This window comes from Cydia splendana, chromosome 6 (genome assembly GCF_910591565.1).
Source record: "Cydia splendana chromosome 6, ilCydSple1.2, whole genome shotgun sequence".
Taxonomy (NCBI): Eukaryota; Metazoa; Arthropoda; class Insecta; order Lepidoptera; family Tortricidae; genus Cydia; species Cydia splendana.
Window position 1 is genome coordinate 5,987,589 of NC_085965.1, and position 132,793 is coordinate 6,120,381.

Consider the following 132,793-nt stretch of genomic DNA (forward strand, 5'->3'; position numbering starts at 1 on the left):
TCCCGCAGAAACACAGTTATGTTTGTCTTTGCCCAATATTGCGCTATTTGAATTTAGGTTTTGAATAACGTAAAATACTAAATTGCTAAATCAAACAAAAAGTTGAGTTCTAATCTATTTACTAATTAAGAACTAAAACTCGATGTTAAATAAACTTAAACTTTATGAATCTTATAATTTGATGACTGCCAATAAATGTTTATATTAAGCTTTACAAAGTATCGAGGCAAAGTTCAAAGTGAATGGAAAGTTTTAATAATTTCAAATAAGCTACAAAATTCATTGACAATTTTGAATGTGACTACTAGGCATCGGAGTTTTTGTCGCATGGTAAGACTAATAGCAAGCTATGGAGTCGACATTTGCCATAAATGTAAACTCTTATTCATACTCATACTCATTTATTTAATTTATCTTAAAATGCCTTTAGAGCGGTCAGTCGTGTATATTATCTTAGTCCAGTTAAAAAAAAAAATATTTTTCTATTACATTATGAATTCATAACTTCAACTATTTTAACATACAACTATACAAACTACATAGCTGCGAAAGACCTAATGTCATGTAGGTACTGACCGCTGATAAAATTGATTAGTATTTGTCATGTGTCAATCACTGGTGATTGCAAACGTAGTAGTTATTTATATCTGTAAGTGGTAAATACGTTGTGGAATATTCCAAAATTAATTATTATGCCTAACCCAGAAATAGCTGCAATTTTGGCATGGATAGAGCCATACAATGATTTACAATATGACTGAAAAATCTGCTATAGTGTGCTTGAGTTGTGAAGTACAATCTGATTAATGCCTGGTGATAAGTAATCAGGTTTTCGCTACTAATTTTTACAATAATCAAGCAAAAAGAAAATAACCTTCCGCAATTAAAAAAGTTATGAATTAATTATATCACTACTGTCATTGATTAGTTGTTTACTTGAAACATATTTTACGTTTCAACATGTGTCCGTCTATACTTTCATACTTATTTAAACGACAAATTGGAAAGATTAAGATAATTCGACTAAGTTAATATACACGACCGACCACTCTAAAGGTATTTTGAGATAAATTAAATAAATGAGTATGAGTATGAATATGAGTTTACATTTATGGTAAATGTCGACTCCATAGCTTGCTATTAGTCTTACCATGCGACAAAAAATCCGATACCGATGACTACTTTAAAAACGCAAATCGAAATATTTGATTTGTTCCCAAAGTTGACGAACGATAGGTACCTACTAACGTAGAAAACAGAATATTTTAATTTATGTACAACAGAAAAAACTTTCATGGTTTTGTGATTGCTAAAAGTTATGCATGTTATGTTTTCTTTTCTCAAGTAAGTGAATTATTGTTATTCTTTTGAGAAAAATAAAGATCTCAAACCGAAATCATATTTCGCGCGGTTTTTCCTAGCACAAGTTTCAAAACTCCGTGAATATTGAATATCTGTCATAATCACTAAAGTCATAAAATATTACAGTACCTAGTCATAAAAATTCGAACACCAACTTTATAACTAATGCTCCACATATAGCAAAGCCATCGTATTGCAAAATAGGAACAATTTGTCGTGAGACTATTTGGAACAGAGGGAAATTTATTTCGAATTTCCAATATCGATGTAATTTTATCATCGTATATTGAATTGATTTGATAAACATGTTTTGTCGATATATTGTAAACTATTTTTGGATACGCGTCGTATCGCTGTAATATTTGCCCTTTTAATATTAGTGAAAGCACCAGGGCAGAGATATCGACAAATGTAATAATGTTATATTTAATACCGTCACAGGGCGCAGAGATATGAAAAATATAACGATATTTATTTTAGACTAGCTTTGGCCCGCGACTTCGTCTGCGTGGAATTAGTGACAGCAGCTAAAGTAGGTATAGCGCCTGAATAATGCTAATAGCAATTATTCAATTCGCGCATTGCTTACTTCAATTATTCGGCAATTTATTAACTCTTTCAATTCCACCCCCCTTTGCACCCTTTTCAGGGATAATTTCCGACATGAGTGCTCGTCAAAGTTTACCTATTTTGAGCCGAGTTGTTGAGTTTGCCTGCAGACGCCCGCAATATGCCCAGTATGCCCCTTCGACACTTTTGTTTGGTTGTAAAGTTTATTCTAATTGAGTAGGCAGTTTTAAAATTATTACTTAGTTTGCGCAAAAATAAAGATGAAATAGGTATATGGGCTCGATTTGGTTCAAATTTATATTAAATACTTAAGTATTGTGAACGAATTTCTAGACATGAACAAACCCCCACAAGTTCTATGGTCGCTAGCGTGTGCATAATTTACCTACTTTCTAAGCATAAGTTAACGAATATATCAGATTGACACTGCTATGGCAGTCGTGGTAAGGCTACAGGGCAGAGTACTCTTTCTATGCGTGCTTCATTTTAGCCGTATGATCCGCGGGCGCGGCTGCCCCAGCGGATTCAAAATTCGAACAGATAAACCAGGGTTTCCCGGTTGAAGTATTAAACAGATGGCGCCAGCATAGCTTGCCCTGTCAATCCCTAGAATTGTGTCATATTTTTGTTTTTGTTTAATAGTATTTTATGCCCTGGATGCCAGCCCTATAAGCCAATTCTCATTAGATCAAGGGGCAAGCTATGATGGCGCCATCTATGCAAACCTTTGACAGTTGCCAACCCCATTGTAACTGACGATTTGTAGGTAGGTATGTGTTTGTCGTTAGACTTACATGAATAAATAATGCTTTGAGTTTGAGTTAAATTATGATAAATATTTATCGCAAATTCATAACGGCGGTTAAAGTCGCAACCCTCTTATCTCCCAGAACGCAGTTAGAGCGTTTTCACACTGTCCGATCTGATATCGGATGTCGGATGACCCGTGGAGAAAACAGCGGCTATAGAGTGCCTTCGTAAAGAAATTTTATTTCTGTATTGTCGCTTTATTTTGAACTATAGTTTTTAAAGAAATGGATAAAAAAATTAAAATTGTGCTTCTGTATGGTCGTATCCGATATCCGATATCGGATTGGACAATGTGAAAACGCTCTTAGTAGTGGGTAGAGACCTTTATGAGGTTTGGAACTTTAGGTAACTAGTATTATCGAATAAGTCGCTTATTCTTTATCTCCTTCAAACGGAGAACAGAATACAAGGTTATTTTGTAAAAAAAAATTACAAAAAACCCACATAGTTTCCTACTCAGATAAGATTTCGGCCTTGACTTTTTTTGGAAGGCACGGATTGGTAGTGGTCCAAGAGCATCTTTACAATTCTATTCGCAGTGTGGCTGTGGCGATTCTTCTGAAAACTAGCTATGCAATAATCTGTGGCAGCAGATATCTCACTCATAAACATAATTATTTCATCTTTATGATATTTTTCTTATATTTCAACCTTTTACCAAGTATATTTTTAAATGTTTCAGACAATAATCCATATACCTAAATCTGCCATCTGTTTCCGACGACTGGCCCTAAAATATTTATCCGTGTCCAGCGCGCTGGTGCCATTCGTACCTATCATGTTAGTCCGGTTGACACAATACATACGCTAACATTACCTATCAGCATACCTGGGATAACTCGGGGCAAGTTGTAGGGATTTGATATCGATAAAAAAGATGTCGATATAATTAAATTAATACATGTGCTCATTGAACATTCTCGATTACAATAAAAAGGTTCGATGTCATATCTAATATCCAGCCTCTTAAGATAATAAAAGTATGCAGATGTCATTTCAATCAAAATGACAATTTACTGTCAGTACCATTCATATCTTAGAGTAAGAACGTTTAGCAGTTTAAAGTGGATATTTTAATCTAGACGACAATCATTAATACCGACGAATATGGAAAAAATATTGATTATATATTATAAAATTATTTTAAAATATACATGTAAATACCTACACGTTTTAATTCGTTTATTTTTTATTTAAAAATGAGGAAAAAATAAGTTATATTTATTTATGTCGAATAACATTTAGATGTTGACAGTAACATCGATATATTTTTTTGTCGATAAAATATTTTGCTACGTCACTTTCGTATAGATGCCCCGAGTTATCCCAGGTATGCCTATCAGTAAACAAAACATGTTTATTTCCATAATGTCTGCACTAAGCGCGATATAAACCGGTTGACCGCTACTATCTAATTAGTTCGTCGTCAACATGCGTACGCTCAGTGTCGTCGTATTATTCGCACTCGCCGCCATGGCTGCCGCCGGCGCACCTACACTCTACGACCTCAACCAAGTGGATTCTTTGTTCGAGAACTTCATACAAGAACATAAACGGGAATACAAAGACGCGGCGGATAGAGAACTGCATTTTAATGCGTTTAAGCAGAATGTAGCGAAGATCAATGAACATAACAGCAAGGGATCTACTGCGAAGTACGCTATAAATAAGTTTGCGGACTATACTGAGGAGGAGAAACAGGCGATGAGGGGCTTCAAGAGAAACTAGTGGCTGTGTTTATTGTGATCGCGTATAATCTGTGTTTTTTTATATTAACTGCTTTTTATAATGATATTACACAATTAATCACTGTATTGTTTGTTTCGTGCTTACATTCATATTTCTGAAACATACAGTGTTTTTCAAACCTTAGCCATAATTTCCAGGGTTTTAGAGCAGGTCATTTTCAATAACTTTGGGACCAATTCCGAAATAGCACAAAAAAAGCTGTTTTAATGTGACAGCCAATTTTTTCTTGTAGGTACTTAAGTATATAATTCTTTCGTAGCTTTTTCTTAGTTTAAACTTTATACTGACCTCGCAGAGTAGGTACGGATGTTTTTGAAATAATTACATTGCAAAAACATCCAGTATTTAGTTCGTGTTTATCTAACCTCACCAGAAATACAGCCAAAAGTCTATTTATCTACTCTATTTATTAACAAAAATTTTAGTTACCTACCTACTCGTAAAATGTGTCGCTGTGTCAAGGGACTACTTACCATTTAACTCTTTTCGTCCCCCAAATTCACTTTCGTCTCTGTTCTGGGTTGGACGATGGTTAACAGGGATGCAACTTAATCTGATTTTATGTGTGTCAATCATGAAGACACCCATAAAAATAACTAGCCTCTCGCAAAACAAAATGTTACTTTTTATTTTCGACCCAAGCAAACTTTACCTACGGGGTAAATTGAAATGTGGGTTGGCGACAAGAATTGACAAGGTTGACGAGACGCGGAAACGTTCGAGGGATTTGTCGGTCCCTCGTAAAACGTTCTTTAGCGGAGGGAATTCTTAAGGGTTATATCTTTTTAGAAAATCCTCCTCATGGAATGATGACGTGGCATTCATGAGCGCGGGCGTACGAACGGTGAAAATTGTCTTGATGAGGTCTTCAGTCAGTTGGCAATGCCAATAGAAAAAGGCCCTTGTCTCGATGAAATGTTGAGTGATTACTGCGAAACCGTAATGTTGTTTGAAATAAATCAAAACTTAATCGACAACTAAATTAAATTCAATAAAATACTTTTAGCGTTTTTGTGACATATAATTTTTGTGAAGTAACAATATAATTAAAAAAGGATTTAACTGTGTTTAGGACTTTCTCTTCTAAATGATAAACCTATTGGCACATAATCCAAATTTTTCTATCTTTCCGTTTTTCAAAACTTCTACTACTACCTACCCATAATATCTAAACAGTGCATATAAGTTCATTGTTTTCTAGTTGCACAGAGAAAGCACAAATTAGCCAAAGACACGCAGTAATTAAAATACAAATTAGTAAGTAAATAGGACTGCCGCCGAGGACCTTATACAATTGTAAAGGATCATCATCAATACCTACCTATAGCTGCCAACAAACAATGAATACAGTAAACAAAAGAATGTCTTCTATTATCGCTGAGTTGTGTCATCCTTTACGCCACCGCACTGTCGATGTCCGCATGATTTCATTGAAATAATATGTGATATTATTATATTTTTAAATTTAAATCAAAGTATTTAACTCAAGTAGTAGATTTTAAGTAGGTAATTCATAAAACTTGTGATTTGTCTATTACATTAAAAAACGTATTCATGTATAGGTACTAATGACATGTACGCATTTCAAAATGAATGGTTATCACATGTCTTGAGTTTCTTAAAAATACGGGTCTTATCACTCGTTTTGTTAATAATAAAATTATGTACATACGAAGTTGAGAAGTACCTATTGTTTTCATATCAGCGAAAAGTGTAATGTGTGTACCTACTTGTATAGGCTGTGCTGATATTTTTTTTTATAATTCTAGATAGTTATTTAAACCAATTATATTCGTTTATTCACTTAGAACTCCATTGGACTTATTTTCTTGTGTTGCTTGCTCATTCTTTTTATGTTCCACTCCTTTTTTGTATAATACATATTTGGTCTTCAGTACGGACAAAAAGAATAGATAGTATAGAGGGGTCCTGTCATAGTAAATTTTGTAGTCACTGTAAATTTACTGCCATCTATCGACACACGACTAAAACTCAAAATGAAAACGTCTAAAACTATCGAAAAAATTTATACATATACAGGGTGAAATTTAAATCACTGGCCATATTCATTCCCGGCACTAGGTTACACTTAAGGAATCTATTAAGCGAAAAAAAAGAGTACATTTTTTTTTAATTTTCATTTTTCAATTTTTAAATATTTTCCACGAGTCGTGGTCACCCTATTACCACAAGTGTAAACAAACCTAATAGTAGGTTTTAACAACAACATCAGCAAAACCCTTATCTGACCTTCACTAAACCTTATAATCGTTGCAATAGGGTCCACCCAGTTAGTGTTGGCGATGGTAGGCAGGTTTATTAATTTCGAGGGTAGTCTAAACTAAACCATTCCGCGCTAGCGGTAAACATAACGGTAAGCATAAATGATTAGTCACTCGTCACTCGCCAACCTTAAAATAATAATCGCGCGCGTACTAAGGTTAAAAAAAATGTTTTCGAACCGGGAATATTACGAAGTGGTACGGTGTTATTTATTAAGTGGTGAGTGTTTACGTGGTGCACAAAGATTATACGAAATGGAATCCGTTCCACGCCTTCGCAGACAAGGATTGAATCCAAGAGTACCATCTCGTGGGACTTTCGTTAATTGCGTCGATTTTTAAACAAATGTACGTAAGTTGATTCAATTTTTTAAATACGCCTGAATGCAAAGATTCCTGACCTAGTTTTTACTCATTGTTTTTAAGCCACGGACGTTTTGTTAATAATCATTAGTCAGAAATAACATTTTAGATTAAAAATGGGTTGCCTTTCCATTTTGACGGTTCTAAGCCCGTTAAAGTATGAAAGGAAAAATTAGCAACTTATGTAGGTAATCTCGCTGCAATAGGGTTCATAATTGGTGACGCGATTGCAAACAGCGGGAGGGGCGGGATGTCAATGACCTTAACTGATAAGAGAGAAGCGGGTGTAGTGGGTAGTTGACGGTTCACCATAACGTACGAGGTTTTTAGGACAACTTGATGATGAGTTATTTCGAAAAAAATGTACTGAGCGGTATTAAAAGAAAAAACACGTGTTTAATATTTTTTCGAGTTCTTTCGGTTGTTTCAATTTGGCCAGTGAATTAAATTTCATCCTGTATATGGATAAATGATTTTATTATTTTTATATCATTTTGACCCATGTTCTTTCACTGATACCTATGTGTTAAAATTGTTAAATATAAAACGGTGTCGTCAACGCCATCTAGCCGACCATAGGCCAAAGGTGTGTGCGCCATCTATCCGAGAATGACTTTTTCTTGATGTCCGAGGCACGTTTTTTTCTTAGACTTTATTCATCTTATACGGAGTTACATATGTCTTCAGTACGGATATGATGGTCGTTCTTGTCTACATGACAGCGTGATAAAACGGTATCCGTCACTTTCAATCGCGCTCCGTTAAAAAGTGACGGATATTTTGTCAAGTGGATAAAGCCATCCATAGTAGGCCTGCATCTACGTAATTAAAAAATATCACAAACATTTAATTGCTAAGACAAGACAACTGGTGTTGCCAGTATGATTCGGTTTTAGTTGGTACAATTATATTGTTTTTTTTTTAATCTTGAAGAACTGTAGGTACAGTCAGCATCGAAGGTCACATCACACTAAGCGTCAAAACCTTAACAAAAATATATCGTATGTCTCTATATGTTGAACAGTTAAATTGTGAAAAATATTTTGAATGTTCTGTAGAGAGTGTAGAGGTATATCTATATGGATTTTTTTTTACATGGTGCTTAAAAATCATTGTCTCTTTCCCTTCCTTGAGTCGACGAAGCCCCGCTACAAGGGGTTCTTATTTCTGGACAATTTGCCCTTCCAGCATCTGAAGCAACCTAACGAACCTATCCTACCTATCTATTGGTTTTATGTGACCACTGTCAAAACATTACACAGGAACTTTGCGATCGGGAGCAGATTTTATGTTATTTTTCCTAATAATTTATTAAATGATGTCGTATACTAATGAAAAAACCGGCCAAGTGCGAGTCGGACTCGCGTTCCAAGGGTTCCGTATATTACATAATTTTTAACAATCAGTGCCGGATTAAGATATTTTGATGCCCTAAGCATTTCTAGGTGCCCGCTCTCCCTAGGGTCATCAAGATTACATTGATTTTTTGGTAAATTGAGAGAAGTTCATTGCCGCATTACAGCTGAGAATGGAAATCAGTCACATCATTTTATCACGAAAATTGACAGTGCCGCAGCAGTAATGTTGCAACAGAGTACCTAATGCTGTTGCAGTCGCCACCCGAATGTCACCTTTATCATAGCGTAGAAAGTAATAGAAACGCGAGCGAAGCGAGCGCGGAAATTTTTCGATATAAAAACGCAATATGATAGACAGTTGTACATTTTTACTTTTAGTATGGAAATCAGTCACATCATTTTATCACGGAAGTTGACAGTACTGCAGCAGTAACGTTGCAACAGAGTAATGTTGCTGCAGTCGCCACCCGAATGTCACCTTTATCATACCTTTTAAAGTAATTGAAAACGCGAGCGAAGCGAGCGCGAAAATTTTTCGATATAAAAACGCAATTTTAGTTTTAGTCCCAACCAGGCGCGAATCCAGGATTTCATACAGAGAAGGGATGGGACAGTTTTCTATCAGCCTAGCTTCGCATAGGGCTCGATATTTAAGGGTCTCAGCGAGGTTGTTTTCATGCATAAAATATGCAAGAAAGCAGAGAGCTTGGAATTGAATTGGCGAAGTGTGAGTAAAGGCAGTAGGCCCAGCTGCGAAAGAGGAAAGCTTGGATTTGGATCTACGCCCAAGTGTAATTAAGGCAGAAGATCAACTTTGCCGTAAGGCAGAAGGCCTCGCATAAGACCTAACGCCGAACCGCAAAAGAATGGGTTGAAATCGAATCTATGCATGTAATCACGACTCTTCTACTGCTACCGATTGTTTCCCAAAGAATTACGCGCCATTATTTTTGCAAATTAGCTTTTGGACAGCTAAAAAAATCGTGTGGTAAAAACGATGTGTCTGTCCCTAATTTTAAAATTTGTTCACCTTTTTCAACCTGGCATTTTGGTGCCCTCCCTCAACGTGGTGCCGTAAGCACGTGCTTGTTTTGCTTATTGGTTACAAAGTCTTTATTAATTCAACCATTAAAGTCGACGAGTACAAAAAACTTTAAGCTAGCTCTCAATTTAACTTTTTTTTTAAACATTATTTTTAATTTGACCTTACAATTACTCGTAAGTAGGTAAGACCGTTAAATATTTAAAAGGATTATCTTATCAGAAAATTATCACCAATTACTCTAAGAAAACTACTACTCTAAGTAATCCGGCACTGTTAACAATGTATTTTTTATGTGAAACGTGAGTGAAATCTCTTTAAAAAATCCGTAGGGGTCGGATTAAAAACTGTAATTAAGTCCGACTCGCGCTTGACTGTACATTTCTAATAGGTTTTCCTGTCATCTATAGGTATAGACCTATTATATGTATTTTTTTCAAAATTTTAGACCTAGTAGTTTCGGAGATAAGGGGGGGGGGAATGGTCATTTTTTGCCTATTTTCTTGAATAACTTCTAAACTGTTGATTCGAAAATTATAAAAAAAAATTATTTGAAATCCTTACAATAAGCTCTTTCATTTGATATGTAACATGATATAGTTTGAAAAAATTTTTTTTTTCATTTTTTCATTTACCCCCCAAAAGTGGCCCCCATGTTTAAAATTCATTTGTTTACGTTACATGTCCGTATTCGGGTCACAAACTTACATATGTGTACCAAATTTCAACTTGATTGGTCCAGTAGTTCCGGAGAAAATCGGCTGTGACAGACGGACAGACAGACAGACAGACAGACAGACAGACAGACAGACGCACGAGTGATCCTATAAGGGTTCCGTTTTTTCCTTTTGAGGTACGGAACCCTAAAAATGTATAAGTAGTGAGTATGTGACTACTTAAAACACAAATATTTAATAAAACCATTTGATTTATAATTTACCTAATAATTAAAAATAAAATTGTAAATAAATCATAGACCTACCTATATTGCCTTTTTAAATATTATAATTAAACCACGAAATAATTAATTCTTTATTACACACTTTGAAACTGCCGAAACAATTATGACGAAGTTAAATTCATTGAAAAGGTATTTTTAGTCCCAACTTGCGTCTTATTTCCAATACTGTATAATCAGAGGAGTTGTTTATCCCAAACGTGACGTTTTTCGACATTGCATTGAACTTATTTATAGCCTGCAGGTTCATCTTGAATGCGATGTAATGTATTTCTTTATCTGTGGCGTCCTTATAATGACGATTGTAATCCCTTATGAACTGCTCGAATAAAGGTCTCGTTTGGTTTAAATCGTAATGGCGGTTCGGGTCTGCTTGAGTTATGGCGGCTAGTGCCAATAACAATATAATATACTGAAATAAATGTCATATACTAAGAAAAAGTGACCAAGGCCTCCAGTGCCCCAGGCTGGAATCGAACCAGCGTCCTCTGCTATCGCGGCAGGTGCCTGAACCACTCGGCCACCGGGCCACAGCGACATTAGTCAAATTTTCCAAGTATATGCACTTCCTACTGAAGGCTTGTGGCGCCCCCTGGCGGTTCAGGCACCTGCCGCGATAGCAGAGGACGCTGGTTCGATTCCAGCCTGGGGCACTGGAGGCCTTGGTCACTTTTTCTTAGTATATGACATTTATTTCAGTTTATAATTTATATAGTAGTGTTTCTACTTGATAAAAACAAATTAAAATATTTTCTGAAAAATAATTTAATTTGTTCAAATACTTCATAGTATTGATTGGCAGCGCCATCTCTCTCGCTAGCTCGGTATCATCATGAGAATGATCCAGATAGAAGGTTCGAACCATACTGTTCTACCTTAGAGATGGCCAGGGGGCGCCACAAGCCTTCAGTAGGAAGTGCATATACTTGGAAAATTTGACTAATGTCGCTGTGGCCCGGTGGCCGAGTGGTTCAGGCACCTGCCGCGATAGCAGAGGACGCTGGTTCGATTCCAGCCTGGGGCACTGGAGGCCTTGGTCACTTTTTCTTAGTATATGACATTTATTTCAGTTTATAATTTATATAGTAGTGTTTCTACTTGATAAAAACAAATTAAAATATTTTCTGAAAAATAATTTAATTTGTTCAAATACTTCATAGTAACAATATAATACTTCGCATGTCCATGGTTTAGTTTTAACTGTGAGCAAAATATTAATGTACTTACAAAACATAAAATTGGTAATTTTACTGTTTATTTACTGATAAAAAATATTATGATTGCATTAGGCTAATGTAATACCACGGTAATTAAAAATCTAAATACCTTTCATTTTATATTTCTTATTTGTAGGGTTATATCCAAACTTATGCCCTATTACTTACAAGGTTTTCATTAATTTTTAAATGTATTTCTACCGGGCTTAAAAATGCTTAAGCATAGAGAAATTCAAAATACCATAATATTGGTATTTAGTATATAATGTGTAGAATAAATAATATCCATGTTAAACTTGCATTACTTACATTTTTTTTAATGTCTAAGCCATTTTTTCTTCCAGTGCTTTTAAGAACCGCAATGCAGAAATGAAATAAAAATATATTCTTTCATTCCTAGCTTTTTAGTGCCCTAATCTAGGTTGGTCTCGAAAAAGCTTTAGACCCTGGATAGAAATGGAATAGATTGGCATCATTGGCTCATTTTTTTTTTGTAGAAATTGACATGTTTTTGTCCCTGACTGTACTTGTTTTCAAAATCTGGAAGGTAAACTAGCACGGGATCAATATGTTGCCCAATTTAAAAATCATCCTGTATGGTTACCTACATGAAGTCTGAAATGGATGGAAAGAAACAATAAGGAAAAATGACAAATTATTTACTAAAAATAAACAACTTAATTAATACAGATATAAGAAAAATAACTAGGGTCATAGATGCGCTTGATTACTCAAGATCCCTAAAGTGGAAATGGGCAGGTCACTTAGCCAGATTAGAAGACCAAAGATAGACAAAGGCGGTCACAGAATGGAAAGGACCTCAAGGTACCAGACACCGTGGGAGACCACAGACGAGGTGGATAGACGATATTGTCTCAATATCTGGGCCTAATTGGACCCAAGATGCAAAAGTTAGGATATACTGGAAAGGATTGGAGGAGGCCTATACCCAAAAAGGGGCCCTACATTAGAAATTAAAAAAAAATTAAATGTAGTACTTATTATATATTTAAGGAATAAAAGGCTTAATAATTATAAAGAAAAACTTAATATGTACATTGTTCACATTCTTGTAGGTATTTAAATATTTCGCACGAATGGATTTATAATAAGAAAGATCAGTGGGATCACAGTTTGCTTTGTAAAATATGAAGACCCCTAACCAAACAATATTGCGGATTGGCTCGCAAATTATATACAAATATTAGCAATTGAGCAATTATGTAAAGTTAAATACATACAAAGTTATAAATTATTTATGCATTGATGCTGACGACTTAGATATTGTTACCTACTGATTTAGTTGTTTAGTTGACTGTAAATAGATTTACATATAAATATACACAAGAACCCCTAGTGATTTCATTAGATAGCGTGACAAGGGGTTCGCGTTTGCGTAATGTCTATTTTTGTATGGGATTTTGAACAGCGCGCCAAGCGTTTTGGAAACTCAAAATCTCATACAATATGTGTCTTAACTCATACGCGTACGTGACGTCACGCTGTCGAATGTACACTAACGACGAACTACCGACTAACTACGACTAACTACGACTAACGAGGGAACTGGGGGCCGATTTTTGAAATTCGACCGCTCGATTTCGTGTATTTCGTTAAATAATATCTCCAGTACTATGCATTTAAATTCTACTAATAGAATTGAAAACGAGTGGTCAATACCACTAGATTCCAAATTTCGATCGCTCGTATTTCAAAAATAAGCATTTCGCCGTTTTCCAACAATTTTCGAGTGACGAAATCGAGCGATCGATATTCAAAAATCGCCCCCCTGGACGAAAACACTAAGTTACGTTTTTTTTTTATTTTGATTGAAATAGTTTGGTATCGATATCGATAACAATCGTGAGTCGTTATTTAATTAATCACTAGCATTGATACATTGTTGCCCCTAAAAAACACTACTACTATAAGCTCTACAACTAGCTTACGAGAAAAAAATCAGTATCACTTTATCGTATTCGTATCAAATTATAAAGCTTTAATTTGATTGGTATCTAATTTAGCCTAATATTTCATGGACCTTTATAAAATATTTATAGGTACCTAATACCTATCTTATATTTATTAAATTCATCAAACTCAACACATACTTATGTAATAAACCTATTCATTAAAAAAAATCTTATGAATCATCAGGTCACAGATTGCATCACTGTCAATAAAATCACGTTCCCGAAATTTTTCACGTATAATACTATGGTAACTATATAACCTGTAATATTAATCACTGATCGGTGTAGATGCTTATAATTCACAACCAGAAATTAGACTTCAAAATCCTTAACTATTGGGTACGGTAAAAGTGACATTCGAGTTGACAGCAGCTGCGTTACTGTTGCGACGTTACCACTGCGACCTTGACGCAGGCGCTGTATTCTGTCTAGAGTCAGACCAAGAATAGTCTGCAGCGGATTTGATAGCCCTCGCAGTGCAAGTGTTATTTTAAACGTCAAACTTCTATGAAATTATGACGTATAAATGACACTTGCACTGCGTGGGCTATCAAATCCGCTGCAGACTTTTTATGGACCGACTCTATTTCCTTAGTAAAATGAGTGACTGATTGAACGTCATAATCGTGACGATAATGCGACGGTGAACTTCATACATTTTATCAAGGAAATTGACAGATACAGCGTCAATATCAACCGTGATATCAACGCCGTTGCAATAATGTTGCATCAGTAACGCAGCGGACATCCTAACGTTACCTTGCATTTTTCTAAAGATTCCTTAAATTAATAACATTCTGAGCATAATATTTCCTAACGCTAATGGTCACTGGTTGTACTTACATACTTACTCCGTTGGCTCAGCGACCCAAAATGAGACTTGGCCTCCGACACAAGGCAGCGCCACTTTTCTCGGTCCTGTGCGACCGCCATATGTTGACTAGAAGTTCGCGCAGATCCGCCTCCACCATGTCGCCCCAGCGATACCTGCCGGGCTAGCACATGATTGGCGCAACAGTATCTCGCGGCGAGATAGACTACCCGTCCCTCTTTTATTAACACACTTAGAAAAAGACGGGTAGTCTATCTCGCCGCGAGATACTGTCGCGCCAATCATGTGCTAGGCCTGCTGGGGAGTCCAATAGGGCGGCCCAGGTACGCTCTTTTCACGTTTCTGATCTTCATCCATTCTCTCAAGATGGCCCAACCAACGGAGTCTGTGAGCTTTAGACTCCCCCATGATGTTAGGTTCAGCCACTAGATCACTGGTTATAATTCAAAATTCATATAAGTATACGATAAAATTGTACAGGTCACAGCACAACACAATGTTATTTATGATCTAACTTGACATTTAGCTAGACGAAGCACTAAAGTTGAGTATCACTAACGCCCGAGTGGTCGCCTGATGAGCGAGCGTCTGCAACAAATTGTACACAATTCAATTATTTAATTGTATTTATTATATCATCAAAGAACTTTAATCTGCACGTGCAGTCAGCTGCAGAGAAAAGGTACCACCCCTGCATACAAACCTCTATGCAGGGGTGTTACCTTTGACCTGGACTATACTGAAAATGTGGGAAAAATAATAGTACGTTCTTAGGCGGAGCCTTTGCAATAAAACAGCTTAAAAGCATTTTTTTTACATATGAGTTAAACAGTAGGTTTCTTCATAATAATGGCAAATTTTTATTTTGTTCAAAATTTGGCTGCCTTGAAGAGCTCTTCATTCTGAGCGCAATATATACGAAATCACAACTTGTCCCGAAAAAATTACGAGTAGGCATGTAAAATTCCGTTGAGTATGAAAATACCATACGTTTTCGTAATTCAAAGGAAGATTTTGTAGAACATACGGTGAAATTGCGCTAATGTTGTACAGAATTACCCTGTCTATTCAGCAATTTATACCTATCGAATCTGACGAGAAAAAAATAGACAACAAAAAAATCGGCCCTTAAAACCCGATATGATGTTTTATATATTACAATAACATCATGTGAAAATGGACACACCGCAAAATATTGTAGGTAATTCCAACAAAGCAACGCGAATGTTTTAAAATTCCAATATTGTGAAGAGCAAAGGACGGACTGACGTTATTGTATTTAGAGTGGCGAATTTCAACATTCAATTTAAATAAAAATGAAACAGTGTTGATTTATTTATTGAACTGTAACAACTGAAGAATGCTTTTATATTAATTTGTTTGGCAATCTTTTTGTAGATTTCATTTAGATAGAAAGCTAAAGGTACCATTTGGATTCAGACCAGCTTTACTGCTTCAGTATTGCGGCGCGACATTGCTGCTGCAAATGGAAACTGACAATGTAAACTGAAAACTAGTTGGTAAGTACCAGACATGTTACGCAAATGTTCATGCAAAATTTTGCGAAATTTAAACATATCATTTTTTAAACGAGTGCTTAACTTCGATTGCATAGGAGCGGCTTTTTGGCAGCAAGTTCGTGTGACTCTTAAAGCGTAAGTAACCCGCTTAAATATAGGTAAGTCCATTACCTGCAAGAATCACTGGTACATAACTGCTGTGTATCACAGAACACGGCGTCATGTAGAACAGCCCTCAGAAGCAGCCGCTCGTCACACCACACTACGCGTCCGCTGCGTGACCACTCTGTCACTAAATTTTTATACATGCATCAATTACCTGCAAGAACTACTGGTAACTGCTGTGTATCACAGAACACGGCGTCACATAGAACAGCCCTTAGCTGTTCTCTCACGAGCAGCCGCGCGTCGCACCACACCATGCGTCCACTGCGTGACCACTCTGTCACTAAATGTTTATACATGTAAGTCAATTACCTGCAAGAACTACTGGTAACTGCTGTGTATCACAGAACACGGCGTCACATAGAACAGCCCTTAGCTGTTCTCTCACGAGCGGCCGCGCAGCGTACCACACCACGCGTCCACTGCGTGACCACTCTGTCACTAAATGTTTATACATGTAAGTTAATTACCTGCAAGAACTACTGGTAACTGCTGTGTATCATAGAACACGGCGTCAGGTAGAACAGCTCTTAGCTGATCTCTCACTAGAGGACGCGAGTCGCACCACACCACGAGTTCACTGCGTGACCACTTTGTCACAAAATTTTTATACATGTAAGTCAATTACCTGCAAGAACTACTGGTAACTGCTGTGTATCACAGAACACGGCGTCATATAGAACAGCCCTTAGCTGTTCTCTCACGAATGGCCGCGCAGCGTACCACACCACGAGTTCACTGCGTGACCACTTTGACACAAAATTTTTATACATGTAAGTCAATTACCTGCAAGAACTACTGGTAACTGCTGAGTATCACAGAACACGGCGTCAGGTAGAACAGCTCTTAGCTGATCTCTCACTAGAGGACGCGCGTCGCACCACACCACGAGTCCACTGCGTGACCACTCTGTCACTAACATCTTCATACTCTGGAAAATTATGAATTAAATAGGTTCCAATATACATACATATTTTTCACAAACTATCGTAATGATTTTGCACTGTTTGTTTTATTTTCAAACCCAACCGCGTTTAATAATTCACTAACTACTCAATAATTAAGCAGAAATAGTATATCAAAGTTAATTATGTTTGATGAACGAACTAAACACACTGAAGCTATAAGTAATTTAATTCAATTAACCTAATAATATACTACTTTCATCCGATCTTGCGTTCGTCTGACAGGCGCTGAAATTAATTCGTTTTTCTATGATATTTAATACGACATAATGTAACTTCTTAAAACTGAAATAAATGTCATATACTAAGAAAAAGTACACAGAGTGGGGCACTGGAGGCCTTGGTCACTTTTTCTTAGTATATGACATTTATTTCAGTTTATAATTTATATAGTAGTGTTTCTACTTGATAAAGACAAATTAAAATATTTTCTGAAAAAATAATTTAATTTGTTCAAATACTTCATAGTATTGATTGGCAGCGCCATCTCTCTCGCTAGCTCGGTATCATCATGAGAATGATCCAGATAGAAGGTTCGAACCATACTGTTCTACCTTAGAGATGGCTAGGGGGCGCCACAAGCCTTCAGTAGGAAGTGCATATACTTGGAAAATTTGACTAATGTCGCTGTGGCCCGGTGGCCGAGTGGTTCAGGCACCTGCCGCGATAGCAGAGGACGCTGGTTCGATTCCAGCCTGGGGCACTGGAGGCCTTGGTCACTTTTTCTTAGTATATGACATTTATTTCAGTTTATAATTTATATAGTAGTGTTTCTACTTGATAAAGACAAATTAAAATATTTTCTGAAAAAATAATTTAATTTGTTCAAATACTTCATAGTATTCTTAAAACTGTACTGAAAATGCACATCATTTCTCATAAATAAGGAACCAGTAGATATGTTTTTAATTACATCAATATATACATAATACACTACACATTGTAAACAATAATGTACGGAATACCAATCTAATAGGGCAGGTATTTTAACCGAGTTTGCGGTGTGTGCGTCAACATAGCAGCATCGGGATTTGACGTAGGGGTTTGCGTTGCGGTAAGTGCATTGCATGTTCAATTATAGCCTCTAATATTTATTTATTTCACAAGGGGGGCAAAGTTTTTGTTTGACTCCTCGTGCTAATTTTGATACCCGAGCAAGCGAAAGACACCTAAACTGGACCACGAGCGTAGCGAGTGCTTAGAAAAGTGGAATCTTGAACCTTACGAGGGTTTCAAGGAAAGAGGGTTAAGCAAATTTTGCTACCCTCATTTTTATTCACCTAACTGTATCTTAAACTTTAACTCTTAAATCTTAAATCTTAAACTTAAACTTAACTTCATCACTTTAAAGTTTAATAAATTAACTAATCTCCAAAAACATTTTTAACTATTTTAGGAAATCGAATAATACATAATATAAATAGTATCTAAAAGAAATCTCATAATATAGATGCAAACATTACAAACCTGTAAAAATGTATAGTCTAATCTATACAAACAGTCGCAATGTATCACAAGTACATTCGACGTCCGGCCAGCAATATCTCTTCCTGTCGCATTACTTGCACCGCCATTGCACTGGCTCCCAGCTCCGTTTGACAAAACACTGTCATTAGCTCCAGGTACGATAGTTAGTTGCTTTAATGTCGCTTTATTATCATTTTTCAGCGAAGAGAGCTTTAATCTCACTTTTTCCGCTCCAGCAAAATGGAGATTGCCCACTGGGTGTATAGAATAATGTGGTGGGAGATTTTCTTCCTGAAATATAAATAATGTAGTTCATAATATGTGCCGTTTTCAATCAAGAGGGTACTTATCGTCGGTTGTCAATAAGGTGCTATTTCTATGAAGCTTCAATTTAAAATAAACCTTATCTACAACCGATAATGTGGTTCCTTTTACCCACGTATGTTTATCGACACACTGATCTCTACACCGAGCATGAGGCGTGCTCAGGGGACGAGCAATGAGGCAACAAGGGATTATACCAATCTAGTCGACAAATCGAAAATGTTAATAAAATAAGTAGGAATATATGAGAATGTATGATCAATCTCGTGACACGAGATTAATTAGGTTTACAATAAAAGAAGACTGGAAAACATCGCTTATTAAAAAATTAAATTAAAAAATTGTCCTAGATTCCCATATGTTTAGGCAAAGTTGCAGTTGGCCCACATTTGAAAATAATACACGATTCAAGCCTCATCGCCTCTTTAAAGTCCTAAAAATTTTACATGAGAAAAATATACAAAAAGATGATGTTATAGGGTGCTCATTGTTGGTGTATACTATTTAAGTGTGTACTCTATAAAGTGTTAAAGATAATAAATTAATACCTCAATATATTTCACGTCGAGAGGTGGTCGGGAGTTGTAGTACAAGAGCAAAAGGACGTCGATGCCCACGCCGCAGATCAGACCGATCTCTATCCCGAGCGCAAGGCAGCACACAAATGTACCCAGCAATGGGATTATATCTAGTCCTGTTGACAAATGAAAGATGTAAGTTATCGATGATCACTCCACAGGTCAAACCGATCTCTATACCGAGCGCAAGGCAGCACACAAATGTACCCAGCAATGGGATTATATCTAGTCCTGTTGACAAATGAAAGATGTAAGTTATCGATGATCACTCCACAGGTCAAACCGATCTCTATCCCGAGCGCAAGGCAGCACACAAATGTACCCAGCAATGGGATTATATCTAGTCCTGTTGACAAATGAAAGATGTAAGTTATCGATGATCACTCCACAGGTCAAACCGATCTCTATACCGAGCGCAAGGCAGCACACAAATGTACCCAGCAATGGGATTATATCTAGTCCTGTTGACAAATGAAAGATGTAAGTTATCGATGATCACTCCACAGGTCAAACCGATCTCTATACCGAGCGCAAGGCAGCACACAAATGTACCCAGCAATGGGATTATATCTAGTCCTGTTGACAAATGAAAGATGTAAGTTATCGATGATCACTCCACAGGTCAAACCGATCTCTATACCGAGCGCAAGGCAGCACACAAATGTACCCAGCAATGGGATTATATCTAGTCCTGTTGACAAATGGAAGATGTAAGTTTCTGAGAACGACGAAACTTTGTCTTAATTTCTGTATAAGTAACCATAACTTGTTGATTTGTTCCTGAATATATACTATGGTGAGGGCCCAAATAAGAAGTCGAATGAATAATTTTGGGAAAAATTCTACTGTAAGTAGTTATCATCATCATCTTCCTCGCGTTATCCCAGTTTTTTTGCCACGGCTCACGGAGCCTGGGGTCCGCTTGGCAACTAATCCCAAGAAGTAGGACTAGTTTATAAGTAAGCGACTACCATCTGACCTTCGAACCTAAAGAGTAAACTAGGCGTTATTGGGATTAGTCCGGTTTCCTCACGATGTTTTCCTTCACCGAAAAGCGACTGGTAAATATCATTTTGTACAGAGTTCCAAAAAACTCATTGGTACAAGCCAGTGAGGTCTGTAAGTAGGTATACCTATTGTGTTTATATCGTAGTCAGATATTGTAATATGTACTACCACAGAATAAATAATAGTACTAGGTACAGAAGACTCACTCTCTAACAAAACGCGTCTGTTACGATCAGCACAGATATGGCCGCTAGGTGGCGACAGCGCCACGCGCGGCTTATGGATTTCCCCAAAATTGGGGTGGAACGGATGTACTTTTAGCTACCTGTAGCAAAGCGACGAAATCGCGGAGTGAGCCACGCCTGGTACTACTGATATTTATTAGAAACAGGGTTGAAACTCAGGTTTTGAGATTGACAGTGTTTTGTTTGCTTCGGGCTAATGTTTAGTTAGGACAGCCCTTGTTATCATCGACTTTCATCGCGGTAGTCCCAGGGTTGACCTCTTTATTTGGGATAAGAATAATATTTGCTTTTTGTTCCGTAAACAAAAAGATTTGTTTAAAATTCAATAAGTTGGATCAGTGTGGACAGTCTGTTGTTTTTGTAGAAAAGAATAAAGTGCTGGCCCAAGCTGCATCTATTAAATTAAATGCTATAAAATCAAAATGTAGTCCGTTTATATTTAAGGGCTGTAACTTTGAAAGCTACTAGGTACTAAGGACATTATCCCTTCCAGTGGCGCCAGCGAAAACGCGAAAAGTAGTCAAGTGGCGGGGCCCCGGTGGGTGGTCAGCGCAGATTAGGAAAATTTTACAAAATCGTCGAGTTAAGCTTTTCTATGTTTTAAAGAATATTAAAGCACATATTGTTAGAATCAGCGTTATATAGGCTATTTGAATATAGCAATTAAATTATTCTAATGTTTATACATTTGGCCAGACGTAATCAAACTCCGGAAGAATGACAGTTTTCCAGCTTCCTTGTTAAAAATGACTACCACCATAAAAGTAATTGATTATTGGAGGTAATTGCTATTTAATTATCAAAGGAAGACTTTTATCTTTAAGATTAAATCAATAAAAGGGACCTAAGATACAATTGTGTAGTGTACCTTAGATAATAAGTTAACTCTAAATTGTAGGGACAGGGTTAATAGTGTCAGACTGTATAAATTTTGTTTGAATAAATAAAAATAATTAAAATACCTCCTGGTATCTTTTATTAACATGTATAAATATGTAATACCTTAACTAAGTACAAATATTAATACATTGAGCCGATTTATATTTTGTTGTCGATTTTTTTTTAGATTTCAGATTTAGTCGGTCTTAAAATGTATGTCCTAAAAATCTTCCATTAAGTTGCGAAAAAGTCTGGTATTTTCGTAGGTAACTCAACGGAAAATTACATATTGGGTCAAGTTGTGATTTCGTATAATAATAATGATTTTTTTGCCGTTTTTTGTGTAGTGGTACGGAACCCTTCGTGTACGAGTCCGACTCGCACTTGGCCGGTTTTTTCCGTTATATTGAAATGATGGATGAAATTCGGTTTGAAGAGCTCCCCATTCTAGGCGGGATATATTATATCCCAAAAAATACAACATCATCAACCCGTTTAAATATTTATTTTATTCTGTTTTTAGTATTTTTTGTTAACATCATCTGTGAAAATTTCAACTGCCTAGCTATCACGGTTCATGAGATACGGCCGAACCCTAAAAATCCGGCCAAGTGCGAGTCGGACTCGCGTTCCAAGGGTTCCGTACATTATCCAAGTTTTAACATTGTTTTTTATTGACATCCAATTTTTTTTAGATTCCTCACGTCGTGGGCTATCAGAATATACCCCATGTACGTCAGCCGATTTTTCATAGTTTTCGAGTTATGATTTTTTAAAGTTTTAACTTTTGTTAAGAAATTCCGGGATGAAGCAATTAATTTATTTAAAAAAAAACTTGAAGTTTTTTGAATGTTTCTTTTTGTAACATAATCCTTGACAAACGGCGCAGTTGCTAAAAAAATCAGCAACTTCACTTGGCTGTTGTGAGTTGGAAAAAAAAGGAAACGACAAAATTTTACGTTCAAGCATGTCAAGCTTAGACTTTGCGCTTACCTAAATAAATAAAAATACAAGCATTTTCAAGGACTTATGGTTATTGTAGAAACTGCTAGACCCTAAGTTTTTAAAAAGGTAAAATAGTGATACTTAATAGTCTAATTTGACAGAGTCGCCGGTCAAAGGAACTGAGGTGGAAAGTTTCCAAATTAGTAATTCATTAAATAAAATCCTCTTGTTATTCCTAACGTTAATCAAACAGAAATTACCACGAGAAATTAATATTGTGCCATGTGATTGACCAAGCATCATTTTGCTTAACTTATTCATTATCTTAACTGGACCCGCGTCGCGACGGGTTGTTATCTACAAAGGGTTAATTTTTACCTGCTCCAATACCTACTGTTATTTTATGGGGTCACTTCCCCATCGCTATTTCGTGTTATCAGTGCAAATACCACCAACAATAATTACCTAGTAGGCATAAAAGCAAAGCAAAGCTTCACCCCGGAATTTCTTAACAAAAGTTAAAAAATTCATAACTCGAAAACTGCTAAATATCGGCTAACATCGTGACGAATCTAAAAAAAAATTTGTACGTCAAGGTTTGGACCACCTTGTATGTGAAACGCGATTGAATTGCCTTTAATAAACCCGTAGGGGTCGGATCAAAAACTAAGTAATTAGTCCGACTCACGCTTGACTGCATATTTCTAATAGGTTTTCCTGTCATCTATAGGTAAAGAAGTATTTTGTATATTTTTTTCAAAATTTTAGACCCAGTAGATTCGGAGATAAAGGGGGGGGAATGGTCATTTATTGGCTATTTTCTTAAATAATTTCTAAACTATTTATTTTAAAATTACAAAAAATATATATTTGCGCTTCTCAAAATGAGCTCTTTCATTTGATATGTAACACGATATAGTTTAAAAAACATTATTTTTTAATTTTCTCATTTACCCCCCAAAAGTGGCCTCCGTGTTTAAAATTCATTTGTTTACGTAAGATGTCCGTCTTTGGGTCACGAATTTACATGTGTGTACCAAATTTCAACTTAATTGGTCCAGTACTTTTGGAGAAAATGGGCTGTGACAGACGGACAGACAGACAGACAGACAGACGCACGAGTGGTCCTATAAGGGTTCCGTTTTTTCCTTTTGAGGTACGGAACCCTAAAAATTTATAAAACAATAAAAATCGGGCCTATTATGATCAATACTCACGGCTGGACCTCCACAGTTTCTTAATGATGTCGATGTCGACCATATGTAGCACGGCGCACACGATCACGGCGGACAGGGCTGCCCGAGGGATGAAGTAGAAGTACGGGGTTAGTAGTGCCAGAGTCAATAGCACTATTATTCCTGCAAAAAGAAAACAATTTATTTAGTTGTGTTGCGAACGCAACCTTTTATTTGTATAAACTCTTAATACATTCCTAATGCAGTAGCTAAACGCAGCTGTCGGGCTCGGCTAGTATTTGGAAGCTTTTTCTAAAGCACCAATAGGAGCGCTCCACATACTCTGTATCGCGGCCAATTAGAGGCACCCAAGTTTAAACCACCTTTTGTACTGATCACATATTGCAAATCACTCTCTCATCAGCCTCCATACAATAACCACACCACTTCTACATTTAACGGTTTAGTCAAGAATCCTTGTAAACCAGTACTTTGGAAAATCATATCAGCTCACTAAGAATTGAAGCTTTTTATTTGAGTCGTCGACATCCTGACCTACACGGCGGCTACAGTTGTGTCTAATATTTGGTAGCTACCAAAAATGCATTGATTGCTAAGATGTGTCTAAGTAAACTCTTGCCCATCGTTTAAGAGGCAAGGTGATGCCGCTATACAGCACCATATTTGTGACGTTTTCAACCAAAAGGTACCACTGTGTCGGTTGTCGATAAGGTTGACTTCACATAGAAGCTAGACCTTATGGTTGAGACTGGCATATTTTATGCCAACTTTTGAGAACCAGAGTGATCGCATTATGTACAAAGACGTACAACGATATCTATATTAGCCGGTATACTATTAATTAGGTAATCTTTAGTAAGTAGCTACTAAATTCTAAATGTAGGTTTAAGCTTAAGTTCACCAGCAATAATAACATATTAAAAACCTGTAGGTATTCGAGCGTCATATTAGTTTTTCCATCTTGTAATAAACGTATGCAGAACAAATAAATTCTTTGAATGTCTGAGCACTTTAAAACCACATGGGGCGCCGGGACGTAAAGTATGATGCGGTATTTATGATTTATGAAGTTCCGAGTTCACGTCGTCGCGACGAGTTCTACGCAAAACTATGAACTAAGTTTTGGCTTCTGTTTTTTAAACCGTTAGCATGTTTTATAAATAAATATTTGGGGACAATCTTACACTGATCGCCCTCGCCTCAAACTAAGCAAAGCTTGTACTTTAGGTACTAGGTGGCGATATACATACTTACATAGATAAATACATACCTACTTAAATAACTATTACAGAACTTATTAATGACGTATAAATTGGTTTATTAAATAAATTATTATGATTATTATGATTATGAACATCACTCACAGGAGCTCACTTTATTCGATTTAAGCCGGTGCAAAGTTAACTAAGACGGAATCCATTGTATTTGAAGACATTTTGGGCCGGTACAGATGAACTGCAACCTGACTTCAACTTGTATGGGAACTGCACACCAACGTTGCAGTTGGGGTGCAGTCGACGTGCAGTTCCCATACAAACTGCAGTCCATCTGTATCTGCCCTTTATTTCTATATTTTCGGCGTGTGTTTCATAAATATATATATGTATGTTAGTCTGTAAGGTATTTGTAATATGGGCCTTGTTGCCTGATTTAAATTTTAAATAAATAAATAAATTGTAAAACGGTATATTGGCGTGTTTACGATGCCTCGCGTACAATTTAAATACAACAATATCAAAAACTTTTATTCATCCAATTTATCATTGAAAATAAATTACGTACGAAATGATCAGAGAAATTCGCATCTGGATTCAGCAAATGTATTGTTAACATGTTTAACATTTACAAATTGGTGCAGCGAGAATCCAATACAAAGGTTATCTGTGCAGCAATTTATTCAACAGCATACGAATTTTGAACGAGCAAAATGCAACAGTTTGTGTGTTTAATGATGTTTATTAATTTAATGTATGTAAATATTAATGTACATGTAAACTTAACTCTGCGAGCTGTAGACCTCGTGCACCCCTATTTATTGGCCATTTTGAAAAAAATCCAAAAACTGAATCGACAAAAAACATCTATTTAATTGAACCTGCTCACACATACACGCATGGTGCGTGTAGTTAAGTACTTGTGGTTTTAATACACCTATAAATAAAACGGCACTCCGATTAAAATAACCATTCACGGGAAAGGAGTCAAAGAAATTGCCATGTCATGATGTCATGTTTACACCATTTTGATCGCCTGATCCGTGTAGTTACTTCTGGTTTTTACTCACCGGTAACGAATCCAGCGGCGGGGGTGCGTACGCCCGAAGCGTCGCTCACGGCACTTCGAGTGAAGGAACCGTTAACGGGGAAAGAGCGGAAGAAAGCACCCACCACATTGCAAACGCCGAGAGCTATGATCTCTTGTGTTGCGTCCAGCGTTTTGCCGTTTGCTGAAATTATTGGAATAAGATTAGTTTGTGAGTCAGACCAAGAAAAGTCTGCAGCGATTTGGATAGCCCACGTAGTGCAAGTGTTATTTATACGTCATAATTTCAAAGATGTTTGACGTTTAAAATAACACTTGCACTGAGTGGGCTATCAAAATTGCTGCAGACTTTTCTTGGTCTAACCCTATCTCAGCCATTAAAACTTAGACATGGGAGAATAGAGAAATTTAATATTTTCGGAAAGTGTTAAAAGTTCATTCTCAATTCAACATTTTACGTGATTCACGATACACATAATAAATAAATACCCTTATTTGCGTCATGCAGTTGGGTGAAAAGACTCCATCATATCATAAAATCTAGTTTATTTATATTCATATCTATTCCGCCCCACATTACCACCTACTTTAAGAGAAATTCTTTACTTAGATACATTTTAGGAAAATAAACATAAAAAACACCAGTAAGATATACATGGATATACTGATGAATAATTCCCTCTGTAGGTAATATTTTTACGACCATCAAGGTAAAATACTAGACAGCAAATTCAAAAGCTAAGTGCTCTGATCTGAGCCTGTGAGACTTGTTGGCAAAGTTAAATCTACTTATTCTTCATCTGTTTCGAAGCAAAATATGTATATAAATAGAGCTACATTGTACGAAAATTCACACGAAGTTGCAAAATGTAAGTAGGTAGATATTATATTTTTAAATCGTAGTAGAAATCTCTTATTTTTATAAATTTGACAGAGGTAAGCCTGAACTAATAAAATTGTGACCCAGGGGCCCATTTCTAAAAAGGTATTAGACTAATATTATTAGTCCACGAACTGTCAAATCGTATGGGTTGTCATGACAATACACTAGTAATATTAGTCTAATATCGTTCGAGAAATGGGCCCCAGTTATCGCCAAAGATAATATACAATATATTGTTGTACAAGAATAATGATTATTTTCATTTACAGACTTTTAACAGTTTTAACTGGATCCGGGGATTGTCACATGAGATACGAGCACTGCAAATATTTTTAGTAACATCCTTTTATTGTTTTTTATATCTTATTGCAATAGAGTTCACAAGTAACCAAATAACTGTGTTATCAAACGTAACATAAAACTACAGGTAAGTGAAGAATTACCTTAAGTTCAGGAACACACTAAAGGAAGCTCACCTTTTATTTAGAAACTAATAATATTAGAAACTTTTTATCTTAACTCAGTACTAGTCCATCGTTTTCCCCCAATAACCTAGTTCATTTTAGATTCCATCAACTATCAATAGTCCTTACACCCGCGGGTGCTGCCTCTGCGTGCGTCCCATAACACGGGCAAGGGCAGCATCCCCTCGGTGTCGGTTTCGGCTGCCCGCACGCCTCCCAAAGGTCCGGAATACCATTGTTCCGTGATGGGACATAGCAACTTACAAAATGCCTTAGCGATGGCAACATTAGAGATGATCCCCACTAGAGGGACGACCAGCAACCCAGAGCCGAGCTGCGCCAGCATGCCGCCCGCGGAGACGGTGACGTTCCCGACCGTCGTGTGGAACGGGGGCACTTGTGGTGTTGGCAGGCCCGGTGTTATTTTACCTGAAACATTTATATGTTTAAATATAGTTGCCGCAAAATTTAGTGGCAAGTCAGGTCTTAAATCTCTTTCGCACTTCCACGGCCTTATGGAGCGGGAATCGCAACATGATATATTTTGTAATAATATGTATCCTAGTTTTAAGGTATTTATCTATGGGCCAATAGTTGCCTGAAAATAAATGTTTTCATTCATTCTGGTGCTGCGGCAAGTATGAGCAAAGTGCCAACCTGAAAACTTGTTCAAGTAGTTAAACTAGCTAATTAGAAGTGCGAAAACTCGTATGCAAGTTTCGTTACATTGCGGTATATTTAGGCTGTTGGTGTTGAATTAATTGCAACTTAGTAGTCGGCAATGTAACTAAATTCGCCTGCTAGTTCTTACACTGTCTACTTGAGCCTCAAAACCGAGCACAACTTAAATAAAAATAACCATGCCCATATAAGTATACTAAACTCCTTTAACGTATTTATTGCCGTGACTATCCTAGTGTAAGACTGAATTAAAATCGGAGTGTTGAGTGTCAGATATCGACGGGCATTAATTATTTGGTCAATGCTACGTCTTACGTATTCCACACCGACGTTTCAGGCCGATGCAGTATAGTGTAGTAAATAAAGGTAGTGGACCCCGCAGTAATTCCTCAGCCAGAAAAAACTTTACAGTATGATAAAGTATCTATACATATACATATAATAAAGCTGAAGACGGTCGATAGTCTGTACATGGAAGATATTTGAAAAAAAGTTGGCTGGGGATACTTAGAATCGATAACAGAACACGTTCCAAAAGTTTTTAGAATTTTTGTCTGTTTGTCTGTTTATCTGTTTATCTGTTTGTCTGTTTATTTGAACGCGCATCACGTGAAAACGGCTGAACGGATTTTGATAAAAACTTTACTAATCTGTCGAGAAAATTCCCGGCCAGGTTATAGGCTATAAAAATTCAACCCCTAAAAGGGGGGGGTAGCCACAACACTCGATTGACTTAAGTTTGCCCCTGAATCTTATGGCGCTACTTAGGAAGGAGGGGCAAACTTATTTCAAATATGTGCTGCCACTATTGAGTACCCTGATAAACTAACAGATGGCGCTGAATTTAATACTTTGTGACATGAATAAGCCACCGAGGAAAGATTTTGCCAAATTAACTCTAAGTTTCAGAGGGGGTACGGATATCAACAAAAATAATTGAATAATTATGTAGATTTAATAAACTAATAATACAACAAAATTAAACGACAGTAAATTAATTGCCCCTCATTGCACAGTGCCATCTTTTGGGGAACTGAGTAAACATGAAGTAATCAAGAAAATTAAAAATGAGTTTACATAGTTACGTAGTGGTAAAATAAACACACATATCAACACGCGTATAATTGCATAATTATTTAAAATTATAAATTATCTCTATTATGAATTATACCTAATCGTAATTATATCGCACCCATATCAAATCCATATTCATACGTAGGTATCCCCTCATTTAAGCACTTAATAATGGCCACGAAGGTGGGTACTTTCAGAAAAAAAACATTAACCTCTGTCATTTGCAGTGCCGGATTAACCCTTTTAAGCAAAATAAGCACTTGCTTAGGGCACCACGTTTAGGGGGCACCAAAACCGTAGGCAAAAAAAACGCGCAGGCTGCAGCAGCATTGCAGTCGTCGTGGACCTACATGAAACTTTTATACGTGTACAAGTACCCATCTTATAACGAAGGGTCGTAGGGATCAAGTAAGAGAGTGAGGGTACGTAAGAACATCTCCAACGTAGGCTTTCGATTTGACCTTACGCGGAGGCCCTTAAAGTCATGGAAAAAAAACCTTGCTTTCGGGCTTGCGGCCAGCCGATTTATCCGACATAGGTTACCGATTTTATAGCGAATTTTGCTCTCTTGCACGCCAGATTTGTCGGCCAAGCCGAGTTGCTCCTTAGCCGCGATCCTGAGACCTAACTGTCAAAGTGTTATAAGGGGCCCCGTGAAAGCCGAAAACTAAAAGCATCCTATCAAGTAGCGCTTTCGAGTGAAGCCAAAGAGCCAGTAGAAGAGTCGTGATTACATGCATAGATTCGATTTCAAGCCACTCTTTTGCAGTTCGGCGTAAGGTCTTATGCGAGGTCTTCTGCCTTATGGAAAAGTTGATCTTCTGCCTTAATTACACTTGGGCGTGGATCCAAATCCAAGCTTTCCTCTTTCGCAGCTGGGCCTTCTGCCTTGCTCACACTTCGCCAATTCAATTAACTTGGTCAATTCCAAGCTCTGCTTTCTTGCATCTTTTCTGTATGAAAACAACCTCGCTGAGACTCTTAAATATCGAGCCCTATGCGAAGCTAGGCTCATAGAAAACTGTCCCATCCCTTCTCTGTATGAAATCCTGGATTCGCGCCTGGTTGGGACTAAAAGTAAAAATGTACAACTGTCTATCAAATTGCGTTTTTTATATCGAAAAATTTTCGCGCTCGCTTCGCTCGCGTTTACAATTACATTATGAGATATGATAAAGGTGACATTCGGCTGCAGCAGCATTACTCTGTTGTAACATTACTGCTGCAACACTGTCAATTTTCGTGATAAAATAATGTGACTGATTTCCATACTAAAAGAAAAAATGTACAACTGTCTATCAAATTGCGTTTTTATATCGAAAAATTTTTTTATTACTTTCTAAGATATGGCGACTGCAGGAGCATTACTCTGTTGCAACATTACTGCTGCAGCATTGTCAATTTTCGTGATAAAATTCTTCTTCTTCCTCGCGTTATCCCGGCATTTTGCCACGGCTCATGGGAGCCTGGGGTCCGCTTGACAACTAATCCCATGATTTGACATAGGCACAAGTTTTTACGAAAGCGACTGCCATCTGACCTTCCAACCCAGAGGGGAAACTAGGCCTTATTGGGATTAGTAGCCGGTTTCCTCACGATGTTTTCCTTCACCGAAAAGCAACTGGTAAATATCAAATGATAATTCGTACATAAATTCCGAAAAACTCATTGGTACGAGCCGGGGTTTGAACCCGCGACCTCCAGATTGAAAGTCGCACGCTCTTACCGCTAGGCCACCAGTGCAGTGCAGTCTTATAATTTTCGTGATAAAATTATGAGACTGACTTCCATACTAAACGTAAAAATGTACAACTGTCTATCAAATTGCGTTTTTATATCGAAAAATTTTCGCGCTCGCTTCGCTCGCGTTTTCAATAACTTTCTAAGATTTGGCGACTACAGCAGCATTACTCTGTTGTAACATTACTGCTGCAACACTGTCAATTTTCGTGATAAAATTATGAGACTGATTTCCATACTAAACGTAAAAATGTACAACTGTCTATCAAATTGCGTTTTTATATCGAAAAATGTTCGCGCTCGCTTCGCTCGCGTTTTCAATCACTTTCTAAGATATGGCGACTACAGCAGCATTACTCTGTTGCAATGTTACTGCTGCAGCACTGTCAATTTTCGTGATAAAATGATGTGACTGATTTCCATTCTCAGCTGTAATGCGGCAATGAACGTCACTCAACTTACCAAAAAAATTCAATGTAATCTCGATGACCCTAGGGAGAGGGGGCACCATGGTCTAGAAATGCTTAGGGCATCAAAATATCTTAATCCGGCACTGGTCGTTTGCGGAGTCAAACGATTTGGGACTCGCATTTTATACGCATTACCATGCCTTCCCGAAAAAAATCGAATCATTCGCGAAAGTCTCGCAACGCATTGGGTTACAAGGGGCACGTGGTCTTCCTCAGGAGTCTGTAGAAGACCACGGTGAGTGGGTGGCGCTCTAGCCAGGCAGGCCGCTTCGCTTTCGCTCGCGCGCGTATACCTTACTGTATCGTCCGATATACAACTACTTACTACTCTGTCGTTTAAATCACGTGTAAAATTTGAATAAGGGCGAAAAAAACTATTGATTTTTGAGTGTAGTTTTATTTAGTGGTACCTAATTGTAAAATATTTTATCTGGACTACAGGCCTCTAGCATATCCATCTGTCAACTTTACTTCAAGTTCCGCCTCCAGGGGAGAGGGAGAGAAATTAGGATTAGAAATTAGCCGCTTACTGACACAGACCGAATTCCACGCGGGCGGAGCCGCGGGCACAGCTAGTTAATAAATAAAAAGTATTGTATAAATTTCCAAAGAATAATAATAATAGGATTTAAGTAAATACCTGAAGTCTTAAATCGTTAATATCTTTTTACGGAAAAATGCTCCGTTTAAACTTTCTTCTCCGGACATATTCATGTAACGTATTGCAACAATATATGAAATATCAAAAAATTTATCCCCGCAGAAATACCAATATTAACAAAATATAATTTTTTGGCGTATCTTGGACCGGAAAATTGCTCGGTCTAATTTTTTCACTGGAATGCCATTTTATTGCCGATTTATACCTACAAATTGAAAATCTAAAAAAGTTACCATGTAACTATACTTTTTTTCAGAAATTGCCTTTATACTCCCTGTGGAAAATTTCTCTATCCGTTTTATTTATTGAATTAAGTTCACAGTTTTCTTTCCATTCAACTATAAAAACATCCAAAAAACGACGAGCGTATTAAAAACTAAAGATATCGGGAGCAGTGTATAGGGAGCAGGGTGTACAAGGGATGATATTTCTTTTGGATATTTTGGATTTAAGTATATACGTGACTACTTAGTATATATTTAAAAAGAAATCAGGCTGAGAAATTTTCCACTCTCAGTTTTTAATAGTTCTAAAATACTTACATAAACTTGGGTATGCATTTTTTTTTGGATTTTCTTACCCACTACGCCAAATTATATTCTAAGATCATATAAGAAGGAAAAAATGGCAGAGCAATTTTCCGATGAAAATGAGCGTCAAAAAAGGAATTATCATAAAAAAATATTCTCATGTTTCACAAAAGTTTTAGATTTTTTTATAGTATCACATACTGATACAAATAACTTATTTGGTAAAATAATTTTGGACGGAGGAATTACTCGGTTCAATATATAAACAGATTTGTATTTTTACGTATAAATACCTAACTTAGGAGTGTTTTTTTTTTTTTTGATATTTGTATGTTAGTTTCGGCTCATACTATACAATAACCAAGCAAAATTTCAACGACTGAGAAATTAATGCATTGGTCTCCATACAACAACTTTCTTCATTTACTACACTAGTAGTTTCGGAGCAGTAGACCAGCTGCAGTCGGAAATGGAATGTTACCTTTACTGTAATGATTGCGCCAAAATTCTGGTCTCTGATTACAATTAACAGCTGCTCCACTTTATTTATTCGTATACTTGATAGCTTTTGAATTATTCACGTTTATTAATAATTAATAACAGCCTAACTCCCGTCATTTTATACCCGATAATTTAATATAGGTAAATGTTGTGTTGATTAAAATGTTTTTTATCGAAAGAGAATATAAAAAGGTCAAAGCAAAAATAGGCAATGCAAAAAGCAGATTTTTCGCACACCTAAAATTCAATAACGAAACTCAATAACAGAACACTATTTCCATAAAACTGGTTACCATGCATTCAGATCGGAAAGCAGCAAACTACCATTTTACATATCGAAAAATGGAATTAAATTTAAAACTTCACAGATATTCATGAGATTGATGCCAATCTCTGGGACGTGGACGTCATCAGTGCTTGCGAGAACACATATTTTGTCGATTTGTTGTTAATAGTTATTTACGATATTACGATACAATTAACAATACAAGTGCGAAAAATAGGAACGAGTGGCAGATTCTAATACACGACCGAAGGGAGTATTTTAAATCGACACGAGTTGCAAATTACCTATTCACACGTGTATCGTACAACGTTTTACAGTACATACATAATATGGCCCTTTAAATTTTCGACGCGGTTACGTAATGTTTAGGTATTATACCACCGGTGTCGTAATGTAGCACCAGAGGTATTGTAAAAGAACTTATGTAATTCAAAATTAAAGGAATATGGTTATTAAGGTGGTATAAATTTTTAAGACGCTATAAATCAAGCCATTAATGGAATGCAGCGGCATAACGCAAACGCAAAGGATTAAGTACAAGATTTAAATTTACCGTTTTATAGATCGTGTCCGTAACACTTTTATGTGATAATTGTAATAAATAAATCTCACAGTAGGTATTATGAAATGCAATATTGGTATATAAGTAACCCGACGGGCGCGGGCGGTAAGACTGCCCAAAAATGACAATTTGTGCCTGATATTTTAAAAACCTAAACGAACAATTTGTTATGATATTTATAATTTTCTACTTTTAAAGGCCATTTGCCACTTCCGACCGCTAGCGGTAAAAATCGGTTAAAGGATGACTCACACCAGACCGGCCCGGGGCCGGGCCGGAGCTTCCGGCGCTTCGTTTTCTATGGAAAGCACCACGTGATCACCGATCATCCGTCATAGAAAATGACATGTCGGACGCCTCGACCCGGGCCCGGCCCGGTCTAGCGTGACTCACGCTCATTCACTCCTTAACCTTTTAACCGCCGTAGACTGATATATAAGACATACAAAATCGGGCTCATCTCGCCGCGGTCTGATAAATAAGACAAAACTTCGTGTAACTTCGTATACCGTCGGCGACACGAGCACGCTTGATGATAAATTCTATGGCGGTTAAAAGGTTTTAATAGAGTAGTTCTAGTCATTCTTGGAACTGCCTACCTGTCAATATCAACGGGTCTCCAACATCCAAATAAACAAAGAAGGCGACAGCGGCGGCGAGGATGACCACCACCGCGTTTCTCGACACCCCGGCGAACCACAAGCTCTTCTGTATGAAAACCACCCCTTTTTGACTTTTTTCACTGTCTTTTACACCGATGCGAATGTCCTTTAGGGCCTGAAAATCAGTACATTGTCTAATGAAAAGAAAAAAAAACGAGTCGGACTCGCCCACCGAGGGTTCCGTACTTTTTAGTATTTGTTGATAGCGGTAACAGAAATTCAATTCAATTCAATTCAATTATTTATTTCAAATCCAGAGATCCATAATATTGTTAGTAGGTACAACAAACACATACATCACCTGTGAAAATTTCAACTATCTATCACGGTTCATGAGATACAGCCTGGTGATAGACAGACGGATGAACAGACAGACAGACGGACAGTGGGGTCTTAGTAATACGGTCCCGATGTGAAAAGATAGAATTAATACGTCCCTACTAGTTTATATAGTAGTTTCCGCTCTCAAATATAAAATTAAGTTAAACTCCAAGAGGCCACACTAATGCAAACAAAGGATGGAACACTGAGAGCACGCTTTGTAAAATCCAACAATTACCCCGTCAAGTGGCGCTCTCGAGTGTAAACCGTGCTTATTTGCAGAAAGCAACATTTGCTAATCTCATACAGATGTAATGCATTAATTATTTTCCATCGTATTTTCACGGAAGCGTACGAAGGTGTCTTGCTATTTCAGTCAGTTTCGGTACAAAAAGTACTGAGGTTGTCTGAAGTAGCATGATAAATACAAATAGTCAGACTGTGACAGACTATCTCCTGCATAATGATATGGTGAAGTTTATTAGTAGCTCTCTGCTGCCTACCGCGATAATAAAAAATTGAGGCTCAACAGACTGAATGATTTGGGTTTGATAGGTAACCTACCTTCATACCTAACAGCACGATGCAGCACGCTAAACTGAGCAGTGTATCAGGTAACCTCGTGTCTCCTATATGACGGTACAGTTCCTTCCAAGTAGCTAGGAATGTCTCGGCGCTGAACTTGAGGCCTAATAAGCCCTTGACTTGCGATGAGGCGATGGTTACTGCGGCTGCGGATGTGAAGCCAGAGACGACTGGCAGCGAGACGAACTCTACGAGGAAACCTAGAAGGAGAAAATCTGAATCATGTCAACGTTTTATAAAGTGGGATAGATCGAAGTATGTAAATCATTGTTACGACAGATAGAATGAAACTATACTATAAGGTAAACGTACTGGTGCTCGACGCGGTCCCAGTACATGTCATCTTAAAACTTAAGTCATTGTCAATAGAGGTGACATCAAGGTGTCATCTATTGGGCATTAGTATGTCGAGCACTAGTACGTTTACCTTACTATACCTATAGTAACCATATGTACTTAACGGTATATGTAAGTAGATAAAAAGATCATTTAGGTAGTTTTTAAATGCATTCATTGTGTGTTATATTTCTAAACTACTCCAGTGAAAGCCTGCCAGAAGATTTAAAAAAAAAAATCTGGACTTGTTTCAGTTGAAGAACATTATTATTAAATATTAAGTAAATCAAACCTTTAGTTTGTGTTTAATCGAACGAGCGAGCGAAGCGAAGCGAAGTTCTAAGAACATTCGACTTGGATCACGCGGCTGGCTAGCGGCACGTCCCGGCATTTCGATGTTTTTAAGCTGAACTGTCAGAAGATAGTTTGATACTCAAGAACTTAAGTAAATTTGTTCTAATTTAAATGAAATTGGGTAAACGTGTAGTTGAGGGCATTATATTTTAGTGATTAAATTATGAGCAGGCTCGATTAAGGGATTATTGAGGTAGAAGAGCTTAGAAGGCCAAAAAGCTGTTTGGGAGAGGCCTAGCTATTCTGCCGGCCTAGCCAAGGTTACAATCGCTATCGCTTCGACAACGAAAAGCATTATGTCTCTCTATCACTCTTCCATATTAGTGTGACAGTGACAGTTGCGTTTCGATCGCTACGGAGCGTAAGCGACTGGCATCTTGGCTACGCGGTCTGGTCATTTTATTTGCAAAAAACATGGTCGAATTTAGTATCAAATGAAAGTGCTCGGTTTGCACTTTTATAATATCGTTTTTTGAAATAATTACCAAGATAAAAATAAAATAATATAAACATAATATAGGTATTTGACATTTGACAGGAAATATTTCGGCTTAGCATAGATAACTTGATGATGAATTAAATCCAGGGGAGGGACAGTCGTATATAAAGCACTTTATTCGGAAAATAGCGACATCTATATTACTTACCGCTAAACTTTTTTTTAAATATGGCTTCACTTAATTCGTCAGAACGTCTTAAAAGTCTACTATCTAAGGCATGGATCAAACAAAAAAACATCTGTTAGAACAGATTATTTATGGACATCGTTGCCATGGAGGCGATTGTTACAAAAAACAACTTTCTGAAATAAAACTCAAAATATTATAACACCCCATTTATTAAATATATTAATACGGGTCACTCACGGAAGTTTTGTTATTAAAACACCCCATTTATTGTCTGTACTACGACATAATTCAGACTTAGAGGATATAACTCTAAGAATTCAGATAAATAAAAATACTTTCAGTTTTACAATGTTAAAAGAAACAAAGTTTTCATACGCCATCACAGTTGCTGAGAACTTTATTACCAAAAAAATTGGAAAAATTAGGGCGGGTAGATTCACATCCTGCTGCGTGTAATTGTGTTTCGTGGTCAATTGTGTGTTATTCCAGCCGTGTATGATAGGTAATTTATTTACATCAACAGTCAAGTTAAAAGTATCTAATCTGTTTTCGTGTATTAATAAATATCCTGAAGCCTTTCTTCAAAGTCAAAGTTTTTTACGTTCGCAAAATACTTAGACGCTATTTATGCCTCTCCCCCCTGATATTGACGTTGATATTTCGGGTTAAGAATTACAGATGGCACTTCAAAATGGATGCATAGTTCCACGAGAGGGCTCTCTTTGTCCTATATATATTATTATACATACTCTTTGCATAAATCTATCAGTCAAGGACTCCACAGACCTTGCAATAAATCCAGGCGATTTTTGATCCATTGCAGCCTATATAATAGTGCGACATGAAATAATAGAAATTGAATAAAATGGAACTCAAAAATGTCCATACTAAATTGTTGCCATGTGTAAGCATTTTACGTCAAAAATGTGACAGTTACGTAGATAGTGGTGCTCTCATTTATTTTCTACTATTTTATGATGCACTATACGATACCTAAGTAGGTGCAACAAAGTCAGTCGCTCTATAATAATTTTTGATTAACTGCGAGTTCTCAGATCGGGGCGAACTACTAGTTTAATAAATGAATGCGAAGAACGAGTTATTTGAAAGAATTCAGATTCTAACTATTTTATTCTTTAATTATTAGGTACAATGTAAACAACGTCTTTCACAGAAAATGAGATTTCATTATTGAAGAAAGCAGCCAGAGCGGTGACCTTTACAATATGCAAATACATCGCTTGAAAAAGATTAACGGTAGTGACAGCTCGTAATATGGAGGCCATTTCATTGTGACGTCAAAATTATATTTAAATGATGTCATTCGCGCGTGCTTTTCGCTCGTAGATATATTCGCGCGAGTAATTACCTACTCTTAGGCCCACTTGCACCATACCACTAACCCGGGTCTAACCGGTTAAAGCTGGAGTTACCAACCCGAGCTGCAACGTGCAGGCGACCAGCTGGACGAGCCCCGACGTCAGACACAAGAGCACGGCGAAGTCCGGACTCGTGCCGTTCGTGTACGTGAACGTCAGCAGCGACAGCAGCGCCGTGGGCCCGATGTTTATCTGAGAGCACGTGCCCGTGATCCCGAACACGCACTCGCTTTTAGCGATGCGTATAATATTCTTATTTTACCAAGCTGTAATGTGCCAGCGACCAACTGGACGAGCCCCGACATCAGACACAAGAGCACGGCGATGTCCGGACTCGTGCCGTTCGTGTACGTGAACGTCAGTAGCGACAGCAGCGCCGTGGGCCCGATGCTTATCTGCGGACAGGTGCCCGTGATCCCGGATATGCACTCGCTTTTAGCAATACGTATAATCTTATTATCTTACCTAGCTGCAATATGCCGGCGACCAGCTGGACGAGCCCCGACGTCAGACACAAGAGCACGGCGAAGTCCGGACTCGTGCCGTTCGTGTACGTAAACGTCAGTAGCGACAGCAGCGCCGTGGGCCCGATGTTTATCTGAGGGCACGTGCCCGTGATCCCGTACACGAATCCGCCGATCAGTGATGCATATAAACCGTACTGGAATAGAAAAAAAACAGTTATAGCTGATTGAACAAGTTTGTCAGTAGAAAAAGGCAAATTTTCTATGCCACGATAACCCTTCGCGCCTAATTTTTTTAAATTAGCCGAACTTTTCTACTGACGGAAATGGCTTCACAGAGTATATTATTATCCACTATCGTCCATCGTAACATGGCATATAATGATTGCGATTTGTATCAGAATCTTATTGAAAGTCACATTTTGGATGCGTCAAAGTTAAATATTTACTTCACACCTTTTGGGAGTTACTGCAAATGCTAAGTATAAAGGGGCCCACTGATTACCAGTTCGCCGGACGATATCAGCTTTGTGACAGCTCCGAATAACTGACAGGCTGATATCGTCCGGCGAACTGGTAATCTGCCCTTAAGGGCTGAAATTAGCTTCAATGTAAATAAAGCTTCACGATTGCTTGATTTCGAACAAATATCATAAAGCAATCTGGCAATATTGACATCAATTCCATTATCCCTATTTCCATTTTCCTTATAAAAAAGTAACCCATAATATCATTTGCAGCGTTAGATATTTCAACATAATTTTTTTAACAGCTATTCTGATTTTACCTTTCATTTATTAACGTTCTTTTGACATTGCTATGCGGAAAAACAGGCGCACGATAAAATAAAATAGGTGGAAAGGGAAAATAAGACAATTAACGGGGTTCCTACCCTCGTGTCGTTTCGTGTTATTTTTGTAAAAATGATACCTATACTGAGGTGTTAACGTCAAAGATAAATGTAAGTACCTATTGTTGTTTCGCCTTACAAAATTAAATGGTCTAATGTTTATAAATCTTATATGAACGTCGCACGCACGTGACTACCAAGACAATGAGACAATCAAATTAAATGGGACATTGTTAGGCGCCACTTACACCATCCCACTAACCCGGGGTTAACCGGTTAATCCGTTAACCCAGTGGCAAATTGTACTGGTAAGCATGGTAACTCAAGATTTAACCGGTAAACCCCGGGTTAGTGGGGTGGTGTAAGTATTCACATCGAATGCGGATTCGCACGACGCTTTGGGGGTGTGAGCGAAAAGCGCCATAGACTTGGCATATTAAAGTAGACTTCGCATCGCCTCCAAAAAACGTACCGAGTGAGATAGAAGGATTAGGCAATCTGTTTCTTTATTTAGGGTGACTGTGACGCGTGACAATTAAATTAATATTGCCACAACTAATAAATAAATGCTACCATTTTCATAAACCGCCGGAACTTGACACTTCAACATGTGTTACAGCTCCATAATTTAGTTTCTTGTGTCGCTTTGTGTGGCAATAAAATAACAGGTAAACTTGTGAAACTCGGTATTAATCTTGTTAACCCTACAATGCATACAGTTCCATATATGGCACAACCGAAATATGTGTGAATTGTGTCAAGAATCAGGTAGGCAGCGACATCTGTTATACCTTGAAGGTTACTTTACAGTCAAAAGGCTACTATAATAGTTCGGCGTGTTGCCGCTAGGTAGCAGTAAATATCCAAGGTGTCGGACGATCGGTCAAATTTCGGGAGTTGGTGCAAAAATCAGTTTTGACAAGTTTCGAAGTGCGACAAAAAATTCATTTTAAAGTTAAACAATAAGAAAAAATATATATTGTGACTGTTAAACTGTATATTACTCAATGGTAAGTTTAATTTTATAGTTTTGCAATGTTTAGATAACGTCGAGCAATATTTTTCAAACGTTCCCGATATGGTACACCATGCATTGAGGTTCATATTGCTTACACAAAATAAGTAAGGAACGCTTGCACCTGTCAGAGTCTTTATGACGTTGGCATAAGTTTTAGTTTGGCGTAATCTGTAGGAACGGTTATTTATGGTTTTACGGCACACTCACGTTAAAATATGTATATATTTGAGAACTTCTGTCCAAGGCATAAGGCTCAAAATCGTTAACCTTTTTTAGAGCTCACAACAGCTGATTAATTAATAATTATGAATAGTTTTTAGATGATGCGAAAGTAAATCCTTACGGAATGCAGAGAATGAGCATTATTTATCATTTTTATCAATCCTTTGCAAGTAAAGATGATTGGAATCTGGATGATGGGATCTTCGAGTGCCGATAGTGAATTCATCTTTGAAATAATGCGGGCAACAATAAATCAGGCTTCTGAAGAATTTAGCGACTCAGAAAATAGTCGGTCATGTTCTGAGTTAGTTGAGCTGACGCCAGTTACATATGACTTATTTTTAACTATATCACAACTCCATACATCGTAATCACCTGTCAGAATTTCGGAGTTGGTATCAAGTTCAATAATAGGTCACCAATGTGTTCCATGATCACCTGCACGTCCTACACTCTAATTCTGTAAAGTCCACCTACAATACCAGAAGTTTTGGTAATGCTGATGCTGGTAATACATTACCAGTAGAGCTTCAAGCTGGCCTCATCAGGACTAAGTAAAAACACAAAAATCCCGTCAAAATAATTATGCAAGATCGCTAAATCCACAAAAGTCACTTAAAAGCAATCCACAACCATAAAAACTGTTAATAGCATTACAAAAAGAAATGGAACATGTAAAAACGAAAATGTGCCATATATGTATTTCTAAATGTATATACTCTATACCTTAATGCATAGTGTTCCACATATGGAACACAGATAAAAAGCCTTTTATTTTCCAAAATATGCGTTGTATATATTTTTTATTATTTTTCCCTAAAAGTAAACACATATATTTATCACATATAATTTTATTACCAAAAACAAAAAAGTCATGCATTGTAGGGTTAAAAAATGTTGTTGGTAAAAGAAGGGATTTCCTGCTTACAACGAGGACGCAAAGGTTAGCTCACAAAGAGCCATTCATTATGCACGTTTCGTGACAACCAATTAAATAACTGATGTATAAATAGGGGGCATATTCGAACTTTAAATATCCCAACATTCGCAACTTGATTTGTTAATTGATTTAGTTAAATTATGTTTTATCCCTTTCTTACAAATGCATAATTAAGTCTAAATGACAGATAAAGACCGTCGATTCATAGCTAATTCAGGCCAGTAACGCGTTTAGGAATAACGCCATTATCTGACATGACTAGTTTTACGTTACGAATACATTTGACGGGCCCGTGCCCCTCCCCCCCAAAATTGGGAAAATGTTTTGTACCGAAAATTACAGACAAGGCTCCGTTTGTTTATATCCTCTAAGATTGGAGTGACTCTCCAGATAATCATTTTAAATGCAGTGTTATTATGAGTCGATCGTAAATTAACCAAGTAAAGAATAACTACTATAGAAACTGTTATACGATATGTGTATTGTGTGTTTCTGGTTCCATTTCCTTGTTCATTAATAACAAGTTATATATTACCAATAACACTCTGTCACGATCGTGATTGCAATTTGGAAAACCGGTCAAATGCAAAAGTTAATTTAACTCGCGCATCGAATGGTCCGTATAAACTTTAAATTATCTCATGAACTGTAAATACGAAGTATTTTTGAACATTACACCTTATAAAACAAAGTCCCAAAGTCAAAGTAAGTATGTCTGTATGTTCGCGAACTCGCACTTGACCGGTTAAGTGCGAGATTAATATGGAGTTACATACGTAAATTGATTTGCTCACATTAGTTAAACTTTCTAGCAGTCCCGGTCACACTTACGGATAATGTATGCATTTTTAACACGTGAGTTAAGCAAAGCGAATTGTATTGTAATATTAAATTTTAATCAGCATGGTTTTAAGTATTTCTTCATTTTCTACACATTTATGTCACACTGTGAGAAGGTAGCGGGTACATAATTTCAGATAGGTGAAATAAAAAACTGTCAACCCGGACATATTTCATGCTAAAAGGGGAGGTTGCGTCAGGGGGAGGGGATGGGACGCTAGTGTGCGTAAAGCACCATACCCAAAGGTAGAGTCGTGAAATATAGGGGACCCCATACCTACATTCTACGACCCTTCTCTTTCCGCGCAGACCCTATCATACTACTTATGGTAACATTCCATTTCTAACCGCAGCTGCACTACCAGTACTGAACTTCATGGAAGGCAATACTGACTTCGGGTCTGCGCGGAAAGAGAAGGGTCGTAGAATGTAGGTATGGGGTCCCCTACATTTCACGACTCTACCTTTGGGTATGGTGCTTTACGCATACCCATAGTAAAATTAACAGTATTGCAGCTGCAGTTGGAAATGGAATGTCACTCTTACGTTCATTGAATGCTGGCTATAATTTGTTTTTTAATAAACAATTTGACCGAATCATAAGCACATTAAGGAAAATAATATTATGTTATGTTATGACATCCAATAAACTGAAAACTCCAATACAACATTCAAAGTTTATCACCTACTCGTATTGCAATGTTATATTTAAATTGAAATATTTTATGAATTATGATACACGTTCAAGATTCACACGACAACGTTTTTAAAACAATGTTTTGTCATCGAGATGGATATATTGGATGTCAACAAACCATTTACTTTCTCACAACTCTTTTTTTTTAATAGTAAATGATGTTTAGCAAAACTGTGTCAATCCACAATAATTTTTCAATAAAATGTCAACTATTTAGGCCTCATTAGCACGAGCGCTTTTACAACGCGCGTTGAAAAAGCGCTCGTTAGTATGAGCCCTAAGCTTAATTTTTTGAGTTGACATCTTATTGCAAAATGTGGGTTGACACATTATTGCTTATCAGCATCCAGTCTACCTGTGGTTCTAATCCAGCGAGCGACGCATAGGCTATAGACTGAGGTATAAGCGTCAGAGCCACAGTGATCCCAGCTATCAGGTCCCCGACGCCCGTCCCGAGGTCATAACTCTTCGACCATTGGAGTATTGGAAGAATGCCGCCGAGTATCCGCTTTGGGTTTGGTAGCTTCATATTGCCTGAAAAAAAAAACATTTATTTGAAATATTTTTAGTATTTGCAGTGATTGTGGTTGGAGGTGAAGAAAATGTAAATAGGGTGATTGTCCAGTCAGCACCAATAGAGTCTGTGCAGACAGAGAAGAGTCGTGGAATGTATGGGGCCCAATACATTCCATGGCTCTTCTCTTTTCGAACAGACTAGTAAATATAACTGTCTAATAGTCTTAAGGTGACATTCCAATTGCAACTACAGCTGCACTAACGCGACATTACTGCTGCGCCGGTAACATCGCCGCTGTAACTGTCAATTGCCTAGATAAAATGAATGACGGATTGAACGTCACTCATTAACATGATTAATTTTACTCCATAAGATTTAACGTAGAAATCGTGTCGTCGTGCACCTCTAGCGAATAAATAAAATAATTTTCCACTCACATACGCCAAAATATTTCCAAAACTACAAAAGGCGTGTTCAATTGTTGAACTTAAATAGGCTACTTAGTAGTTACTTAGGTACTTACTAAGTTAGTAGTTATTTATTAGTAAAATGTTTATCTGTAACTATTAAGTATTTTCTTTACTAGTACAGTTAAGTTGTTGTGGTGAATGAGATTGGTTAGGAGTTGTGTTCTGAGTAAAGTCGTTAAGTGCCTAACTAATATAGGATTTGCTACTAGGTTCTTTCAACTTAGTTTTTGTGTAGTTTCTTTGTGATTTTCGATCCGTAGCTACAGTACAGTCATCTGCAATGGTATGTTACACAACAAAGGCCGCAAAAATATCTGACACGATATTATTTGTAGAGCCTTAAGAGCGTGTGACATATTTTTGCGGCCTTCGGAGAGTAAAATATTATTGTAGGTGATTGTACAGTATACATTTTAAGACATAAAATTATAATTTTTTTAATAAAATAAACAAAAGGAAAAATATTTATCTACCTACTATTTTCTCGTACAGTTAACGTCAAAAATATGTTTACACTGTTGCACTGTTGTAACAAGGCGAAAAATGTTAAGAATCTTTGACGCCGAGTGTACCTATTTATGTATGTGTCGCCGAAGTAAGAAAACTGAAATAAGCATAATGTAAGTATATACCCAAAATTTAATTAAGGGCTGTAAAGCTTATTTTTTAATTGAGCCCTTATCCACATAAATGTATGCTTTTGTATTATAACCTGTGTGATAAACTAAGCCCGGGTTTTTAGGAGGCAAAAACGTACCAGTGCTATTCATTAAATCAAATATCGATTCGAGCAATTTCTTAAACATTATAACAAATGTGACTCATCCTTGATGTAAACATTATTAATTAAGAGCGCTTCTTTCAATATCTATTTGCAAGTCTCTTCGATTAATTATTTTTACAACTGTAAAAATCTGACATGGACTCAAATCATTCGGAATATAATTAAAATTAGACACATCGGGTAATAAATTTAGTTCAATCTATTGTAACAATTATTACATCAAAATTACATAAAGATCTCACGTTAGACCGGGCCGTGGCCGGGCCGAAGCTTCCGGAGCTTCATTTTCTATGGAAAGCACCACGTGATCACCGATCAGCCGTCATAGAAAATGACATGTCGGCTTCGGCCCGGGCACGACCCGGTCTAGCGTGAGTCATCCTTAATGGTACGTCTTCATTTTATCGACATCGAATTATATAACAGTAAGTTTTACTTGTCCTCGCACTTTTTATACGTCATACCAAATTGCATCCGTCAAACCGGGGTATGGTGATTACATCATGTCATGACATTTATGCACTTAAGCAATTACAGATTTAGTGTATAACTAGCTGACCCGGTGAACTTCGTTTCACCTAGGTACATGTATGCATTTGTTTTTTTTTTGCACGTTAAATACGGATTATACAATCATTGTATTACAGGCATTATATCAACAAATACGTATACGTACCTAAATTTTTCGGTTAGTATCTGTTGTATCGGTTCACTATTATATGACTTGTACGAAACAGGCAACATTATACTAAAATATGTCAATGTCTTGCATTCAAATAAGCTTGTGGAATATAACGCGAAGTTTTCAAATTATCATTACACACATCTTTGATTCCAAAATAATCATCATTTTCGAATTCTGCACTCCCTGAAACCTATAAAACGACACCCATGATGACTTTTATGACAAAGTGCACGGTAGACATCTCGGATTCCAAAATAGTCATTATTTTCGAAACCGGCACTCCCTAAAACCTATAAAACGACACCCATGATGACTTTTATGACAAAGTGCACGGCAGACATCTTGGATTCCAAAACAGTCATCATTTACAAAACCGGCACTCCCTGAAACCTATAAAACGACATCCATGACGACTTTTATGACAAAGTGCACGGTCGACATCTTGGATTCTAAAACATATAACATTTTCGAAACCGGCATCCCTAAAACCTATAAAACGACACCCATGATGACTTTTATGACAAAGCGTTTGGCTGCCATCTTTTTTTTTACGTACAAAAATGACCCCCTGTCAACTTTCAATCGAGATTTAATCGAAAATTTAGTCGATTAATATTCAGATTAATTCAATTTCAATCGTATTATGTTAGGTCGACTAAATTAATCGCGAATAATTTAATCGACGATTAAATTTGACGATTTGCTTTTTTATTCGATTAATTAGTCGAATAAAAAGTTATTCGATTAATACTCATCTGTGGTCAAGTCTGTCGTTTCGATTCATATGACATTTCCGTAATTTGATGAAAATCGACTAAAAAGAAACCAAATGACAATAAAATGAAATTCGATGTGAAAAAAAGGTTATTTAATAATACAAACAAATAATACAAAGTTGCAAAAATCGGCATTAAAATCGATTAGACTAATTCGTTTATAATCGCTACATTTGACAAACGTGATGTAACCTTATGGTTAGCCTCATCACTATAGTGCATGCACAAATATAAATATGTCAATCCGTTGTCATTACTGTCACTATTTTACAATTTTAAAATCTCAAATACGGCGTAATCTTAATATTGTGGATATATCTTGTCGGTTCGAAACCCTTTTTTAAATACGTTCTTTAATTTGAGGCGAGAGTTTACCGTATCGACGGGATGAACATCAAATGTTTGACAGGTAAGATACATAGGAACATTTTGTATGGGAATGATTTTTCTTTCATTATTTTGTTTTCGTCAATTTTTTCAATGGTTTTAACAGTTATTCTGCTATTCTGTGCCGAGACTAATCCAACAAATCAAAAACCATGAAAATCGGTCCAGCCGTTCTCGGGTTATGGGTGCTGGAACAAACACGACTTTGTTTTATATATATATATATATATATATAGATATAGATATAGAAGATTATTTTCACGGAAACGTACGAACGTGTCTTGCTATTTCAGTCAGTCTCGGTACTAAAAGTTGATTGAAGTAGCCTGACACATATGTTACGGGTGTATATGTAAATAGGTTTTGATATTTTTATACTATTGTCTATGTCTAGTCTTAAGTTCTTTTTTAATTCCATATTTAAATTCTAATGTAATTTTGACTGTTTTATATTGTTGTTTGTCAGTTCGCAAAATATATCCATAGCATCAAGTCGACTGCCTGGTTTATTGATTATCTTCCACTCTATTAGCTATCGAAATTCCCTCTTCTTTATTTGGTCCTTCTCCCTCACTCATGATCTTGCGATCTACTAAAACCAAGCAGTCGGCTAAAAGTGCTAAAATGACGCGCTCGGAAACGGGTACCCCTGCCACGGGTAGGCTCGGCCAGTCCAAAAAGTTGGACCACGGTGCGGCCGACGCCACCGTACCACCCGCGGCTTCCGACCCGCAAATCCCCGGGACGTCTCGCGAGTGCCTCACAACCGGCACCAGCGCCGAACAAGTTAATGTTCCCCTCAGTTGCAGGTCTCGCGCTTCGGGCTCTACGCGATCATCGGCCACGATCAGGGCACGACGATTGACCGCGGAGGCCCACTTGGCCCGCAAAAGCATAGAAAGGGAACAAGAGCTCTTTCAACGCGAACGCGAAAGCCTCGACAACCAACGGAAACTCCTTGAGCAGGTTAAACAGGTAGAACAGCTTGAACTTGAAGCGAAAATAGCCGCCTTAGAAGCCGAGGAGCGATCCAATCACACGGTTAGTAATGCATATTCTCGTACAGCATCTTGGGTTCGTGACGTAAATCAGGAAAGGCAACCCGTAGACACACGGGCCGAAGTGGATGTAACTATTCCGCCCCATATAGCGGTAGTTACCACCATGACCGCCGATCCCACTATAAATTTACGGCCAGAACCTACTGTAGAGTGTAATTTAAATAACCGTATTAATTCACCTTTATTGCGTGAAAACGTCAAACGTCAAAACGGCCACGATAATGCAGTGATTGATTTTAATAATGATTATGTAAACCAAGAGTGCCGCCGACAAGATCAAATCGAACCAATAACCGGCTCTGCCACGCTTTTACAAGCTATTGCCGATACGGCTGCCGCAGCTAAAGCGCTCGCCGCACGAGACGTGCCAAGAAAAGCTAAAATTGAGCTTCCATCTTTCTATGGCAACTCGTCACAATGGCTTCAATTTAAATACTTGTTTGATAGTACTAAAACTTCTTATTCCCCCGCAGAAAATACGGCGCGTCTACATAACGCACTCCGCGGGCCCGCCCGGGAGGCCGTCGCCTCTTTACTCAATACCGCGGCAGCTTCCGAAGACATAATGGCAGCACTCGAACGTACATTTGCTTGTCCCGAAATGATTGTCTTCGGCGAAGTTCAGATTTTGAAAACGCTGCCTCGGCTCGGGCCTGACCTAAAGGAGATAGGTATTTTCGCTAATAAGGTACGCAATTCTTTGTCTACTATGAAATTACTCGGCCTACGAGAATATTTACAATCGCCGGAGCTGTTTCATAATATTCTAGGTAAATTTAACCCTTTAATGAAAATGAGATGGTCTGATTATGCGTCAGATTTGTCAGAAACGTCAAACCATCTCAAGTCAAAGTTAGAACTTTTATCTGATTTTCTAACGCGCGAACACGAACGCTATATTAAATTCGCTTTATCACCAGAAGTAGGGCTTTCTACGTCTATACCGCAACAATCACGAGTACATTTTCCAATGAATAAACCATTTAAACGTGAAAATATACATGCCGTTACTCATGACAAAAATAAAACAACTGGTAAGATAGAGTGTGTTTATTGTAAAAAATCCCACAATATTAAAAACTGTACTGAATTTACGTCGTTATCTGTTGACGATAGGTGGCGTTGGTTGCGTGAACACAAAGTTTGTTATAGATGTCTAAAAGACAACTCACACCTATGGAAATTATGCAAAAGCAACCCTTGCGGGGTCGATGGTTGTACTTTTCGACACAACCCTCTTTTGCACGGTAGGCAGAATACGTTTACATCACCGCCTACACCCGATACACGGATTAATAACATCATTTGCGTTCCTGCGGCTGAAAGTGATACCCAGCTAACCCAGCATACGTCGAGTTCCTCGCCAGCAGGTAATAAGGTGTCAGACAACAATGTGACTGTGTCTAATATAGGTATATCGTGTAACCAACATAAAACGTCTAATGAAACATGTTCAAATATTACAATGTTGAAGGTTTTACCAGTTACACTTTCAGGGCCAAATGGCAGCTATGAAACCTTCGCGTTTCTCGATGATGGCAGTACTGCGACTATGATCGATTGTAAAGTGGCTGCTCGCATAGGTTTAATAGGGCCTGAAGAGATCATAACTGTCAATGGTATCATGGGTTTACAAACAACTACAAAGGTAAAGTACGTTGACTTTTACATAAGAGGTAAATATGAATCTGACATCCATTTGGTAAATCGTGCTAAGGCTGTACAATCGTTAGGCTTGAACGAACAAACTCTATCTACAGAGACTATTGAATCTTATGCTCACTTAAAAGACCTAGCCGAATACTTGACATATGCTGACGCTACACCAACCGTACTTATTGGTGCTGAGCATTGGCATCTGTCAATATGTCGCGAAGTTTGTGAAGGCAGACGTAACGAGCCCGCCGCTAGTCGCACTTTGCTTGGGTGGACTTTGTATGGACCAACGAGTAGCAAAACCAAGCCAGTCGAGTTCGTCAACCGTTGTCAGTTAGACCGCACTGAACCTTCTGAAAATGAACGCCTGGAGTCACTGATAAAGGAGCAATACAAACTCGACTCGCTCGGTATCTCTAAGCGCGAGACTCTATTTAGCAAGCTAGACTCCCGTGCCGTCGAGATTCTTGACGCTACCACCACACGCTTACCGACCGGTAGATATGAAGTAGGTCTTCCGTGGTGTGACAACATACGGTGTGTTCCCGATAGCTACCCACAAGCTTTAACAAGATTTCTAAGCCTCGAAAGGCGAATGATTCGTGACCCCGTCTTCGCTGACGCGTATAAAAAGTTTATTGATAACATGATTGCTAAAAATTATGCTGAGGAGTGCAATTCCGGCACTTATTACAATCATCTTATCACTAAAAGCGTCAACACCAGCATTGATCTCAAACGCGATACCAATTTAGGCGATTATCCAAATAAAATTCACACCTTATCTGATAATTTACAACCTAGTACAGTCAGTCCGAATAAAGCAGAAACAAATTTTGACATTAAGCTGTCAAGTGTGAACAACAATAAAAATAAATTAATAACCGATTCTGAACCTAACCAAAGTGACATTAACGCAAGAATAAGGTGGTATTTGCCTCATTTTGGCGTGTACCATCCACAAAAACGTAAACTTCGTGTTGTCCACGACGCAGCCGCGACTAATCAGGGTGTTTCATTAAATTCGTTGCTGCTTCAAGGACCTGATCTTTTAGAAAATTTATTAGGTATTTTATTTCGGTTCAGAGAGGGCGCTGTTGCCATAACAGCTGATATTAAGGAAATGTTTCCTCAAATAAAAATCCGTGAACAAGATCGTGACGCACTACGTTTTTTATGGCGCGACGTTCAGTCAAGGAAAACAACGCCTCTAAAAGAATATCGGATGACAGCTGTCATTTTTGGAGCATCGTCCAGTCCTTTTACTGCGTTGTACATTAAACATAAAAACGCTATGTCACACCAAGATTCGTATCCAGCGGCAGCCAACGCAAGTATCCATAGTTCATACATGGACGATTTCCTGGATAGCCTGGACGATGTTGACGAAGCTGCACAGATGACATCCGATGTTGTAACTATTCATCGTAACGCATGTTTCGAAATGTGTGGCTGGATTTCTAACGATCAAGGAGCATTGCGTCTTGTGCCGATTGAACTGCGCGCCGCCCAGCCTAGTGAGATGTCACTTGGCAGTGAGTCAAGTAGCGTCAGAGCCTTAGGTGTATCATGGGATCCCGTATCGGATACTATCGGATTTAGGACTGGTTTAGAAGGTCTCATACTACAGGGCAGTTTTAATAAACGCAAAGTGTTGTCCCACCTCATGAAAGTATACGACCCACTAGGTTTGTTGGGCCCAATAGTGGTCAAAGGGCGTATACTACTTCAGGAGGCATGGAGATCCAATATTGACTGGGACACACCCTTTCCACCATCACAGATTTTAAAGTGGAACGAGTGGTTTAAGGAATTGTCTGACGTATCTACAATTAGGATTCCACGATGGTACGCCAAGCTCAATGGGGAACCTCTACACAGGGAGTTACACATTTTCGCGGACGCAAGCGAGCTTGCCTTTGCCACCGTCGCTTATTGGCGCTTATTGTATGCAGATGGTACAGTCAAGCTCGCACTCATCACCAGTAAGACGAGAGTCTCACCTTTGAAGCCCACTTCAATTCCTCGTCTAGAATTGCAGGGCGCTTTGATAGCTTCTCGCCTTGCTGTCACTATTAAAGAGTTTCATAAAAAAAAACCTTTACGAACTTTCCTGTGGACAGATTCAAAAACTGTCCTCGGTTGGCTTAGAAGTGATGCGCGAACGTTCAAACCCTTTGTGGCCCATCGCGTAGGTGAAATTACAGAAAATACCTGCGTGCAAGATTGGAAATGGGTCCCAACTGATTTGAACGTTGCGGACGATGCCACTAGGATTAAGCCGCTTCATCTTAATCCTAAACACCGATGGTTTGCAGGTCCCTCGTTCCTTCTCGATCCACCGGAGAATTGGCCTGTTGAACCAGCTGGTCAGCCTATAGTCCAGGAAGAGCGGAAGCAGACTTCTGGACTTGTGGTTGGTCATCTGGAAATCACCGCGGATTTCAGTCGTTTTAGTGACTGGCTACGATTACTTCGTGCTACTGCTCGCGTTTTGCAAGCTGCGTCTAAATTTCGCTCGGCTTTAGATCGCGTAGGTTGCGTTGCTCCTAGCACCGATGTTAGGCTTCGTCAACGTACGAATACACCTACGTCCACCACTCTAATCCCCCTGACAGCGGAACTTATGGAAGCCGCAGAAAGGCACGTACTGAAGAAAGTACAGTCTGAATCATTTAGTGACGAAATCCCAATAATAGAACGTGGAGAATTGATACCGAAGAGTAGTCGCCTGGCGAAGCTTTCTCCCAGAATGGGGCCAGACAACTTGTTGCACCTAGCTGGCAGAATCGTTGCTGTACGAGACGTCGGTTCCGAGATCAAGTTTCCAATCATTCTAGATGGACGACACCCAGTAGTGCGCTTATTGGTCAATTTCTACCATCGCAAGGCTGGACATGCAAACAATGAAATGGTGGTCAATGAGGTTCGACAAAAATATTGGCTTCTTCATCTGCGCAGTACTGTTCGAAGCGTCACCAGCAAATGTTTGTTCTGTCGCATCAAAAGAGCAAAGCCAATGAATCCGATGACCGGTAACCTTCCCCCTCAGCGGCTTGCCCATCACCGTCGCCCATTCACGTACACTGGCTTGGATTATTTCGGCCCGATAAATTCCAAGATCGGTCGAAGACAAGAGAAACGTTATGTGGCCCTGTACACCTGCATGACATCCAGAGCCGTTCACCTGGAGCTTGTACATTCCCTTTCTGCTGACTCCGCAATAATGAGCCTGCGACGGTTTATTGCTAGGAGAGGCGCTCCCAATACTGTATATTCTGACAACGGTACATGTTTTGTTGGTGCAGACCGAATTTTACGAGAATTTCATCAGTACGAGGTCTACGATTTTGCTGCCAATAGAGGAATAAAATGGAGCTTCATTCCTGCCGCTTCTCCTTTTTTCGGCGGATGCTGGGAGAGACTGATTCGCACCGTCAAAGTCGCGCTGAATGCCACATTACGTGAAAGAGAACCTAATCCCGAAGTCCTAGTAACTCTCCTTCTAGAAGCGGAGGCAATAGTAAACTCTCGACCTCTGACCCATGTCCCTGTTGGCCCTGAAGACCAGGAAACCCTAACGCCCTTCCACTTTTTAATTGGCTCATCCTCTAACCAGGTTCTGCCCGCAACCCTTGACGACAGAGACCTCATAAGACGTGCTGACTGGAGGAAGGCGTTGAGACTGGCCGACCATTTTTGGAACCGATGGGTAAAAGAAATTCTGCCAACCATGCAACCTCGCCAGATAGCGGAGAACAGAGAGCACGACTTGACTATTGGCGACTTAGTCATCGTTGTAGACCAGAACCTACCCCGAGGAACCTGGCCACGCGGCCGCGTCGTTGCTACATTCCCTGGCAGAGACGGAGTGGTCAGGGTGGTGGACGTAGCCACATCAGGTGGAATTCTTCGTCGACCTTCTAAAAAATTGGTCAGATTAGAGGCATAAAGTCTCAGTTTATATCTAGTCTGGCTAGTTTTGTGTGCTTTCGCACACAAGGGGGTGGGATGTTACGGGTGTATATGTAAATAGGTTTTGATATTTTTATACTATTGTCTATGTCTAGTCTTAAGTTCTTTTTTAATTCCATATTTAAATTCTAATGTAATTTTGACTGTTTTATATTGTTGTTTGTCAGTTCGCAAAATATATCCATAGCATCAAGTCGACTGCCTGGTTTATTGATTATCTTCCACTCTATTAGCTATCGAAATTCCCTCTTCTTTATTATACGAACGTTTACGAGAAAATACGAAGGAAATGAATTGTGCACTACATCTGTACGTATAGGTACTTACTTACAATACAATACAACTTTTCACCTCAGCAGCTCGAACAAGGGTACTTTGCTTCTTAAAAACAGTGAGCAAAATGCGATTTTGCTCACTGAGTGAGACAAAATGACATTCAAGTGACCTTTATAGTCAAATGTCATTTCAACATGCGGGGTCTAATACAAGTTCGATATACTTGGGTTCTATTATCTCTGTCCCTCTGCTGCCTTCTGCTGCTGCTGGTATGTTCTCACTGCTTAGGGTGAAAAATTTTGTGTACTACACGAGATCAAAGTTATTTTTACATCTCGTGCGCTTTTGAATCCCTTACTACACTCAAGATTCTAAATTAGATTCACTCGCTACGCTCGTGAATCTATTATAGAATCTTTCCCTTGCACGGGACTCAAAATAAGCACTCGAAGAAATATCAAACTTTGATCTCTTGTTGTACAAATAACTATTATTGCACACCTCAATACTTACAAAAGAGCGACAACTTGTTTTTAAATCTATTTACAAAACTACTGCGATTTTGTCATACTCGTACCTATCTAGAACGTACCAGGAAATTTGCATGCGCTACATCTGTACCTACTTAAGTACAAGTCGGCGGTGACGTCATCACCTTATTAGCGGTGATAATGAGATGCGTCAAGGATCGCACAGAGTTCTGGAAAACCGGCGTCTTTTCTGTAGACATTACAAAAGTTAACGATTTGGCTACATTTTTTTCCTAATTTTCATTTATGTTATGGCTGCGAATATTTGCACGAAGTATTTAAAGATATTAAGTAACATGCCTTTAAAGAAAATAAGGTTTTAAAATCCCATTATTTATGATGTCCACAGGAAGGCGCATAACCTTAACTAATCCTACAATCATTGACTGACTCACTTGGCCCGCACGGCCTTGCCCCAGTCCAAGTTCGAAATATAGATGTAGACGAGCAAAGCACGGTGCGATATGTAAATAAGCAGTGATCGTTAATTTTCCAGCAATTTTGATGCAGCATTGTTGGTTAAAAGCATCTGTATGCCCTACTCTAGGTGGCATAGATAATTAGGGTTAATAACAGTAATATTAACCTTAACCAATCCTCTCCCTAGAATTTTTTTTAAGAAAATCCTTTACTTTTACTATGCTGTACCAAAATTGCTGGAAATTTAACGATCACTGCAAATAAGTCACTCCTACTTATGTTTGTTGTTTCAACCGGCATTGTAGGAAAAATAAAAAATAGAATAACGAAAAATGACACACTGTTTTTGTGACGCATTTGTTGTTACGAGTATTCACACTTCTTTTTTTGTTTTCCTTTCAAGCGTTCGACTATCCGTTACAGATGTCTTATTCACGTCAATTAAAGAAAATCGCATTTATAATAGGTATCCATGAATGTTACACGATGATGATACTACTTTTCGTACATATATTTTACTAGCGACGCACCCCGGCTTCGCACTGGTTATCAAATTATACACCTAAACCTTCCTCAAGAATCACTCTATTGATAGGTGAAAACCTCATGAAGATAGGTTCAATAGTTTTTGAGTTTATCGCAAACATAAAAACACACAAACAGACAGACGCGGAAGGGACTTTGTTTTATCTATAAGGTGTAGTGATTTGGTATTTTTTTCTTTAATCTAACCTACTTCAACATAAGGACTAAGGAGTATGCAGTTATGGAGATACTTCAAATGTATACTTTATAAGCTGATGTTCAACTCAGAACAAACATTTATTTTTTATCGCCTTCGATAAAATCCACTTGCACGAAACTCGAGAATAACCTCTCGTTTTCCTTTTTATTAAAAAAAAAACTATACGGCCTTGTTGTCTTTCCATCTCGGTTTTAAGCGATACGACAAAAAACAGAATAAAAACTTAAAACAACTTGGTTTCAATTGAAGTTTTTATTTCATGCTCAAACTGGTTTGCGACCATTTAAATATTTACGTTTATTAAATGATTACAAAACGTGCAAAAAATCAAGTGAAGTGTTTAGTTTTCTTGTACTATATAATTTATATCGTCTGAACCGGGTCTGGGGCAACCTAATGGAGCCTAAACCGCTAATTGATTATGTTTTAATTTATCACTTTAAGTTAATACACTGAGCTGGCAGTTACCTCGCTCAACGCTTCAGCCTGGCAGTTCAGCGGGGTAACGCAGCCAGCATCTTGGGGACCTTGCCAACTGGGGCCTTTTTTAGATTTCGTTTAGTTTAGTTTTATTTTATTTTAGAAAAGTTTGTATTTAGTTTAATTGTAATTTTAAGTTATTTTTATTTATGGATTTTTGACTTGTTTTTGCACCATATATATGAATAAATTTTCAATACATTTAAACATGTCAGTAATGATTAGTATATCGATTTTATGAAGGACATTGACAGTGTAGCAGCCCATATAACCATTCCAGTCGCAGAATCACAAAGTGGTAACTAAATGTCAGATGTGTCGTAACAGAGTCCACACAATGTGTCTAGAATTGTTTCGAAACAAAGTGTCGTCGCCGTGTCTACACTTTTCCGTAACAAGGTGTCGACACATTTGTGTGCACTTTGCGTGCGGTTTGCGACTAAATCTGACAGCAAATTTGTGACAGCAAATGTCAATATAAAATACCTCTTGAAAACCAAGGTTTGTCAAACTACTATTAGTGTCTCGTGTGCTCGTAATTCTAGTAAGTCATCATGGGCAATGCAAATGATAATAATCGACCGAAACCATATAAACACCCAACACCCGTCAACCTTTTACAGAAAAGTTTTTAAAGAAATTCAATAAGCTACTTAGGTCAGGCAACGAATGCTCCAAAAGTTGTAGAGGGAAATGCTCGGAACACAATTTTTGATTCCGTAACTCGGTTTGACAAGTTAGGAGGTGAACATATCAAAAGTCCCCGGCCGTAGCCCTTGAGCGGGGGGGGAGAGAGGGGGCTTTGAAGGTCCCATTTTCCCGTTTTTCGATTATATCTCGGAAACTATGCATCTCAGCGACATGGCCACTTATACAAAATGAAAGTTAATTTAATTTGTTACAAGTTTATTCAGTCAATTTTTTCGATATGTTGAATAGTTTTTGAGATATCCGCTCTTGAAAGTTTATTTAGGGCTCTCAATTTTATCTTGATATATCTATATCAGTGAAGGTGCTAGGCCGTGTTTGGTATCGTTTTAGTATAAATCTGGGGTGCTGAATCTATTTAAGATATCACATTGACACTATTCCACAAAATAAAAATAAATCTTTTTAGGGTTCCGTACCTCAAAAGGAAAAAACGGAACCCTTATAGGATCACTCGTGCGTATGTATGTATGTCCGTCTCAATACACAAAATAGTTCTTTACCTATAGATGACAGGAAAACCTATTAGAAATGTGCAGTCAAGCGCGAGTCGGACTTAATGTACGGAACCCTTAATACGCGAGTCCGACTCGCACTTGGCCGGTTTTTTTGAAACTCTTCTTGACGCTTAACCGCTGAACCGATTTCGTTGAAATTTGGTATAGTAATAGTTTGCGTCCCGGAACAGGACATATGATAGATCTTATAACCAAAATCATCTTTTGAAGGTGTGAAAAGTGGCGTGGAAATTTGTACGGGAAATCAATAACCGCTGAACCGATTTATATGAAATTTGGGATGGTCTACATCTTTGATTTAGTTAAAAATGATGAAAAAACATGACTTCAAACCTAAACTTAAACAGTATTAACTTCAAGAAGTCAATTCTGAATGGGACCCTACACCTCATTTCACACCTTTAAAGGATGATTTTTGAGATAACTTATTATATCCTGTCTCGGGACTCAAAATATATGTGTACCAAATTTAAATTAAAACTGTTCAGCAGTTTAAGCATGAAGAGGAGTTTAAAAGAAAGTATTTTAATAAGTTTATATGTTTTTACTTCGGAATGGTGTCAATGTGATACCTTAACTAAATTTGGTACTGCGAATTTATACGAAAACGATACCAAACATGGCCTCATAGCTTTACTGTTGTAGAAGTCAAAATAAAATTGAGAGCCCTAAATTCTTATTACTTGGCCAAACTTGTGTAGAAGGAAAAGGTAAAATAAGTCTTCGGCAGGAATATAAGACACAAATATATTTTTTTTTGCGTTACTATTTCATTCATCAAATATAAACATACCTTGATTATACTATTCTAGTGAGATCCTTATAGATAAACAAAAACATTTACTTAAAAAATTACAAGGTCGAAATGTCACGGAACTTGTGAGAGTAATACGTGAAAAATAAAAACTTTTATGACAAAAAAAATCTGGACACAATTTAAGAATCACCCAATTGCGTCGAGGAATCATCTGTATTTTTGCTTGGTTCATTACCTCCTCGCTTCTTTTTTGTCCTTTGTATTCTGTAGCAATTTGTTAGATCTGAAAATAAAGATAACTTGCGTCGTCACGGATGTCGATTTATAGGTTTTAGGGAGTGCAGAATTCGAAAACGATGATCATTTTATAATCCAAGATGGCAGCTACGTATTTTGTCATAAAAGAGGAATCCAAAATAGTCATCATTTTCGAAATCTGCGCCCCCTAAAACCTATAAAACGATATCCATGACGACTTTTATGACATAGTGCATTGCCGCCATTTTGAAATTGAAAATGTTATCATTTTCGAAATCTGCGCCCCCTAAAACCTATAAAACGACATCCATGACGACTTTTATGACATAGTGCATGGCCGCCATCTTGGAATCCAAAATAGTCATCATTTTCGAAATCTGCGCCCCCTAAAACCTATAAAACGATATCCATGACGACTTTTATGACATAGTGCATTGCCGCCATTTTTAAATTGAAAATGTTATCATTTTCGAAATCTGCGCCCCCCAAAACCTATAAAACGACACCCATGACGACTTTTATGACATAGTGCATGGCCGCCATTTTGGATTCCAAAATGGTCATCATTTTCGAAAGCGGGGCCCCCTAAAACCTATAAAACGACATACATGACGACTTTTATGACATAGTGCATGGCCGCCATCTTGGAATCCAAAATGGTCATCATTTTCGAAATCTGCGCCCCCTAAAACCTATAAAACGACACCCATGACGACTTTTATGACATAGTGCATGGCCGCCATTTTGGAATCCAAAATGGTTATCATTTTCTAAATCTGCGCCCCCCAAAACCTATAAAACGACACCCATGACGACTTTTATGACATAGTGCATGGCCGCCATTTTGGATTTCAAAATGGTCATAATTTTCTAAATCGGGGCCCCCTAAAACCTATAAAACGACATCCATGACGACTTTTATGACATAGTGCATGGCCGCCATCTTGGAATCCAAAATGGTCATCATTTTCGAAATCTGCGCCCCCTAAAACCTATAAAACGACACCCATGACGACTTTTATGGCATAGTGCATGGCCGCCATTTTGGATTCCAAAATGGTCATCATTTTCAAAATTGGGGCCCCCTAAAACGTATAAAACGACACCCATGACGACTTTTATGACACAGTGCATGGCCGCCATTTCGGATTCCAAAATGGTCATTATTTTCGAAATCGGCACTCCCTAAAACCTATATATCGACACCCATCTCGACTTTTATGACAAAGTGTTTTGCTACCATCTGCATGCAAGACATTTCTATTATTTTTACGTACAAAAATGGCCCCCTGTCAACTTTCAATCGAGATTTAATCGATAATTTATTCGATTAATATTCAGATTAATTCAATTTCAATCTATGTTAGGTCGACTAAACTAATCGCGATTAAAATTTGAGAATTAACTTTTTTTATTCCATTAATTAGTCGAATAAACAGTTAATCGATTAATGCCCATCTCTGACCACGGCATTTTTACACTTTGAGAATATCTGAAAACAAATCAACACAAGGAGCCATTTTGCAAATCCAGTAACATACCAGTAACTTTGTTATTACTTTTGACAGCGCGTGTCATGTGTCAACACAGAGTCGACACAAAGTCGAAACATTGCAACTACTTTGTGACTGCAATATTTCTCAGCCTTAAACCATATTTATACATCATAATTAACAAGTTTCGTAGTATGTAAAGCGTTATTTCTGTTATTTAAGTATAGTATACGCATCGAAGTACTAAAAATGCTTCATATAATATAGTTATGAACACAGGCACTGGGAAGTAAACAATTTCATTTCCGGCTAAACTAAAACAATGTGGTGGCGCGTTGATTATATTACACTTAGTTTATCAAATCACTCGAGCAGTTTAATTCCCCATAATAATTTAAGTCCTATTGTAATATAAATGCAAACAATATATAATTACGTCTTGTAATCCGTTTTAGAGATGGCGTATTAATGTCACTTATTTTTATTTAAGTATTTTTCCATCTGACAGTTTCCATTTGACAGGAACAAAATGAACGAATGAACGAATGATTTTGGCATAAAGTAGTCGCAAACCCGAAACAATGTGTGCACACGGCGACCACACTTTATGTCACTTTGTGTCATGTGTCGACCCTTCCCCATTTCTGGTAACTGTGTCGACACGGCGACGACTCTGCGACTGGAATTGTGACCGAAACAGACGGTGTCGACACAAGATGTGTCAACACCGCGTCGTAACGGCGACTGGAAATGGTTGTATGGGAGTATTTCGATATGAATGTACACATACAGTTTTTAACCTGTAAAATGGGTACCTAATGATTCTCCGAGAAATTTTTAGCAGATTATCGATTTGCCAACAACGATTCGCCGAACATCGTTTCGCAGAGTGATTTATTTGTAAATGTAACTTTTGGTCGACTAACGTTATGCAGACTCTTGGTTCACATACAGTTCAGTTCGCTTCTGTGTAAATTAGCAGGACTATTATTGGACGATTTCCATTTGGCAGAGTAATCGTTTCGTTTAAAAAGCAATGTTTAGTCGAATAAAGTTTTACATTTTACATATGAGTCGTTATTATCGAAACAAAAACTTTGCAAAACTAAAGAAAACCCACATGAATGAAATAATCTATTATCCTTTATTAAGTAAATGCGTTAAGTAGGTATATGTATATAAAGTAAGTTACGAAGACAGAAGAAATACTGTAAAACGTTAATCTTGTGGTTAAAATGCATATTTTATAATCAATACTCGTTTTTGAAATGTTTGAAATGTTGTTTGTTTTTGACCTTTAAGTGTGAGGGGCGCCGCAGGCGCCCTGTATGATAAGAGCGCGCGAAGCGCGCTGAATATCGGGCTTGGCCCGACCTTTAAGACGAAACGGGAGCTGAGCTAAAAGTCAATTTTGAGATTTCAAGCTGAATATACCCGTCGCTCTGACGGGGCGTGAGAGACTGTATTTGTGTGTGTAATGCACGCACACAGATGCGTACGCTTGCACCCGCGCGCGCCTCATTGCCGACAATTTGCAATGTTATTTTTCGTGCGTTACTGCCACGAGGCGTTCACTTATTACTTACTGTGTTGCGATTGAATTTTTTGACCCGGCTTACGTTTACGGAACTCGATAATCTTTCTACTACTGTGACTTGGCTTTGTTTACTTGACTTTGCTGATCAGCTTATTGTTTTGGACTCCGTGAGTTGTGGTTACCTATTGGACCGCACGCAATTCATCTACCTTTATTCAAGTAATTAAGCGTAACTAGCCGAAACCTTTATAAGAGTGTAATTCATAAGAAGTACATAAGATATAATTTATGTACTGGTTTGCTGTTAGCTTTTAATTGTATCACTTTACATATATGTTACTCAAATAACTAACACGGTTACACTGTTGTAAGAACATTATTTTTCAGGTAGGCCTTATTATACCTACTATAGGCCTTATTACCTCCTAGTACCTTAGTAGTAGTAGTACTACTACGGAAATTGATTCAAAGACTCAAGACTGACTTAAGTGGCAGTAGGGTGTAGGGTTTTTTCTAGGCTTAATGAGTTCGCTGAAGCTTATTTTTTATACTTAGCGCACAGAACCACTAGTTTAACAGTATCAGCTCTAACCACATGTCACCATTTTGTCCTTTACGTAACAAACTCAGGGGCCCAGAATATCCGATGTACCTATCAAATCAAGGTTCTGTACCAAATAAGGCCCGGTTATTATAGTTCGTTATTTTTTAGCATTAGAAAGAAGGTAAACAATCATGACGTGTCTTTTTATTAATAATTATTGAAAAACGCTTTCAAAAATTAGTTTATATTACTTATGAAAGCAAAAGAATATAAAAAAGTATATGATTAATACATACATACATACATACATACAATCACGCCTATTTCCCGGAGGGGTAGGCAGAGACCACGGATTTCCACTTGCTACGATCCTGACATACCACTTTCGCTTCCTTCACATTCATAACATTCCTCATACACGCTCGCCGGTTTAGGGTGCTCTTGCTCATTAATATGATTAATATGATTTATAATTCTAACATATTTGCTATGACTTATTTTTCAATGGTAATTTTTAATAAGACATGTCAAAATCTGTTACCTTAATGCAAAAAAAACGAACTTTAAGCGTGCTAACTTTCAAAATTTCATTTTTTATAAGATAGTATAAGTAGATGGGCAAAAATTTTGCGTCCATGTCCACCAGTGAGTAAGTGATTGAGATACCTAAACATTTAACTTTATAATGTAAAATGATATAATTTACTAACCTACTCGTTTAATTTCAGGTAGGTTGAATAAGGAACCAAGTAACCATGGGGAGGAGCAGTATTTACTAACATTTTCTTTTTGGGTCTTCAGAGTGTATCGTTTCCTTTTTTTTGCACATATTACACTTAAATATATATTCTCTGTGTAAACCCTTACGTCTTTCAATGACAAAGGCAAGATCAGCAAATGTACAATTTGTATGATCGTGCCTGATATTTGAGATCACAGAAAATAAATATTTTAAATCCACTATTCTGCGACCTTCTAAAATTTTGTTTTATCATGATTCATGATCAAAAAGCTCGGATTCAATTGTCATATCAAACGTCGATTATGCAGTTGATGATGAGCTTGCATTTTCTACCATTGGTGCTGCAAATGCATCAACCGGTGGCGATAAACTTTGCCCTCTTGTAAAACAAATTACTATTGTGATTGTGTCCAGCAAAAGGCCAAAATTCGGTTTACTTTCCTGTTTAAAATATTACTAATTTATTCATATTTCAGATTAGGTACATAGGTAACTGTCTGAATGTTACAATGCCAGCTGGCAAATTCTATCACATTTGTTTGTTTGGTAGTCATGGTAACATTCACTTACATTGATATCCTTATTAAGATCTGTATCTTATTATCCAGACCTTAAAATATTGCCACCGTTGCCCTTTAAAAAAATACTGTTTAAATAATTGGCTACTCAAACAATGCTTCTATAGTATAAATAATGACTACACAAAAATGGGTAGTATTGTATATAATGCACGAAATAAGGCCCGATTCTTAAGCGGGTTTAAATTTTGAGGCCATGTCCGCTAATACTATAGACAAAATATCAAGTTTAATAAACACAAAAAAAAAACAATGATGGGCCTTATTTTATAATTTAGGCCTTACTTTGTAATTTAAAGTAGAGTTAGGCCAAGAAAAATCTATAGCGATTTTGATAGAACACGCAGTGCAAGTATTATTTCAAACGTCGCTTCTATGAAATTATGACATATAAATAACACTTGCACTGCGTGTGCTATCAAAATTGCTGTAGACTTTTCTTGGTCTGACTCTAAAATATTCTTTATTACACCACAAACATAAAAACAAATTTAAAAAAAACCGGCGAAGTGCAAGTCGGACTCGCACACGAAGGGTTCCGTACCATTATTTATAAAAACGGTCACCCATCCAAGTACTGACCCCGCCCGACGTTGCTTAACTTCGGTCAAAAATCACGTTTGTTGTATGGGAGGCCCCACTAAAATTTTTATTTTATCCTGTTTTTAGTATTTGTTGTTACAGCGGCAACAGAAATAAATCATCTGTGAAAATTTCAACTGTCTAGCTATCACGGTTCGTGAGATACAGCCTGGTGACAGACGGACGGACGGACAGCGGAATCTTAGTAATAGGGTCCCGTGTTTTACCCTTTGGGTACGGAACCCTAAAACCGATTTACAATGTAGATAAAGGTAGCAACAGGCGGTCTTATCGCTGTTAGTTCTTATTCTTCGTTTGTTTAGCATTAGAGTGAAGGTGACGTGTCTTTTTTAAGCATGCAATCGTATAATTATTTACCTTTTTTTGTAATAGTTATGTACTTAGTGGTTAATATTAGTATTTACTATTTTTTTTTTTCAATAATGCTTAAAAACGAAGTATAGACATGACAACCAAATATTAACGCCATTGTAGGGCAGGATATACAGAACATGAATCATTAGTACTGTCACGCTCCGTGATTGTTGAGCCATTTAGGGTTCTAGCTAAATTGGACATTCCATAGAGCACGAGTAAGTATGGAACAACCAATTCAGCTAGGACCCTAAATTGCTCGACAATTACGAAGCGTGCCTGTAGGTACCTAAAAATTTTGTTAACCCATTTTAACCATGCAATAAAATATTTTTGATTTTGATTTCTAATTTGAAATATTAGAATCAAAAAGTTCATAATAGATTGTATATCATAACTACAAAAATGTGTTCCCTACTCTCAACCCAAAACCCCTTGTATCTTAGGATCTAGATATTTTCACACAAGACGGTTTATCGATAACTTCTTACATCACTAGATTATCGACATTAAATGTCGACTATTGCCCATCACTTTTCTGGCTGTGTACGTATTTAGAAACTTGACTCCGCCCCTAAAATTAGTTCGATAGGGACAACTGCAGCTGAGGCGAAAAAATCCTGCGTAAAAATGACAAAAATCGAGGTTTCGTAGTCCTCTTTTTCCTCCCCCAAAACTTAACCAATCGTAACCAAATTTGGAAATCTAAATGATTATGAAATTATCTGTGTCGGACCGTTTTGCTTTTTTGGCTAATTGATATCAGTTTTGAATACCACGCCTCTCATTGCGGCATAGTCTATTAGGCCATTTTGGCCGTTTTTGAAGGGCTCTAGCGCCTTAAAAAACAAAAATATCAAAAAAAGCAAAACGGTCCGACACAGATATTGACAATATTAATCTGTGTTGAAAAAATCATTGCTCTAGCTTCAAAAACCACGGAGGAAAACGAGGACTACGTTTGTATGGAGGAATGACCACTCCTGTTGGCTCTTAAGTATGAGGGGCGCCGCAGGCACCCTGTATGTATGTAAGTGCTTCGCCCGACCTTTAAGTGTGAAGGGCGCCACAGGCGCCCTGTATGTAAGAGCGCGCTAAGCGCGCTGAATGTCGGGCTTCGCCCGACCTTTAAGTGTGACGGGCGCCGCAGGCGCCCTGTATGTAAGAGCGCGCGTTCGCCCGACTTTTAAGTATGAGGGGCGCCGCAGGCGCCCTGTATTTAAGAGCGCGCGGAGCTCCGCGCGCTGAATGTCGGGCTTCGCCCGACCTTTAAGTGTGAAGGGCGCCCCAGGCGCCCTGTATCTAAGAGCGCGCGGAACATCGCGCGCTTTTAAGTGTGAGGGGCGCCGCAGGCGCCCTGTATGATAAGAGCGCGCGAAGCGCGCTGAATATCGGGGCTTCGCCCGACCTTTAAGTGTGGAGGGCGCCGCAGGCGCCCTGTATGTACAAAGAGCGCGCGAAGCGCGCTGAATGTCGGGCTTCGCCCGACCTTTAAGTGTGGAGGGCGCCGCAGGCGCCCTGTATGTACAAAGAGCGCGCGAAGCGCGCTGAATGTCGGGCTTCGCCCGACCTTTAAGTGTGAAGGGCGCCGCAGGCGCCCTGTATGTAAGAGCGCGCGAAGCGCGCTGAATGTCGGGCTTCGCCCGACCTTTAAGTGTGAAGGGCGCCGCAGGCGCCCTGTATGTAAGAGCGCGCAAAGCGCGCTGAATGTCGGGCTTCGCCCGACCTTTAAGTGTGACTAATACTGTTCATGTGCCAGCGTCACTCGTGTATGTAAGAGCGCGCGTTCGCCCGACTTTTAAGTATGAGGGGCGCCGCAGGCGCCCTGTATTTAAGAGCGCGCGGAGCTCCGCGCGCTGAATGTCGGGCTTCGCCCGACCTTTAAGTGTGAAGGGCGCCCCAGGCGCCCTGTATCTAAGAGCGCGCGGAACATCGCGCGCTTTTAAGTGTGAGGGGCGCCGCAGGCGCCCTGTATGATAAGAGCGCGCGAAGCGCGCTGAATATCGGGGCTTCGCCCGACCTTTAAGTGTGGAGGGCGCCGCAGGCGCCCTGTATGTACAAAGAGCGCGCGAAGCGCGCTGAATGTCGGGCTTCGCCCGACCTTTAAGTGTGGAGGGCGCCGCAGGCGCCCTGTATGTACAAAGAGCGCGCGAAGCGCGCTGAATGTCGGGCTTTCAAGACCCGCCTCCCCGACCAGCCTCCCTATAAGTGACTCGGAGGTATATATACGCGACAAGAAAAATTTCGATAGCGCGATGTAGAACATTCCAATTTCGAATAAGTACTGACGCCTAGTTTTGGATTATATGATACTTGTGCTTCCTCGATGTGTTGGTATTTATCTATAGAAATGATAAATTGAAAAAACGGCCATAGTTTTTTTTTTTTTTTTTTCAGAAAAGCGTTATCTGATGATCCGAGAGGCCCCTTATAAACGAGGATCTCAAGGGAAGACCAAACGGTCGCCATCTTGATTTTATTTATTTTCGACCCGATCTTGATGACAATCGATATCTGAGGGTCCGAGAGGCCCCTCAACAAGAATCTGAAGTCGAAATTTAACGAAACTGCCGCCATCTTGATTTTCTTTATTTTCGACCCGATCTTGATGAAAATCGATATCTGAGGGTCCGAGAGGCCCCTCAACACGAACCTGAAGTCGTAATTTAACGAAACGGCCGCCACCTTGATTTTCTTTATTTTCGACCCGATCTTGATGAAAATCGATATCTGAGGGTCCGAGAGGCCCCTCAACACGAATCTGAAGTCGAAATTTAAAGAAACGGTCGCCATCTTGTTTTTCTTTATTTTCGATCCGATCTTGATGAAAGTCGATATCTGAGGGTCCGAGAGGCCCCTCATCGCGAATCTGAAGTCGAAATTGAACGAAACGGTCGCCATCTTGATTTTCTTTATTTTCGACCCGATCTTGATGAAAATCGATATCTGAGGGTCCGAGAGGCCCCTTAACACGAATCTGAAGTCGAAATTTAAAGAAACGTTCGCCATCTTGATTTTCTTTATTTTCGACCCGATCTTGATGAAAATCGATATCTGAGGGTCCGAGAGGCCCCTTAACACGAATCTGAAGTCGAAATTTAAAGAAACGTTCGCCATCTTGATTTTCTTTATTTTCGACCCGATCTTGATGAAAATCGATATCTGAGGGTCCGAGAGGCCCCTTAACACGAATCTGAAGTCGAAATTTAACGAAACTGCCGCCATCTTGATTTTTTTTATTTTCGACCCGATCTTGATGAAAATCGATATCTGAGGGTCCGAGAGGCCCCTTAACAAGAATCTGAAGTCGAAATTTAACGAAACGGCCGCCATCTTGATTTTCTTTAATTTCGACCCGATCTTGATGAAAATCGATATCTGAGGGTCCGAGAGGCACCTTAACACGAATCTGAAGTCGAAATTTAACGAAACTGCCGCCATCTTGATTTTCTTTATTTTCGACCCGATCTTGATGAAAATCGATATCTGAGGGTCCGAGAGGCCCCTTAACACGAATCTGAAGTCGAAATTTAAAGAAACGGTCGCCATCTTGTTTTTCTTTATTTTCGATCCGATCTTGATGAAAATCGATATCTGAGGGTCCGAGAGGCCCCTCATCACGAATCTGAAGTCGAAATTGAACGAAACGGTCGCCATCTTGATTTTCTTTATTTTCGACCCGATCTTGATGAAAATCGATATCTGAGGGTCCGAGAGGCCCCTTAACACGAATCTGAAGTCGAAATTTAACGAAACTGCCGCCATCTTGATTTTCTTTATTTTCGACCCGATCTTGATGAAAATCGATATCTGAGGGTCCGAGAGGCCCCTTAACACGAATCTGAAGTCCAAATATAACGAAACGGCCGCCATTTTTATTTTCTTTATTTTCGACCCGTTCTTGATGAAAATCGATATCTGAGGGTCCGAGAGGCCCCTTAACACGAATCTGAAGTCGAAATTTAACGAAACGGCCGCCATCTTAATACGAATCTGAAGTCGAAATTTAACGAAACGGCCGCCATCTTGATTTTCTTTATTTTCGACCCGATCTTGATGAAAATCGATATCTGAGGGTCCGAGAGGCCCCTTAACACGAGTCTGAAGTCGAAATTTAAAGAAACATTCGCCATCTTGATTTTCTTTATTTTCGACCCGATCTTGATGAAAATCGATATCTGAGGGTCCGAGAGGCCCCTTAACACGTTCACTGCGGCAAGCCAAAACCTTTACCTAAAATGTAGTGCGTTACGTGGCCTAATCCGCCCCGTAGTGGTTTACACCTTGTTGCGTTACGGGTATAAAAGTGCCCCGTACACCCAAGTCTCTTAAAACTGCTATAAAGTCCTGAAATATTTAATTGTATAAGTTTTTTTCTGACTAATTTAGAGAGTATGAAATTACCCACGTCATGTTCCCTTCGCATGTAGATACGATAAAAACATATGAAATTATAGAGAAATGAAAGACGGGGTTATTTTCTCCCCGTATCGCACTAAAATTGAAAAACTACGGGGCTTAGCAAACCCCGTAACGCACATACCTTATTTATGTCGATAAATCAATAGTGATGGAAAATAAAACAAACGATATTTTAGCGCTTACTATAGTAATAACTAGATATCGTTTGTCAGGTTGAACGCTAAAGTTTTAATATTAAAAACGTCACTTTCGGACACAACATGTCTGGAACTGATTGGTGTCAAAACTGATTACTGAGTAGCAGTCAACAATACATAACATTCAGTTCTTGCAATAACACCATTCTAGCATGCGTCCCAAACGCATTATTTTAAATTTACCGATATGAAGTCTTGCAATGCTGACTGCACTAGTGACTTTGTGGTCATAACCCCGTACGGGCCAGCTAAAATCTATACGGGGTTCACTGGAACCCGTATCGCACTAGAAGGCAAAATTTGTTCCCTGGTTGGTACGGGGTTCCTGAGACCCCGTATATTTTGAATATAACACCTGGTTATACTTTTGACAAAAAACTCAAATGTATATTTGTCTTTATCGTAGTCATAAAAATATCCAAGATACAGCTTCCCCACCAGCAAGTAGACACGATATTTAGCCTCCGCACTGAATGATGACATTGTACGGGGTTCAAAAGCCCCCGTAACGCAGTGAACGTGTGAACAAGAATCTGAAGTCGAAATTTAACGAAACGGCCGCCATTTTTATTTTCGACCCGTTCTTGATGAAAATCGATTTCTTAGGGTCCGAGAGGCCCCTTAACACGAATCTGAAGTCGAAATTTAACGAAACGGTCGCCATCTTGATTTCCTTTATTTTCGACCCGATCCTGACCTGGAAACTCTACCCGGCTAACCACGGGACGAAGTGAATCCGCACTGAACTTTCAAAAAGCCGCTGGCTTATCACTCTTATCAGGTTCGAAGGACATGGCGGCCGTTTCGTTAAATGTCGACTTCAGATTCTTGTTCACACGTTCACTGCGTTACGGGGGCTTTTGAACCCCGTACAATGTCATCATTCAGTGCGGAGGCTAAAAATCGTGTCTACTTGCTGGTGCGGAAGCTGTATCTTGGATATTCTTGGACTCTGGTTTCGAAGGGAAAGCTTAAATCAAACACCTTGCTTAATAAGAAACAGAAGTATGTTTAATCTGGCTCCACAAATCATCTCACTATACAACAATTGTTCTAATATCTTATAAATGGATTTACCATTATAGACAACCGTTCGCTAGCTGTAGAAATAGAAAGTGACATCTACCGGGAAATTGAGTAAACATATTTAATTAGGCGTTTTATACAGTTGTAGAAATATTTTGATCTGGAGTGTAGGTTTAAGTAACAAAAAGTTTACGCAACAAAAAATACGCCATAATAAATAGATCTCATTGTATCTCAGTTGGTGACCGTTTCCATGTGAATAAAGATTTATATTTTGCCCAAATCATCAAATTTTCGAATTGTGTAGGATTTGCTAAGTTACAATTATATCGATTGTTTGAAAAAAAAAAAATAGATTGAGCTTATTTTACACAACTCACAGGAAATTCTCGGGTTTTTTTTGTTCTTAATTATGAACTGACTTAAGAAATATATTTTACACATCCTCCTGACTGTAGGACTTGGTCAGTATAGCGTTCTAGATATTCTAGGGTCATTAATTTCCTGAAGAGCTCAATTTACGGCACTGGGGATTATCGTACCGTGGGCATATGTAAACCCTAAATATTCATTAGAAAAAGCTTTCGGAACTGTAGGAATTGATACAAGGAAAACTTTTCTTCCCCTGCCCACTTAGTCATAAATAAGAGAGAAGTTTTGCTAGTCAATATAAATGCCAAATGAACATTCGACTTATTGTGTTTCGATCAATGGTTTCTCGGGTAATTATGACAGTTACTAAATAAGTATTCTATACGAATAGTAAATATGCGTATCAATGTTCTGCTTATTGACTACTCTCGCAAACTACTACTATGCGTAATGAGATTCGGCCAATCGTTACTATGCCAAAGAACCCGTCGGCGAATCGTTGTCGGCGAAACAAAAATCGGCGTAATTTTTCTCGGAATATCAATAGGGCACCCTGTAAAATGCATAAGAAACTTTTTGTCCCGAAATTTTCCGTAAGTAATGAGATAAAAAGAGGATTACAAGTTTGGATTAAAAGGAAATTTGAAGACTTCCCGGAAGAAGTCGCGGGTTAGGATAAATATAATTATTGTTTAATCGTTAGTTCATAAAAATATTGAGGAAGATCTATGTTTAATTTTATTTTTTACCGGATATCGTAAATGCGATGGCGATGGCATTGCATGAGCTATAAAAATTCGAGCGAATACAATAGCCGGCATTGAATGGACGTTAGTGGACAATCGTTGACATTGATCAGCTGATGTAGCGGAGATCCTGCGCATAGTGATGCGAATAAAACTCACTTAAGCCTTTGTAAGGTAGAGGGAATATATTTCCCACCTGATATTGAACTTTATTTCAAAGTGTTAGGGTTAAATTTTGCATAATTCCTGACACGCTTATGCCTTATAAAGGGTCGCTACGTAACAATTTTTTTCCGTCCCATCCGGAACGTACAACTCAGCACGCTGTGTGCAAGTTAGGGTTGAAAATTCTCGAAAAAATCAAATTGTTTTTTAGGACGTTTTGAAATTTTAGTTTTTTTTCGTATTATTCAGTTTTATTGGGAAAGAAACGAAACTTTCTTAAGGCGCTCTTATACTCGAGTTTTACGTTTTCAAGGGGGTGAAGCAGACGAGTGGTAGAACGGGCAGGCGGGCGCCCCGCGCGGCGCACCGCACCATTCCCGCGCAGCACGTCTACGTCCTTATTCTGACGACATCGGTATTCGGAATTGTCAGTTCCAGGATTTTTTCCGGCAATTAATATTGAATAAGATTTATTAGCAAATTCGTATTTTGATGAGTACTTAATGAAATTAAAAATGGTAGGTAAGACGGTGAGTGTAAATAATTATTAATTATAAACAATATGAGTGTATACCGCGACAAACTGAGAATCTAGTCAAATGATGACAAATTATTATGAGACAGAAACTAGTACTTACTAATAGACCTTAAAAATGTAATAGAGTTAGACCAAGAAAAGTCTGCAACGATTTTGATTGCACACGGAGTGCAAGTGTTATTTTAAACGTCAAACTTCTATGAAATTATGAATAACACTTGCACTGCCTATGCTATCAAAATCGTTGTAGACTTGGTCTAACTCTAGCAGTCAATTTCGGGCAAGTAGGTAGTGAAAATAAGGAAGAATACCAGCAAAGCTAAGATAATTTGTGGGACTATTGAGTTATGCATAGCTCCAATAAGTAGATAAAATTAGCTATCTTCACAAAAAAGAATTATAACTCTAACTGTAATTACTTACTATTTTTCTAATTTTGAATTGACGAGTAAAAGTCAAGCATTTAAAGATTGTAATGGCAAAAAACACTTCTACTTCGACATTCGAATTAGTTAATAGCTCAAGAAAATAAAAATAAACTGCGGAAATAATTCGTATAATTTTGAAAATTGGCACAGTTATACCTTGTAGTGTCCAGATAAACATACTTAAAGTCCTCGAGCTTAGCGGGTGTGCTGAGGGTCCTACACCCTCAGCACACCCGCTAAGGGGAGGGGGGTGAAGGTACCTTTTTCATATTTTTGCTCATATCTCGAATATCTGTACGAATAGCATACAAAACAATAACAAAAGTTTTAACATAAAATTTCCCCCCCCCCCCCCCCCAAACACTTTATTGTACAAAAATCAAAACAAAACAGGAAAAATAACATTCATCATTAGTACAAAGACGAACTTATCCCTTTAAGCAAAAAAATCCTACAAATTTGGTTATTTTTATTTTTACGTTACGATCAATACTTTAGGGTTGTTAAAGTTAACAAAGATATAAAAAAGTCGATTTAAGAAAACGTCGTATTTTCGTAACTGTTCATCATAAATCAAATTTTTAGTTTAGAATAAGCAAGAATATACAGCGTGACCTTAGCCATTGGACAAACCCTGAAATCCCACGTAGGGTTACTTCTTAGAAATGCTGTAACGGTGATATTTTTTTAATTGGAACAAAACATAAAAATATTAATTTTCAAACAAAAGTTATTTCCAATAATCGACAAGAAAAAGAAACATACTGTATTAATCATTGGCAGTGCTTTTGACAATTTGTTTGAAAATGTGCAGCAATGATGACATTTGTCAAAAGTCAGAATCTTATTAATGTCATAAATAAAAAAGATAATTAAACCGGTTGAAGAAGGTTTCACACTATTTATTACCTCAGGACCTACTAACACATACAGGTTGCTCCAAAGTAAAAAAAACGTAATTTGTTAATTTCTTCGTAACCGCTACACCGATTGTTATGATACTTTGTATACTGGTTCTAAATGCCCTAATGCATATGTACATTTCGGCTTTGTCCAATGGCTAGGGACACCCTGTATAAATCAGTTACGCTGACAAAGTCGTAAAAAAAAACTAGAAAAAATATTTAATAGGGTAGTGGCTCCCTTATATGAAAAGTGGGCATGTAATTTTTTTTCGCTTCAACCCTATAGTGTGACATGTCGTTGGATAGGTATTTTAAAATAAATACGGTTTTTTAGAAAACATTTTTTGATAAAGTAGGTAATTATTTTAGGAAAAACAAAATGTACGTGAGGATTTTTTTTTTCGTGTCAACCCTATGGTATGGGATGTTGTTGGAAAGGTCTTTCAAAATGAATAGGGGTTTTAGAAGAACATTTTTTGATAAAGTGAATATTTTCGGAAATAATCGCTTTGAAAGAAACAAATAGTGTGTTTTTATCGTTTCAACCTTATAGTGTGGGGTGTCGTTGGATAGGCCTTTCAAAATAAATAGGGGTCTTCAAACAACATTTCTTGATAAAGTGAATCATTTCGGAAATAATCGTTTAGAAAGAAAAAAAAATTTTTCCTTCTAACTTTTGAACCATGTGTCCAAAAAATATAAAAAAAATCATGAAAATAGTGCTTAAAAAACTCAATCAAATAAAATTAAAACAAACTTGATCTGTTAAGCTGTTTATGAGTTATCGCTAAAAGTCATCCCTTCTTATTTTAATTAAAAGCCTGGCAACCCTTATTTGTGATCGGATTTTCGCAGGCAACCCTATACCATTGTACTTGTAATAAAATTACCATCATTTTGATATATAATTCAAGCGTCAGACAGATGAGTGCAATTATCGATATAAAATCACCTCTTTAAACATGGCAACCACATAATAGTGACCGGAAAAAGATAGGCAACCTAGTTGATTTATGTTGTACAAGTTGTATACTTTCCATTGAAACTTATTTCGTTCGTCAGACAAATCGGTGAAATTTGCCGAAAAAAATTTTTTTTAATTTTTTTATTAAAAATAGCCTTGACCATATTTCTTTAGGCAACCCTCTTTATTTATGTTCTGGAACATAGTTTCTTTCATATTTTCATAGTTTCATCCGTCAGACAGATTGGTGAAGGTCGACCATATATGTGGGATCTCCTACTATTTGAATCCTGTATATCTATGTTTAAAAATTATTCAATTAATTGATTAATTTAATAACCTTTTAAAATATGTTTACACAATTTATCAATCGTGACTGAATTCCGGATTGGTTAGATGGGTGTGTGCCTTTGCTGCTCAACTTGTTATAAAAGACAATATGACGGACGAATGTCTCAAATGTCACCGTATTTAAGAATTATTTTGCTTTTCTTTGTAAGTCTGTTGAAAAACATTGTGTGTATAACATATTTGCATATTTATACTGTGATTACCCATTTTATGAACCGTCCGCTAAACTAGCATAGGTCCGACGCCGACAGTGGTCACGGGCGTACTGGCGTGAGGAATGGGCGCAAGGTATTGCCGCGTAGGGTGTAATTTAGTAGGCAAAATGTTGAATTCATAAAATGATGAATGAAAAAATTAACGTATCGATAAAAGGTCAAGCAATAATGAAGATTTACTTAAAAGCTATCGACTTAAGTAAGTTTCATATACATTTTCGTCGTAGTACTTCTGACATAAGGAAATAAAGACAGTGTTAGGCATGTTTTCAACTTAAGATTCTATCGAGAAAATAATGAGCCGTCGTGTTTCTGACCAGCAATAACGTAGTTCAAGGACTGAAGTTATACATACTAGAAAATAATGCATGAAATCCTTGTAAAAGTCTGTAAATATGGTGACAAAAAAGCGCATTTTACTACACACCGCGCCTTAAACTATAACGACAGCGTCAAAGTATGGTCAAAGTCAATAGACATTTTACAAACGATCGCCAGCCAGCATTTAGATAACAAAACACACGACTAAGCAGGTGTATACTGTGTGCATCGTCGTGCAGCGTTATTTGACATCTGTCACTCACAACAGCAATACAACGTAAAATATCTTGCACATCAGCACACAAAGGAAAACAATTGCACTGCGAACGTTTACGTTGTACGTCTTTTTTTATTATTTTAGGGTTGGCCGGACACCACCGTTATGAATCGGTAGTCGTCTAAGTAAATCGATATGAATTTTTCATTTTTATTTTAATAAAAATTAGGAAAAGGTGGATAATTAACTGTAAATATGGATATATTTATCGTCACCTAACAGACAACAAATTTGACACAGAAATAACATAAATAAACTTTGAAATAGATCCCCAGTTAGTTTAGATTTTGACGATGGGCGCGACCTACTCGGTCGGTGTATTAAATGCATTTACCTTGCGGGAAAACCATATGATTCTAGCCTTATTTAAATCTCAAATAAAAATTCATTATACGTCACAATTCGATACCTCAGTCTACGTGCCATCCAATCGTAATCGCTTGCTGTGACAATCGATTTGGGTTAGTTACATCTCTATAAACGGGTTCTCTTATTTATCGCCGAAAATGGTACGGCCGATTATCACTTCCCAACTCACGTTTCGCGTAATTTTATTTCGCCGAACTTTCATTTCCCAACTTATCAAATTTGTTTTTTTTATTTGCCAACCTCACAGTTACCAACTAAACATTTGGTCTGTGTTTTATAATGTCAATTTTCAAAATGCCTCCTTTCATGTTGTAGAATGTTTTAGTTGGCATAATATACATTTAGTTGTTTATTGTTTACCAAATGTTTTAGTGAGTTTTTTTTTGTAATACCTACTTTTTTTATAAGACTTATGTTTTATTTGTTTTTTATTACATAAAAAGTCGGTTCCGGTTTGCTCACGGTTAACCTAACACGCTCCTCCTCGCTTCGCTCGTCGTCGCACCTAACTGGACTCTGTCACATATGAGATTTCTGTTACTATACCTATTATTAAAACCTACCACTATCAGTGTTGCCTAAAGTCGCAACTTAATATTTCCAACCAAAAAATATGTAGGTATAGGTATGTATCTTTTTCTTATTTGTAACTTGCCTAATGTATGAAAAGAGAACTGTTGCATCAACGAAACGTTATTCGTCCAAAAGTTGTTCGACCAAGTGAAAGATTTGACAAATGATAAGCCTCCCAAAAGTTTAGAGGCATTATAATAATCTGCTTTACAATAATTCTACCAATTGAAACGTTGTCATACAAAAAATTGCTAATCGTTAGTTGTCAAAGTGAAACGTCGGCGAAATGTTGGTTGGCAAATGAAATTCGGCCAAAAATAGTTCTGCGAAAAGGCAGAACACCCTATAAACGTCAGTCATAATGTGTCAAATAACGCAAATAATAATGCATACAGTATAGTTACCTCTATGGATTAATTATTAATGGAAAAATTAACAAGTTCTTTTCAAAGTGCGTTTTTTCCGTTTATTTCCGATTTTTTTTTTCGGAAAAATATATAAACTAAGTGACATTGTTTTTTTTCCGAATAAAACATAAAAAATATGGTTTTTAGAAAAAAAACAACGGGTTGCACTCCGGGAGTGCCGACACAAGTGAAAACTCAATAACTAGTCCAAAATGTCTGCAGCACTAGAGTTAGACCAAGAGAAGTCTGCAACGATTTTGATAGCACACGCAGTTCAAGTGTTATTTATACGACATACTTTCATAGAATTTTGACGTTTAAAATAACACTTGCACTGCGTGTGCTATCAAAATCGTTGCAGACTTTTCTTGGTCTAACTCTATAATATATAATTGACCCATCCTCCTTTCTATTGAAAAACTTTAGTTCCGAAATTGCTGGTCGGTCAGTGAGCTTGTTTAAAATTCGAAATTCAAATTTGTAGCGTTAATTGTTTAAAATTCGAATAGAAATTGTAAAGTTACCTTGCAGACCTCGCATCTAAATATATTTGGTCATGATATTTTGAGTTTTATTCACCAGTACTAGAGTTCACTTTTAGTTTAGTTTAGTTTAGTTTATTGATCTCTCAATACAATTTTCATAGTTAATGTAAAGAATACAGAAGCAATTACTTATCGTATAGCGATCGTCAGGATACAAAACAAAGCAAATAATTAAATTACAATTGATATTATAGTTGAAAAGTAGTTATATACAATGGTATATTTATTAGCGATTTCATCAATATGTAACTTTATTGAATTATATTTAAGTGCTATAAAGTTAGAATGTAACTGTGAGATCCTCATATTTCAGCCCGTACAAGAATAGAACATTGAGCTTTGCTTAATATAAAAGTCCAGTTTGAAATAATTGACCTGATTATGATACGTTATGACTAAAGTTCTTTGGTGAATAAAAACGAAACAGCAGGCTCAGGCATACATTTTCGCCGCGTGGTAGAAAGAGAGGGTTACGCGTTACGCGTTACGCTGTCTCGAGTTTATCATTTTTTCCCCACCTCAAAAATGCTCAGCGCCGCTAAAGAAGTTTTCACTTCAAAAACGGGAATTTTTCCGGGTGCTAGTACATTCGCGGCCCAAAATATTAAGGCAAAGCGGATTCAAAAGAGATTATTGCTATCGAGGTTCTACTGCATTTCTCATTTATTACTGCAAAGTGCATATTGGTGCAAATTGTAAGTTGTACCTAATCTTGCAGTTAGTCTCAAGCCATCTTTCACGTTTTCCTCAATTAACATTCAAATAAGTTGGTTAACTTTGGCCACCAGGCCTATCAGACGCGCCATTGTAAGCCTTAACAGAATGCACCAAGACTAATTTTACACTGTAAGAACCATTTGGACGTCGTTGGCGATCAAAGAATTGAACAGGAAAACTACGTTTTGCTGCTAAATACAATATTTAATCCGAGGCTGCACTGGTAAAATATACATTTTTACCTGTACCTGACAAAGGCAGTGGCCTTTGTCACGCTGTCATGTTGATAAACTCAGCCATAATAACCGTAATGCAGGCGTGTTATGGTCATAGCGTTTATCACGCGCGACAGGACATGATTCAATCGCTCATCTATTCTGCCCCACCACGCAGCAAACGTAACAGCCATTGGCAAACTCATTCAATTGTTTGTATTCTTGCGTAATATATTCCAAATTCAAACTAGTTTTCTAATACCTGTTAAGGTGACATTCGAATCGCAACTGCAGCTGCATTACGGCTGCGTGGAAGCCAGTGCTGTCACTGTAAATTTCCTTAATAAAATGGGTGACGTTAGCAGCCGCATTACCACAGAATAAATAAAGCCGGGTACTCATTAGCGAGCTGTAACTGTAACCGTTGCATGTACTGTAACCAAATAACATACTGTGTATGTGGTTCGCAAACCTGCTGCGAGCGGTACGCGAGCGGCTCGCAGCGATCCGACGGTTGTCGGTTTTTGCCGCGAACCAAAGGACGCTTGCACTGCGCTCGTGGACGTCAAGATCAGTTGTTGCTAGCCGCTGCGAACAGCTACCTATATATCGAGTATTTCTTCGTCATGAGTGAATGGTCAGAGGATAAATGTATTTTGCTGATCGCCTACAGGGAAAATAGTGTACTATGTAGTACTAAGTATTCTATGGAACTACTTTCCCGATACATTCTATGAATCCCACATCTTCGTGGCCGTTTATGATAATCGAGTAGGCATCTAGTATGTATTCTGCACAAGCGAGAAATACTCGTCCGACATCGTGGAGTTACAAACTAAAACTGCGGATAGACCCGGTTTGTCAGTGGCCTTCTCGTACACACTAGAACCTCGAAGCGTTCCGGCGATGTCGCGAGCTGAAACTGTAACATGCGTACACACTAGAACCTCGTTACTGTATCTGTTCGGTTACAGTTACAGCCCGCAAAATGAGCACGCTCGGTGAAAGCGTTCCGGCGAACGTCGCGAGCCTAAACTGTAACATGCGTACACACTAGAACCTCGTTACTGTATCACGCATGTTCGGTCACAGCTCGCTAGTGAGTACCCGGCTTTCGTACAGGAAGGAAACTTCCTACAAAACCAAAGTTTGACAGCGGTTCAGGGTCGAATCGTGCTGTCCCTTTCTAATATATGGCACAATCCCTTTCGGCTATTTAGGGTTGTCAAAATTGATTATCTTATCTGTGGTCGTGCACGCAAAGGGACGTCAAATTGTGTCCACCCTAATAATTGCTCGAAGTAATGCTGAGCCGAATGGAGGCGAGTTTGCCCGAAGGGAGGAGTTTCGCACCCCTGCCGCAACAGTAATGCAGCTGCAGTTGCCATCCGAATGTCACCTTTACGGATGTTATGTATGGTGGAGAAATTGGAGAAGTAGACAAACTTGTTTATTAAATTTACATTTAAAGTAATCATTTAATGAACAATTAATTAAAAAAAAAATTAAAATAAAATTTAATAATAATTAATGCGATTTCCCAGTGACCAGTGAGACGCTCATATTTGGACTAATTTAGTAAATAGGGTAGGGTATACCTTTGTATCGGTATTTTCCTATAATATGTTGTATTGATCATTTCTTATCCTAAAATATTATTCAAAACATATTTTAATAAATCTTCCTTTACCTGTATTAAAAATTGATAATCTCGTAATCAGCTTTTAAGCTTTTATTTTATAATTACATATTTATATCCATTATTGTATCAAGAGTAAAATGAGATTTTGTCAACCGTTATTAAATATTAGGTAGGTATGTACTTATAGAAGTTTATAAGTGGATTTTATTTGTTTTTAGGACAAAAAAGATTTGAAGGTACTAGACTTACCTTAGTATTTTGAAACACCTACTTTGGTTATTAACCTTAATTTTAAATTTTATTACACACTATTTAACCAAGTTAATAACCATCACAATCTATTTTTTTAAATTGTTTCACATGTTTTAAATTAAACAAACAATCATCTTGTCAATAATTCGCGGCTCCCGCGTTTTTCCGCCGCCTTCGCGCATGCGCGGATTTTTTTTTAACCTGCGCGTCTGACCGCGGCGCGGAGCCGTGCACACTGCCACCGGCGACAATCATCTCGCAATCAGTCAATTTGCCATCACGACAATGTTTTTGTCAGTACAACATTTACAACGCACCCATTAAGGAAAACGCGAACTATTTAGCACGTCCATAACTTAAACTGATCTAAATAGGTATTTTTTTAATGGGAAGTTTTGCGGTGTTCTGTAGGGCGATTGTGCACTACAATGAATTTTACTGTCCGGCAGTCCGAGATTTTACGGTCCGATATGGCACGCCATTAAATGTATATAGTAGCTTGTGCACTAGACGTAATTTTACCGTCCGACATTTTACTTTTCCCCATTCCGGACAGTTTTTTTCCGGTCCGAGATGACAGCTATGAAAAACGTGTTTATGGTTGTGCACTGCATCTGGAATTAGAATTATTCATGACTTGGCCGGGCGAGGGCGGCCTAGGGGGGGTGTGTGTTTCATGCCACTGCGCCGCACCTGCGAGTAAAAAGACGGACAAGTGCACAAGCCAATCATCCGTTTTTTTCATGCCACGGACCATGGAAACTCGGACTGCCGGACAGTAAAATTCATTGTAGTGCACAATCGCCCTAGTTATGAAACAATTCCGTAATATAGATAGGTACCTACTGACAAACAATGCATAACTTAATATATATATATATTAAACTAATATATATATATATACATAAACTGTTCGTGTTCAGTTTATTATAGTCAGTGCAACGTAAGAAATGATATTTGACAGTTATGAATTTGCGAAAACGCGATTTATTTCGTAGTCGACATCTAACGTCAAGTAGTGGAACTATCAGTTAAGTAGGTACCGTTACTTGACACCAGATATGACAAGTGTCGCTACTGACGAAAAATATACAGCTAAAACAATTTACAACTAATATTACGAGCAGAAGGAGTTGAAAACAGAATTCCAGTTAATCCAATGATATTAGCTGAAAATTGTTGAGCATTATTAGAGTTTTCGTTCGCCGCGACATCTATTGTCAACTATCAGTACTGATAAATTCCGCTACTTGACGCTAGACGTCGACTACAAAATAACTCGCGTTTTGGTAAGAAAACTGTATGGAGTTACCAATCTTTCTTTACTTATTACTCTATGATATTATTGAAGGTTAATAAGCTTAGTTAGTTTATTACAATGTAAGTAAAAATATTTTTCTATGATTAACTGTTTGGTAAACAATATTGTACCTATTTACTTATGGATAATGGATTATCTTGTTGCACAACATAACTTGCTACAAATATCCTTCGTAGAGATCACAAAGCGCCCCTAATGTTAATTAAATTATTTCAACGCTTATGAGTAGGTAAATATTAGTTCTGGCTTCACGGCAGTCAATATTTGACTTATTAATTACAGGCCAATTCGAACATTGGTACTACTGATATCAAATTTACTTTTAACTGATATTATTCAAGTGCAGCTCATTTCTCTCTTACTGTCCCTTACATGTTTTGGCGCGAGCGAGACGCACGATAACTAAATAACATGATTCAAATATGATTTTAATGTCAGCGTGCGTTCGAATTGACCTGTCTCAAGCCAATCAGAAATCGAATGCGACGATTTGAAGGAAAATTTAGGTAAGTATCGAATTGGCAGTTTTCAATTAGCGTGCCGTGCCAAAGCTGTAGGTAGAATCATTGCGCTAGTTTTCGTCCGGCTCTAGTTTTCGTCAACATGACGAAATTTGAATATAAACCTTCATTGCTGCACAAATTTGGACTACGTGCAATCCTTAATATCTAAACAATTTATCTATCAAATAAATTATATGTCGCAACGCAAGTAGCAAATTGTGAATGAAATGTATTATTTGCTAATCCGCCAAGTGGACGGAAACTGACTACAATTACAGATTTTCAGTAGTGTCTATATCCGAACGAAGTTTTTGTATACATTTCGGCAGGTTTCGACATAAAAATCATGTTTAGGATGAAGGTTCGGTTTTGGCCGCAACTAGAGCAAACCCGAAACCGAAAATCCGGTTTCGATCGGACACTACTTTCTTCATCATATAATCAAACTCCACCTGACCCAGATTCGCAACCAGATATACTTTTATAGTAATAAAACGTGACAATACTAACAATTAATAATAATCTATATATTTTTTTTTTTTTTTTTTCGGTATGGTATGCCGCGCCAGCCACCGTGGCATATGCACGTACCGCCGCGCACACGGAGCCTCCGTGTCGTCTCGCGCGCCGTACGACTTTGAATTTCTTTTATTTCGATTCAGGTGTGCGCGGACACCTTATTTAAATTATAAATTCGTTCAGCGACGTTTTCGCATAAAAACGATTCCCGCACCCACGTATTGGGTGCGTCGTTCTATTTTAAAAATCGCCGTCGGCCGACCTAGCAACAGCGCACCTTCACCATCATCTCGACGGCAGGGTTGGAGCCATAGCCGTTCGCCCGCCGTCGCCCCTGCTCCTCTTCAGTGCTGACGAGTGTCACCCACCTGCTCGGACCCTCGACCAGCCAGGGCAGTACCGGATCTCGGGCGTAAATCTAGACGGGCCTTGACCACCCACGACCTTTCTTAAATTTAGTTTTTTTTTAATAAATAATTTATTTTTGCTAACGAGTTGGTAGTACTTATTTACTTCCCCTACCAACATAGGGACGTACTCTCCCCATAACGTTACATTGGCGCCCAACGTGGGGCGCCAATGTAACGTTAACGATCATATATGATCTATATTGATTAGTTTTGTTTGCCTTATTACTTAATACATACCTATTCTTTTTTATACATTGGCAATCACATTTCATGACAAAACTAGGTGTGGGCTACTAAACGAGAATGTACAGTCACCATCAGATATATCGGAGCGGCCAAGGCGCTCACAAATATCTGAACACGCCTCTATCGTTAAGGCGTTAGTGACGTTAGTGTGCGTGTTCAGATATTTTTGAGCACCTCGGCCGCCTCGATATATCTGATGGTGACTGTACCTAGGTTTGTTATGAGGTACGACACGACAATTTCGTATGGTGCCTGCAATATTGGCACTTGGGCACCAACATTTTTGAAGCAAACTTAATCTTTATAATTTATTTTTAATTAGGATACAATTCCCAATCATACATTTTGAGATGAAGTGGCGGTATTGCAGGCAACATACAATGTTGGTTGGTCATTTAAAACTATTGAAAACTATATCTATGAGTAGTCATAGCAGCGGAGTTTGTTTGAAAATGTATCTAAACGTTTAATAAATAACCATTATCTGGGTCCACACACTCGGCCGAGGCGGCGCGCGCGAGGCACGTCTACACGTCGTCGTCTGGCCGTTTTGTGCGCGAGGAAATTGCCTCGCGCGTATGCTCGCTCTGTGTGGACCCGGCTATTTATAAATAAAAGTATAAATGCAGGCTTAACATTAAATATAATTGTTATTTTATTTGAATACTTCTGCGTGCCTAATTGAGTAGATCGGGTTGTTTCCTTATGTGTCAACCTTCAGAAGTCAAATTACATTTTGCATACGGCCTCCTAAAATAAAAACATTCAAAAGTGGATTCTGCGTTTTAGGTCTATTTTCGGACGGGAAAAATATAAACTAGTCCAGTTGGGTCAAACACAAAACTGTGTTCACGTCTTTTCTGTAGACATACCCAAAAATAATTACTGTAAAGGCTAGTATAGAATATGGCATTCGTGTAGGAACCCCGTATATCTATCAACATTAAGTATTACGATGTTTGTTATTTAGTTAGGAAAAATGAATAACGGCGCGATTTGGGAAATGAATTAGAGATTAATTAGATATGAAATAGTAAAGATATGTGACGTCCTACGGCAAAAGGTACCTTATGACGGCCGGCGATTACGCTATTATTAACGCCGCTCCAATATTCAGCCGGGGCAATGGTACCTTTTGCCTTGGAACGTCACATATCTTTACAATTTCTTATCTAGTGAATCTCTAATTCATATCCCGAATTGCGCCGTAAGTAATGTCCCACAATACAGACAATGTGACCGAGACAAGCTAACTTCTGAGTAAGTAGGTAATGGTAATATCAAATGAACGTGTCAATGTCAGTTGAACTTCAAAAGACTTCGTATTAACATGAGCAATTTGATTCAAAGTATTTATTTTTCAAATTAGCACGTAAGTCTGCAGAAATGTTGATAGCCCACGCAGTGCAGGTGTTATTTTAAACGTCAAACTTCTATGAAATGATGACGAATAAATGACACTTGCACTGCGTGGGCCATCAAAATCGCTGCAGACTTTTCTTGGTCTAACTCTAAATACATGTTTATTATTCGTTATTTTTTGATTGTCATTTTTTTAATAATATTTATCAATAAAACAACTGAGAACCTTTCCAAGCTTGTGTGGTGAGGTAGTACATTACGATACAAGTGCGAAAAGTAGGTAGGAAATTCGCAACGAGTGGCGATAAATTAAAACACGACCGAAGGGAATATTTAATTTTAAATCGACACGAGTTGCGAATTACCTTTTCGCACTTGTATCGTAATATTCATAATGTACTATTATTATACAAGGGGGCAAAGTTGTTGTTTAACTCCTTGTGCTAATGTCGATACCCGAGCAAGCGAAAGATTACAAAATTTAATCACAAACGTAGCGAGTGGTTCGTAAAGTGGAATCTTTAGCGTTGCGAGGGTTTCTAGGCACAAATATTGTCCAAAATATTTTTCGCACTGTCGTACAGGCTGGATGTAAGATTTACAACATCTATAGTCTGTATATTTAGGTATTTAAATAAAAGTAAACAAAATCTACCCTCAAATGGCTCCTTAAGCCAGTTGAGGGTAGATGAAAACATTACATGATCAAATAATGTTGGTTAAAGTCAGGTCGTTCAGTAACAGATCCAGGCCGTTTTGTATTTGGTTGGTTAATCAATAAATGTTATAACTACCCGAAAATGTACAAATTATTTGTTTACTTTTATTTAAGTACCTAAAGGTACAGAAGAGTATAATGTGAAGATCTGCAAATAAACGTAAGTAATTAACGCATCCGAATCTGGCGTCGCTTAGCGGGAAAACCAATTACGTAACCAAATATGAAACCAAACGGGTAACTGCGTAAACATGGAATTTCCGTACCAATTTCTACGAAACCAGTCTACAAAATCAGCGGGCCAACCACGGTTTGAAAAATCTTGCGAATTCTAGTTCGCCGTAGATCAGTAGCACTACGATGAAAGATATCTCATCTGGTAAAAAACAAACACTTAAATTATGCCCTACTGAGTATATTCGTAGGTAACAGAATGGGTTCAGGATTTTGTGGGCATGCGAATACGAAAAGTACTAACTTACCCCAGCAAACTGGTTATAAAAACTGATATTTTGAGGAGCGAGAGGTATCGTTGTTTAATTTTTAAGTATTTGTCGCATAGGTAGGTACAGTCAGCCAAGAAAGTGGTCTACCACTTTTCGACTGTATCATCTGATTGATAGAGTCGAAAAGTGGTAGACCACTTTCTTGGCTGACCGTACCTATTTACTCGGTACTTTAACGTAGATACGTTTACCAAAAGGACCACGTGATAATTGAATCATCTATTTTGCGGGATGCTGATCATAATAAGCAACGTCAATATTGTCAAAATGTCGTGTTAAGTGTCGGTGCTTGTCACATAGGTATTTTATTTGCGTGAACAAGTCCAGAAATCGTTAAATTAAGTATTATATTTATCAGAATATTAAAATATTACAGTACTAATTTTTCATAAGTAGGTTTTTACTTAACTTTCAATTTTGATTTAGAAATTCGTTTTCTATGGAAACCATCACGTGATCACCGGTCATCTGTCATAGAAAAGTAAGCGCCGAAAGCTCCGGCCCGGACCCGGCCCGGTCTAACGTGAGTCATCCTTCACTTGTAAACTTAGAAAGGGTTCTTACTAGGGATGTACCGACTAGTCGCCGACTAGTCGGGAAAGCCGACTATCCGGCCACATTTGTAGTCGGCGATTAGTCGGCGACTAGTCGGCGAATATGGCCGATTAGTCGGCACTTTATTAGTGAAAGAAAAACAGAAAAATAAGAAATCAACAGTCAATATTTACCATATGTTTTATGTTTATTTTACTAAAATACCTATTCAGGGTGCAAACGAAAACTTTTGTTCATATAATGGACCGTACATACAATCATTCTATTTAGATCCAGTCGATAGATCCAAAATGTTATCGTATGTTGGTGGGCTGGTGTTTTCCTCTACAGATCGATCTCAACTGATTCTCGTGTAATTTCATGTGCAAGTTCGATAGTTACATTTTTTATTATTATTCCGTTTTTGTTTTTTTTTAATGATGGAGCCATGAGGAACTATTAATGTTAATGCAAAATTTAGAGACATAGTCAGGGCAAGTTGCTCGTAAAGACGCTGACCACAGGGGATAAGTTCTTAACTGGCGACTACGTTCGGGAAAGAGAGCCTTGGAAATACCTCCTACAAGCTGTACTGACGGTCTGCTCAGGATCGTAAAATAAAAGAACTAAACACAGAAATTAAACGAGGATTCTTGTGATAGGTCTTTGAACCTGTAGAGAACCTTTTAGCCAAGCTAAGTTATGATGAATAGCGCAACCAAAGGAGCAAAACTATTATTTTTCACCTGAATTTATACGATACTAATGATCTGGCCAACTAGCCGACTAGTCGGCCGACTAATCGGCCATTCGAGCGCCGATTAGTCGGCTAGTCGGCTAGTCGGCCAAATCAATAGTCGGTACATCACTAGTTCTTACAAATCCAATTATATTTGAAAGTATTTCCTACGTAGCACAGAAATATTTCACATCCAATTATTCTGCAGTAGAAACTAAGTATAAAACTGTAGTTAGCCAGAACAAGCGGCAACATAATTTTATGCAGTTCTAAGTAGTGTTTCGAACTGTACTCGTATGTCCAAAACTTTAACATTTGTACCAGCGTTGTGAACCTATATGTGACGTTATATATGAATAGGGACCTTATTGTCGATGGCGCTTACGCCATTATTAACGATGCTCCGATATAAATACAATGCCGTGCGACGCTGTGCGGCGTAAGCGCCATCGACAATAAGGTCCCCTTTCATAGATAATGCCCCATATTTGAATTAAACAGACTGCGTAAAAAATCAATTAGTAGCAGCACCTTTCTACAATGAAACACGTTTGTCAGGCATAATATATTGAACATAAATATAGTCACAGTAGGAAAAATCACTACCGTAAAACCAACCAACTACCTAGAGTCCAACATGAGTCCAACTAGTCTAGTTTAGGTAAGGAGGTGAGACTATTATTTGATTGAACCATTTCTAAAGCAAATGATTTTCATAACTATATTTTAAGGGGAACTATATAAAAACTCAAAAAAAAACCGAAAAAAAACTACACGTATTTAATTTTTGAAGTTTTCTACTTCTATTTAGATTCTGGCAATCCCTTGAAAGTTTACGATAAACTCATGGTAACGCAAGCTATTAAAGATTCTACCCTAAAGTACGTATTTGGTAGCTTAACGCCTAGAAGCACTCTCGAGCAAAGCTGTGGCTTGAAGGTTTACTCTTATATTACTATATACGATGAGGTTTTATGATGCGCCTTGCACAAAGTTCTAAAAGCAAGCCGTGAGTGCACGCTAGGAGCATGAACTACACTTTGAAGCCCTTGGGTATCGTTATTATTAAATATGATACAAGCATATTCAATCCAAACATGGCACCTATTGAAAACCAAAACGTTTTTACAAATTGCCGCCTATTATTAATTACAGCCTATATTACTATAATCATTTCTTTTCGAAAACGAGAATCAGTATTATCACTACACCTTATAAAATAAAGTCCCCCGCCGCGTCTGTCTGTTTGTGTGTTTGTACCTATGTTCGCGATAAACTCAAAAACTACTGAACGGATTTTCATGCGGTTTTCACCTATCAATAGAGTGATTCTTGGAGAAGGCTTAGGTGTATAATTTGTCAACCCGTGCGAAGATGGGGCGGGTCGTTAGTTATATTTAAAAAAAAAATTATCCTGTCTCACTTAATTTTTCTGGCGAATCTTATTTTTATCCGATTTCTCAAGGTAACTTTCATTAACTGACATTCAGCCTTCTTATGAGACACATGACACATGTTTAGTAACTATGTCTCTAACTAATTAGTTAGTTAGCGCATAGTTGCCATCTATCCTAAAGAGAGAGCTTTTCAGTTACAAAATTAAAGTTTAACTAGCTAGAACTTTGTGGGATAAGGCATCTTTTATTTTATCCACCACCAAGCAAAAAAAATAGTTTAGCTCCACTTTTACTACATAAGTATTAAGTAATGTACATACATTTTCCATTACTCTCAACTCAAACCGAGCCTAAATAACCCACATACAATGCTCAATCACTCGAATAAACAAGGTTCGATAACAGTTACAGTTGTAAAATTCACAAATGCTCGTCGACAATTCTGTAAAGCAATTTCACGCTCGCGGCGCAACTAGGTTGGGTCTGAGTTCCCCTGAAACTTACGACCATGTTAATATTCACGCGTGATCGTTCCTTTTGAGAAGTTCCTTCAGATTATCGTGAGCAGGCTTCACGGTTCGCGTGCCGTGACACGAGTATTTGTTAACAATTCTTTGGCATTTGCGAATTGTAGGTACCTACCATACGCTCTGCGATTGTTGCGCCATTTAGGGTCCTAGCTAAATTGGTTGTTCAATACTTACGCTATAGAATTTCCAATTTGGCAAGAACCCTAAATGGCATAACAATCCCGTGTGGTGACAGTACAAAGCGTTTAAGAGGGGGCTAACGTAAAATTTTAATCAAGAGCAAATAAAAAAAAACACACGGAAACTAGGCTATAGGCAAGACCAGACTAACCAAAACCTTGAAAAGTTAAAGTTGGCTCGTTCGAAAAAAATCACGAAAACATGTTAGCTAAGCATGCTATGCATGTGTAAGGTTAGCCGGAAGATAGGGATAGGTTCGCATTTGTACTTCCATTACTGTAATTTATATATTTGTAAACCTGTGTTGTGTACAAAAATGTGATTGTTACTACTTACTACATGTCTAATTTTCATATTATATTCTCAGTTAATAGGTAGGTATGTATCGCTACCCTGCATACCCTAGCAGAAATTTGTTGTGTGAAATAGATATAGGTATCTGAGAGACCTAACGAGAAAATTTTTAAACAGAAGTACATTTTCATAGTAATTAAGATAAGATTAAGTTTCGCGAGTTTTTAGAGTCAGTAGCAGCATTTCAGCAGAAATTGTGGGTCACTCCTACAAGCGTGATGTGCTGAAATAAAACAGGTAGACATTTACTAATATTCCTCCGCCTGCCATACCGCTCAACAAAGTATCTCAACGAATACTTACGCTTCAACTTGAGGAACACAGGATATTCAAGAATCCTTTTCTGTAGACAAACAGGTAGATAGGTAGGTATTTAGATAAGAGTGAGCCAAGTCCCGCCGTGTGATCCTGCAGTTTTCCTCTACACGTGCACAGCGGGTACTTACCGCTGATAAATCTTTGTGTGCTTATCTCTTTCGCTATTCGCCACTGGAATGACCTTGCAATGTTCGTTATGAAGAATAAACTGTTACCTACTTTCTCAATATGATGGATGTTTGGCCCGGTTATGGAGTTATTAGTTCTTTCCACTGTGTCTTCCTTTTTTCTGGAAGTTTGTACCTACCCCATTAACCACCTCTATAACCTCTAGTCTCACCTCTATTAATGAGGTGTAAGTGAGACATATTTATGTATACATGGCTAACTGAGACCCTGGGTAAGTGGAATACCTCTATAAGTGAGACATATTAGCTCGCCCCTTGATGTCCAACTTGTCCAGGTTTCACTGTACTTATAAGATTTACAAGCTTGATCTGCGAACTTTTTTTTTATATTTTGGCCGCAGTTTAGGGCTTAAATTTCTAAAGGACGAGGCGTCGATATCCGTCACTAAACCGCAATCCTGATTATGCACAAAATTGACTACAACTAAAACGTACTCAAGCGAAATTGACCGACAAATCCTTTACAAAATCCGGACTCCTGACTAGAATACGTTTTTCGGGACACTGGGTATCCCTTACTCCTCATCCTTACCTTTTATATAAATCTGTGTGGTGAAAGTTTGCTAACAAAATATTCCCTCAGTGCGGATCCATTAGAAATTGAAAGAACATTTCCTTGAACGAAACCAAAGCCCAATACGTAATGCGTCGACATCTGATGATAATACATATTAAATATTTTTTAGGGTTCCATACCCAAAGGGTAAAACGGGACCCTATTACTAAGACTTCGCTGTCCGTCCGTCCGTCCGTCTGTCCGTCCGTCCGTCCGTCCGTCCGTCCGTCTGTCACCAGGCTGTATCTCACGAACCGTGATAGCTAGACAGTTGAAATTTTCACAGATGATGTATTTCTATTGCCGCTATAACAACAAATACTAAAAACAGAATAAAATAAAGATTTAAGTGGAGCTCCCATACAACAAACGTGATTTTTGACCGAAGTTAAGCAACGTCGGGCGGGGTCAGTATTTGGATGAGTGACCGTTTTTTTTTTGCTGTTTTTTGCATTATGGTACGGAACCCTTCGTGCGCGAGTCCGACTCGCACTTGCCCGGTTTTTTTTTAATTTGTGGTTATTATATACTGATATCTAAGACTATGCACTATACGAGTAAAAACTAAATATCTAAATACCGCCTAAACCAGCAATACAATTTTTCTGCATTTTTTGCCATTAAGGTATGTACTTTGTAAACGTGTCTTAAAAATAAAAACTCTTATGATATCGATACGACTATTTGTTTAACGGCGCGAGGTATCGCGACCGCCATTTTTTTAAATTTCCAAAACTTGAATCGTAAAAAAAATCTATTTTAATCATAGAATCTGGACACAAAATTTCACGAGAATCGGTTGAGAATGATCGGTTGGTGATCTGTAAAGGAGAACATCCGGAAATACGAAAGCAGAATGCCCGAGTCAAAACGTAGACCTTTGCTACGCTTCGGGCAATAATGAATTATCTGTCCCAGTTTCTCTTATATTCCTAAGTATGTACCTAAACTGAAAATCGTAATTCAAGACCAAAAAAGTAAGACAATGGTGCCATAGCAATAATTTGTTTCTAAAATAGTAAATTCCTTTTGATAAATAATCACGCTAAGATAATTTATGTATTAGTAATTTTACTCCTACGATTAAAAAAAAGTACTTTTATTTACTTATTTTTATATAAATACAAGACGCGCTAGTAAAAAGTGGCAACAGTGTTTTACTTTTTTTGGTCTTGAATTACGTTTTGCAGTATAGTTCTGAAATCGCTTTGACCTGCTATTTAAAACGCTCAATACGAATAGGTGGGTACGATCGGCCCAACTTAAGTACCCAAGTTGCCATACTAATAGAATAGAAAAGTGGATACTCATGTTAAGTACCCAATTGTACGTATACTTAATGCAAAGATCAACAACCAATTGTATTATTGCAATAGCGTAACCGCAGCGTAACGTAGTACATATACCGGGTGTGGCCTGCAACACGAGCAAATAATTAAAACATAGATTGTACTCCTCAAACGGTGACACATTTGTTCAACTACTTTTGAAAATTATTAAGTACTCCCTATTTTTCATACAAAATAAATATTATTTGGTCAGTATGAGGAGTACAGCCTAGAGTTTAATTTTTTGCTCGTATTACAGGCCACACCCGGTATACGAATGTATTCATCTCTCTAATATAATTTACATACAAACTGGATAATCACATTTGTTAATAATGCTGATTGTGCCGCACGCCGCGGGAATACAAGCCATCCTTATGCAAAGCGTATCTCGGAGTATAGGCGCAGCGCACACAAGAAACGGGACGAGACAAGGCGCCCATTGTTTATGAGACGCAGAACGTCAGAGCTCTATCCGCTATTCAAACAAACATCTACGTTCCTTACCGTATCTAAAGCAACTGAACACGGAACGTTCCTGTTATGTTAATCTCAAATCCCGGACAATCAACGCGGGACAGAACACCGTAGGGAATTCAGGACGACGACGTTTGTAAACTTATCTCGTCTTCTCGTTAGCGCGAGTGAGCTTCCTGAATACTTAAACGTTTTGTTGATCAAGCATCTTAACATGGTTGTTGACAAAAATACCGTCTTTCAAACGAACTGAAATACGAACAGTACCTAGGTAATTAGATTAAGTCCTAGTCTGCGTTCAAATACGCAAAAAAACGGTAACGAACTCGAAAATTTAATCAGCGTCATTAATAGATAGAGTTAGACCAAGAAAAGTCTGCAACGATTTTGATAGCACACGCAGTGCAAGTGTTATTTTAAACGTCAATCTTCTACGAAATTATGACGTATAAATAACACTTGCACTGCGTGTGCTATCAAAATCGTTGCAGACTTTTCTTGGTCTAACTCTATCTATTAATGACGCTGATTAAATTTTAAAGTCTGCAACGATTTTGATAGCACACGCAGTGCAAGTGTTATTTTAAACGTCAATCTTCTACGAAATTATGACGTATAAATAACACTTGCACTGCGTGTGCTATCAAAATCGTTGCAGACTTTTCTTGGTCTAACTCTATACTATAAAGCGATTTCCAGATATCGTAACCATGTTGATGTATGTAAAGAACAGAACGCACGGAAAGTTCGAGAAGCGTATCATTGGCATCCCGGAGCGTAGTAAACGATCCTGAAAATTGTTCGCAATATATTCGGTTCAAGGGTGACCCGAATAAAGAGGTCGAGACGTTTGTCACTCAATATATTATTTACCCGCGGACACTGTAGCGATCTAGGAAAATTGGGTAAAATTCAATACGTTGAAGTTCAATAACGATATGTTAAGTTTTCTGTTGTCACAAGTTTTCCCTGCTTTCTGGATAGCTTTGAATTACATTAACTATATTCTATTTAAATTAATACAGGATGCTTGTGTATGACAGGTAGATATAAGATAGTATAGTGGTAACCACATAATACAAATGTTCAATTAAAATCGATCAGCATTTCCCAAACTATATTTGTAATTGTTAATGTATTATTTTTACTTGTATGTAAATTCAATGCGTGTAAAAGTGGCCTTGTGGCCTATTTGCTGAATAAATGTTGAAGTTGAAGTTGAAGTTGAAGTATGGGTCGCGACCCACTAGTGGGTACTTCAACTTTAGCAGATATTGTGTGGACCCTGAAACTACTAGGAAATCAATAATATTTTATGCCCCCTTAAGATGGCCATGATTTGGGTGTTAGGTGGGTCGGAGGCTAGCCAACTTTGGGACTCTGGCCTATATATAAATAAAACAAAAAATAAAAATAAAAATAAAAAAGTAAAAAATACATACATACAATGAACTCATTATTATAAAGCAGATAAGTCTAGCTCGCTTGTTTAATAGCGAGCGGACCGGTGTTCCGGTAGCTCGCAAGTTCGAGTCTTACCCAAGGCCGTGACTTGTTCCATTTCTCTTTTTAATATAGAAATTTACACATTCAGTGATCTGATTCAGAATACTCGTAAGAAAGTTAACTAGTTCAAACATTTATTCGCGACTTCACCTCGCTTATGTTCACATAATTTAGTTTTATCGCACTCTGAAGGGAAATTGAATATCATACCGCTTCAAACATTTTCCTTATATTCAAAAGAAAGTTGAGTTTTTGTGTAAAATAAATCGACCAAAGAGTTTCTGACAACCAGACATCGTAAATGTTATAGCATTTTCGGTGCAGCGAAGTGGTGTTAACGGAATTGGTATAAACAATTTCAACCCTAATGATTAATTAGCGTTAATTACGTTAATATTTACCTTAATTTACCATCTCAGTTGGAATTATCTATACCAATGCCGTTAACACCATTTCGCTGCACCAAAAGAGCTATAATATTTACGATGTCAGCTGACAACTCATTGGGAAAGTTAATTTTGCACAAACTGACTTATTTTTCACTAAGAACAGTAAAAGCTTCAGTACTGTAGTTATGATCAAAGTAAATTCAATACATTATTTAGGTAGGAACATAAATTAGCCTTACCTATAGTCGTAATCATTATAGTGTATAGTCTGTCGATTTGTACCTGGCCCCGAGCCGCTAATCCTTTGTCTATTGTTAAGTAAAAACCGCACGTGCCTCTACCTGTAAAAAAAAGGATCGTGTAATTCTCTACGGTTACTGAGTGCTGGCGAGTCGAACCAGTCTAAAATGTGTCATCCAGATGCGTTACAAAGGCGCGTTTTCGGAGAGCGCACCTACACTGGTTTTTTGAGCGTTGGACTAGCCCGCGCTCAGGTGCCAATTAGAATAATTAAGACCCTTTTTTGCAGGTAAGTAGCACGTGCGGTTTTACTTAACAGTAAACAAAGGATTAGCAGTTCGGGGCCTGCTACGAATCGACAGACTGTACGCTAAAAATATGGATTATTTATGGTGGAACATGACATAACAACACTTACCACTTAGTACTAGGATATCTTGGTCCAATGTGTATTTGCGTCTCACATTTATTTTTACATAATGAGAGAGTGAGATGCAATGCAAATTGGACCAACATGGACAGATAGAATACCACTCTAAACAGAAGCGGTATCATGGTCGCATTTTTATCACCTGTCATGCCATGCGTCACTTTCGCACTTACACGTTTGTTAGAACGTGACAGGCATGGTGACAAAGGATAAAGAGTTAGCCCTACAGCAAATCTTACGCGACAAAAGTTCCCAACCGTTATCATTCCAGCACAGTTCGCACGAAATAGAACTGTGTCAAAGTGGAACTCCGCCTAAGTTGGAAAGGCTTGAGGCTGTTGAGCATGCAAAGTTCACTAATGTGATAACGTTTTCATATTCATTCGCGGTTAAGCTCGGGTTATTCCGTTGTAAAACAGATACTGGAATATTTATTTATTTAGGTATTTTATTTGTTGGTCTACTGTGCCCCACTGCTGAGCAACGGCCTCCCTCTCTTTCTTCCACGCATCTCGGTCTATGGCAAAATTAGGCCATATACCGGGATATATTAACAATTATTGCCAACTTAGATAAATTCGAAGGCTTAAGTCACTTGCACTGCACTGCGAGACATTCAAAGTCGAATCGTAATAATATCAAAAGTTTAACATACCTACCTAATCCTAATATGTTCTACCAATATTTTTTTTCAATCAAAACACAATTTCTATTCATTTGTTGAGAATATCATCATCGTCGTCATAATCGTTGCAAAACTTTAAAATAAAAAAGATATACCTATTTTTAAACTATATTTATATTAGAAACTTAAAACTAAGTATACCTACCTGTACCTTAGTAGCTGTCTACTACGAAAGGATTTTTGTAATTTAATTGCAAAAGGCATAAATATGAGTATAAAATTCACGAGAGGAAAAATATCTGTTTTGAGACAGCCGCAAAAAACCCCGAAGCGTTGAAATTTTGACAAATTACTCGTACTATGTTTCGTACGAAAATATGAGGAAAGCATTATTTTCGCTGAATGTCGAGTGAGTAATGTCCTTTAGGATCACAATTTATTGGGCTCTGCTAATACAGCCTCAAACATAATATTGTCGGAGGAAAAATTATACAAGTCTTTCATTGTGATTGTATACCTACTCGATATTTTGCCTGTTCATATACTTACTATACTGCCGTATCATATGTAATGATGCCTGATATATACCTATAGCAATTTTACTCGGCAGATAAAATATAATCGAATTTAAACATACAACAATAATATATACAACAATTTTATTAAATATTTCAAAATTTATCAGCAGATAAATTTTGAAATCTTTAGCCCTTTTTTATTTGTGAAGCTTTGAATTGATGCATGATTGATCATGCGAGGTTGAATATTTTTTTTATATATTCTGAAGTGTTTTGATTAACAGGAAATACTCATATGTGTGGCTGTACTTAATAATAGCTGATCGGAAGTTTTCATCGTAGTAAAACTAAGGATATTTTTTCGCCTAAATATTTGCCTTAAACTTTCTTATTTAACAGATAAACAAGACTTGTTTTGTTCCTTTAGTAAAACTTTTCTCATTTTTTCTTTACGTGTATAAATAAGTTCATTGACCTTTCACACTATACACTTCAGCAACAGGACCAACACAACACTTGAATGAACTGTGACCCAATATATATTATGGCTCCTCTACACCATGGTATAATAATATACTCCGCCTGGTACTCCATTCCCGTCTTTTCTAGGTCACCTAACTGACACGGGCCTACGTCATCATGCGACAGCGCTATATGATAATATGCGATAGCGCTATATATAGCGGCCATGTTGTTGTGACGTAGGCCCGTGTCACTCTGGGAATGGAAGACCATGTTTTATTAGACTATGCTCTACACGATGGGCCAACGCCGGCCACTCCAAGGGACGCAGCGTTATGCGTATGCGTTAGAGGGAGCAAGTGATATTACTATCTCATTCTACCGCATGGCTGCGTCCCTTGGAGTGGCCGGCGTTGGCCCATCGTGTAGAGAAGCCATTCAATATTTGGGAGGCCAACCTTTGCTCGGAAAACATACCTATAAAAACTCAAAAATGCGCGTTTTCCCAGAGATAAGACCTAGCTAGATCGGTTTATCGCCCCCAAAAACCCCCATATAGCAAATTTCATCGAAATCGTTAGAGCCGTTTCCGAGATCCCCGAAATATATAGGACTTGCTCGTTTAAAGGTATTATTATTAGATAAATAGATAATGTTCCGAAGTTAAAATTCAACTGTAAATGAACAATCAAATGTATTTAGTAAGTTATTTTGTTTTTGCGCTCCCTACAGACGAGTATCCCATTCGTTTTTTTTTTAAACGGAAATTTACTATGTTATCATTCGAAAAACGCAGACGCGATACATATCCCCAAAAGGAGATAAATATTTTATGTCATAATTCACCCGAGCCATAAAAAGGGTGAGCGCAGACGAGCGTCTCGAGATGACTTTGCTCCCACGTTAGCTTAAGGAGAAAATGGCATTCCTATGAGCTGATACAAGAGTGATGTTACGGATAATAATAATTTCCAGTCACATTAGCTAGCTGTCTTAATAATGATCTACTTAAAGTATGTAGTTACTTGCGAGATTTAACTTTTCATAAAGGACTATGAACTCTATAACATATCAAAACCTCAAGGTATTTAACTGATACCACATTTTCCATACTTTAGGTCCGGGGTCCTTTAATTCAAATCTTTCTCTGATTCAGTTTTCCAATAGAATATGGATAAAAAATAAAATACCATATAGGAACAATAAGCAGATAGATCACTTTAAAAAAACGTAGCTACTTAGAGCAGTATCGTGTAGTTTGGCTAACGTATCATGCCGAGCCGAGGTGACTGGCTCGACTGAATATTTGAGAGAAGCGAATAATTGACCTGAAAATAATAAATTTCCACATGGGAAAATTGACCCAAAACATAAATAAGTAAATTTGTTCAAATAAAAAATTACGAGTATTATACTATTTTAACAGTCAAAAAGATAACAATAACTACGTTTATTTTCTTATTTGGTTTTAACGTACCGGTCTTCTCTTTTCTTACACTCATCCACACGTAGGTCATACAAATAAGTTTTCACCTCAGCAGCTCGAACAAGGGTACTTTGCTTCGTAAAAACAGTGAGTGAGACAAAATGACATTCAAGTGACCTTTATAGTCAAAAGTCATTTCAACATGCGGGGTCTAATACAAGATAGAAATACTTGGGTTCTATTATCTCTATCCCTTTCACACTGTTAGCAAAAAGAAACAGACAAAAAAAAGTTAAAACGACATTCAACGCTATATTGACGGTTTATAATAGAACCCCGAAAAAACTTCAGACCGCATCGTTCCAAACCACGTACGAGTATGAATTCTTAGTAATAAATTAATAAAAATAAAGTTGTAGATTTGATAAAAACTAATAAAATACTATATTTTAGGTATTTTATTGTACAGTTAAAATAATTAACTCAAAAAATACACAGACTATCATGCAAAATTAATTATTTTACTTTTAAGAATTTCTACCATAGTTGACAAATAGTACGTATCCGCAATTCGGACCGTATCATACAAAGTTTTTTTTTATCAAAAAAAAGTTGTCGATTGAAGTGTCAGTTGGTGTCCGTTATTTCCATATTATTTTACTGAAATTTATTATTAAGTTTTGTTTTTGTGTTCGATTGCGGTAATTAAACTTAATTGTTTATATATCTTGAGAAAACATGAGTGCAGGTATTAAGTGATGAAGAAGGATTACATTTTTCAAGTTGCCTAATAGGTAAGTTCTCTCTGCTGAGATGAAAAATTTTGTGTACTACACGAGATCAAAGTTATTTACATCTCGTGCGCTTTTGAGTCCCTTACTACGCTCAAGATTCTAAATTAGAATCTATAGAATCTTTCGCTTGCACGGGACTCGAAATAAGCACTCGAAGAAATATCAAACTTTGATCTCTTGTTGTACAAATAACTATTAATAAGTAGCACCCGAATGCATACTCAAACAGAAAGTACAAAATATTCCCATTATTCTGAACATTCATTAAAAAAAACATTAATTTCGAAGCCGGGTGAATATCGATAATTTACCAAACTAAGAGACACCAATCAAATTTTCCGAAATTCGCTACAATATTATCTTATAATTGGAAAAGTTTGGCCACAAAAACGAGGGTTGCCCGCAAAAGAACTATAAAATGGCAGTTAACAGTCCCAAACGACGTCTCAATACCATTAGTGTAAAATATTTGAGTAGGTAACAAACTTTGGTGGAACAGACCACTCTTCGTCCACTTGATGAAAATTAGATTTTTGTTGGAGCAATTCTTCTCGCAAGTGACCATAAAATATTGGCAAGGCAAAGTCGTAAATCTTTTACTATACCGACATAGTTTCGAAAGTATCTTGTGAATTGTGTACGAAAGAAGTAGGTACAACATTGTTTAAGGAATTTATGAACATAAATATTTTGTACGCCTGCGAGTGTGTATGCGAAATGGATACTCTCAGAATTATACAAACGTGAAATCATCAGATTCAAAAGTTCAGGATAATACATCCGAGGCCGAAAACCGACCCGATCGATATAACTAAATTATATATTTTTTTAACCAAAGTTTATAAAACTGACCGCTAAGTAAAGTGAAATACTTATATTATTTACGTGTTCAAACTGTATAAAAGTAATTTAAAGAAAACTGCGAAGATAAACAACCGAAGCGACATTGACTTTCTTCAGTTTGAGTTTTAAGGCCAATTTTCTCAGGTTCAGGTAATAAAAGTTTGGCCAAAAATATAAATCGTCTTTGAAATATAAGCCATGTGATTGAATTACCTAATCAGACCTTACCTTTACCTTACCTTACCTTTACCTTACCTTATCTTTACCTTTAAGCTTGTTCCACATTCCAAATATGTATTACATTTTAATAAATCGTGAAATGCTCATTCACATAACAATACGTCGTATTAAAGATTATGAAACTGTCAGCGCTTTCTTAATACATTTCTACTTGGGTATGTAATTTAATCATCATTCATTCCATTCCTCTCTATATTTCAAGACCGATGCGCTTACGATTATTTTATTCGTAACACGTCAGAGCGTCAACAACTAGGATGCCGATCCTGGCTTAACCATTTGATCTGGTTTTCATCTCATTTTGATACGACCTTGGGCCGTGTCATCCAGCAGCTCACGCGCATCAATAAGAGCGATTGACATTGTTCATTAAGTATTTAAAATTCTACATTCGGTATTTGACCTATAATTTATTGATTCGATTTATTTTATTTTAATGCATTAACAATGGTAGGTTATGTAGTCTCATTTACTTAATTTATTGCTGTATATGTCTATTTTTCATGTTTCCTATTATTAATCAATTTATTGTATCTAATTACAATTAGAAGTGAATATTGCATGTTAGACACTAAGGATCACTTGATTTAGATTTAGATTTAGATTTATTTATTTCATAATATGAAATTACAATATAAATTATTTTACACTAATCTATACGAATTTATATTATGATCGTCAAGTAGGAAAATAACAATTGATTATAATTATACAAATGTCAAGCAATACACAATTTAAAAACCATTATAATTTATAAGCAATCGATTAATTAACTAAATTATTAACAACACATTAACTCCATCACACCACCATCCATCACATTAACTCGGGGTTAAACCGTTAACCCGTGTCAAATTGTACTGGCAACCATGGTAACTCCAGATTTAACCGGTTAACTCGTAAGGTTTAGCTTGTCGTGTTGATTTAATAAAAAATAATGATAATGAAAATTTCGACAGCGGAAGAGTGATTGTTGATCACGGTCACGGTCGTATCAAAACGAGATGCAACTATCATATTGTTAGATCAAAATCGGCCTCCAATATTCGAGGCATCCCAGGTATTCAACAATCACTGCCAACCCCGTATGCCAATCTTGCGCACCTTTCAACGTTGGACTTGCTATTCGTTTTTTGGCATGCAATATCCTATGCAGTGCGGGACGGTTTACGCTGTGACGATTTGTTTTAGTTGCAAATACGGGCGAGCGATTGTTCTAAAAATAAACTGTGAAACTCGATTTATTAATTTGTTATGAACGTTTATACATATTCTAAGGCCTGTCCATGAAAAAAAGTGGTCATTCATAGTATGGTAAATCTATTAACTGATGAATGTAATTTTTTTTTTGTCGAAAAAATATAATAATATGACAGTTGTACAAGCCAGCCTTTGTGGCACCTCTTTTGTGGGCACTTTCAATGCATTATCCAGGAAAATTTACCACAAAACAATTATTGGGACTATGAAAGATATGGCGAAGGCGAATAATGGATTGGATGATCTCCGTCGAGACTATTTTAGTTAAATGAAGGTGTACCGTGTTCACCGACTTTAATGTCTAAGCCATTTGAATGTGTTGTTTTTATGTTTGATGATGAATTTCAATTATTTTTAATTAATAATTAATGTCCCTGACGAAATCCTATTAAATTACTGGGGGACCTAAGATAGGTGGGTAAGTTTTATTTATTTATTTTAATAGTTTTAATTTTTTTAGTTTATAGTTAATTTAAGTTATTTATATTTAATCAAATTCAAATGAATGTTATAAAAAAATATATATATTGAATTAAATTACTTTCGCTTTTAAATAATTCATATCATTCCTAGGTACCTACACATACTTACCTACTCCACTATTACCTATATATCAAATTCAAACCACAAGGATTCTCTCTCTCTCCGTTTTTTTTGTCAACAATGGGGTTTAATCCCAACACAGTGGTAAATATGGCGGCAACATTCTGGTACAATTTAAATGCCTTGCCAAAGTTCGGCACAGTGTTAGATTAGAACACATTAAATAGCATGCAGAAATATCAAAGTTACAGTCGTCCGGGACAGTTTCGAAAACTGCACGTAATTTGTGTGGTTGCCGGTTAACTTTGTAGTAACTGGCGGATGGAATTTCTCTAATTTATAGCGAGTCCTGTATAAAAGGTATATTGTAAGTTGTTTTCTTAAGAATTATAATTGGAATACAATAATCGTGCGAAAGTACCTACTATGGAAATGAAAAAATTAAAGTCTTGAAATATGTACTAGTAGGTGCATATAAAAAAATAAACGGGCACTTTAAAAAACCTATCCTATTTATGCCGAATGAGTTGTGGGGCAAAATCACTTCAGTTTGGGAGCCCGAAAACTCAAATCGGGGATCTGGCAGACCCTGCCAGCGATGGCGGGATGAACTGGATTCCTTCTTAAAGGAGTGGCCAGACAGCACTGGTCAGAGATCTGTGGAGAAATTGGGCGGAGGCCTTTGCCCAGCAGTGGGAGACGACAGGCTCCAAATAATAAATAATAATAGTAATTTATTCTCTAGGTAGACATTTTTATATACCTATATATATATGTTACCATTATGACCCGTTTCAAATTAAATTGAGTCCATATAAAGAAATCTTTTACTTAACGCAATGGCAAAGACATATGTAACTTCGTATAAGATGAATAAAGTCTAAGGAAAAAACGTGCCTTCGGAAATCAAGATAAAGTCATTCTCGGATAGATGGCGCACACACCTTTAGCCTATGCTCGGCTAGATGGCGTGTCGACAGATGGCAGTAAATTTACTGTGACTACAAAATTTACTATGACAGGACCCCTCTATACTATCTATTCTCTTTGGCAATGGTTCATGGAATTTAATTTTAAAGCAGGGTGTTTGTTTTACATAAATATTACAAGGTAGCATTTTCAAAGAAAGCTTTGTAATTATCCATGCTGTGCAGAATATTAAATTAAAACTTTTCCTTCCTCAGTACAGGAATTTAAAGGTAAAGTTCCCAACAGTCCAAGAAAAGTAAATTTAATTAACGCTATACATATAATTTAAAAGGGTAGCTTCAAAGCTTCATTATATTTGGCTAGATGTTTGTAGATAAAAAGGGGTTATCAACTTATCATAAATCACTTATACAACTTTGTTCGTATAGCAATCTGCACAGTAAATCATATTGTTTTTGTTGACAAAATTTATTTGTAGGTCCTGCAATCTGCTAACTACCTACATTCTATTGATCCACTTTACTTGTAAAATTTAATAGTATGAAGTGAACCAATTTAACTAGAGTTTATTTGTGTGTTTTTTGTATCTTAAAGTTAAGAACTGAAGTAAAATAAATGGATGAGCACAATTCTTATGCAATATACTTATGTATCCATAAATTAGGCTCCATTTTGATTATACCTTGTTCACCTTGTTCACAACAACATAAGAGGCAATTTTATTATTGCATCACGTACTAATATACCTATAGCTCATTAGTTGCATTTAATAATGTTAAACTATTACACTCGTAGAGCACAACCACGGCAAAAACAGTGTTTTCTCCGGGGCGTATTAGAACTTACAAAACATTATTTTGACCCCATTTTAATACTCTCGCTTATACTAATAGGAGTCCACTTATACCCTTAACTTCTCGAAATCGGGTAAAAAGAGAAATAAGTCGTCATTTTTTAATTACCTCCTATTTTTGTGATCCGAATTCCCGTTATTTCAAATAGATATATTGTGATTTCAATAAATATTAGGTTTCAAAGCTTACCTTCTTCTTCCTCGCGTTATCCCGGCATTTTGCCACGGCTCATGGGAGCCTGGGGTCCGCTTGACAACTAATCCCATGGATTGACATAGACACTAGTTTTTACGAAAGCGACTGCCATCTGACCTTCCAACCCAGAGGGGAAACTAGGCCTTATTGGGATTAGTCCGGTTTCCTCACGATGTTTTCCTTCACCGAAAAGCAACTGGTAAATATCAAATGATATATTTCGTACATAAGTTCCGAAAAACTCATTGGTACAAGCCAGGGTTTGAACCCGCGACCTCCGGATTGAAAGTTGCACGCTCTTACCGCTAGGCCACCAGTGCTTTTTAGGGTATTTCAAAGCTTACCTATACTTTGAAATATACCTATGTATTTTATTTTAACACAGGCAGTTTTCCGCAACTCGAAATGTGATACCTACCTAAGTATCTACGAAATAAAGTAACACATTTTCGATAACGGCAAAAATACATTTCGGAAGATACGAGTATACCCAGAGAGGGCCTACCGCGAACCACGTTCGACGTGTTGCCTCCCTGTTACACTTATGTACGAATTTACACGTGTGACAGAGAGGCAACACGTCGAACGTGTTGCGCGGTAGGCCCACAGTTTTGTTTATCCTCCCTTTATTTTGGCTACTGCCAACGTTTGCTTAAACTGGCTTAAAGCGATCCATTCCGAGTTAATTACATTTTCAATTCCAAATATTTCATGCGTGAAATCCCTCCTCCTTGCAAACTGAATAAAATATAATGAGGGTTCAACATACCTACATACCTACATTAAAATAATGCCCTTAAGTAAAAAAGCCAAATACCTACTTATAGGTTAGGTTCTACTACTATTCACCAGCAGGCGAATTATAGAGTCGTACCAAGAAAAGTCTGCAGCGGATTTGATAGCCCACGCAGTGCAAATGTTATTAATACGTCATAATTTCATAGAATTTGTTATAGGGCTCGTTATTGGGACTCCCAAACTGCTGGGAAGGCGTAATTAAGTCATCTACTTCAGTGTAATCACGTAATAAAAATGGCTCCTACCTCGTTGCGAATAAGAATTTAGTGCTATTGATAGATTGCCAAACTATCTTACCGCTTTGATATTTCAATTCAGGTCATTCTTTAATATTAAAAACATATATTTTGTTAAAAATTGTTTATTAAATTTCAGTTATCAACTTCCACAGTCGGAGCTATATCCGGTTTGCTTTCCTTTCCAATTCCGTTGCTTTTTATTAAAATTCTGTCCCTGTAATAAGAAAAATGTGTCACAGATGGGAAAACGATAGCAGAGAGTAAATATTTATGTTGCTTTGCAGAAAAAGTAGCGATCTTAAATAAAATAGTTAATCTAAAACCAAGATTCTGTGAAAGTGTGTGTTTCTTCGTGTAAAAATGTTGACCTGACGGGTGGATACTGGCGTTTTAGTTGACTATACTAGACGTTTTTTTTTTGGATGTTATGGCTATGTCGTAGTTAGATCGTATAATCCGCCGTATTACATTACGGCTAGCCGTTTTCAAAAACAGGGGCGTTTTGAAATGCGGCGGTTCGACGATTAGCCGGATTGTCATTGCGATACGTTCTTCAATAAGACGGCCTACGTTTAGCCGCATCGTACTACTTAGATTGTAGAGTGACCAGTTCTTTCGGTCGCCTACGTAACCGGAGTTTGACAATGTTTGCAATTTAATTTATTTTTACCATGGTCCCACCGCACTACATGTGTTTCTTTTCCAAAACATTTACTTCACAACTTAAATAGACGAGCCCCGCTCAGGCTCCTATTTCTGGGCGGTTTGTCCTTCGGGCATCTGAAGCTACCTAACGAACCTAACCGACTTACCTACCTACGCTTTTTTCCCCAAAGTGTAATGTTTTCACGGACGTCTCACTAAATCAATAAGTAGGTAGGTAGGTTAGGTTCGTTAAGTAGCTTTAGATGCCCGAAGGGCAAACCGCTCAGAAATAGGAGCCCCGCGAAGCTTGCTGGGCTTCGTCTACTTAAGTTGCGAAGGAAATGTTTTTTGAAAAGAAACAGTCCGACGAACTCCAGATTTGATGGACACCCCAGCGTTTTTCATAGTTTGTTGTTGTTATGTTAGGCAGCGCCACGAGTATTAATAATGGGAACTAAAAACTGTCAAAGCGGCGGCATGATAAAACGGTGTCAGTCAATTTCGATCCCACAGTGTTAAAAAGTGACGGTTATTTTATCAGTTTTATCACGTGAATAAAGCCATACATAATAGGTACGCCTACAGCTGTTAAAGCCATCCATAATAGGTACGCCTACAGCTGTTAAAGCCATCCATAATAGGTACGCCTACAGCTGTTAAAGCCATCCATAATAGGTACGCCTACAGCTGTTAATTAGAGACACAAGGGTTAGACAACTACTACAATTCATAACTCTTTGCTATAACCATAGATAAAAAATACATAGAGTGCTCACTCCATGCATCAGTTTTAGTACAAAATCGACTATTATTTTCGTAGTCGACATCTAGCATCGAGTAGCGGAATTATCAGTACTGCTACTTGACAATAGACGTTCCGACGACCGAAAAATCTAATGCTCAGCAACTTTCATTTGATACTATAACCGGATTAACCGGAACTCTATTTTCAACTCCCTCTGCTTTTAAAATTACTTGTAAATTGTCGTTCAATACAATTTTCGTAAGTCGCGACACGCGACACTATAGAGAATTCTAGTATCAAGTAGCGGGACTGATAATTTCGCTACGCGATGCTAGCTAGATGTCGACTGCGAAAATAATAGTCGTTTTGGTAACAAAACTGATGTATGGAGTGAGCACTCTATTCTTACTATATTTCTCTATGCTATAACGTAATCGTCCCGTGGTTGTTATTAAAGTATTGACTCGCTGTATTACATTACGGCTAGCCGTGTTGAAGAACGTATGGCGTCGAATACATTCCGGCGGATTTTCATTCAGCCGCATTCAATCCGGCTCATCGTTAAACCGCCGCATTTCAAAACGCCCCTGTTTTTGAAAACGGCTAGCCGTAATGTAATACGGCGGATTATACGATCCGACTGCGACAGCTATACTAGACGTACGCACATTATAGTATTGCCATATCTAAGCCGCTTATAGCGAGAATATCTCAGGGACAAATATAATCTTGTAAAGGACGGTAGACCGGGCCGTGTCCGGGCCCGAGCTTCCGGCGCTTACTTTTCTATGACAGATGACAGGTGATCACGTGATGCTTTCCATAGAAAACAAAGCGCCATAAGCTCCGGCCCGGACATGGCCTGGTCTAACGTGAGTTATCCTTTAAAGCTTTAAATAGGCAAAATAAAAGTATGACTCCTAAACTTACGAATGCTTCGCCACATAGCGACTGGGGACCAGAAAACAGTTCGATTCGCGGTACATTATGTCCCGTTTTTTGTTGGTCGGCCACGCCAGACTCCACGCATCGTTCTAAAATACAGTAGACTCATTTTTAATTGTTCTTTATATAATTTTTTTTGTATTTTTTTATTATATCGTTCAGTATAAGAATTGATCTAAAAACATCTACAATAACTTCCTTTTTGGTGCTTCAAAGTGTATCTCAAGTCTCAATCTTATATTCAGACCATACTTTGTATAAAAATACGATGGCATTTTTTTTTATTTACTTAATAGCTTTTGCCACATTTATAAGAAAGTATGCACGCACCATAATATTTATTGTTTGATAAATTTACCATATTATTATCACTATAGCTACTTAAAATATATTATAATAGTTTTTTCCCTATTATTTTTCTTAAAAGTAGGTAAATACACGAATCATGCTTAAATAACGAGGCTTTGCGGGGCGGGAACAGTACTGGTAAACCGGGGTGACTTTGAAATGCATGGGCGGCATTATATTTTTATGCGTGATTTTTTGGTAGGTAGGTAGTAAGCAAACAATAATTCGTAATAATCTATCTTCTAACATAAACAGTTTGAGAGAATAATGAATAAGTAATGCTAATTTAGTGGCCATTTAATAACTTTCAAAGTAACCCCAACATTTCCTAAAGTTACCCCATTTTACGTACCGCGAAACTTACCGTTTTGGCGCCTTTAAAAACTACTTTTTTTCTTGACGATTTCACCTCCCGCACGCGTCGTTTCTCCTCTTGTTCATCTTCCTGAAAATTTACTATTATTTAATTTACTTCCTTAGTATTTTTGTTACTTAATTTTATGATCTCACATCTCTATCAAAACTATTTAACCCCAAACCGACGCAAAAAGAGAGACGTTATAAATTTGACCGATATGTGTGTGAGAGAGTGTGTCTGTCTGTGGCATCAAAGCTTTTAATGAAAAAAAAACAGTTGTATGAAAACTTACAAAAACATCTTGATAAACTGTGTGAACTGTTTCTTCAACATCAGGCCTGAAAACATAAGAGTGGGGTTATGGCCTTGGTTACATAAATATTAAACTTAAAAAAAAAATAACCATAATTAAAACGTATTTCAATCCTAAAATATTCACAAATAATTTTACAACAGGTATTTCTCTAAAAAACCGGTCAAGTGCGATTCGGACTCGCGCACAAAGGGTTCCGTACCATTATCAAAAAATCACGTTTGTTGTATGGGAGCCACTTAAATATTTATTTTATTCTGTTTTTAGTATTTGTTGTTATAGCGGCAACAGAAATACATCATCTGTAAAAATTTCAACTGTCTAGCTATCACGGTTCATGAGATACAGCCTGGTGACTGACAGACAGACAGACGGACAGTGGAGTCTTAGTAATAGGGTCCCGTTTTTACGCTTTGGGTACGGAACCCTAAAAATAACACTACACAGCTCCATTCTAATTACAAGAGCGCGAGTAACAATTTTAAATTAACACGAACAAAATAGTTTTACCCCTAAAACTTTAAATTGGTTCGAAACTTTCAACACATAAATCAAAAATGTGCCTAAATGTGCTATGCTCCAATTTATAGTTTTTATACATTAAAACTATATTGCAACCTAATCGAAATTAAACTTTCGTGAGACATATTTTAAACTCTTTAGACTCGAGCCTGAGGAAGAACCCCCGATGGGCCGAAAACATGTTGCCAATAATAGCGACTAAAAATTCAAGTGAGTGAAACCGTTGTCGTCTAAACAGTATATTGCAACCTCATTTAAGTGTTACAACACGGTAGTATACGGTTTAGTTTAAATCGGCATTAATATATATCAACATACCACAATTTTACTTAGTAGCAAAGTAGGCACATTTACACTTTTAACATTATAATCTAAGCCCATCGTGAGTTTTATTCCCATGAAATAACGCCATGACAATGTGGTTAGTTCAAGTCGAATTAAATAGGTACCGTAAAATGGGGTGAGTAGGGACAAAACTGTCATTCAAGCCTCGATAAAACTTTATTTTTATATGTGGCAAACAGATTTTTATACATAATAAATGTTCCAGTCGTTTGAATTTTAGTTTTTTTATGGTTTTGTGTAGTTCCATTTCATAACTTTAGAGATAAACACGAAATAGTAAGAAATCCCAGCTCACCCCGTAGTTGGGGTGACGAGGGATTTCCTACTAAGGTGAGTTTTGAAAATTGTTCGATCGATACTTTGGGATTATGAACATTATAATAGCTTGATTTTTGTTATTAGAATATATAATTTACGTAGCAGTAGCCTGTAAAAACCAACTCACCCCTCTGTCATCCCTCCTCACGCCATTAATACCCCAACTGCCCTCGTAATCCCTACTCACCCCATTTTACGGTAGCCTAAAACAATGAAACTGAGCGCCGGAAACTTTTTTAAAGACAAAATGTGATTACAAGATCTTCAGGGAATAGTTATAAAGCATAGATGGCAAACTAGGAGTAGAAGTGGTCGCCATGGCCGAAATCGGCCGGAAGGATCAAATATTCATCAAGTTGGGTGAAGGTACTTACGCAGACAGCGCGAACTTAATCTGCAGCCCCGACTCAAGGATCATGTCATGGGCCTCCTGTATCGTGAGCGTGGTGCTGTCAATGTCATTGATACTCGTCAGGTAGTCACCGACTTTGATGCCTGCGTGTTCGGCTCGGCTGCCTTCTTTCACCTACAACCAATATTATGTCATGCTCATGTCACAGAATAAATAACAGTACTAGGTAGAGAACGTTTACTCTCTAACAAAACGGGTCTAATTGTAATTACGACAGATGGCAGCAAGGTGGCAAGCGCGAGCAGGCGTCCGTTCCGTAGCGATGCGGTGCGCGGCAACTACTATCTGCTACACACCAAAATTTATGTGGGCTGCATGTACTTGTAGCGACGCGACGAACTCGCGTAGTGAGCCACGCCTGCTTAGAGCTTATATCGTTCAGGGCCATTTTTCTAAAACGGCCTCTCTGGGTCATACACAGCAATTAGATCCACGTTTCTCCCGTGCCACCATCGCCCGCGTCTCCATACTCTTACCCAATGACATTAATTCAAAATAACGAGAAATACATCTAAAACAATTTCCAAGAAATCAAACGATTCTTCCCTTATATTTCGTGATTCATTTAGCTCGCGGTTTGCAAATGAAAAGGGTTTCAACTTGTCAAGTTTAGGGTATAAAAGGGTGTCGGACCGAAATAATTTACGCACAATCTGAGACAATATAAACCTCGTTTTAATATGGAATTTAGTCCTCATTCAAATTCACTTCATACAGAATTACAGAATACCTACGAACCAGTTTTAAAATAAGGCCATAAAGAGATTAATATTATTATAATTAAACCGTACAGAATAATTTATAGCCAGCTAAAACGAAAATTATTCTTCAAATTTGCCGGTTGAGAATTTTTAATGATGAATTAATTATGTTTTATTCGGAGAATATGGGTTACAGTAGGTAAGTTGATAAAATTTTAATTACATAGCCCACCATAACTCTACTTAGTACCTAAAGCATGTAAATATTAAATTAAAACTTTGTGGCTGTAAAATTCATACAAAATACAGATTCCTTCTTACTAAACTAAATGTAAATACTTACATTAAACTATAACTAGCTCCTTAAAAAATCGCTTAAAGAGTAAACACACAAATCACAAAATTTTTAATATAACACCCAACGTACCTACCTGAGAAACGACCGGGTGGTTCAAACTGACTGACTGACGGATCCACAAAGATCCCTACCGTGGATCGCATTGAAAGCGAGATCCTTGAAAGTGGAGTCAGTAATAAATTTAACAACTTCTCTGGTACCTATGTAACCCTAATGGTCGAGCGCTGCTCTAACTATGGGCTGGAAACAAGCTGGAACCTAATAGGCTTCAGACTATATATAGCTCTTACCTGTGTAACTCGAAGAGGGGTGTTATAAAACGCGCCGCCAGCGAGGCTTAGACCCCAGATCGTGTCATCGAAATTGACCCTCTCGTGGACCCCCTCGTTGCTGGTCTCCCAGATGGTCGGCCGTTGCTCTTACTATGGGCTTGAAACAAGATGCCCAGGTTCCAGACCTAGAACCTAGGCTTCAGACTATTGGCTTTTACCTGTGTAACTCGAAGAGGGGTGTTATAAAACGCGCCGCCAGCGAGGCTTAGGCCCCAGATCGTGTCATCGAAGTTGACCCTCTCGTGGACCCCCTCGTTGCTAGACTCCCAGGAGATGGTCGAGCGCTGCTCCGCTTTGCGAAGCTCCTCAACTAACGCCTTGGGCAGTTTCATCTGAAGATGAGATATTGTGGTGAGATTACAAGTAACCTATGTACCTATGTATATATCCCAATTCATTTTTCTGTAAATTCAAGGATTTGAAAACAATAATTTTGATTTTCATATTATAATCAAAGATAGGTACTTATATATAACACTCTATCCTCTCTGTTATAATTATTGAATTGCTACACCAAAAACACTAACGCATACAATTTTTTTTCATAAAAAATTGTATTTATCAATTTTAGTGTTTGATTACTATAAGTAAATAGAGAAAAAAAAAACTAAACGAATTGTCATGATTGAAACTATTATGTATTACCTACCGATAATTGTACATAATTATAAACAAGCGGTATGCGAAGATATTAGCGCATTTTAAATAAACTCCATTCAGAAATATGTATTGTTTAATAATTACTAAGCTCCTATAATTACTTAATCTTCGATCACAAAAGCCATTGCACAAAGAAACATCCCTTTTAACATAAAAAAATATCGTAAATAAAAACTCGAAGAGTCGGAAACCTTCAGCCATGAAACTAACGAAATCTACAACTTACATTTTTAATCTCCTCCATTTTCCTAGGATATCGCAAACTTAGTTATTACCGCTATTATTAAAAATCGCAACGTTTACACTTTCTTCTGGCTCCTGCGAATGAATGAACACTTTTTGCTGGCAAGAGTGAATGGTGAATGAATGAATGAATGAATGAATGGCGAGTCTTATTAGAGGGGCGCCCGCGCAAGGGCTAATAGTTGGGCGGTATTAATATATTTTAATTGGCATGGAATTTATCGGCGATTAATCGTTCTAGATTGACGTGTTAAGGGGATGGCATTAGGAATGAGATGACTGGTAAAAAGGGAACAATGATAATCAGTCCGTAGCTATAGTATTCACTTCTTACCAACCGCCTCAATTAATCGGTAGACGTATAAGTCGTATAAGTACTAGAGATGGGCCGAATATTCGGTAAGTAATTATACGGTATTCGGCATATTCGGCAAGTTTTCCAATGTGTCTTATTCCAATCTTGTTGTGAATCACTATAAAATGTAAGGCCCTCCAGAACTTTTCAACTACTTATACTGTCTTTCACATGTTTTCACCCAGGCGTATTATGGATCGCTTTATCCATGTGATAAAATAACACCGCGGGATAGAAAGTGACGGATATCGTTTTATCACGCTGTCACGTAGACAATAACGACCATCATATCCGTACAGTACGGATGAGGATGGTCGTTTTTGTCTACGTGACACCGTGATAAAACGGTGTCCGTCACTTTCTATCCCGTGAAGTCAAAAAGTGACAGTTATTTTATCATATACATAAAGCCATCCATAATACGCCTGCAGGTTACGTTTTCCCGTTGTTATTAAACACATGATTAGACATGTTGAATCCATAGGATATTTTTGATGATTTGAATATTTGTTTGAGTGCCTTGCCTATAGACCTGTTTGTTTCTAGGGAATTGCCTAGGAAGCGATTCATGTTCAGTGACTAATTGAAGCGTTTTCAATTGTTTTTTAAGAATGAAACAGATGAACCGAATAATTCGGCCAAATAATCGAGTCGGTAAGATCTGGTGTCGGTAGTTCAGGGCAGAGTGGATGGCACAAGACCCAGATTGCGGCCTTCAATGCGATGGACCGACCAAGTTAAAGCTCTCACCGGGTCACCTTTAAATCTGTGCGTGCGGAATGCAATAAATAGAGAAGCATGGCGGGAAACAACAAAAAAGGCCGTACAACGACCTCAATGACCACGACAGACTGCTCTGACAAGAGTATCCGACTAAGAAGAAGAAGATCTGAACAGAATATTCGGCCGAATATTCGTATTCGGAAAACTCCATATTCGGCCCATCACCAATAAGTAGGTAAACTACGTACCTAACCTATATTAAAAATAAGATATTTATTGAACGTTTACATCTGTGACAAAATAGGTACATTCAGATTTCTTGTAATTAATACTACGTATCATAAAACTCATAAAGCTTCTTGCTGCTAGTCTACGGAACCCTAAAATCATCTATGTGAAGGTGAATATCAAGTGCATATTCTAAAGTCTAAGGCTATCGCTGTCGAAAGTGTCGATACGAATTATCGTAATTAAAAACCAATAAAACGAAGCTGTTAATTAATTACCCCTAATAATTGAATCAACCTTCAATCGCAAACATATTTTGATTCATCACAACGTTGAGGCTGATTCGAACTTATTATTTTATGTACATCTGCAGGCGTATTATGGATGGCTTTATCCACGTTTATCCACGTGATAAAATAACTGACACTTTTTAACACCGCGGGATAGAAAGTGACGGATACCGTTTTATCACGCTGTCACGTAGACAAAAACGACCATCATATCCGTGCAGCGGGCTCAGCACGGTTCCAATAAAAAATAAAATTAAATAAAAATAAAAAATAAAAAAACCTTTTATTTCCCGTAACAGTACTAATAATTTATACATTTATTTCATTAGAGACTAACTAATAAAGAAATATATATATATATATATATATATGTATTTAAATCTACCGAGTTTCACAACGGGTGGGCTTGAAAATGAACATGGACAAGACGAAACTTATGTCAAATGCCAATGTTGTGCCCATCCCAGTCTCTGTTGGGAACTCGGTACTCGAAGTTGTTGACTCGTACATCTACCTAGGACAAGTAGTCCAATTAGGTAGGTCCAACTTCGAGAAAGAGGTCAACCGCCGAATCCAACTCGGTTGGGCAGCGTTCGGGAAACTACGTAATGTCTTTTCGTCCGACATACCTCAGTGCCTCAAGACGAAAGTCTTTAATCAATGTGTGTTACCAGTGATGACTTACGGCTCCGAAACGTGGTCTTTCACTATCGGCCTCATCTCAAAACTTAAAGTCGCTCAACGAGCTATGGAGAGGGCTATGCTCGGAGTTTCTCTACGTGATCGAATCAGAAATGAGGAGATCCGTAGACGAACTAAAGTCACCGACATAGCCCACCGGATTAGCAAGCTGAAGTGGCAATGGGCAGGCCACATTGCACGCAGAGAAGATGGCCGATGGGGTCGAAAAGTGCTCGAGTGGAGACCACGGACTAGCAAGCGCAGCGTAGGACGTCCACCCACAAGATGGACAGACGACCTTGTTAAGGTCGCCGGAAGACGCTGGATGCGGGTCGCTTCCAACCGGCACGTATGGAGGTCCAAGGGGGAGGCCTATGTTCAGCAGTGGACGTCTTATGGCTGAGATGATGATGATGATGATGATGATTTAAATCTAATAGTTTTTATGTCCTCTCTCTCTGTTTAGTTTTTTTTTTTATTTTATTGGGATCCCTTTGGCAGGGTATAGGTCTCCTCCAATTTCTTCCACTTATCTCTGTTGTGTGCCACTTTAAGCCAGTTGTTTCCTGCTACCGTTTTTATTTCGTCCTCCCAGCGCTGCTGAGGTCGTCCCACGCTTCGTTTTCCATAAGGACCGGTCCATTTGGTACATATGAGGGTCCAGCGCTGGTCAGTGTACCTGGCTACGTGGCCGGCCCATCTCCATTTCAATTTGAGCGCTTGTTGTAGAGCATCGGTCAATTTAGTTTTTTCCCTGATCTTTTGGCTTTTGACTTTGTGGATTCTTCTTAAGTTTAGAATGCTTCTCTCCATCGCCCTTTGGCACGATGTTATTTTATTTTTTATGTTGTTTGTGTAAGTCCAAGTTTGGGAGCCATATGTTAAGCATGGAAGAATACATGTGTCCATGACAGTTTTCTTCATATGGAGATTATAGTTGCTTTTCAATATTTCTTTATTTGCCCAGTATTTGTTCCAGCTGGATTTGATTCGTCTGTTTATTTCATCCGCGTTGTTTGTTTTAGAGAACGATATTTGCTTCCCTAAATATATGTAGTGGTCGACGTATTCTAGTTCGGTGTTGTCTAGCATGATTTTTTTCTTAGTACTGTTTGTCATTATCTTAGTTTTATTTAAATTCATGTGTAGGCCTGCTTTTATACTTGCTGTGTTTAATTGATGTATCATGTTTTCTAAATCGTGATGATTTCGCACTTTCGCACTTACATACTTGTTAGAACGTGACAGGCATGGTGACAAGGGATAAAAACGCGACCGTGCTAAGCCGCCTGTGGGCGCAGCACGGTTCCATTTATATCTTCTATCACTATGCGCGTCCCTTTCGCACTTACGTGCTTGTTAGAACGTGACAGGCATGGTGACAAGGGATAAAAACGCGACCGTGCTAAGCCGCCTGGATTCATTGACGTATAATATCTAAGGACGGGCCTTACGGGCACTAAAAATGGTACTAGTTCAGCGGTGTTACTCACGAATTCCAGCCAATCGTGCAGTCTAACGCAACTAGTTGCGAGCAATAGCGCGCGTAATGCGAACTCATCAACCAATCGCGCGCGTGATGCGAACTCATCAACCAATCGCGTCGTAGCGGTGTCACACCGCTGTACTGGCCCCTGTCATGCCTCATTATTATTGCCCGTAAAGCCCCTATATATATCTATGTCAATGGCTGGATCGCATTCTGACATCTCTCCCCCGACCACTCTTGTACTTAGGTATCCAAGAACCTCACCAAATATCACCAACGGGAAGGGGGGTTCAAAAAGTAGTCGAAAAAACCTCGCGTGATTTTTGCACAAGCCCAAGGTAGACACCTAAAAAAATATAATTAAATAATATCGCTGTCGACAAAAAATATAAGCAATATGAAAACACTCATAACTACACTTAAATAAATGACTTCTCCTTCAATAGCCAATAAGTACATCTAAATATGATATAAACTTGTCATTGTCAAAGTGACAGGGCGATAACAAGAAGGGTGTGTCTGTGCGCCGAGTATTCCAAGCACTTGGCAACGAAGCCGCGGCTCGTGCGACTTCCGCTTGCTTTAACACATACGCGCATACGGCAACGCATACGCATAGCCAATATAATAGTCCGACAAGAAATTGTAGAAAATTATTGAGGGCGCCACTTCCTACGTACCTAACTGTCACATTTTTGACGTAAAATGCTTAAAACATGGGCAACAAATTAGTATGATTTTTTTTTGTTCCATTTTATTTAATTTCTACTATTTTATGTCGCACTATAGGTACAGAGTTCACTTTAAAAAAAACGTGGATCTAATCTACGGCTATGCATAGACAACCCACGACGGAAGGAAGATAAAGGTATAGTACGACAGGAAACTGTAGAAAATTATTGAGGGCGCCACTTCCTACGTAACTGTACATTTTTGACGTAAAAATGCATAGCAATTATTTAGTATGGATTTTTTTTTAACCATTTTTTAATTTCTGCCTTATTATGTCGCAATATAAAGACCTACCTAAACATGAAGGTTAGCGCTGTTGCCAAAAAAATAAAAATAAAAATAGGCAATATGACATATAGATGGTCAAGCAGATCTTGTCAGTAGAAAAAGGCGGCAAATTTGAAAAATGTAGGCGCGAAGGGATATCGTCTCATAGAAAATTTGAATTTCGCGCCTTTTTCTACTGACAGGATTTGCTTGACCATCTATAACTCATAACTACACTTAAATAAATGGCTCATCCGTCAATAGCCAATGGGCGATTTTATTTAAAATTGTACACAACACTTTCTTTAATTTGGAAATGTTTGAGATATTTCTACTCAGAATCACGAGCTCTATTGATCCCAATAGGAGAAAAAACGTCCAATAGTTTTATTTCCATTCCGGTACCATAGGAAAAATTTGGGACACTTTTTTTCTCATATTAGGGTCGAAAGAGCTTTAAATTCTAAGTAGAAATAATATATAGGTAATTTCCCATATCTGAATAAAAACGCGTAGTGTATAACTTTAAATAAAATAATCCCAATACATCTCGATATGATATAAACTTGTCACTCGTGTCAGTGTCAAAGTGACAATGCGATAACAAGGAGGGTGTGTCGGTGCGCCGAGTATTCCAAGCACTTGGCAACGATTGCTGCTCTTGTTCGATATTCCTTTCAACAGCTAATAATCGGGTTTATACCTACCACACCCTAAATATTTTATCAGCGTAATAACCTTTAACATTGACACATTGCCAATGCGAGCTTGTAGCGCGTAGCCAATAACATGGGAAACCCATATACTTATAGCGGAAAGCGCCTACGAACAGATAACTCGCCCAGCGGGTCGCTTGCAGTGAATGTGTTAAGAGTCAAGTCAAAAAGTCAATACTTACAAGGAAATTAGAGCGAGTCGAAGTTTTACACACAAAACTTTTACACAAACTTTATTTAGCAAATAGGGTACATTTAGTTACATGTCCTTGACAATTATAAAATTCAACTTCGAAATAATTACTCAATCAATGAAAATAATCAAACCTTGTACTTGTCAAGTGGTCAAGTGTAAAAATATGGGTGCACTCATCATACTCAATAATATTGTCCCATAGCTCTTAATGCCAACGAATTAAGAACTATGAGATATAATTTTGAGGAAGTTGTATGCACATGGGTGCATTCTTACACTTGAGCGTCATATAGTAGGTCATCCAAGGTACCTATTCAAATAGTTCGGTATACCATATAATTTGTATGGTGTACCGAACTATTATATACTATATGACGCTGACTGTACAAGGTTTGATTAAATTCATTGATTGAGTTATTGAATAGAAGTGTGTATGCAGGGGTGGTACCTTTTCTCTGCAGCTGACTGTACCAACAAGCCGCAGCCAGCCCGCAGCATGCAGCTCTTACCATGACGAAGTATTTTTACAGCTTACCTACGATCTGACACTAAAGTATAATAAATATCTGGGAGACACGAGCATTGTTCGGAAAACATATAAAAACTCAAAAATGCGCGTTTTCCCAGAGATAAGACGTAGCTAGACCGATTTTTCGCCCCCGAAAACCCCCATATGGCAAATTTCATCGAAATCGTTATAACCGGTTCCGAGATCCCCGAAATATATATATATGTCGAATAACGATGGTCCTAAAAGCGGTGGGCGCGTGGGGTAGTATCTCGATGTATTACTTCACAGCTAAACCAGTATGCTACCATGCTACCAGTGCATGAAATAAACATTAGGACTCGTTAACCATACTAGTGCCTACTATACTTCAGTACTAAATGTTTAAAAGAACTAATTGCTATGTTTAACTCAAGGGAGCGATATGAAAGTAAAAAGAAACCGTTTAAATCTTTATTCAAGTCAAACTAGGCCGGCTCCAGCCCTACGCCTCTAACATGAGAAGATTTAGCCCTATATGGGACCGGCAACAAACTCAGAGGGACAAATCTTTTCAAAACAAGTTAAAACAACACATAACACATCATTTCTTTATTTCACAAAAGTAAGCTTCTAATGAAACATAAGAAATCAAAATAACACTTGAAATAAAACACTTAGCTAAATGGTTAAAGAACGCGGGATTTTATAAGCTATCAGAATAATCCTTTAGGTATAAGCCTTCAGGAACGTAGCGAGTTAGGCACGAGGTTGGCTAACGAGTACGTCCGATCTCTAGCGCGGTCCGATCCAGAAGAAGTACCAGCGGCGGAGCCTCTCCGCTCCCGCCTCAGTCAAGTTGGCAAACCTGCTCGACCAGTCTACCAATATACCGACAAAAACGCCAACTCGTGCCTACGCTCACTCGAGAGAAACCTCTCGACGTTCCAAAGCCTTCTACCTGTCATTTTAGTTCAACAACACGCCAATAGATGGCGTTACTCTCTACGCGACTTTATTTCAACAATGCGCCAATAGACGGAGTTACTCTCTACACAACTTTATTTATTTTGTTACAACCAAATAATACGTAGCTCAACATTGCTAATCGATTTTATACAGGCGTCTAAAATAATGAACTATAACGCTGCAATACGTCTTTCTGGTGTCAGGTTCCGACACGGCCGTCCTGCGCTACACACGTCCTCGTGTGTGGGTGTATGCATTTGATTCTGTAACAAAATACTCGGCACAGTATCTCATCGCTCGGTCATTACTGACCCACAATCTGGGTCTCACTCAAATTACTATTAAAATCAAACTTTGTTATCAATCCAACCAGAAAAAATGATTGTTCAAAATTACTTTAACAATCCTCAATTCTCTAGTCAAAAATAGTCCATCGAGCAACCACTTAATAAAAATAATCAGTAATCATCGCCGCTATCTAGCGGATACACTCCATTAATCATCGCCTCCATCTGGCAGATACTCTCAAATTTATGTGAAAACAGAACAATCTCAAACATCAAAAACACAAATCACAACAGCTCTAATTCATTGCTCGACAGTATCACTACTATTGTCATCAATATCAATTTACGGGGAAATCATCTGGCATTAAAAAAATATTTTGGTCAAATGTGATAATAATCATTGTAGGACATCTTAAAACAAATAATATTCTGATTTGATAATGCCAATTTTACTCATTTGAACACAGTACATAAACAAAACAACACCAGTCCTTCGGTGCATTGCCAGTCCTTCAGCAGATACCAGACCCTCGTCAGAAGTAACCATCTCAGCCGCGTAAGTGCTACTCCTCGCAAAGAGCATTCTGCACATAAAAAGCAGACCACGTGCACCTCTTACATGCTCCGGCACTTCTGATGCGGTCACTAAACAATACCCAGTCCATCTAAAGCAAAACAGTAGTGCCCAGTCCATCGGGCGTGCCTTCAGTCCATCGAAAGCAAAACAGTAGTGCCCAGTCCATCGGGCGTGCCTTCAGTCCATCGAAAGCAAAACAGTAGTGCCCAGTCCATCGGGCTTGCCTTCAGTCCATCGAAAGCAAAACAGTAGTGCCCAGTCCATCGGGCTTGCCTTCAGTCCATCGAAAGCATGACAGTATTGCCCAGTCCATCGGGCGTACTTTCAGTCCTTCGAAAGTACAAGCTTTCAGTCCATCGAAAGCAAAAACAATGTTAAGAGTGAATTCCAAAAAGAAAATAAAAACGGTTCTTTAAATCATGTTACTCAGAACCATATCAGCGTCAACTGATCAACTGAAACTGAACATCACTGATCAATATCACTAAAGATAGCTTTCTACTTTAGCTTTTACAACAGAAACTCAGCTTTCTACTTTAGCTTTAACAACAGAAACTCGCTCAAAACTTCTATGCAGAAGTAAATCCTCTCAAAATAATCCCAACAAAATGGGAACTGCTCACCAGATTAATAAAGCATGATGCACGCGTCCCAGTCAAAGGTGGTGGTGAAGTCCAACCCAAGCACGAAGGCTGATGCTTTCCGCCTTGCAGTTGCCGTTGCTGCGGCATATGGCGAGATGCACGATGTGGTTCATCATCTTGATCGGGACACTCTTGACAGAGCGGTGGTTCATCATAGCTGGCTGGTACTGAAATCATCATTTGCACGGTATCAGATTTATCATTTATCATGTATGCAGGCTAAACTCAAAGGTTTACGTAATGCCCTAGTAGTGGACACTAAAGATATGTTACTAATGGATATGAGACTTTAAAAATCTCTGATTGAAATTGAAACTTCAATGAGTGCGTTTTATTTCCTTCTATGAACAAACAAACACGTGTCCCAAAAATAAGTAACACGGTAAAAGGGCCAATACGAAAAGTGACAGCTAATTAGTTACATTCGACTGTTATGCTTCGCCATCACACTCAAAATAAAATTCACTAATAAACAATTGGAACGAAACCCGTCCTTTTATTTCCAAATCTCCAGAACAGACGATACTGCACAGCTGCTTCTGTGTTGCAGGTGTGATGGCGTCTGTAAGTTGTCCCTGCTCAGGTTGCAGCACACTGTAACATTAATTTTCATATGCGTAGCTCATGCTTTCATAGTATGCACGATTTGTGATCTATCACGGCATTACGGGCAATAATTTGTAGCAATTTTACTAATTCCTAAACGCATAGCATTGGCAAATCAGCAGGATCAATTTCTAACGGTGCATTGTATTTTCATGAAAAAAAATATTTTTTGAGGGTAGATGCACAAGTGAGCGATGAAATAATATCACGTCGTGATAGCCGATATTTGGTTGTAATTAACAACATGGATTTCACTAAAATAATTCAAGATCACTTAGATTTAAATGGATTATAAAAATTAATTGTATCTTCATAAAAAATCAATTATTGAGGGTAGATTCACAAGCGAGCGATAAAATAATATCATGTCGTGATAGCCGATATTTGATTGTAATTAACAATATGGATTTCACATCAAAATAATTCAAAATCACTTAGATTTAAATGGATTATAAAAATGAATTGTATTTTCATGAAAAATCAATTATTGAGGGTAAATTCACAAGTAAGCGATGAAATAATATCACGTTGTAATAGCTAATACTCTGTTTTAATTAACAGTATGGATTTCAAATCAAAATAACTCAAGATCGCTTCGGTTTAAATGGATTACAAAAATGAATTACAAAGAAACGTAACGATCCCAGAGATGACGTCACGTAACGACCGCTATGCTCGACTGCCTCAATCACAATTTTATTCACATTTTCACAATAATTCTCACCAAATAACAATGAATTACACTCACCTTTCAATCAAGGTTAGACACGTGAGCTTACCATTACCACGTGTCCAGATTATGGAATGTAGGTCACCAGAAATACACCACGCTCCCAGGTGGCTGTGTAAGCAATACATGATACCTTAACAATCCCACTTGCTGATGTCGAATAACGATGGTCCTAAAAGCGGTGGGCGCGTGGGGTAGTATCTCGATGTATTACTTCACAGCTAAACCAGTATGCTACCATGCTACCAGTGCATGAAATAAACATTAGGACTCGTTAACCATACTAGTGCCTACTATACTTCAGTACTAAATGTTTAAAAGAACTAATTGCTATGTTTAACTCAAGGGAGCGATATGAAAGTAAAAAGAAACCGTTTAAATCTTTATTCAAGTCAAACTAGGCCGGCTCCAGCCCTACGCCTCTAACATGAGAAGATTTAGCCCTATATGGGACCGGCAACAAACTCAGAGGGACAAATCTTTTCAAAACAAGTTAAAACAACACATAACACATCATTTCTTTATTTCACAAAAGTAAGCTTCTAATGAAACATAAGAAATCAAAATAACACTTGAAATAAAAAACACTTAGCTAAATGGTTAAAGAACGCGGGATTTTATAAGCTATCAGAATAATCCTTTAGGTATAAGCCTTCAGGAACGTAGCGAGTTAGGCACGAGGTTGGCTAACGAGTACGTCCGATCTCTAGCGCGGTCCGATCCAGAAGAAGTACCAGCGGCGGAGCCTCTCCGCTCCCGCCTCAGTCAAGTTGGCAAACCTGCTCGACCAGTCTACCAATATACCGACAAAAACGCCAACTCGTGCCTACGCTCACTCGAGAGAAACCTCTCGACGTTCCAAAGCCTTCTACCTGTCATTTTAGTTCAACAACACGCCAATAGATGGCGTTACTCTCTACGCGACTTTATTTCAACAATGCGCCAATAGACGGAGTTACTCTCTACACAACTTTATTTATTTTGTTACAACCAAATAATACGTAGCTCAACATTGCTAATCGATTTTATACAGGCGTCTAAAATAATGAACTATAACGCTGCAATACGTCTTTCTGGTGTCAGGTTCCGACATATAAATAAACAAGAATTGCTCGTTTAAAGGTATTATAGATAGATCGATAGATAGATAGATTAGACAAAGATTCATCTAAGTCGCTGTGGTCGAAATCGGTCAAGACTGAAGTCTTGACCGATTTCGACCACAGCGACTGCAGCGACTGAAAATTACACGCGGGCGGAGCCGCGGGCACAGCTAGTTTAACATATAAGCCATCCTATCTCAGCCGTTTTCATATCTTATATTTTGCCATATGATAGATAAATTATTATCAATTTTCATGGTGTTTTACTTTCACAAAATTCGCACGCCTTTAAATATGCGCATCCGCATCCGCGGATGTTAAAAAATCTGCATCCGCAACATCCCTGGATCCTACGCAGGTTTATCTGGCTCGTGTGGCCTGTGGGGCCACTGCACTAAATTTCCTTTCGGCACTAACCGATTTGTAATAGCTCGTACACTGTGAAGCGTCTGCAAACGATACCACAATGTTTAAAAATAAAAGTGGAAAATTTCCTTGTCTCGTGCAAGATTCGAATTCGCGACAAGGATAGCAGCCCCCGGAGTCTCAAGCTGGAGTCTCGCCCGAAACGGATTATTTCCCCTTACCAATTATTTTTAAGAATTGATGAAACATTTGTCGGTTGGACATCTATGTCACTAATAATTTTAAGTGCTAAATAATATCACCAAAAGCATGAATTTTGCAGCAGAATTCTTGGAAAAAAATGGTGATTTGCTACAAAAATGTGCTGAATTCGATAGCATTACATCAAAGGTTTAAGAAAAGAAATAAAGTGGGTAGATGTAGTGAGGGTCGTGATAAGGGCCACGTTAGAACCTGATGAATTCTCGTCGCGGATTAGCCCCTACAATATGAGCACAATTTCCCATGAGAGGGTCTAGGGTGACAAAAAAAGACGTGAATGTCTCGCAATTTATTCTCGGTTTGTGTGTATTTTCAAATAAAAATAACTGACATTTTACGTGCGTTGGACTGGACAGTTTGCAACAAAAGTAACGAAACACAAAAGTATTCAAAGTAATAAGACATTCTGTAATAGATAAACAAAAAGAGATATTTCACTATTTATAAAACAAACGTTTGTAAATACCTACTTTTGAACGCGAACTGTCAATATTCGATAGAGTAATACCTACCATGACAAGTCTGCAACGATTTTGATAGCACACGCATTGCAAGTGTTATTTTAAACGTCAAACTTCTATGAAATTATGGCGTAGGTAAATATAACACTTGCACGGCGTATGCTATCAAAATCATTGCAGTATTTTCTTGGCCTAACTCTATATTATTATGTTTGGAAAAGTATTAGAGATCGGCAGATGCTTTTGGGCGCATTGTTTCATACGCTAATATTGATTTTGACTGAACAACAATTGATTGTGTTAGTATTGAGTCCCTTCCGACATGTTCAATGTAATTTCAGTTGAATTCGATCGTTACATTCATCGTACAGTCAGTGTAAAAATATGGGTGCATATAACTTACCTACTCAAAAATATGTCCCATAGTTCTTATAATGCGCTGACACATCGCTTACCATCAGGTGATCCGTCTGCTCGTTTGCCTCCTATATCATAAAAAAAAACATAATAATCCAGTAACTTTGTCAAATTTTGTAACCTGGCTCTTTTGCGTCAAATCCGGTAGTTCTGATTTTTTGCAGACTTATTTATGATGTTGGCCCAATGAATAATACAAGTTTGTGACTTCGAGCGCCGAACGCAACTTTGTCAAATATCGAAAAACCCGCGAAAATTTCGTTTTTCTTTTAGATTTGGGCAATTATAACCCTAAAGGACTAGTTTTTGATAGTGCCTTCTCAGGACGTTTTTAAAGTGGACTAAATTTGCTACAATACGAGACTAGAATTGTCTCTGTACATCTAGTAGTTTCCGAAATAACCCCCTTTCAAAATTTACATTTTTTTTAAATTGTGTTCGTAGGGTAAGTATGTGCAGTGCGTATGCACTTTTGTCTCAGGCGATGCAGCTTGGCACGATTGTTCCTAAGGTCAAACAAAGCTGATTTGAGCCGGTAGACACCAGATCGTACCGTGCCTACCCCCCAAAAAAGGGGGGGAAATGGTCGGCTCCCCAGGTGCAATCTATGCTATATTTCTTCCTGCTCTTAGCAACTAGGGCAAGTTATATGGGTCAAACAGATCACTGTGTTATGTCTTTCCTGTAAACATACACAAGAGTTAAGGGCTATAAAGTTTAATTTTCTTATTTAACCCTTATCCACGTGAAAAGGTCCTCCTTTTATTTAAAAAACTATGATAAAATCATTACTTACATGCCCACAAGCTGTTAACTATTGCCCACAGGAGAGAAAACTAGTGTGTTATCGCGAACAGTACATTTTTCTCTCCTGTGGGCAATAGTTAACAGCTTGTGGGCATGTAAGCAGTGATTTTATCATAGTTCTCTAAATAAAAGGAGGACCTTTTCACGTGGATAAGGGTTAAATAAGAAAATTAACCTTTATAGCCCTTAACTCTTGTGTATGTCTACAGGAAAGACATAACACAGTGATCTGTTTGACCCATATATCAGTTTCATATAATTTAGGGATTCCTTATTCTATAAAGGAATACCGGATTTAACGCAAACGCGAAATGTATAAAATTACTGTATTATAAGAGCTAAGGGGCATATTTTTGACTGCACCATTATTTTTACACTTGACTGTACAGCCCGTCCGATTTCTAAGATCAAGTTCGCCATAGATTTACTTTGGCGCATTTGATCAGACAGACAATAGAGGTACTAAATGTGTCTTCTAATAAAACCGAGCCTCAATTGCCTTTCAACCGAATAAAAGCCAGTAAATAGAATTTTTCACCTCAGCAGCTCGAACAAGGGTACTTTGCTTCTTAAAAACAGTGAGCAAAATGCGATTTTGCTCACTGAGTCATTTTGTCTCACTCAGTGAGCAAAATCGCATTTTGCTCACTGAAGGTCTCACTCAGTGAGCAAAATGCGATTTTGCTCACTGAGTGAGACAAAATGACATTCAAGTGACCTTTATAGTCATTTCAACATGCGGGGTCTAATACAAGTTCGATATACTTGGGTTCTATTATCTCTGTCCCTCTAGGTATGTTCTCACTGCTTAGGGTGAAAAATTTTGTGTACTACACGAGATCAAAGTTATTTACATCTCGTGCGCTTTTGAATCCCTTACTACGCTCAAGATTCTAAATTAGATTCACTCGCTACGCTCGTGAATCTATTATAGTATCTTTCGCTTGCACGGGACTCAAAATAAGCACTCGAAGAAATATCAAACTTTGATCTCTTGTTGTACAAATAACTAAACCGTCACAGGAAAATCCTTTTAAGTTCACGTTCTCAAATGTTGACGAAACGTTTTGGTTGGCGAAAAAGCTTTTGAAATGGATGCGGCCCGACGGGATGACCTGTTATTTCAATCCGAAAAAAACCGACCTGGTGGTCCGGTGAGTTGAACCGGGTTTCATGCAAACCGGGTAAAAAATGATCGAGGCTCTCCAGCTCTTATGAAACTGCGAGACAATAATGTGTTAGTAGGTTAATTAACTTAAGTGACTTAAGTAGGTATTACAGCCCAAAGATCGCTGCTACCAACCCCGACCTCTACTTACTCTATGGTTTAGTATGTGCACTAGTGCTGCACTCTGGCGGCACAACATTGCAGTAATACGTTATATTAATAAGTTTTTCGGAACTTATCATTCATCATCATCATTCTAGTTTCCTATCTCCCACTGCTGGCATCGGCTTCTCTTCGTGTATGGCACTTATTCGGATCCTGGGCTTGTTTCGTCCTGAAGTGCCCCGCGATTAGGTTGCCGAACGAATCCCAGCTCTCTTAAGCATACATTTTACGATATTTTACTCCATGTCCAAGTGAGCCGTGCAAAATGCAGGTAACGAGGTAGATGTAGAGAAGAGTCGTGGAATATATGATACGGAACCCAATAGAAGACCGACAAGAAATTGTAGAAAATAAAAAGTGGCAACATCGTAGTGTCGTCCCTTTCAAATCAATCTAAGAAAAAGGGACGACACTACGATGCTGCCACTTTTTATTTTCTACAATTTCTTGTCGGTCATACATTCTATAATATGACTCTTCTCTTTCCGAATCTTAGATCATTTAGTAACTGGAGACTTCATCGCTATCATTTTCTGTACGAAACATCAGTCTGCCGATTTTTGCGGGGGAGGGGACGTCAAATGTATTGCTATTTCTATATGATTTCTACGTAACGTACAAATAGCCATGTCAGTCCATACAAAAGTTTGCACAATTGTGCAAGTTTTTCGGCAGAGGGGTAAGCTCTTAAAGGCGACTCCAGTTATTAAATGCTTAAATGCTCTAAGTTCCGAACAGACACTAATTCTTCCTAGCATCTTAACGAATAATTCGTTAGCTTAATACGAACGCAGCAACGTCTTAACTGTCAGTGTCAACTGTCAAAGTGACTTGACGTGTTCTTGACGTTCGCTTGATACAAAAATGTTTACGAATGAATACGTGAGATCCACTTCTCGACGTGAAGTGAATATTTCTCGTCAAATCGAACTTTAATATTAATTAGTGACTTAATAAGGTGGATAATGTTTTATAATTGAATTTCTAACATTCGGAGTAACCAGGTGAGTGGCAAATATTCTTTTTTAAAGCTACAGTTGTTGAGAAACAGTTTATGTAATTAGTTCTATGTTTAAGTGTAAAACTTGGGTAGGGATGGCTTGAATAAATAGCAATTATCGATTTATCAAACGATACTTTCACTTTACAGAAGTATTTGGATATTTTGATACGGTAAATGTGCAGTTTCAGCTTAAAATAGGTCAAATGCGGTTGTACCAATTTTATTACTATACCATGGCTATTAAAATGTAAATCTAGCAGTGGAAGCATCTCCCTATAACGATATTTGTCTATTTTATCGTTATTAGTTTTGATTGTGATATTGAAAAAAGTGCAGGAACAAGTTGCCCCCTGCATTGTTTTAATTATGGGTGGCTGCTAGTCTAGTCTATTTCTGACTTGACTTAAATAAAGTAGGTATAAACTACAAGTTTAATATTATGACGTGAAATAAACGAATACAAGATTATGATAAAAAAGTATACAAATTATAAATATTTCTTTTATATGTTATAAAATAGTTTTTTAAGAAGTCCGGGAAAACAGGAATTTATTAACTTTACTGATCAGAGTGATAACCCTATATTCTAGCGGCTTACCACACACTTCTATTCAGTTTATTTAATGTCCCACTGCTAGGCAAAGACTTCTTTTTATTTATTTTTTATTTTTTTTATTTCTACACGTACAACTATTTTACAAGCTTTTATTTAGTTTCACCTGACCGTTGTCTGTCTGTCTGTAATCAAATCTTGCAAGTTAAATTTGATCCACTTCCCGGTTTCCGATTGAGCTGAAATTTTGCATGCATGTATAAATCGGATGACAATGCAATATTATGGTACCATCGAGCTGATCTGATGATGGAGACAGGAGGTGGCCATAGGAACTCTGTGATGAAACAACGCAACCTAATTGTGTAAGGGGTTTTTAGAATTGTCTTGCTCCACCTCCCATCATCTCAGAAACAAAAGTTTTGGAAATAGAAAGAAAGAAAGAAAGAAAATACATTTATTTATGACAAACAAACACAGATGACAAATATACAATGTATACCATTTACCTGAGTATATGGTTTAATTTTCAACTCAATACCTGACGAGATAAAGGGTCTTGACAGACAGACGGACGGACAGGCGGACAGACAGACGAACAACAAAGTGATCCTATAAAAGGTTCCGTTTTTTCCCTGTTGAGGCAGGCGTGGCTCATACCGCGATTTCTTCGCGTCGCTACAAGTTCATGCGATCCACACCAATTTTGGTGTCTAGCAATAGTGGTTGCACCCCTCACCTCTACGGAACGGACGCCTGCTCACGCTTGCATCTCGTAATAGACGCGTTTTGTTAGAGAGTGAACCTTCTGTACTAGTACTATTATTTATTCTGTGGTTGAGGTACGGAAACCTAAAAAACAATTTAAGACCGCAGAATGCGCCCATGTCCGACGTAAGTTGATAATAAGAGTACGGTATCGAGTGACTACCCTTGGAATGCTCCTTCAGCCCGCTCCCGACAGGGTAACTGACACCTACACTTAGCCGAGTGCTTCCAGTAGTGACGTGCCCTTTTACGGGAACATTCCCGAGAAAATGTTACGAGACATAAAAAAAGATTCCATTTTGGAAATTTGTTTATTTATTTAACCTTTATTGCACAATAAAATAAATAACCCGTGCGAAGCCGGGTGGGCCGCTAGTTTAAACTATAAATCGGTTTGGGCGTGGGCATAAATTGCGCTACAATAATCATTTGTCAGTCTCCATAACAGTTCTGGCAAGCAGCACTTGATCGTTGACAACAATTATAATATCGAGAACTAATTTACTGTACCTACTGTGCATCTACCTAATATATATTATAGTGACCGTGCGCGTTGGTGGGTCTGCCATCTTGTGGATTGAATCGGAAACATATGTGCACATGTACATTGCCAAAGCGAGTGCTACCTACATCTACCGTTCTCGTTGGTACATTTCCTTCTGCATAGTAGGTTCTGCCATCTTGTGGGTTACATCGGAAGCATAAACGTCACATTTACGCCTCGCGCCAAAAATCTGACGGCTCCTATGCTGCCCCCTATAGTTCATGCACGCCCCCTATAATGGCATAGTTACTATCAAAAGAATTTAAAACTATAACTACAATCACCATGCATTCTACGCTAATTACGTAAATTAGCAATCATAATATTATTATATCCGTATGTTAAGAAAAATGTCCCTTGACCAAACATATGACAACACACATATATTGCATAATGTAATGTTAATGTAAAAACAACATATATGCTTGGGAATATTCCAGGAACTAACGGCGCTAAAAAGTTAATATATTTTGTTATTCTAATAACCTCCTAAGGCCCATATAAACGAAAAATTCAAAATTTGCTACTGAAATTTAAACCTTTTGTGAAAACGGTTGAGGGAGGCAACGGGCGACCCCCGCGCGGGCAGCTTTCTCGCACAGAGAATTTCAATCGCAATCCAGCGCGGGAACGCTGCCTGCGTGTTGGGCACCCTCCCGAGGGCACCAAATTTTAATAGGTATTTTTAATTATTAGATTTAGTTATTTAAATTTTAGTTTTATATTCCTGTTTATGTCTTAGTAATGTATATTTAATAAATACCTTTTGTGAAAGAAATAGAGTTGATTTTGCGTTGTTGGAATTGAACGAAACAAAGCAAAAGCGACTGTTCCAATCCTACTCAGGTGGCTCTTTGAGCTGTAAACCTAAGTGTTGTGAGATTTAACACTCATAAAAACATTTTAAAGAAATAAATAAAACCTACATTTAATTTGTACATTCCCTTAAATGAGCAAATCGTGGCACATCACTATTGCAGAGATGGCAGTGTGAAAAAGAGAATTCTAATAATTAACTCGAAATAAAATATCTTGAAGTTCATTGTGAATTTAAATACAATTTGATATTTACCAGTAGCTTTTCGGTGATCCTTTCATTGTGATGAAACTGGCATAATACTAAGGGCTCATTTAGACGGTGCGAGAACTCGCATGCGAGTTTCATTACATTGCGTTATTTGATCGGTCGGCTGAATTGTTGTAACCTCAATGGTCCGCAATGTACCTAAAATCGCATCGAGTTCTCGCACCGTGTAAATGAGCCCTTAGACTCTACATTAATGAGTCCTAATCAGGTTTCCTCTGCTTTTTGGAGGGTCGCTTTCATACTTACGCCAGTTCTTGAGATTAGGTCTTTGAGATAAGACTGGTTAAAATGAAAGTTAACAGCAGGAAATAAAATTAAAAACAACTTACACGAAATAGCGATTTGTTCACATTGTGTCGTACGCACCGGAGCAGAGGGCATGGATAACATCCTACGTCCACACAGATATGTCACTCGAAACTAAATATAAAACGCCCTAAGTGCCTTCAGACAAGGTTTATTTTTCCAACCCTATCGGTCCATTACCATCCTACCTTATCATCGTAAGCTTTTTGACAAATCGTCTTTTAATGTCACCACACACCACATTGCAAGACGATTTGTCAACCACCACCGCAACCGCACTGTTGTTTGCCACCGCTAATTTCAAAGGATCTGGTGTTGTGCACTCTTAACTGTACATCGGTGGACCTTATGCCTATTGTAATAAGGTCCACCGATGGACAGTTAAGATGTTGCTGTTTGTAGTACTGTGGATATTCACTCAAAAGTTTGTTCTTCCCAACGATAGTCCATCTTACACTGCCAATCCATACTTTCTAAATTCGATATCCTTCACCGCACCTAAAAGTTTAGTGACTCGACCATTCCACTCATTCCTAATGAACCGACTAGCGTAGCTCTGAGCTCGACGCTCTTTGTGTACATGCACCTACTATTTAATTATAGTGACGTATCTACTGTTTTAAACATATTATGTAATCTGTGACGCGGGCTTGAGACAACCGACACGTACTTTAGTCATTAATTAATCCAGGCACGGGGAAACTTTTCACCCTTTCGAGGATACGAGAAAAACCTTTTTATATTTTCGACCCTTCTCAATTTAGATTTGGGTAGGTTGTCATATTAGTTATGAAAATAAATAAATAATAAAATATGTTTGATTGGGGAAGGCAACTGTCACATTATTTGTCCATGGCATTGTTGAGTTCCATACAATAATAAACGTACCATCCTCAAGAGTACCATCTACGTCTATTAACCACTCCGACTCGAGTACTCTGCGGTCTTTAATTGTTTTATTTTCTTTGACGAGTCGGAGTCCGAAAACTTTTCGACCTGCCCCAATGTAATTAATCTTCTAGTGGCAGATAATATCAAACACATTGTTGGTTAAACCACGTCGGGTACAAAGAAGCATACAATCCGCCTGAAGGTAAGCAGACACTGTGGCATATGAACGCCTGTGTGACTTCAGTGAACATGCGCGTAGCGGTCCCTTTTAAAAACCTACATATCTTTTTTAACCAGTAGACTCCAGGTGTTTGTAAAAAAGTGTTTGCGGCGAATCGTAGGAGTCTACTGGGCACGGACCATCTCCAATATTAAATTATGGGAATTGACCGGACAAAACCCTTTAGCTAAGGAGATGTTGGCCCACGATGTTGCCCTGTCCATAAACTATAGTAATACTAAAGTAATGCATATTCATTCTCCTTATGTTAAAATTTATGACACACCCAGGATCGTGGCCCATGAGCATGCATCATGCACACAGCGCAGTCCTGCTGCAGTGATAACTGCGAGTCTTTGGAAGTTGTCAACAACCATACTTATTTGGGATTAAAAATTGACACCGCATTTAATTGGGGTCCGCATAATAATAATGCATACAATGCATACGCATATAATGTGTGTAATAGGCTAAGGGCTATTCTCAGCAATCTTTGTACAATTAAACAAAAAATGCCTTATAACATACTCCGTTTATTGTATATTGCTATGGCCGACTCCATAATTAACTACGGCATATCCAGCTATGGGCGAACCTATAAAACTTACTTACAACGAATACATAAACTACAGATTAGAATATTAAAAACTATAGTTCCGCTAAAAATAAAACAACAATTCAGATATAATTATGAAAACTTGTTTAGTTATTGCAGGGTGCTAAATGTATATGATAAGGCTAAACTGGCTGTAATCTTAGCCCTTAAATGCATGATTTTTTCTTTTTGCCCGAAATTTATATATGTATCACATAATTGTTTGTAGATTCTAGGAAAAATAGTAAAAAAAAAATAACTTCGATTTTCACTGCGAAATCAGTGTTAGAAGTTGAATTGGCTAAATCATATTTATATAAATATGCAATTTACAGTAATATATAAATGATTTTTTTTACTACCATTAGAAAGGTACACTATTTGTGATATACCTATGATAAAGTTTTTAAATATAAAATAATTACATACCCCGAAAAATCTGCCCAAAATCACATACTAAAAATCATCAACTTCCAGGTTTTTCCAAGTTTTCCGACATTTCGTCTTTAAACAAATGTAATATTTATAAATTAAAATACTGCGTAAATTTATGTAATAATTCAGAAAATGGATTAGTTTTACTATTGAAATAATATACAAGAACAAATATAATTTGTTTAAATATGCATAAAATTTGATGTTTATGTCGTGATGTATA

The 132,793-nt window shown here is 37.8% G+C and overlaps 4 protein-coding genes across 4 annotated transcripts; 2 read left to right on the plus strand and 2 right to left on the minus strand.

Moving 5' to 3' along the window:
• Window positions 1–14,255: 14,255 nt before the first annotated feature.
• LOC134791292 (sodium-independent sulfate anion transporter-like) lies at window positions 14,256–79,860 on the minus strand. The gene is made up of 12 exons (XM_063762295.1): window positions 79,718–79,860; window positions 43,575–43,753; window positions 38,654–38,849; window positions 35,470–35,690; window positions 34,522–34,699; window positions 27,682–27,846; window positions 26,093–26,254; window positions 23,830–23,970; window positions 19,506–19,651; window positions 18,634–18,924; window positions 16,988–17,132; window positions 14,256–15,104 (listed from the first exon to the last, which is right to left on the minus strand). Exons 2-12 carry the CDS (start codon window positions 43,746–43,748, stop codon window positions 15,055–15,057), a joined length of 1,869 nt encoding a protein of 622 aa, XP_063618365.1. The 5' UTR covers window positions 43,749–43,753; window positions 79,718–79,860; the 3' UTR covers window positions 14,256–15,054.
• LOC134791836 (uncharacterized) lies at window positions 47,337–48,510 on the plus strand. The gene is made up of 2 exons (XM_063762968.1): window positions 47,337–47,879; window positions 48,373–48,510. Exons 1-2 carry the CDS (start codon window positions 47,415–47,417, stop codon window positions 48,463–48,465), a joined length of 558 nt encoding a protein of 185 aa, XP_063619038.1. The 5' UTR covers window positions 47,337–47,414; the 3' UTR covers window positions 48,466–48,510.
• Window positions 51,000–53,507, plus strand: LOC134791602 (uncharacterized). Its single transcript, XM_063762651.1, has 2 exons — window positions 51,000–51,090; window positions 51,874–53,507. The coding sequence occupies exons 1-2, from the start codon at window positions 51,000–51,002 to the stop codon at window positions 53,505–53,507; spliced, it is 1,725 nt and encodes a 574-aa protein (XP_063618721.1).
• Window positions 79,861–104,304: 24,444 nt separating the features above from the next.
• LOC134791603 (uncharacterized) lies at window positions 104,305–111,550 on the minus strand. The gene is made up of 7 exons (XM_063762652.1): window positions 111,427–111,550; window positions 110,699–110,872; window positions 109,112–109,263; window positions 107,532–107,577; window positions 107,246–107,326; window positions 106,519–106,622; window positions 104,305–104,412 (listed from the first exon to the last, which is right to left on the minus strand). Exons 1-7 carry the CDS (start codon window positions 111,442–111,444, stop codon window positions 104,331–104,333), a joined length of 657 nt encoding a protein of 218 aa, XP_063618722.1. The 5' UTR covers window positions 111,445–111,550; the 3' UTR covers window positions 104,305–104,330.
• Window positions 111,551–132,793: the final 21,243 nt, after the last annotated feature.

Coding starts and splice junctions, on each gene's coding strand:
- LOC134791603 (XM_063762652.1), bottom strand. Junction 107,327..107,531: donor CAGTTTATCAAGATGTTTTT/GTAAGTTTTCAT, acceptor GTAAATTTTCAG/GAAGATGAACAAGAGGAGAA. Junction 106,623..107,245: donor TTTTTAAAGGCGCCAAAACG/GTAAGTTTCGCG, acceptor ACTGTATTTTAG/AACGATGCGTGGAGTCTGGC.
- LOC134791292 (XM_063762295.1), bottom strand. CDS start 43,748: ATGAAGCTACCAAACCCAAAGCGGATACTCGGCGGCATTCTTCCAATA. Junction 26,255..27,681: donor TGCCATCGCTAAGGCATTTT/GTAAGTTGCTAT, acceptor CAATAATTTCAG/CAAACGGCAAAACGCTGGAC. Junction 15,105..16,987: donor GTTACCAGTAGTTCTTGCAG/GTAATTGACTTA, acceptor AATTTGTTGCAG/ACGCTCGCTCATCAGGCGAC.
- LOC134791836 (XM_063762968.1), top strand. CDS start 47,415: ATGATCTTGCGATCTACTAAAACCAAGCAGTCGGCTAAAAGTGCTAAA. Junction 47,880..48,372: donor AGGAGCGATCCAATCACACG/GTTAGTAATGCA, acceptor ATTCCCCCGCAG/AAAATACGGCGCGTCTACAT.
- LOC134791602 (XM_063762651.1), top strand. CDS start 51,000: ATGTGTGGCTGGATTTCTAACGATCAAGGAGCATTGCGTCTTGTGCCG. Junction 51,091..51,873: donor TAGTGAGATGTCACTTGGCA/GTGAGTCAAGTA, acceptor GATGGTTTGCAG/GTCCCTCGTTCCTTCTCGAT.